This window comes from Leopardus geoffroyi, chromosome C3 (genome assembly GCF_018350155.1).
Source record: "Leopardus geoffroyi isolate Oge1 chromosome C3, O.geoffroyi_Oge1_pat1.0, whole genome shotgun sequence".
Taxonomy (NCBI): Eukaryota; Metazoa; Chordata; class Mammalia; order Carnivora; family Felidae; genus Leopardus; species Leopardus geoffroyi.
Genome location: NC_059338.1, coordinates 2,213,269 through 2,346,485, shown reverse-complemented (window position 1 = coordinate 2,346,485; position 133,217 = coordinate 2,213,269). Strand labels below are relative to the sequence as shown.

At 59.1% G+C, this 133,217-nt stretch overlaps 7 protein-coding genes and 1 long non-coding RNA gene across 39 annotated transcripts; 3 read left to right on the top strand and 5 right to left on the bottom strand.

Moving 5' to 3' along the window:
- The first annotated feature begins 2,375 nt into the window (after nucleotides 1–2,375).
- On the top strand, nucleotides 2,376–11,332 carry NES (nestin). 9 transcript variants are annotated; one of them, XM_045454535.1, is made up of 6 exons: nucleotides 2,376–3,321; nucleotides 4,304–4,428; nucleotides 6,159–6,232; nucleotides 6,472–7,720; nucleotides 7,853–8,239; nucleotides 8,366–11,332. In XM_045454535.1, exons 1-6 carry the CDS (start codon nucleotides 2,542–2,544, stop codon nucleotides 10,851–10,853), a joined length of 5,103 nt encoding a protein of 1,700 aa, XP_045310491.1. In that variant the 5' UTR covers nucleotides 2,376–2,541; the 3' UTR covers nucleotides 10,854–11,332. The 9 variants fall into 9 exon arrangements, with proteins under 9 accessions (XP_045310491.1, XP_045310490.1, XP_045310495.1 ...); XM_045454534.1 differs by having other exon boundaries at nucleotides 6,472–8,068; nucleotides 8,198–8,239; XM_045454539.1 differs by having other exon boundaries at nucleotides 6,472–8,068; nucleotides 8,198–8,284; nucleotides 8,663–11,332.
- Nucleotides 11,333–18,746: 7,414 nt separating this feature from the next.
- Nucleotides 18,747–37,611, bottom strand: BCAN (brevican). Of its 9 annotated transcripts, none has more exons than XM_045454522.1 (15): nucleotides 34,637–34,854; nucleotides 31,321–31,444; nucleotides 31,118–31,228; nucleotides 30,159–30,533; nucleotides 29,662–29,836; nucleotides 29,264–29,391; nucleotides 28,471–28,764; nucleotides 26,325–26,546; nucleotides 25,208–25,831; nucleotides 21,958–22,065; nucleotides 21,313–21,471; nucleotides 20,671–20,753; nucleotides 20,149–20,293; nucleotides 19,479–19,669; nucleotides 18,747–19,180 (listed from the first exon to the last, which is right to left on the bottom strand). In XM_045454522.1, the coding sequence occupies exons 3-15, from the start codon at nucleotides 31,206–31,208 to the stop codon at nucleotides 19,076–19,078; spliced, it is 2,700 nt and encodes an 899-aa protein (XP_045310478.1). In that variant the 5' UTR covers nucleotides 31,209–31,228; nucleotides 31,321–31,444; nucleotides 34,637–34,854; the 3' UTR covers nucleotides 18,747–19,075. The 9 variants fall into 9 exon arrangements, with proteins under 9 accessions (XP_045310478.1, XP_045310477.1, XP_045310472.1 ...); XM_045454521.1 differs by lacking the exon at nucleotides 31,321–31,444 and adding an exon at nucleotides 32,607–32,723 and having other exon boundaries at nucleotides 34,633–34,853; XM_045454516.1 differs by lacking the exon at nucleotides 31,321–31,444 and adding an exon at nucleotides 32,607–32,774 and having other exon boundaries at nucleotides 34,637–34,853.
- A 9,477-nt stretch (nucleotides 37,612–47,088) lies between these two features.
- Nucleotides 47,089–53,258, bottom strand: HAPLN2 (hyaluronan and proteoglycan link protein 2). 9 transcript variants are annotated; one of them, XM_045454513.1, is made up of 8 exons: nucleotides 53,138–53,258; nucleotides 52,103–52,173; nucleotides 51,705–51,763; nucleotides 49,840–49,951; nucleotides 49,268–49,621; nucleotides 49,018–49,134; nucleotides 48,707–48,889; nucleotides 47,089–48,495 (listed from the first exon to the last, which is right to left on the bottom strand). In XM_045454513.1, the coding sequence occupies exons 4-8, from the start codon at nucleotides 49,925–49,927 to the stop codon at nucleotides 48,215–48,217; spliced, it is 1,023 nt and encodes a 340-aa protein (XP_045310469.1). In that variant the 5' UTR covers nucleotides 49,928–49,951; nucleotides 51,705–51,763; nucleotides 52,103–52,173; nucleotides 53,138–53,258; the 3' UTR covers nucleotides 47,089–48,214. The 9 variants fall into 9 exon arrangements, with proteins under 9 accessions (XP_045310469.1, XP_045310466.1, XP_045310467.1 ...); XM_045454510.1 differs by having other exon boundaries at nucleotides 51,705–51,805; nucleotides 53,138–53,257; XM_045454511.1 differs by lacking the exon at nucleotides 53,138–53,258 and adding an exon at nucleotides 52,336–52,459 and having other exon boundaries at nucleotides 49,840–50,026; nucleotides 51,705–51,805; nucleotides 52,103–52,198.
- A 4,572-nt stretch (nucleotides 53,259–57,830) lies between these two features.
- On the bottom strand, nucleotides 57,831–64,926 carry LOC123585886. Of its 2 annotated transcripts, XR_006706473.1 has the most exons (3): nucleotides 64,159–64,904; nucleotides 59,907–60,614; nucleotides 57,831–58,343 (listed from the first exon to the last, which is right to left on the bottom strand). It is a non-coding gene; the product is annotated as an uncharacterized LOC123585886 (long non-coding RNA). The 2 variants fall into 2 exon arrangements; XR_006706472.1 differs by having other exon boundaries at nucleotides 57,831–60,614; nucleotides 64,159–64,926.
- On the top strand, nucleotides 64,926–70,991 carry GPATCH4 (G-patch domain containing 4). Of its 2 annotated transcripts, none has more exons than XM_045454499.1 (8): nucleotides 64,926–65,026; nucleotides 66,716–66,854; nucleotides 67,294–67,367; nucleotides 67,471–67,563; nucleotides 67,646–67,732; nucleotides 69,092–69,183; nucleotides 69,430–69,480; nucleotides 69,891–70,991. In XM_045454499.1, exons 2-8 carry the CDS (start codon nucleotides 66,776–66,778, stop codon nucleotides 70,615–70,617), a joined length of 1,203 nt encoding a protein of 400 aa, XP_045310455.1. In that variant the 5' UTR covers nucleotides 64,926–65,026; nucleotides 66,716–66,775; the 3' UTR covers nucleotides 70,618–70,991. The 2 variants fall into 2 exon arrangements, with proteins under 2 accessions (XP_045310455.1, XP_045310456.1); XM_045454500.1 differs by having other exon boundaries at nucleotides 65,011–65,923.
- A 201-nt stretch (nucleotides 70,992–71,192) lies between these two features.
- On the bottom strand, nucleotides 71,193–73,720 carry NAXE (NAD(P)HX epimerase). 2 transcript variants are annotated; one of them, XM_045454502.1, is made up of 6 exons: nucleotides 73,487–73,720; nucleotides 73,262–73,370; nucleotides 73,050–73,160; nucleotides 72,861–72,974; nucleotides 72,086–72,233; nucleotides 71,193–71,500 (listed from the first exon to the last, which is right to left on the bottom strand). In XM_045454502.1, the coding sequence occupies exons 1-6, from the start codon at nucleotides 73,666–73,668 to the stop codon at nucleotides 71,298–71,300; spliced, it is 867 nt and encodes a 288-aa protein (XP_045310458.1). In that variant the 5' UTR covers nucleotides 73,669–73,720; the 3' UTR covers nucleotides 71,193–71,297. The 2 variants fall into 2 exon arrangements, with proteins under 2 accessions (XP_045310458.1, XP_045310457.1); XM_045454501.1 differs by having other exon boundaries at nucleotides 71,434–71,814; nucleotides 72,042–72,233; nucleotides 73,487–73,715.
- A 4,610-nt stretch (nucleotides 73,721–78,330) lies between these two features.
- TTC24 (tetratricopeptide repeat domain 24) lies at nucleotides 78,331–88,145 on the bottom strand. The gene is made up of 10 exons (XM_045454503.1): nucleotides 87,966–88,145; nucleotides 82,783–83,501; nucleotides 82,385–82,588; nucleotides 81,663–81,791; nucleotides 81,454–81,566; nucleotides 81,040–81,138; nucleotides 80,092–80,142; nucleotides 79,825–79,984; nucleotides 79,100–79,196; nucleotides 78,331–78,555 (listed from the first exon to the last, which is right to left on the bottom strand). Exons 2-10 carry the CDS (start codon nucleotides 83,489–83,491, stop codon nucleotides 78,438–78,440), a joined length of 1,680 nt encoding a protein of 559 aa, XP_045310459.1. The 5' UTR covers nucleotides 83,492–83,501; nucleotides 87,966–88,145; the 3' UTR covers nucleotides 78,331–78,437.
- Nucleotides 88,146–88,485: 340 nt separating this feature from the next.
- IQGAP3 (IQ motif containing GTPase activating protein 3) lies at nucleotides 88,486–124,475 on the top strand. 5 transcript variants are annotated; one of them, XM_045454496.1, is made up of 38 exons: nucleotides 88,500–88,640; nucleotides 91,303–91,390; nucleotides 95,823–95,979; nucleotides 96,497–96,574; nucleotides 97,862–97,938; nucleotides 98,606–98,673; nucleotides 98,762–98,875; nucleotides 99,073–99,251; nucleotides 99,909–99,987; nucleotides 100,538–100,701; nucleotides 101,122–101,209; nucleotides 102,730–102,893; nucleotides 104,274–104,431; nucleotides 105,694–105,812; nucleotides 105,891–106,054; nucleotides 107,528–107,618; nucleotides 108,422–108,589; nucleotides 108,672–108,811; nucleotides 108,910–109,080; nucleotides 111,921–112,004; nucleotides 112,162–112,233; nucleotides 112,328–112,397; nucleotides 113,630–113,838; nucleotides 114,421–114,573; nucleotides 114,829–114,992; nucleotides 115,322–115,546; nucleotides 116,361–116,501; nucleotides 117,933–118,017; nucleotides 118,362–118,594; nucleotides 118,886–119,018; nucleotides 119,108–119,210; nucleotides 119,809–119,935; nucleotides 120,794–120,881; nucleotides 121,538–121,750; nucleotides 122,144–122,310; nucleotides 122,525–122,623; nucleotides 122,956–123,064; nucleotides 123,926–124,475. In XM_045454496.1, exons 1-38 carry the CDS (start codon nucleotides 88,604–88,606, stop codon nucleotides 124,037–124,039), a joined length of 4,893 nt encoding a protein of 1,630 aa, XP_045310452.1. In that variant the 5' UTR covers nucleotides 88,500–88,603; the 3' UTR covers nucleotides 124,040–124,475. The 5 variants fall into 5 exon arrangements, with proteins under 5 accessions (XP_045310449.1, XP_045310452.1, XP_045310454.1 ...); XM_045454493.1 differs by having other exon boundaries at nucleotides 88,486–88,640; nucleotides 118,362–119,018; XM_045454494.1 differs by lacking the exon at nucleotides 88,500–88,640 and adding an exon at nucleotides 95,223–95,458 and having other exon boundaries at nucleotides 118,362–119,018.
- Nucleotides 124,476–133,217: the final 8,742 nt, after the last annotated feature.

The window sequence follows — 133,217 nt, the reverse complement described above, 5'->3', positions numbered from 1 at the left end:
TCTCTGCCCCTTCCCCACTCACACTCTGTCTGTCTCTCTCTCTCAAAAAAATAAAAAAATAAAATAAATAAACATTTTAAAAATTAAAAAAAAAAAGAAATAAAAAACCAGAATTTTACATTTATCCCTATTAAATGTTACCTGGTTCGTTTTTTTTCTCTATTCTGTCAAAATCTTTCAGTTTTTGCATAATCTGTAGATTCAACAAATACAGCTTCTATGCTTTCATCCCAGTCTTTAACAAAAACGTGTGACAGTCAAGACCAAGGACAGAGCTCTGAGCGGCGGCCCATGGAGCCTTCCCCACGTTTCTGACATCTCTGGGGATGGCCCCCGAACTGTGTGTCTGCCCACTGTGGTAACATGTGGCCCACGTGTCCTGGGCCCGGGCGTAGAGCGAGTGCAGCCGAAGGCCTCACAAACATCCGGGTAATCCAACGCAACCCCAGGGGGAGGAGAGGAGGCCGCGTGGCTCTGCTTGTGCCCATTAAGCACCTGCTGGCCTCCACGAAGGGCCTTCTTTCCCCCAACTTGTCGTTGCTTCAGGGATCGGTTATCTGTTCAGATTCTGCTGAGCATTGCTGTAGCTCCGCTAGGGTGTGCTTGCCGCCACCTCCGCCTGCCTCAGGAAAATCAGCACCACACTCTTCGCCCGCATTCTAGAGCATCGCTGCTCCCCACGACCCCCAAACTCACCAAGAGTGTTCATGGGAGAGTTCGCTCCAGTGTAATGGCGTTCATGGTGATGGCCCTCCCAGACCTCCCCACACTGGGTCTTGTTTGAGCTTCAGAACAAACTTAGGGGAATGGATACATAGTAACCTCCTTTACTAACCAGGTAAACTGAGGGTCGCTTAGAGAAGTTATGTGGCTTGCCCCAGGTCCTTTAGCCAGAAAGTAACAAAAGTCAGACCCGGCGCTCTCTGCATGACACGGTGTCAAATGTCTCCCACCTGGGTGAGAGTGCCAGGGCCTGTCCACCCCACTGCCACCCACCCCATCCCTCCAGGGAGCCCCATCAAGGACCCCAGGGGATCATGAGTAGGCGGCATCTCTCCCCTCAGCCAGGATCTGAAAGGGGACAGACCGGAAGTTAGCTCTGCTGGACACAGCTCTTGGGAGCCGCCATCCCAAGCCAGACAGCGGGCTTTGTGAGGTCATGTGAGAATGCAGAAGCCTCAGCCTCGGTCTGCACTGACTCAGTTCCTCTGTTCCCCACCCCTCCGGGGCCAATTCCAAAGCGCAGTCGGCCTGGGGACAGGGGTGGGGTATTGGTGGCATGGCCTTCTGGTCACTGACCCTGTTCCTCCGCCCACCCAGAAGCCCTCTCCATTCTCTGTGCTCCCCCAGCTCTCTGGCTCCTCCAGGGCTGGGGCGGGGTGCTGACACATAGCAGGTACTCGGTTCATACTTGGTAGCCTAAGTTGGATTTCCGTGAGCAGAAGATCCCCAAGTCTCCCCTTTTGACCCTGCCTCCCCTTTACATACTGCACATCTTACTTGCCCCTCACTACCCAGCCCCAGGACCCCCCCCCCACCTCCTCCAGAAGGCCCGCCCAAGTGCTCCCACCCCAGTGAGCTCTCCGCTTCCAGAACTGCAGAACCCTCAAGGGAACGTTTTGAGGATGCAGAGACTGTCAGTAACATGTTGGAACGGGGTCTGGCACATTACAAAGGCTGAGTGAATTGGGGCTGCTTGTGAAAAAGAGCGGCCCCTTCCGGGCCTGATCTGTTCGCCACCAGGGGGCACCCTCTGCCCAAAAACCCCCTGACACGGCGGGGGGGGGGGGGAGCAGGATGGGGCGCCCCGTCCCGAGCACGGGGATTGGGGGGGGGCTCCGCCCCCCCCGAAAAGTGGGTCTGCGAACCTCAGGTCACCCGGAAGAGCGGTGGGAAGGCCGGAGGTGAGTCACGGGGCGCGCACCTTTCTCCGGACCTCTCGGTTTCCCGGGGCGTGAGCACGTGCCGTGCAGTGTCCCTCTGGCGTCTGTCTGCACTTGCTACCTGAAGGGCAGGGACACGTCCGGCAGCCCCGTGAGACTCCCACCACTGCCCCCATCGTATGGGTGAAGAAACCGAGCCTCCGAGGAGCGCAAGAAGCGGTGCCCCTCCTGAGACGCGCCCCGCCGCCGCCCCGGGCCCCGGGCCCCCCTTCCACCGGCCCCGTTCTGCGCACAGTCCGCTTTTACGGGGCTCTGACCCTTCCTCGCGGCCTCCTCCCTCGGAAGGCCACTGCGTGGCGTCTTTCCCCGCGACTCCAGCACGGCGGGGCGGGGCGCAGGGACGCGGGCCGCCCCGCTTCCCGAACTCCAGGGGTTAAGGCCCGGGTCCCGCCCCCTTTCCCGCCAGCCCGGCGGGAGTATGAATAGCCCCGTTCCCTCCGCGGACGTCCAGTCGCCGGGCTGCTCCTCGCCCCGCCCCGTCATTGTCCCCGCCGGACTCCCTTTCCGTCCCCCGTCCGTCCTCGGAGCTCTGAGAGTCGCTGGCTTCCCCCGCCGCCCCGCGTCTCTCCACCGTCGGCGGGCCAGCCTTGCGAGCAAGATGGAGGGCTGCCTGGGGGAGGAATCTTTTCAGATGTGGGAGCTCAACCGGCGCCTGGAGGCCTACGTGGCGCGGGTCAAGGCGCTGGAGGAGCAGAACGAGCTGCTCGGCGCGGAGCTCGGGGGCCTCCGGGCGCAGACCGGGGACGCCTCGTGGAGGGCCCGCGCCGACGACGAGCTGGCGGCCCTGCGGGCGCTCGTCGACCTGCGCTGGCGCGAGAAGCACGCGGCCGAGGTGGCGCGCGACAACCTGGCGGAGGAGGTGGAGGGCGTGGCGGCCCGGTGCCAGCAGCAGCGGCGGGCGCGGGAGCGGGCGGCGGCCGAGGCGGCCCGCAGCCGGCGCGAGGCCGAGGCCGAGAAGGGCGCCCGGGCGCGGCTGAGCTCGCGGGCGGCGGAGCTGGAGCGGGAGCTGGAGGCCGTGTGCGCGGCGCACGAGCAGGAGCGCGCCGCCCTGAGCGCCCGGCCCCGCGCCCCCCGCCGCCCCGCCGCGCCCCGCGGGCCCCCCGCGCCGGCCCCCGAGCTGCACGAGCTGGCGCGGCGGCTGGGCGAGGCGTGGCGCGGGGCGGTGCGCGGCTACCAGGAGCGCGTGGCGCTCATGGAGGCGTCGCTGGGCCAGGCCCGCGAGCGCCTGGGCCGCGCCGTGCAGGGCGCCCGCGAGGGCCGCCTGGAGCTGCGGCAGCTGCGGGCGGAGCGCGGCGGCCTCCGGGAGCGCCGGGCCGCGCTGGAGCACAGGTTGGAGGGCCGCTGGCAGGAGCGGCTGCGGGCCACCGAGCAGTTCCAGGTGACCGCGGGGTGCGGGCGAGCGGGGCGGGCCCCGGGGGGCCGGCGGGGGGCCGGGGGGGAGGGGTGGCCCGGGGACGGCAGCGGGGAGCGGGGGCGGAGGTGCTGCCGATGCGGGGGCCGCTACTCAGGGAGGCCGACCTGGTGCCGGAGGCCCTTGACTTTCTCAACTTTGTCTAGAGGAGGGCGGGAACGGCGGGGGTTTGGGGCCCTGTCACAGCGCCCGCCCCCCCCCCCCCCCGGGAGGGCAGCGGGGCGCAGGAAGCTCGCGGTGGCCTCCTCCTCACTGTCCGGACGGTCCCGGGCCTCTCCCTCGGAAGATGCGCACGACACCGCTACCCGCCCCCGCCCCCGCAGCGCGGAGTCGGCGGGTCTGGCCACTGCCCTCCTCCCTCCGACACGGGGGGCGGGTGGGTCAGGGGCCCTGGGTGTGCGGCCACCAGCCCTTCTCCCGTGTCTAGGCTTCTCAGCTCCCCTCGCACATTCCAGAGGCCTGGGACAGCTGCTCCCCCTCGCACGGTGCGATGGGACCAGCAGCTGAGAAAACAGCCTCCTGCCTGGGCCAGACAGAGGCCCCCCCCTCCCCCGCCCCGTCTCTCTGAGAAGAAAGATTCCAGAACTTGTGGGAAGCGGAGGGAGGGGGGGGGGGCTGGTGTGAGGACCAGGAGACCGTGATTGGGACCGGCGGTTGGCCTCCAGCCCTGCGGGGCCCCAAGCCTCTTGATGAATGGTTTTTCCTTCTGCTTCCGCTTCCACTCCCCCCCTCCCCTCTGTAACCCATCTCCTCTCCTCCTTCCCCTCCCCTTTACAGCGGGAGAGGGGCAAGAGGGGCCACCGTCCTCCTCTTGGGAGGGATTCGGGCGGCCCGGGTGGAATCCGCTCTCCAGAGAAGTCAGGCAGGGGGCCGGGGGCCCGGCCGCCCAGGGGGCTGCAGGTTGGACGGCAACCGCCCCTTCACTGGCTGCCTCCGGCTTGTCGTGCAGCTGGCTGTGGAGGCCCTGGAGCAGGAGAAGGAGAGCCTGCAGAGCCAGATTGCCCAGGTCCTCGAAGGTCGGCAGCAGCTGGCACACCTCAAGATGTCCCTCAGCCTGGAGGTGGCCACATACAGGTATGGGTGGACCCGCCCACCCAGGCGGGCACACACACACACACACACACACCCGCGCCTGAGGCAGAGACACCCCCCCACCAAGGGGCTCAGGGCCATGGGTGCTGGTAACTGCGCTACCACTAGATTCTGTGATTCTAGACTGATCCCTGCCATACCAGGCTGTGTCCCCCCTGAGCCTACCTGCTCCCCCGTGGTCCAGACCATAGAAGCATCCAGTGCCAGGAAACCCGTCAAGGAGAGATGATGTTGCCGAGGGGGACGGCCTCAGGAGAGACAGCTGGACATGTGTGGGGCATCTCCATCCAGACCCTCCCCCAAGGGGGTGAAAAGCCCAGTCTCTGTGTGTGTGCTCATGCGGAGGGGGTGATGTCCCCGGGCAGCCCCAGAAAGGAGGAATTGCAGGTGTGGGGGGCGGGGTGGCGCTGACTCGCCACCTGACCTGGGCCTCTGTCTCCCTGTCTGGAGACGGGACATGGGCCGGGTGACATCCCAGGCCCCTTCCACACCGACTCCCCCTCAAGCCCCAGGGCCCTGGCCCTGCCTAGCCCTTCTGCTGATCACATTTCCTGTTGGCTCCAGAAAGGCTGAGACCGAGGAAGGGCTGGTCCTGGCTCTGTGGCCTTGGGCAAAGCCACAGTCTCTTCTGGGAAACTGGTCTGCTGGGCCGAGGACCCAGTGATGAGCCCGAGGAAGGGGCTTTGCCACGGGGGGGGGGGGGGGGGGGCAGGGCTAGACACACTATGAGGACAATGCCCCCAGAATTCACAGGCCAACAAAATCAGGGGGCCTGGGACAGGTTCGGGAGGGCAGGGGAGGCAGGGCCCAGAGAGGGAAGGCCAGTGAGGGTCTTGGGACGGGGAAGAGAGTGTTGTATGGCCACGGAGCCCAGAGCCCAGAGAGCAGGACAGAGGTGTGACCATGGCAGTCACTCATCAGACTCAGAGCCCTTGAAGAAGAGTAGAGAGAGAGTAGATGTTCAACATAGCTTCCCCCTCCCCATCAGCCCCCTCCTCCTCATTCCCCGTGGGGCACTGAGGCAGGGTCATGGACACAAAGACCTCCGTTGCCCTGAAAGGCTTGGGATCCAGAGTGCTTAGAGATCCCAGGATGAGGCCCTTGACCCCCAATCAAACCACTGAGGGGAAGGTCTGGGCGGGCTTAGCCACTGGTTTTTGAAACATGAAAAGGATTTAGAGAGAAGGCGCAGAATTCATTTGCTTTTGTCTGCGAGCAGCTTTGGGGGCCCTGGGGGAGAAGGAGGGAGCCTATATCCCATGGGAACGGCCTGAGAATTCCCATTTCCCCCAGGAAGCCCCCTACTCAGACCCTGCAGAAGGCACTGCGGACAAAGGCAGCAATTAGCATGAGAATCGGCCCCACAGGGAGGATGAGATCACTGGCCTGGGAGTGTGTGTGTGTGTGTGTGTGTGTGTGTGTGTGTACATACTGTGGGAATCTGCTTGTGTCTGTGAGTCTAGCCCTGTGTCCCAAATAAGCGTGTGGTGCCGTGTGAACCAAGTGTGTGATATCTGCGGGTCTGTGTCCGTGTGCTTTCACGTGTACAGCCAAGTATAGCCCCGCGTGTGGCTTTTGTGTGACAGCGGTGACAATGGAGAGGAAGCCTGCGGGGCCAGGGACCGCAAGCTTAGCCGAGTTCTCCGGGGCTGGCTTGCCTGCAGGCCTTTGGGCAGAGGAGGACTGACTGACTTTTCCTCCCTCATCCCCAGGACCCTCCTAGAGGCTGAGAACTCCCGGCTGCAGACCCCCGGCAGTGGTTCCAAGGCTTCCCTCAGCTTCCAGGGTAAGAGGAGGCGGGCCAGATTCCCCCAGACTCTCTCCTTCTTTGCTCTTTATACCCCGGAGCCAGTCCTCTCCTGGGAGGCAGGTCTAGGTCTTGACTCCTTGGCCTCACCAGCCGGGTGTGTACTCTCAGCTCCACTAGCCAGTGGAAGGTGGGGGCAGGGCTCACGGCACTCTTGCTGGAAGTGGGGGCCCCTGCCAGTCCCTACTGACCCTGTTTCTTGCCCTCTGCCTTTCCAGACCCTAAGCTGGAGCTGCATTTCTCTGGGACGCCAGAGGGCCGGCATCTGGGACCTTTGCTCTCTGCCCTGAGCCCTACTCCCCTCTCCTTGCCCTTGCCTGACACCCTGGAGACACCTGTGCCAGGCTTTCTGAAGAGCCAAGAATTCCTCCCGGCCCGTACCCCAACCTTGGCCAGCACCCCCATCCCGCCCACACTTCTGGCTCCCTGCGCTGTTACAGATGCAGAGATCAAAACCCAGGATGCCCCCCTCTCCCTGCTCCAGCCGCAGCTTGGGAGGCAGTGGGCTCCAGAGGCCATATGGGCTAAAGCCAAGGACGCCATCCCTACCAGCGTCCTGCCAGGACCAGAGGAACCCGGGGGTGAGCAACAAGAGGCCAGTACAGGCCAGTCCCCTGAGGATCATACCTCCTCAGCCCCACCCCTCAACCCTGACCGCCCTAGTTTAGAGGCCACAGGTGGAGAACCCAATGGGTCTGGAATGTCCAGCAGATTCCAGGAGGAAGGTGAAGGGCAAATTGGGGGGCTGGCAGAGAAAGAAACAGCCATAGAGGTCAAAATGGTGAACGGTCTGCAGCAGGAAACATGGCAAGAAGATGGGGGTCTGAACATGAAGAAAGTCCAGGACTCCCAGGGTCCTTTGGAAAAAGAAACTCTGAAGTCTCTGGAAGAGGAAATTCAAGAGCCACTGATGTCTCTGGAAGAACAGACCCACGAGACACTGAGATCTCTAGAGAAAGAGAATCCAGAATCTCTGCAGTCTTCAGAAGAAGAGAGTTTAGACACATCAAAAGGTCTAGAAAAGGAGAATCAAGAGCTCTTGATGTCTTTAGAAGAAAAGAACGCAGATGTAGTGAGACCTCAAGAAAAAGAGACTCTAGAACCACTTAAGCCTGTAGGAAATGAGGACTCACAGACATTGCAATCTCTAGAAAAGGAGAATCAAGAACTAATGAGGTCTCTTGAAGGTACTCTAGAGACGTTTTTCCATCCAGAGAAGGAAAGTCAAGAATTAGTGAGGTCTCGAGAAGAGAACTTTGAGTCAATGAGAGATCTAGAAAAGGAGAACCAAGAGCCACTGAGAACTCTAGAAGATGGGAATCGAGAGAACTTGAGACTACAAGAAAGAGAGAACCAGGAGTTTCTGAACTCTCCAGAAGATGAGAAGCACAAGATCTTGAGAACTCTAGAAAAAGAGAACCAGGAACTACTGAGGTCTCTGGAAGAAGAGGACCAGGAGACAATGAAGCCTCTGGAAAAAGAGAACCAAGAGCCAGTGAAGCCTCTAGAAGATGAGAACCAGGAGACAATGAGACCACTAGAAACAGAGAACCAGAGGTCCTTGAGATCTTTAGAAGAAGAGGACCAGGAAACAATGAGGCCTCTAGAAAAAGAGAACCAAGAGCCAGTGAAGTCTCTAGAAGATGAGAACCAGGAGACAATGAGACCACTAGAAACAGAGAACCAGAGGTCCTTGAGATCTTTAGAAGAAGAGGGCCAGGAAACAATGAAGCCTCTAGAAAAAGAGAACCAAGAGCCAGTGTGGTCTCTAGAAGACCAGGCAACATTGAGACTTCTAGAAAAAGAGAACCAGAAGCCAGTGGGATCTCTAGATAAGAACCAGGAGACACTGAGACCTCTAGAAATAGAGGACCAGGAGCCAGTGGGGTCTCTAGAAGATGAGAACCAGGAGACATTGAGACCACTAGAAAAAGAGAACCAGAGGTCCTTGAGATCTTTAGAAGAAGAGGACCAGGAAACAATGAAGCCTCTAGAAAAAGAGAACCAAGAACCAGTGAAGTCTCTAGAAGATGAGAACCAGGAGACATTGAGACCTCTAGAAAAAGAGAACCAGAGGTCTCTAGAAGAAGACGACGACCAGGAGACAACGAGGCCTCTAGAAAAAGAGAGCCAGGAGCCAGTGGAGTCTTTAGAAGAAGACCAGGCAACACCGAGACTTCTAGAAAAGGTGAAACTAGAGCCACTAAAGTCTCTTGGAAAAGACCAGGAGATATTTCGACCTCTTGAAAAAGAGAATCAACAGTTATTAAGATTCCTAGAAGAAGAGAGTGCAGAGGTGATGAGATCTCCGGAAACAGAGCATTTAGAATCACTGCAGTCAGCAAGAGAAGACTTGGGAATATTGCAGTCTCTAGGCACTCAAGAGCCCCTGTGGTCTCCAGGAGAAGTGAATCAGGAGACATTGAGGCTCCTAGAACAGGAGAACCAGGAGTCCGGGAGATCTCCAGGAGAGTGGGGCCTAGAAAATTCGAGACCTCCAGAAGGGAGAGGTCAGGAAAGTCAAAGGTGCCTGATGGAGGAAGAGACCCCGGGGCAGATGAGGAATCAGGAGTCCCCGGGGTCTTTGAAAGAGGAAAGGCAGGAGTCCCCGCTGTCTGCCCGACACCAGGGGAGGGAAGAGAGAGTGGCGGACCAGGAACTGGGTCAGGAAACGCCCCCCGGCGGGGCCGCAGGGGGCAAGGAAGCCGAGGCAGAGCTGGACGTGAGGGAGTGGGGTGGCCTCCCCGGCAAGTCCGCGGGGCACGGAGAGCTGCAGCTGGCGGCCGCAAGGGAGGTCTGGAGCGCAGGGGAGGGGCGCCCAGGGGGCCCTGAGCCCGAGGAGCAGAGGGTCCCGGTTGAGGGAGCCGGGGGGGAGGGAGACCCCGAGGGCTTCCAGGACCCTGAAGGGCAGCCAGAGCAAGCGGGGGGCCCGGGCCTCCGAGCTCCCCAGGGAATGTCGGAGGGGAGAGACCTGGTGTTGGAAGGTGGAGAGGAGGCCCCAAGGGGTGGCCAGGTCTCAGAGGTCGCCTCAACGGCTGTGGGTGAGGCTGCTTTGGGCAGCCAGCAGGGACCAGAGCGCGAGGTGGTGGTGCCACCCGTGGGTGAGGAAGGTTTGGAGGCAGAGAGGAGGCAGGGCTTGGAAGAACCCCAGAAGGACCCAGAGGAGGCAGCTGCTCTGAAACCAGAGCTTTCCAGCCCGGCTGGGAGGAGCACAGACCCCCCGGAGCCTCCCAGGGGCTGGGAGGAGTCGGAGCCCGAGGCCCCCTGGGGGGCAGAGGGGGCGTTCCCTGCCGAGACCCTGGGCCGCGCTCTCAGCGGAAGTAGTGCCCCTCAGCCCGGGCCCCAGGGGCCCGAGGACGCAGGGGAAGAGGCAGTGTTCGAGCCAGCGTCGCCGCCCAAGCCGTCGGAGCCCCGGTCGCCCACCCCAATCCCTGGAGATGCCCCTGGGCCCCAGCCCCTGGCCGCGGGGAGCCAGGAGGCTGGCTGGGGGCTGGAGGGCCGAGCGGAGGCTCTGGGAGGGGTGGAGGGGGAGCCAGAGGAGCTGGGTTCTGAGGGGAGCCCCGAGGATCTCCAGGAGGAGGGGGAGGAGAACCGAGAGGACAGCGAGGCTGATGAGCTTGGGGAGACTCTTCCTGACTCCACTCCCCTGGGCCTCTATCTCAGGTCCCCCGCCTCCCCCAAGTGGGACCTGCTTGGGGAGCAGAGGCCCCCCCCTCAAGGGGAGACCAGAAAGGAAGGCTGGGATCCTTCTGTGCTGGCCTCTGAAGAGTGTGGGGCCCAGCCAGGGGAAGAGGAGGAGGGGGAGGAGGGGAGGAGGGAGGAGGAATGCGGTCAGGACTCTGACTTGTCGGAGGAATTTGAGGATCTGGAGGCTGAGGGTTCTCTCCTTCCTGGGGTCCCCGGGGAGGCTGTGGAGCCTCCAGGCCAGAGGCCTCAGATGCTGCTGGAGCCTGCAGCCTGGGAAGGGGATGGGGAGTCTGATGGGTTTGCAGATGAGGAAGAGAGTGGGGAGGAGGGCGAGGAAGACAAAGAGGAAGAAGAGGGGAGGGAGCCAGGGGCTGGCCTGTGGGGCCCAGGGCCCTCCGTCAGCACCCTCCGCGCTCTGAGTGGCCCTCAGAGAGGGACCCTCCCGGGCTCTGAGACCGTGGATGTCAGCGTTCCCTGGGACGACAGCTCGCGAGGCATAGCAGCCGATGCCGGTGAGGAGTCCCAGGACAGCACCGAGCCCGAGCCCTCGGGCTCAGAGGAAGAGTCTGACCCTGCTCCCTTGGAGAGGGAGGACCCAGTCCCTGGCCCTCTGGAGAGCCACTGTGGGATGGGAGACGCGGGCCTGGGGGTAGGGGGCAGCCTTGGGGTCAATGGCCGGGTCCCCAGCTTGAAGGAGGAGTTAGAGCATGTGAATGGGGGTGTGGTAAATGGGCTGGAGCAGTCAGAGGGAGGAGGGCAGGGAGAGCCAGGGGGCCCCTTGGAGGACGAGGAGGAGGGGGGTGCCCTGAAGACTCCTTGGGCAGGACCTTCTCTTCACCTGGGCCCAGGCCAGTTCCTGAAGTTCGGTCAGAGGGAAGGAGACGTGGAGTCTTGGTCCTCGGGCGAGGACTAGAGCGAGACCCCTCTCCCCTCACTGAGGACTTGGTGGGGTGGGGGTGGGGGCCCCGAGCCGCCTCCCTGCTCAGAGGCAGCACCCTTAAGTTATGATCTCTTGACCTGTGTTTTCTGTCCCGGAGGCCTGACTTGCCAGGGCGAAACAAGGGGTGGCACAGGGAGACGCTCCAAGAACAGAGGCCCCCAGACCCTGCGAAGGGGCCACCCCGCCGGCACTGTCCCTCCAGGCTTAAGCCAGCTGAACCGCTGTAGGACTAGGCCCTTTCCTGACGCCCCCTTTCTCCCCCTCCTGCCAGTGGGGGAGGGCTCCTCCCAGCAGAGGGGGCTGTGGCAACCTTCACCGTGATGTCCCCCTCATCGCACCTTCTTGGGGTGTCTGGCCACCCGTGAGGGTGTGTTCCCATGTCCTGACCCCCTGTGTTCCTGCCCCCTCGTGTCTGGCTCATCCCTGCCTGAATAAAGTCACGCTTCCACCTACCAAGTCTGGACGCCTCCTTCCCTGATTTGGGGGTCCGCAGGGCGGGCAGAGGAGGCCCGAGTGACTGGGGGAGGAAGCAGGGAGTGCTAGTGCTGGGGCCCGGCCACCCTCTGAGGACAGGAGGAGCTGGACGACCTCGTGGGACCAGGGGACGGCCGGGCAGCAGTCCGGGTGACCCCAGGGCTGGCAGAAGCCAGGCCCATCATCATCCTTACCCACAGCGCTGATGACAGGGGATTAGACCCAGGGCCGCCCCACCTTGTGCACCCCCCACCCCCACCCCGGCCCCTCGGTGCCGCCAGTATAATGAGCCCCTTGCGTCCAAACCCAAACAGTTGTCTGGCCTGTGATGTCTCCTCCGAGTGGCCGGGTCAGAGCAGGATGGGGGAACAGGAGGCCCGCTCTGCCTCAGTCTGGCTGCGTGGCCTCTGGCCAGTGTTTGACCTCTCTGAGCCTCAGATTCAGCCACACGGTGAGGGGCGCTGGGCTGGGGGGCAGGAGGAGGCTGGGGGGAGCGGGAGCCGCGGTTTAGATCTTCCCCGGGACTTGCCCCTTGAAGAGCGATGCTGATGTGAGGGAGGGGTAGGCCAGCAGGTGCGAAGGACCCAGGGGGCTATGCTGTCAGCTGGGGTTTGGCCTGGGGTCCCCCCCACCCCCAGCCATAGCTTCTCCCTGCCCCCATCTCTCTTCCCAGGAGTCCTCTGGGTCCCTGTGTGGGGCAGAGGGAGACGAGGGGTTCCTGGATGAGATGGGGCCCTGGAGCCTGGATGCCCAGATAGAGAGCAGGCCCGGCCCAGGCCGTCCCTCTAAGTGTCCCCGGTGGGGGCGGGGGTGGGGCTGCCCAACAAGGGTTCCACATTTGGAGGCAAGCCCAGGTCCCAGAGCGGGGTCTTCCCCTCCCCAGGTCCAAGGCCACGGTCAGGGGGACAATGAGAGGGGAAGTCCCAGCCCCGCTGGCCCCCACTCAGGACCTCTGGCCAAGGAGGGGTGGACAGGAGGCGCCCTGATAGAATCGTACTGTCTGCTTCTCTGCACACGCCTTTCTCCTTCTCCGCTTGGGAGTCTCTGTCTCGGGGCCCCAGGCCCCCATGTCACACACACCCCTGCCCGTGGGTTCAGGATCTTGGGTGTCCCCACCCTTCTGGCCAAGCCCCCTCTCTCCTTCCTGTACCCACTGCTGACAAGGCCTTGTCTGACCCTGCCGGGCCTCCAGGCCAGTAAGGCCGACTCCCTGCCCCTCCGAAGGGGACAGAGGAGCCCTGTGCTTGATTTCCCCAGGCCCTCGGGCACCACCGCCTGGGCGAGGGGCCAAGGACAGAGGCCACGCCAAACAGTCCTTCCCTGTCCCCGGTGCCCATCCTGCCCGCTGACGCTGGGATCCCTGGTCCCCAACAGAGCTACCCACACGGTCCTAAATGGGGGTGGGAGTGGGGAAGGATGCGAGTTAGAAGTGAGGACCTTCCTAAAGGGGGTATGGGGGTACGTAGCGGGAGGCGTGTTCTCTTTGGAAATGGCACTTGTATCTATGCAGCAGACAAACGAGGGTTAGACAGTAGGAGGGACACTCCTGGTGGGGATAACAGCTGTGAGTGTCACTTCTCGATAAATATTTGCTGAGCGTCTACGTGCTGTGCCCCACGCAGATCCTGGGAACCCAGGGTTCCTCGCTCCCTTCTAACTGAACGAGGGCTTCTGAGTGGAAGTCATATTTGAAAACACGATTAGGAGGCTGTGGGAGCACAGAGCAGGGGACCTCACCTGATCTGGGCTGAGGGAGTATGGGGACAGGTGGAGGGGGAAGCCTGCCCCAAGAACCTGAAGCTGGCCAGCGGGGGGAGGACGTGGAGGAGGAGGAGGAGGAGGAGGATGGAAAGGATCTTAGAGGGAACAGCATGTGCAAAATCCTGGGGCAAGATGACAGAGTCTGGGCACGAGGAGCAGAAGGAAGGTGTGTGTGGCTGGAGGTGGAGAATGAGGGGGAAGAAGGCTCACAGTGAGACTAAAGAGTCTGAGTCACTGGGCCCAGGCCTCACCAGGCGGCCAGGAAGCACACGCCTCTTCCTGGGGGAACGAGGAGACTCTGAAGGGCTTGGGGTCATCAGGTTGGGCATGACCAGGTTTGCATTTTCAAATGCTGCTGATGGGTGGATAGGAGGGTGCAGGAGTGCTCCGGGGAGACTGCTGCAGTGGTCTGGGAGGGGCACCGGTGGCGGTGGGCACGACGAGGGTGTACAAAGGGAAGCAGGTGACCTGATGTGGGGGATGGGGGCTGATGTGGCCACAGAGGCTCCCAGGGTTTTGGCTTGGGCAGCAGGAGAGGGCCGTCCCATCTTCTGAGCTGGAGCATCCGGCAGGAAGTTGCGACCTCCAGCAGAGAGGGCCAGGGTGGAGACAAGAGCTAGAGGGTGGGTGGCCTAGAGGTCACCTGGAGAGAGCCCGGGACGGAGTCCCCAGGTACCTCCCCGCAGAGAGGACATACTTGTGCAGGGCCTGCAGGAGAGGCCAGGCAGTAGGAGGACCCCGTCATCTCAGCTCCAGGAAAGCACCACTTTGGCCAACACAGTGCCTCTGGGGGCCCTTGAGATGGAGGGATGGATGGATGGACGGATGGACGGACAGATGGATGGATGAAGGAAGGAACAGACTAAGGGCTGTGATGGAGTCAGGCCTCGGAAGCACTTCGGAGGGTGGAGTCCCCAGAGAAGGGAATGATCAGGCAGCACCCCCCCCCCTCCCCGCCACCTCCCCTCCCAACACTAGGACAAGTGGGAGGTTATTCTGGGGCCTCCACTGGGTAAATATAGCCTCTGAACTGGGTGGGGGTGGGGTGGGGGGCCGGAGGTGGCTTCCTCGGTTTGTTTGGGGCACTTCCTTATAAGGCTGTGCCGGCTGAGGCGCCAGAGGGTGAGGTCAGGGGCTGAGCTCTCCATTCAGCCAGGCTGATGCTGTCCCTGTCGCTGCCACGGGCCCCGCTGCCCGCCACCCGCCGGGGTCTCAGAGGAAATCAAAGGTCTGGGCTCTGGGCTCCGGCCCAGGGAGCTCAGAAGGGGCCTCTCAGAGGGCCCCGCGGCCTTCCTGCCTGCTGTGCGAGCCCAGTGCAGGGGTGCGGAGGGTGGCCGTCCAGGGTCCTCTGAGAAGGCGGTCCTGGGTTTCCCCTCAGCCACTTGCTGTGGCTCCCAGAGTCTCACCCGTATTCCTCCCGCTGCAGGCTGCCCCTCTTCCTCAGGCCTCTTACAATCACTCCGATTCACTCACTGCTTCCAAAGGCCCTGGCCCTGAAGCCCCCCTCAGTCCCCCTCTCAGCCCCTCTTGGGGGACCAGCTGCTGCCACTTGACCCTGTGGTGTCTCAGCTGCCGTCTGCTCTGCTGTCCTTGGCAGCCAGGGAAGGAGGAATGTGGTTTAATTTCAGCTGGAATGTGCCCTCTGGGCTGCCCGCCGGCGGGGGAGGGGACGGGGACCGGGCCCACCCAAGCCCAAGAAACCCAAGAGGATACTGGACTGGGGGACAGGCTCCTGGGTCCCCACTGGGCCCACCCCCACCCTGCAAGGGAGGCTCCGGGTCCAGGATGCATCCTACAGCAGGCTGAGTGTTTTTCGAAGCTGGGGCAGGAGATGCTCTTTGTGAACGTGGCTCTTTGTGAACGTGGCTCTTTGTGAACGTGGCGAGTGCTGACACACAGGACCCAGGTGCCACCCCTGAGTCCGCAGGTGTTCAGGTGTTCGGGAAAGACAAAGAGGGAGCCTCAGGGGGCTGATGCTCCTGGCTCAGGGACGGAAGAGGGACCGAAGTGAGGGCCTGAGGCCAGGGCCCACGGAGTCTGCAGTGGGAAGCAGGGGGAAACACAGAACTGTTTCCTCTGCACGGGGGGCCCTTTCCCTCCCCTCCCCAACCTAGCACCCCACACCCCGATCAGACTCGTGTCTTCTCCCACATTCCAGGAGCAGCCTATCTTGGCTCCTGCTCCCCCACGCCTTCCCCAGGCCCCATTATTCCAGGGTCCCCTCCGGTAACCTAACAACAGGGATAGAGCCCAGACCCCAGGGATCCGGGTCCTGGAACCCTCTTGTCCCCTGCAGTCTTCTCTCCCAGTGTCACAAGCTCCCCTCCTCCAGCCCCATTCACCCTGCCCACCCCCATGACTCAGCTGTGGCTCCAGAAATAAACGGAGGCAGATGCCAGGGGGCCACCGTCGAGGAACCACCTCCCAGCAGCTGTGGGCTCAGCTGCTGACAAGCCAGTGCCCCAGGGTCCGGGGAAAGGTGGCCGGAGGGCTTCGGGTCGGGGAGGTGCCCCACCAGCTCTGGCCCTCGGTCAGCCTCCCTCACCACTCACAAGCCCACCCTTCCCCCTGCTCTCCCTTCTTCTGTCCTATCCGCTACCTGCCCTTCCCCCTTCTCCCCGGCCCCTCCACAACTCCTGAATCCCTTGGTTTCTCCTGGGATCCTCCCTTTTCTAGTCACCCCACACGTCACAGAGAACGTCAGCTCACCTTGATGGGGAAACTGAGGCACGGAGAAATGTCCCCTGCCAATGCTACTAAGAGTCCCTGGATGCCTCTTGGGGGCCATAAACACGGGACAAGGGGCTGTGGGATGCTCCCCTTAAATGTCCCAGTCCCAAGGGGTCAGCAGCCCTCCCTCAGCCAACAAGCTATCCAAAGACGAAGGAAAGAAAACATCAGGAAATAAACACAGAGGTCGCAAGATCCACCCACTCAGACCATGAAATAGAGTCCAGAGTCCTTCGGTGGGCGAGTTGCCTCACATTCTTCCTCCTTCTCCCTCTTTCTCGGTTTTCCTCCCTTTCCAGCTCCTTCCTCCTGCTCTGCCCCGAATCTTTTGGTTCTTCCTTCCTGGGAGGAAGCGGGCTGCTTTGCAGCAGGTGGGGCAGGAAGCTGCTAGATCTCAGGAAGGAGTAATGAAGGGACCTGGGTCCTCACTTCAGGCGGGGATCTGACCGCAGCCCCCAGGGGGCGCCTCCCACCCCCAGGGGTCTGACAGGCTGAGCATTTTTGGAAGTCTTTGCACGGCCGGACAATGGGGCCCTTTCTCTCCCTGTGCAGGAGACAGGCCTACAGACAGGGCCTTGGGGCTGGGACAAAGGCCCCAGTGAGGTCAGGGCACTGTGTGGGAGTTGGGGGTGGGGAGGTGGGGACCGGGGGAGGAATGGGGAGGTGGGGTGAGGGTCAGAGCAGTCTGGGGGGTTGCTGGGGACCACGGTCATTGGAGGGCCTCGGGAAGGGCCATCTCAGCGGCCTTCAGGCCCCTCTGCGACCGATGGCCAAGCACCTAAGGCTGGACCTCCCTTCTCTACTCGTATCCGTACGCTCTGACCTCATCCCAAGAGAACAGGAGACCCTGAGGCGGACCCCACATTAGACATGCGGGAAAGAGGCCGAGTTGAGCCACACATCCAGGGGTTTGACAGGGTGGGCACATGGTCTGTGCTGTGCCCTGGAAGGTGTCCCCTGCTCCGGGCTCTTCCCAGATGAGGTGCCAAACCCCCCTCCCCAGCCATCTCGCTCTCTCTCTCACACGCACACACACACGGGGCAGCACTGGATTCTATTCAGGGTGCTGAGTCATCCCTGGACCGGCTCCCCCTTCTCCAGGAAGCCCAACAAAGCAGGACAAGGCTTCCGTTTCCGGCCGCCTTGCCGAAGCAGCCAGCAGGTGTCCGGGAGGGGGAAAGGATTCGAGTTCCAGCTCTGTGTCAACCTCTGGAACTGCCCTCCTGCACAGGTCGGACGGCGGCCCCCAGCCTGTCGCCGTGGGGGAGATCCAGTGAGGAAGTGTTAGCCGCAGGGCTGGGAAACCCAAGCCCCCTCTGGCTCGCCCCCAGGAACCCTCTGGGAAAGCCAGCTGGCCATCCCAACGCCGTCACCGTGAGGATGTTTCCCAGAGAGCCTCCCTTAGGAGCCCAAGGACAGACGCTGCCCCCCTTCAGCCTCCTTTTTCCTCTTCAGGCCCTACCTTCAAAGACCCAGCTTGTCTCCCTCAACTCACAAATCCACCTAACGCCTGACATCCGAACAGCACACGGACTAGGCAATCACAGGCAATCCAAGTACAGAATGAAAGGGGGGTCTGCTCTGGCCTCAGGATCATTTTCCTCCCTGTGGCTCGCGGAGAAACAGCCCCATTCGCGAGCCCTGGGAGGCTGGGTTGTGTGGGGAGGGCAGGGGGAGGGCAGAGGGAGGGGCAGGTGGGCCCTGCGGGAGGAGAGGGGTCCTGGTGGTCGGTGGGTCTGGGAGGTCGTGCCGGATTCCCAGACACAGCTGGTTTGGGGGTCTCCGTGCACGGTGGGCAGCATGGCGGGGAGAAGCCCCCAGCTCCTCCCAACAAGCACTTGTCCTGCAGGCCTCGCTATCTCTGGGTCTTTCTATGCGGCTCGCAGCCTCTGTGATTTGCCCCCTGTCTCTGACTTTTATCAGGTTTTCCCGACTTGCAGGGAAGGACGAATCGCCCATGTGGGCGAAGGCGGTTAAGAGCCGGCACAAGCAGAAGTGTGAACACCTGGCAGCGTGTGCATGTGCGCGACTGCGCCAGGGCGAGGGCCGGGACCCGCGGCAGGAGTTACCCCGTCCGGAAGGCACACGACCACGAGGCCCAGTAAGGCACGATCCTGTACACGCACACTCGCGGCCGCTCATTCTCTCCGGTTCTGAGTGACCTCACCATCTCAACCTCCGATGACTCACAGCCCCCGGGGCCAGCGCGGCACGGCCGGAAGTCACCCTCCGCCCGGCAGCCCGCTACCCGCTTCCCCGCCCGACGGCTGCGAACCAGAGGTCGCGGCGCCCCCTGGCGGTCCCCCGGGACTCTTGCGACTCCCGGCGCCGGGCCCGGCGCACGCACGCGCACACGGCACCCTCAGGCCGACGTGCCTGAGTCCACAGCGCCCTCTGCCGGGCACGGCCTGGGAGACCTACCAGGTCACTCCTTGAGCCCAAGGCCACCGCAGGGCTGGGGACCCCTCCTCTGCTTCTCCCTTCCCGCCTCTCTTCTTCCTCTGCTGGAAGCAAGCCCTCCTGCAGTCTAACCCCCAAACCTGCACTCCCTCGAGTGACCCCCCCCCGCCCCACCGTGGGAGCCTCAGAACTGGGACACCAAGGCAGCCGGGTCTCTGCTTTCTCCATGGCCCTCGGTCTCTCTCCCTCCCCAGACTGAGCTCGTCTAGGTCGGCTGGACCCGCACTCTGAGCACTCCAGCTCCTTCCGGACACGCTCCCACTCCCCCGATCCCCGTGAGCTCCCAGCTATTCTGTGCCAGGCACTGTTCTATCCACTGGCATCTTGGGGACCGCTCTGACCTCCGGAAGTTGATAAACACAGAAGGGCTGTTTATGCTGGGAGGCCCAGCCCCACCCCACTTTCCTTTTTCTCTCTCTCACACAGAAACATCAACCTTGCTTGTGCTGAAATGCAGCTTTATTTCCTGCTGGTTTGGCAGGTACCCCATCCTGCAAGCCCAGTCCCCTGGGAAGCCCGACGGTGGGCAACGTGCCCCCCCCCCCAGGGGATGGCAAGGAGAGGGGCAGCTGAGGCACTTAGGGGCCTTCCCCGAGGCCCTGAGGGGAGAACCTGAGCCAAGGCAGGGGGGAGAGGGTCTAGTCTAGGCTGGAGCCGACCAGGTGCTTCCCACAAACCCCTTGAGGCACTGCCGCCTGGAGGGCAGCTGCACCCTCCCAAGTGGTCAACCGGTGATGGGGAGAGGGCAGTGCCGGGCAAGGCCTTGCTCCCTAGGGGCCTGGAGAGGGACTGGAAGGAGGGGTCAAAAGTTCCTTCCAGCGTCCCAGTAGCCTCCCCTGATGTCCTGGGGCCTTCGCCAGGTGCAGAGCTCGAGCCTGGGAAAGACACACACACTCAAGCTCTCCCCTGGGCCCCTCCTCCTCGTCTCTTCTCAGAGCCTGCGCCCCGGGTGTTACTGCTCCCTGAGCCCCGGTTAAAGCACTCGTCTTGGCCACTGTTCTCAGACATCACACTGAAAGGGACCCCAGGGCATCCGGCCCAGCTCCTCCTCTTTGCCTCACAGAGGGGCAGTGATTACTCCAAGGTCACGCAGCCAGTGACTGGCAGAGCTAGGACTAGAGCCCAGAGCTACTGTTGGCTAGTGCCCCCCACCTGCATTCCCCTGGCACTCACGGGCCTGCGGGGCACACAGGAGATCTGGGGGGGCTCCCAGCGACCATTCTCCTGGCAGCGGATCAGTGGCTGGTTGCGCTGGGTCAGCCCCTCGCGGCACCGGTAACGAAGCACGGTGTCGACTTCATAGCGCCGTCGTGGGCGGCCAAACACTTGAGCCAGGGGCAGCTCTGGCGGAGGCCCACAGGACACTGCAGGGGGGACACAGTCAAGATCTGGGAGCCCGGGTCTGCGGGTGACAGCTCCCAGAGTCGGCAGGAGGAGGAGGAGGGGGTGGGCCACAGGGTGATGCAAAAAAGAGCAGAGATTCCTGGTGGACCACCTCGTTTGTTAGACGTCCCCTTGCCCATGGCCTGGGACACGTTTCTGACTCCTCTGTAGCTTTGCCCCCTCCTTTTAACTTTGAGTTTATTTATGTATTTATTTAGAGAGTGCAGGGGAGGGGCAGAAAGAGAGGGAGAGAGAGAATCCCAAGCAGGTTCCCCACTGTCAGTTTGGAGCCCCCTGCGGGGCTGGAACTCACCAACCCTGAGATCTTTACCTGAGCGGAAATTAAGAGTCAGTGGCCTGTCCAACGACTGAGCCACCCAGGCGCCCCGGCCCCTCCTTCTATACACCCAGCAGTGACGGATCCCCCTGGCGCCCCCTCCTCCCCCTTGCCCGGCCTCACCCAGACCCATCTTGCAGGTGTAGGACAGGTGGTAGTTGCAGGGCACATCACTCCATTGTCCCTGATCGTGCCACACCATGACCACGCAGTTCTCCCCGGACAGGAAGTAGCTGTCAGGCTGCCCAGGGTTCCAGTTCTCATAGAGCTGGGGGGACGGGGTGGGGAAGGCGGTGAGGGCTCCCGCACCGCAGCGGGAAGGGGGGGGGGAGGGATGGACCTAGAGGGCCTGAGCAGGACAAGGCGCGGGGGGGGGGGGGGGGGGAGCACTAGGACAGAGGAGACAGGGGGATGGGGGGTAGGGGTCCAGGAGGAGAAAGGACAGGTCGCGGGCTTTGGCGGGGAGGGGTAATGAGAGCCAGACTGGAAGAGAGAGAAGCGCACGGAAGGGAGGCGGGGCCCGTGGAGAAGAGCGGAGAAAGGGCCAGAAAAAGGAGGGGGAGGGATGGGGTCACTGGAGGTGGAGGGCAGAAGTGCTTGGAAGAAGCGACCGAGTCAGCTCGAGGGGCGGCCGGAGCCTCTCACCAGAGGGACGCCATCTGACCACAGGAAGTCGCCTTCGATGGTCCGGTCGTTGAGCCCGATCCACTGGTACTCGCGGTATCGACCTGCGGAGGAAGCGCGGGAGGACGAAGGTGCGCAGTGAGCCCCGCTGCCAGCAGGTGGCGCCGCTCCCCGTTACCGGCGGCCCCGCGAGTCCTTCCCGCCAGACCCACCCCGCGCTTCCCTGCTTTCCATCGGCCCATCCGCCCGCGGACGGGTAGAAGGCAGGGGAGGGCGGAGGGGTTGGGGAGAAGAGAAGTGTCGCCAGGGCCAGGAAGGGGAAACTCTGGGGAAAGAGCAGAAGCTTTCATTGAGGTCAGAGTCGGGACCCGCAGGAGGGGTCGGGGGGGTGGGGGGTGCAGTCTGGCCGATGCAGGTGTACTCCCCGCGCCAACCCCAGCCCTCTCGGCCTGAAGCCCCCCTACCCACGTGTGGAGGGAGCGAGGACAGAAAAGGGAATGAATGGATGGATGGATGGATGAAGTAAACCAAGTAATGGGTACCTGAGTTAATGAGTAAGGGAGTTAATTAATTAACACACTCACGCATGATTCATGATGAGTTAATGGGTGAGTGCGAGAGAGCAGGTGACGAGGGTCCCCTCCAGCCCCGTCCCCAGCCCACTATTGATGAAGTTCTGCTCCTCGGGCGTGCTGATGCTGGCCAGGTGCGCGCCGTACATCCGGCACTGGGTCTCGGCCTCCTCCCAGCTCCTCCGGGTAGAAAAGTGCTTGTAGCAGGCGCCCTGGAAGGCGTCCCAGCCCGGACTGCAGAAGCGGAGGCCTGGGGCGCAGAAGGGTGGGCAACTGAGGCCAGAAGGGCCAGGTCCCCTGGAGGGGACTTGAGGGGGCGGGACTAAGGTGCCAAGGAGACAGGAGGGCATGAGGGGAGAGGGGGAGCCAGGAGGGGCCCTGGGCAGGGGGCCTTGATGGCTTCCTCCTCTGGGCCACGGGGACTGCCAGGGTGAGGGCTGCGGCCCCAGCCTGGGTCCCCCCAGTCCTCCACCCCAGAGAAGGGCCGCGCCCTCCTCTCTTCCCAGGAGAGAACTGGCGGGTACCGAGCACCCCTCCCACAGGGGCCGCTCCAGAAAGGCATTTCTGGTCCACTTGACAGATGAGGAAATGGGTAGGGCTCGGAGAGGTTGTGTGATTTGCCTAAAATGGAGATTCAGGACAAGGCCCGTGCCCTCCCTCCCGGCTCCAGAGCGAACACATGTGGCAGGGGCCAGGCTCCAGATCCGCCCCCACCCCTGCCGCTCACCACACTCACCAACATCACACAGGTCCCCCCCATAGCCAGGCAAACACAGGCAGCGGACCCCCTCCTCCTCCTCCAAGCATGTCCCACCATTGTGGCAGGGGCTGGGGACACAGTCACCTGAGAGGGGAGAGAAGTGAGGTGGGTGGAGCAGGGGAGCACGACTCTGCAGCCTGAGCCCCCCAGGAGAGGGTTCGGCACGTCCGCGGCCCCAACCCCCTTGTCCTGAGAGCTCTCGCAGCATCTTGAAGTCAGCCTGGCCCTCAGTTCCGGTTTCCCTCCCACCCTGACCCCCCTCATCACCTGCCACTTCGGGGTCGACTCAGCCCCGTGCTGGCCATTGTGGTGCCCCCTGGCGTGGGCCCAGTCTAACCGGGGCTGGGCGAAAGTGGCCAGAAAGGCCCTCAGGACCCAACCCCACTGAAGGGAAAGATGCTGGGCTGTCAGTCGTGAGACCTGGACTCTTATCTGGCTCCTGGCTCTGCCGAGTGACATTGGACAGGTCACTCTACCTCTCTGGGCCTGGAGCTCGGTTCCCCACCGCCTTGTCTTTGTGCCGGGTCCCTGCACAGTTTTGTGCGGTTTCGGTGGGGGCTGGATGAAGCGGGAGGAGAGGAGAATCGCCACGGCAACAGTGAGGGGTGGCCTGCCCTTGACTGCTTCTGGGACCCGATATTGGGGTGGGGGTGGGGGGCTAGCTCTCCCTCTTACTCTCTGGGTAGAGTCAACAATCCCAGAAGCTGATAGTGAAGAACCAGTCCCCTCCCCAGGCCCCCTCTGCAGGCCAGTCAGCCTACCCCCCTCCCCAATCCATCTCTCTCCCTTCTTCTGGCACTCTCTCCTCCAGGCAGTCCTCTTAGACTGACACGCTGCCCTGAAGGCCTGCCATCTGTTGTCTGGCTGGGTCTCCTGCCTTCTCCTCCGGACTCTCTCCCTCTGGGTCCTGGGGTGGGAGGCGGCTGCCCCAGACCAGGCGTGGGTGCTGGACGGGGCAGATTCCACTCCTTCTGGTCCAGGAAGAGGAAGATGGCCCCACAGACTGACAGTGCAGGGCTGGGCTCTCAGCTTGGGAGGTAAAACCACCCCTGGGCGGGACTCTTCAGACCACGCCATACCCCCAGCAGCCAAGGGCGAGGCCCACTGTGCTTCCCTCCGCCTGGTGGGGGGTGAGAGCAGAGGTAGGGGGAGGAGACGCTGGAGTCGATTCCAAGAATTTTGCTGGGATGACCTCGCTGTTTGGGGTGAAATGAATCAGCTGTTCCAGCACCGCCACCCTGTCACCTCTCCTCCTGCCAACAGTTTCTTCCAGGCTGGTAGCACCAGCTCCCTGGGCAAAGGGGGAGGGGAGGTGTTTTATTTAGCACCAGGCCCCGCGGAGGGCAGGAGTCCTGCAGCCCCTTCTGTTCCTCACCTCTTGCCTGCACCTCTGCGTTCAGCCAGCCAGCCCTGGGGAACAGAGACTTCTACCCTCGGTCCCTGGTGGTCCACCCCAGGCCAGAGGTCCCTCCCCTGAACCAGGACCGACAGAGTGGGGGCAAAGGAACTCCTCTTGAAGGAACTTTCGGCTCTTCCTTCCTCCCCCTTCTTGGGGCCAACTGCTACACACAACCACAGAGTTCTTCACTCCTGCTGTAACAGCAGGGCCAGAGGACATCCCTCACCCACCAGGTGGGGTAACTAAGGTCCTGCAGAGACTTCCACTGATGCTTCTCTTCCCACCAGACCCCCTCCTAACCCACACGGCACTGAACTCCAAGGCCAGCTGGGCAGGGAGCCAATAGTTGAAATGGGGGAGCCTGGGTGTGATGCAGGGGCCCCTAGCCAGCCCTGGACCATGCAGGAAGGGCTGTCGGTCCTGGGACTGGGCGGATGGCAGCCGTCTCCAGGGAGCCCCACTGGGACGCTCAGCCTTCCCTGAATGGGTAGGGCGGCTCTCAGACCCCAGAATCTAACTCCCCACTCCTCCCCCCACCTCTACATTCCTTCTTCCTCGCCTCCTGATTTGTGTCTTCGCCAGCATTAGGGACTTGGAGATCCTTTGGTTCAGGGAGGGTGAGACCATTCTTCCTAAGGGTAAGGTGGGCTTTAGTGCAGGCGTTAGTGAAGAAGGGGGAGGCTGTGGGCAGGGGGATGCTTGTTAGATGCCGTCTCCCTGCTGAGTTGTGCTGACGGGGGGCTGGGGTGCCTGGATGCCAGTTTGGGCCTCTGTGCTGAGATGGACTTTCTCTATCACGAGTCTGTATGTATGGCTCTAGATGGGAACCATCCAGATGGATCAGAAATGAATACAAGCACGTGTGCGTGCGTGTGTGCGCGCGTGCGCACGTGTGCGCATGCACGCACACACCCCCACACCCCCACACCCCCACATTCAGGCTGGTGGGGGTTTCTCCCCATCAGGAGTGAGGGACAACCCCTCGCAGTCCCATAGATCGATGGACAGCGACTTCAGCTTTGGACTCTCAGCAGCCGGGAAGAAAGGCAGAGGAGAGCTAAGGGGAGGGAACAGGGAGCGATGTTAGGAGGGCAGTAAAGGGCGCTGGCTGAGGATGAAAAGGAAGAGGCAGAGAGGCATGGAGAGCAAGGGACACGGGCGAGCGAGGGAGAGACATAGCACAAAGGGAAGCATCAGAGAGCTGCCTCCAACACAAATCCAGGGAATGAAAAGGGCAGACAGCTGGGGTGCAGACAGAGGGTGCCAGAGTTTTGGTTATAAAGTGGTTTAATAGAGATTTATTTCCAAGGCTTGTTTTCCATGAAACAGTCGAAAAATACTTCACAGAAGTAGTCGCTTAAGGCTCTGTGGGGGTAAGGGCTCTCCTAGACCCCAGCAGCTGACCCCAGGCCTTCCTGACGTCAGTGGGGTGTCTGAAGGGGAGGGAAGAGGGCAGCAGGGGAGGGGCCTGAGCCCCGAAGAGTAGAATAGGGACCCAGGAACCCCTATCACAAGAGGAAGGAGGGTGCTCTGTGGGTCCAGTAAGTCACCAGTGGAAAGCCAAGGGCAGGAAGGAGTCCCAGGTGGTCAGTGGTGGGGCTGGAGTCACGGGGTAGGGCCTTGCACTGGGGGTCGTGAGGTGAGAAATCAGAGAGCTGGTGTCCAAGGTTGGAAACCCACAGGCAGAGGTGTACAGGAGAATGAAGACGAAGGACAGGAGAGGCCGGGGCAATGGCGGTTAAAGGATCATGGGTCATGTGACCCAGAGCTTCAGGGGGAGAAAGGGGAGGAGGAGGAAGAGGGAGGTTGAGCCTTGGGCGAAGTTACCTGATGAGGGGGCCACGGCCACTCCACCTTGGCTGGCGCTGTCAGTGGGCAGCACTGGCTGAACCCGCACTGAGGTCCCTGCTGGGACAGTTCTTCCAGAATTCTCTTCAGAGGGGGCCTCCAGTTCCCTGGCACCCTCAGGGGCCCGTGTGGCTGGAAACAGCGCAGGGGTATCCTCAGAGCTCCCTGTCTCCTCACTCTCTCCTCGAGGGACCCCAGACAGCTCAGGACCCCCGGCCTCCTCCCCCACCTCTCTCTCCCCAACCGGAGTGGGAGGTGGTGGGGAGGCCAGTTTCCCATTTGTGGGAGTGGGCAGAGTCTCAGTGGGTGGTCCAAGGACCCTTGGAGGCCTGGGAGCCTCTGGCTCTCCATCGGGAGGTGGTGAGGCACCAGGCTGTAGGACTGGCCTCGCTGGTGGTGGGGAGGCATGCAACAGTGACTCCTCTGGGGTTGGCTCAGTGGGGAGAGAGGCCTCTGGGTCTGGGCTGCTGAGCTCGCTGGGCCAGGCCCACAGGGCCTCCTCCTCTGCCTCCTCCTCTTCCTCCTCTTCCTCTTCTTCCTCCAAAGCCTTGCCTTCCTCTTCTGAGGACCCCAGGGGAGGGACGATGGATTGGGTTTCGAATTCTAGACAAAGCATAGGTGGTTCAGCACCAGGGACAGCACCGGCCGAACGGAGGACGGAAACGGAGGGGAAGAAAGGCGGGGCTGGGGAGGGGGAATGGGAAGGTGGGAAGGGAGGCCCGCGGCAGGTGGGGGGGGGGGGCGGGGGAGGCCAGGAGGAGGCTGCCCCTGCTCGCCACCAGAAGACCTTCAACTTGAGCTGAACTGTCATTAGCCCGGCACAAAAACATCGTCACCGTGTCTCCCTCTCCTTGTCTTAAAATTCTCTAGTCTATTTTGGGTAGGCAAGGAGGAGGAGGGAACAAAGGAGGGAGCACCCTGCTTCCCAGACCCAGAGAGTTTGGAGTAGAATGTGCCGGAAAGGCAAGGGGTGGGAGCGTACTGGAGAGATGCCCTGCATCACCGAGATGCTGAGAAGGGTCAGGGCCGTCAGAGGGCCGTAAGCCAAGGACAGGCGGCTTCACCCCCGCTTCTCTTACTAAGGGACTCCAGTTACCGAGGAGGGTCCTAGGGGCCTCCGCTGGGTCTTCTGGAGGGGACCTTGCACCTCCCCCATCCTCCACAATGGGGACGGAGTAGATGGCTCCCCGGGACTCGCTCTCCACAGCTTCCCGCGGCAGCTGGAGCTCCTCTAGGGTCTCTGTCACTGTGACAATGGCCTCCAGCCCGTCAGAGGCTGGGTCAGAGGCCTCAGGCGTAGTGGAGGGCTGGCCAGAGTCTGTGAAGAGGAAAGTGTCAGTGGGAGGTTAAACAGGTGGCTTTGCACTCAGTCACAGCCTGAACTCGAGGGCTCTGGGTTAGACTCAGAGACCATGAAATTCTCCCAGTTCTCACTCATCTTTCCTGTGGAGGACCCATGAAGACCCAGGAAGCACCGCAGGACTTTATCACTTGTTCCTCAGGCATTAATCAAGTGCCCACTCTGTGTCATGCCAAGCATTCTTCTGGGCACTGAGGATACAGTAGAGAAAAAAGCACCAAGCCTCCTGCCCTAAGGGAGTTTATAACTTAGCTACGTAATAAACAAACACACATATAACGTTACCATATAAAGAACACTTGGGTAGAATAAGGAAATAGAACGGTGGAAAGTACTACTTTAGATACAGTGGTCAGGAAAGGCTCAGGGGAGAGAGATTCCCTTGAGAAAGGACACGGAGGCAGAAGGATGGACAGGTGGCCTCAGGACCTTGGGACACCTTGGGAGCAAGGTGTGAGGGCTCCCAGGGCTCCTGAGACTTTTGAAATGGAAGGGGCCAGGGGGCATCGCCCAGGAGAGCTGATGGCTGGAGTGCAGGAAGGACATTCAACAGTCACCACCCGAGGGTCTCAGCATCGGGGCAAGAGGGCAAAGGAAGCGGTCGCCCCATCCTTCCAAAAGCTGCTCCCTTCCAACAACAGGAGCTTTCGAATGGATTACCTCGTCTTTGGAGAAGAGAGCCAAGATCAGAAAACCAATGAAGCGGCCGCGGAACTGGGCTAAGAAAAGCCCCGAGGGCTGTCTGGGCTTAGCCAGACGTGCGAGCACAGCACGTCCTGCCCCTCCCCTCCCCGCGTCACCTGCTCCAGTGAGCCTCGCTCATGCCAGACAAGCAAACCTGTGTCCTTGCCTGCCTCTGTCCTCCACCTGTTCCCAACCTCTCCATCCAGCCCCTCTTTCCGTGGCTTCCTGGAACAGTGCTTGGCGCGTGATCAGTGTATAGACATGTTCATAATTACTATAATCATCATCATCCGCCTTTCGGTTGGCCTTTCCACAGGGACCTGCCTTCCTCTAGACTCCACTTCCCCACCGCTCCCTAGCCCCAGGCTGAAGATACTTGGAGATCTGTCCAATAGAAGTAATGCTCTTCTCTTAGTCTCTCTTCGTGCTGGGAGCAAGGCGTGTTGTCCTCCCTCAGACTGGGGGCTCCCAGGGCAGAAGCAGGCCTTCTCCCTTCAGAGTAGGAGCTCCCTGAAGGGAGAAGCTGTGTATTCTCCCTTCATTTTTGCCTCCGGCCCTTGTCGCAGTCCTGCGGGCTCACACTTCAGGCCAGGACCCACGCACCCCATGGCACTGCCTCCCTGATTGTCAGTCACTGGGGGTGCCTCTGGGGGTCCCAGGCACTGCCTTCCCTTCAGCCCCCAATATAAGATGTGATCAGGAAGCCATCTCTGCCCCCAACTGTCCTTGAGGACCTGCTCCCTGTGGGGGGGAATCGTGTCTGTCCATCAATACTCAGTTGATTAAAGATCTGACACCCTCAAGCTGAAGGTTCTGGAATCCGCCCACCCCCCCACCCCCCCACCCCCGCCCTGCGAGGGCTCTTGAGGGCATCAGGTTAACTGGAACAGACCATTCGTTGGGTTCAGAGAATGTCCATCATCTCTCTCCACTCATGCGCTGACCAGAAATGGAAACCTATCCAGCCACGCGGTAGGGAAGAGGCAGCTTTGACCCTGGAGAGACAGGTGCTCCCCGGGGCCACACAACCCAAGCCAGAGGGCACAACCAGAATGAGGACCCTCGGTGCCCAGCCTCCTCCAGGCGAGCAGCAAAGACCTGAGCAAACCCGGACAGAGCTGGGTGGGACCAGGGGGCTCAAGGCTGTCTGACCCACAGAGAGAGGGTGGGCGCGGCGTCTGCAGGGGGGCTGGCTCACCTCGGAAGCAGTAGACGTTGAAGCGGCTGTACTTGTTGGGGAAGCCGGTCTGGTTGGGGAAGAGGAAGAGAGTCTTGACGCCAGGCAGGCCCCCACCGCAGCGCTGGCTGGGCGTGACGATGGGGTAGCGCACGCTGCCATCAGCCAGCCAGCCGGGGCTGCAGCGGTCCAGGCCGCCATCCCAGGCTGCATACAGCTGGCCCGTGGTAGCGATCTCTGCACCCCGCTCGCGGCAGTATGCCCGTGCCTCCTCCAGCGTCAGCTTGTCTGGAGGGGCGCCCAGGAACAGCTCTCCTGGTAGGGAAGAGGGGGCCGGGTCACCAGGAAGTTGGGAGCCCCTTTGACCCTGGGCTCCTGCAGAGACCCTAGGCGGGCTTCTCTGGGCCTCAGTCTCCTCATCTGTGGCGTGGAGTCAAACGTCCTATTTCAAGGTCAAAGTTCGGGTAGAGCCTCAGGAGAGATGTTATTACTCAGAGGAGCCCGACTCGACGTCCTCATTCCGCAAAGAAGGTAAGCGAGGCTCAGAGGTGCTAAGAGGCAGAGACATACACAGCGGGTGGCTGCAGAGTCAAACTCAAACTCAGTCTCGTCCCACCTGGTGGAAGCCTCGGCCATGGACTTGCTTCCATGACTGTGTTTGGCGGGAGGGACACCGGTTGTTTCTTTGGAAACAACCCCCCTGGATGCCTGAGTGAACACACGAGGGACGACGGGTCCAGCACAGGCCCCTGAAGGACCTACAGGCAGCACCGGAGAACGGGCTCAGGCCTGGGAACGCCTCACCCCCAATCACCATTTAGGTCTTCAGCATAGCAGTAGACATCATAGAGGTCATCCGGGTCCACCACGCCATAGTTCCGGACCCCAGGGAAGCCATCCATGTCTCCATAACAGGCCTCCCGTGGGGTCTGGATGGGATACCTGGGAGCGAGTACAGACGCCTTCACCAGGGAGCCATCCAGGGATGCCCCCCCCCCCCCGCCCGCCGAATCACACTGCCCTCAAGGTAGCCAGCTGTCTTCCCAGTTCTGCAGGGACACCCCCCCAGGGCGGGGTCCTCATCTCCCTCCTTCCCAGGAGGCAGGGAGCGCCGTGTGGCTGGCCCGAGGCAGTGGGCAGCCCCCCGCAGAGGCCGGGCCACCCGCCACCCCAGACACAACTAGAAACCCCCGGTCCGCAGCCCCAGCCCACCTCACGGTCTGGTCGGACAGCCAGCCAGCATCGCACTGCTCATAGCCCCCGAGGTAGGCGGCGTAGAGCTGCTCCGGGGTGGCGATGCGGGCTCCGATGCGGGCACAGGCCTCCTGGGCCCGGGCGAAGGAGAAAGCGTAGCGGGCAGAGCCCTCCCGGTAGAGAAAGACGACCCCTGAGGGCAGACAGGAGCCGTGAGGCGTGGTCACCCCCACACTGGCCTCCCCTCGCCCTCCTTGCCACTCCCCTGGACACAAGAGGAGTGTGTGCTCACTCTACAGCACGAGGGGCTTAAGTTAGACTGGGCAGGATTTCCTCCACCTGAAGACAGAAAGGAGGTGACAGAGGCCTGTGTCTACGCACTCCTTTTCCGGCTCAGTCTGTGCCTTCCACGTGTGTTTGCTTCCCCCTCAGACTGTGGGCTGGCGGGGAGGGGGGGGTGGTGCAGTCCTGCCCTCCCCTCCCCCCCAGGAACCTCCCTCCGTCCTGCCCCTCACCTTTGACCTTGACCTCCACGGCGTCGCTGCTGTCGTCTATGCCGTGCTGGACTTCGCAGCGGTAGATGCCAGAGTCGTTGGGCCGCAGCTCGCTCAGCACCAGGGAGACGTCGGTGAGTGACGCCGGGTAGGCGGGCAGCGCCACGCGGAACCGGTAGGCCTCGCTCACCTTGACGCGCAGCCCCCGCGCCACCAGCACCTCGGCCTCCCGGCCCCCGGACAGGAAGGTCCACTTGACCCGCGGGGAGCCCAGCACGGCCCGGCGGCCCGGCGGCGGCCGCAGGTAGTGAACGTGGCACGGGATGGTGAGGGCGCCGCCCAGCACGCCCTGCACCGGTGCGTAGCCCGAGATGCGCACGCGGAAGGCCCGGTCCTCTGCGGGTGGGCGGGCGGGGCCGGCTGGGACTCAGCGCCTGGGTCCGAAGGGCCCCCCCGCCCAGGTTTCCATGCGCCCCCCCCCCCCCCACCCCCAGAGTCCTGCATCGCCACCCCGCACCCTCTCCAGATCTGTCCCCAAAGTCTCCGGGTCGGCTCCGCCCCCAGAGTGGCCGGCGCCACCCCTCGATTCCCAGGCTGCACCCCAGGCTTTCTAACCTCACCCCCTGGGTCCTCCAGTCCTCAGAGTTTCCCTCAGAGTCACCTGCAGGGTTTCTCCCCCTGTCCTGCCTCCCAGCTCTATTCATCCCTCCCGCACCCTAGAGACAGGCAGCCTGGCACTCCTGCCCCTCCCCAGCCCTACCCCCAAGTTCCCCCTCCCCTACCCAGAGCCCACAGCTCATCCCTTCCTTATCTCCAAGTGTCCCAGGCCACACCTTTCCCCACAGTGCCCCCCCCCAATCCTATCTCCTCCCTGGGTCCCCCAAGGCTGGAACAGTTTGGTGGGACAAAAAGCGAGGCCATTCCCTTCCATAGGGGAGATGGAGGAGACAGAGACAGTGACCCTGAGTGGGGTGGCTTACCTGAGCTGTCCCCTTCCAGGGCATCAGCTGAGGCCGTGGGGCCCGGGGCCAGGGCCAGGGCTATCAGCAGGGGCAGGAACAGTGGGGCCATGCTCAGGCTGCTGGAGGGGACTTGAGGAGGAGAGATGGGGTTAGACTTCAAGATGGACTTCCCCCGGCACCCGAGCACGCATATCCTGGCCCAAGAAGCCCAGCGTCCCCACCTCACTGTTAACACCCTCATTTCTGATCCTGTCTCCCCACCAGGGATTCCTCTTCGGAACCAAGACCTGGGCGCTAGTCAACTTGCTGCAAGTTCCTTAAGCTCTCAGGGCCTTTGTTTTCTTCCTTGTAAAAGAGCAGCATCATAACCACCTCGCAGGGTGTAATGAGGCTATGTGCTTTCCACCCTAGGACCCCTGTACAGATGCACAGCGGCAGGCATACAGCAGGAGCTCAATAAATGCTCCCAGCAGGAGTGGTGGGCGCTGTTATACTTAACAATTCCCTCTGCTTTTCCCAGTGCCAGACTCCTTCCTCGAACCCAGAGCCTCCTCCTGCCCCAGCACCCCTCCAACATTCCCTTCCTGTCCCTTCCTCCCTGAGTACCACACCCCCCTGGCCTCTTCCAGGAGGGCCTCTTAGACTGACCCTGGGCATTGCACAACTTCTCTCTAGCCCAACCCCTCCTTGACCTCTCCCTACCCCACCGTTACTTATAAGGAAACTCCTCTCTTTACTCCTAGCACCCTCCACCCCCTCCTTGGCTGCCTTCTCCCTTCTTCTTCCCAGCCTTCCTTTCTGCCTGGCACGGGCTTTCCCACCGGATCCCCTGGCTCAGAAACCAGCTGGGACAAAGCCCCTGTCTCTGCCAGTCTGGCTTCCATCCAGCCTCTCCCTTCCCCCCGCCCAGTCCCAGGCTGGGGGGTGGGCTAAGGGAGGGTGAGAATAAATGGGAGGGGCCATCTCCCTCTTGCTCTCTTGGCTATCAGACACTGTGAGAACCCGGAATATTCCTCTGAAGATCTCAAAGCACTCACACTCTCATAATGGAGGGATGGGGGGGGGGTGACATTGAGAAATGGAACCCAGAGAGGCAGAGAGGGACAGGGCTGACCCAGAGTCCCCAGCCAGGCCAAGTCAGGTACCAGCCCAATGAGCCTCCAGGAGTGAAGGCTGCAGGGCTAGTGTCCAACGTCACCCTTAAGGGCCGGGCTACACTTAGGAGAGCTTGAAGACCCCGCTATGGGGTAGGTCGACCTACAGCAGGAGGGATGCAGGTTAGACTCCAGGCAAGGCTTCCTACCGATCAGGCTCATTCCCACTCCAGGCCCATTGTTCAGCCTTCATCTTCTGTGCCCTCTCAGGCTCTGCCCTCACGCATGTCTCCCCCTTCCTGAGCCTGAGCTGCTGGGAAATGTCTCCCCCAAATCCCCCCAGGGAATCTCAAAGCCCCCCCCCCCCACTGTAACCTCCATTTCTGCCACTACGGTGGGCTTCATTTCCTCACAGTCAGACTTGGGGAAGGAGTGACAGGAGCCAGATGTCCAGGGTCTCTCTCGATGGGGCCAGATCAGAGGATGCGGAGACCAGCTCTGGGCGCGGGAGCACTTGGGAGGACTGCTTTCTGGGGATGAGGGCGGACCGTTTGGCGTGAGCAGCCAGTGCCTGCCGGGTGCTGGGCAGACGGTTCGCCATCCATCTGAGTGGGCCAGGCCCCGGGCCAGGCCCCTTTCTGGCGCCTTCCCTCCCCTCTCTCTGGGCTGGAGCCGGAACTGCTCACAGACCGGGTCCCAGCTCTCTGACAGGTGGCCCAGAAACCCATATATCTGAAGCCACTCTGGGACCGGCATCCCGGACCCCCCTCTCACCTCTGTTTTGAAGGTGAGGGGATAGAGGGAGAAGGTCTGAGACCGATAAAGACCTGGCCACCCCGGACTATGGAGGTGAGCCCACCCCCACCTCCGGGAACGGGGGTCACTGACCAGAGAGGCCTGGATTCTGTGGTTGTCACAACTGGCGACCTCTGCACTGGCCCCACCCCACTGCCAATCCCCCCCAAGCTTGGGCTTCAGCCCCATCCTGTGCAGCTAGGAGTCCTGAGAAAACTTAGCTATCCCCTCTTCGGGCGCCAGCCTCGGTGCGGGCATTGGCCTCTGCACCCCCTCTGCTGTCCTCTGTTTCTGTCCCCGAGAGCTCAGCCGTCTTCCTGTCCCTTCCCCTCGTGCCACACCATCCCTCTCTCCAGCTCATTCTTTCCTGCTCCAGCTCTGGGATTTCGGCCCTTGCCTTGAGTTTCCCAAGACCAGCCTGTGTGTGTGTGTGTGTGTGTGTGTGTGCGCACGGGTACATACGCCCGACACCCACCACCTCCGTGCTGAGTGGTGAGGGGGTGCTGACCCCCCTGCCCCCCGCTGGCAGTCCAAGGTCGGCCCCATAGGAACTAGGTTCCAGTTCTCAGGGGGGTCAGCAGGAGGGAAGCTCCGAACTGTCCCCTTAGCCACGGTGTGAGCAGCAACCTGAGTGCACAACGGCGGCCGGGCGTTCGCAGGCCCCACGGGACCAGCTAGAGAAGTCACATAAGCAGCGAGTGACAGACACTGTTAGGAACATCACTACCCAGCCACCGCAGCTGCTCCTAGCTCAGAATCTGAAAGGTGGATGGTGCTAAGTCAGCCACGAAAACACAGGCGCTGGTAATGCCCCCGGGGGGGTGTGGGGGGCAGTGGGGGGGGGGGTCCGTGGGTAACAGTGTCCCTTGACCTCACTGCCGTTATCTGGAATAGAAGTCACGCAGATACTAACAGCACTAACAAAACTGATGGCAAATCTCTTGGTCCCACTGGAAGCACGTGGGCAGAGCTATTCCAAGCAGAGAGGGATGTGAAAGGACGGGGCGGGGGGGGGGGGGTCCCCGGGGTCCCCCAGCCCAAGGCAGTGCTAGAAAGGAAGGCAGGAGTGGTAAACAGAATTCCGTCCACCTGAGCCAGGCCTCTTAAAAAGGCTTCCGGTGCACAGCCTTAACTTTGAGAAAAATGCTGTTACACCGATGAGGAACCCCAGGTTCAGGGAGGTCAACTAACTTGTCCAAGGTCACACAGCAAGTAAGTGGCAGAGTTGGGACTCCAGCTCCGGCGGGCGCCCGGACCCCCAGCTACGGCTCTGGGGAGGGGGGCCCCCAGAAGGAGGGCCGCTTCCCGGCTCCTCCCGCCGCCCGCCCGCCCCGGACAAGGTCGGAAATCTGGGCGGGGGCGCTGGCAGCGGGGCGCGCAGTAGGGAGGCGGCGGGGACCCGGGGAGGGGGGGCGTTCCCATCAGACTCTGGGGGCCGCGGGCCGCAGGGCTGGGGCTGGCAGCAGGCGCTCGGGGGCTGGCCCGCGGCGGACCTCGGTGGGGGGTGGGGGCGGGGGGGGGGGGGCGGCGGGGTCAGCTGGCCGGGGGCGCCGGAGCCTCGGGAGGCAAGGGCGGCGGGGCTGGGGGCGCGGACCCGCCGCCTCCCCTCCAGGGTCCGGGCGGCCCGGCTGCGCTCGCGCTCACCTACCGGCAGGCGGCCGAGGGCCGGGGCTAGGGTGCGGCACCGCCAAGTTTGCCGCCTCCTCCGGGCTCTCCTCCGGGCTCTCCTCCGGGTCCACGCTCGGTCCTGCGGCTGCAGCCGACTGCGGCGGGGACTGCGCGGGCGCGAGGAGAGGCCGGGCCCGCAGGGCGCTCGGGAGAGGGCGCCGGGCAGCCGGGCGCCGCACAAAACCCCCTTTCTTCCCCCCGCCCCCGTCCCGCCCCTCCCCTCCCCTCCCCTCCCCGGGGCCGCCCCCGCCCCCTGGCCGGGGACGCGGGGGGCTCGGGCAGGTCACGCGACCCGCTGCTTCCTCTGCGTCCGTTCCCGGCGGCGGCAGCGAGAGCAAGGACGTGCGAAGTAGGACATGGTTCTGGGGAGGAGAGGCCGGGGACTTGGAGGGGGGAGGGGGAGGGCAGAGGGGCGGGGAGGGAGGGCTCGCGGAGCTGGAGCAGGACGTTGCAGCGGGAGGGATGGGCGTTAGACTGCCGGCGGGACTTCCCGCGGGCAAGGGGCGAGGAGGAGGGACTCAGACCTGCACAGTAAGGGAAAGGATGACGGGAGCGTAAAAGGGGGAGGGGCGCTCATTCGGAGGCAGGAAGAGGTGCCAACGACCACGACCAAGGCCACCTTCCTGTCGGAAGCTCTGATTGGGTCCCGTCTACGGGGTGCTCCCACTGCCTGCGCGGAGGAGGGGCTGACTTTGCAGCTGGAGGGACGGAGGTTAGACAGCTGACTCGTGGGTGAGGCCGGGCAAGTCAGGGGCTCTCTAGACGGGCTGTGGGGGAGCGACAGCACGGTGCGTGGACATACAGGTCATGCCAACCAATGTGCGAACCCCCGGCGTTGCCGGGAGCCCACAGGGCCCCCTGAACGGGGCTGTGGCTGATGAATGTGCAGCCTGGTGCCAGGGGGTGGGCCTCGAGTGCTGCCCAGCCGCGGGGGACTCCTCGGAATACCAATGATGCCCCCTCCCCGTCTCCAGGGCCTCCTCTTTCCTCTGCTTTCCCAGGCTCTCTCTGCTCCTCCCTCTCTCTTCCCCCCTCCCTCCCGGGACTAGAAGCAGAGCCCCTGGCACAGACGGTGGGCAGGACAGCCAGATGCCTGGATTCCTTCTCCTGGACACCAGTGGTGGCACCAGGGATAGCTTGTTGGGGGGGGGGAGGGGTTGATCCCCATCATCTCCAGCGGCACCCCCAAAATATCCCCAGTAACGTGGGGTGCCTGCAATGCAAATCAGCCTCAGGACAGGTGTCTGTCCTTCCATTTACACTGCACCCAAGTCCCTCCTTCCTGTGCTGGAATCTGGACTGCCCTCTGCTGATGCCCCAGCTGCCCCAGTCACCACTGCCTGGATTCTATGCCCAGTGCCGTAGACTTGGTTCCAAAGGGCTTTCGAGAAGCTCACAAAAAACTGCTCCCTGAATCCTTGAGGATCTAAAGGTAGAATTCGGGCCCCTCCCTGGACGCCCATCTACTGTACAGACAGGACAGGAACACCTGGGGGTGGTGGGTGGGAGGGTCCTTTAGTAAGAGAAATGACCCAGGCAGGGATGTGAGTCGGGAGAGGACAGAATCGGTGCCTGACAGAGTCTGGGGAGGGAGAGACCTCCGTTTATTCATTTCATTAAATAAATATTAACTGAATGTCCACTATGGACCATGTACCATTTTAGGACCGAGTCCTCCAGTGGAGAGGGGGATCTGGCCTTGGGGCAGATCGGGCAGCGCCAGGCAGCCCTAGGCTCCCTCTGCCCCCCTCAGGCCTTGCAAGCCCGAGCCGAAGGATATCCCGCCTCCCCCAGGGCAGCCTCAGCACGGGGGCATGCATCCAGCCTGTCCCCACAAGTGCCTGCTCAGCTCCACATGGGGCTTGAGTCCAGCCAGGCGGGGCCAGGCAACAGAGGGGCTGAAATTCAATCTCAGCGGTGGTTTGCCCGTAACTACAGCTCTTTGCCGCGGGGAAACCTGGCTGTGATGGAGGAAGAGAGAAAGTGACCTTTCTTGCCATCTCCCCTCATGGCTAGAAGTGTGGACACACGTTTTGGTGTCTCCTGGGGGAGTCCAACCTTGACCGAGGCCAGCAGCCTCTGGGTCTGGACCAGGGCAGGTAGCAGACAGTCTGTTCCAAGAGGCAGACCCCTGGTGGGAAACCAGACGCGGTGCGAGAACAGGCAGCCGCTGCCGAGCGGACTGACGAGGGCCAGGCCTCCGCAGGCGTGGGCACCGAGGTCAGACCCCCGGCTGGCCATTTGCGGCGGCCAGACCTCGGGACGGGCTTCGTTCCTCAAACCGGTTCCTGTTCTGAACGGGCCGCATAGTATCTATGGCACTGGGTAAAGACTACCAGCCCTGGCCATGGGCGAGCTCAGCAAAATCTAGTTCCTTTCCTTTGCTAGCCACACACGTGCATGCACACACACACACACACACACACCCCGTAATCTGCACCGATCTACTGGCCAGGAGGTTGGGAGGCCACTCCCCTGTGGATGGGACGGATGGCTCATCGTTATCTGAGAAAGGAGTCCTTCCTGAGGATTGCCCAGGGGAGGAAATGAAGGCCTCCCCACATTTCAGCGCTGAAGATCCACGCTGAAGTCTAACCAGCACCTGCCGATCAGGGGCTTTCTTTACCATCTTGTCCCTGGCCACACGATCCCCCCCCCCCGACTTCTGTCCCTTTCTGAGAAGAGGCAAGAACCAAGACCCCCTCGAGGTCTCCGAAAGGGACCCTCAGGGACTGGGCTGAGAGCAGGAGGGTCGACAGAGGCAGGAGGAATTAAAGTGAGATTTCAGGGAGAACTTCCTGCCCCAGTAACAGAAGGAGAAGGTGTCAGGAAGTCGTCGTACCTTCTGGACAAGGAAACACACCCAGAGGTGAAGCGACTGCCTCGGGTCACACAGCATGCGATTGGCTGACCATGGCCAAATGCAAGTCTTCTGACGGACGCCCAGGCCAGGGTTCTTGCCCGGGCCCCAGCTGTCTCTCAGGGGACAGAAATGGTGCAGGCAGAGAGAGAGAAAGAGAGAGGGAGGGAGAGCGAGGGCAGCCCAGCTGGCCGGCCTCCCAGCCTCCTGGGCCCTGGGGACTTTTCCAGTCTCTCTGGATGAGAACAATCCATCTCCTGCCTCTCCCCCTCCCCCTCCCCTCACATCCCCTCCCCTCCCCTCCCCTCCCCCAGCCAATGCTGAGGCCGTGACCCAAGTTGAAGAAACAGAGTTCCCCCCAGTATTAGCCCCCAGCCTTCCTCAGTGGACTCCCTGCCACGGTGGCCCCTGCAGCCCCTTGGGCACCTGGCCCCACTTTCCCAGGCTTGGAGGTGGGGCCCGGGCAGCTCAGTTCCTCCCCAGGCCCTGCAAATCTTAGAGGCACCTGGGCCCTCTGCCGTGGGGACGCGGGACAGGGGCTGTGCACACGCGCTCCGGACGCTGGCACAGCTGTGCTGGGAGAATGGGGGCTTTGATAACTTCTGAAAGGGGCCAGGAAGCACGGGACCCCAGCCCAGACGGGGGAGCGGCCAGCAGTGTTCGGATGGTTCCTGCAGCTGAGGGCCGGGGGGCGGGGTGCCAGGGCAGGCGGGGTGGCGAGGGGGCAGCAGTGGGACCTACAGGCTGAACAGCATCTTGGGGGAGCCCTTGAGCAGGAGCGGACAGATCTCCGCCCGGAGGGGAGCAAAGTCCTGTGTTCAGAGGGGACCACCAGACTGTTCCCCAAAGAGCAGCGGAAGGGACTGGAGAGTTGGACCCTGAGACCATCCAGAGCTCCTTCTAGAGAAAGGGGTCCCGTAGGCAGAGTCCTCGCAGCCCCTCTCCCTGCTCCTGCTGGCGAGAGATTGTTCACTTTTCTGTGGTGCTGGGGCAACGCTCGTGTCTGTGGGCCTCAGTTTCTTCACCTGTAAAATGGTAACAGCATCCTGTTTATGGTTTTGACATTGGTGCCACATAAACAATTTATACAATCAAAACATAAAAGCAGGGCACCTGGGTGGCGCAGTCAGTTAAGCATCTGACTCGTGATTTTGGCTCATGTCATGATCTCACGGTGTGCTGGGATCGAGCCCCGATCCGGGCTCTGTGCTGACAGCATGGAACCTGCTTGGGATTCTCTCTCCCTCTCTCTCTGTGTGCCCCCCCACCCCGCCCCACCGTCTGTCAAAATAAATAAACTTTAAAAACACATAAAATTAGGGGCGCCTGGGTGGCGCAGTCGGTTAAGCGTCCGACTTCAGCCAGGTCACGATCTCGCGGTCCGTGAGTTCGAGCCCCGCGTCAGGCTCTGGGCTGATGGCTCGGAGCCTGGAGCCTGTTTCCGATTCTGTGTCTCCCTCTCTCTCTGCCCCTCCCCTGTTCATGCTCTGTCTCTCTCTGTCCCAAAAATAAATAAACGTTGGAAAAAAAAAAAAAACACATAAAATTACATTTGAAATAATTAAATTAATTTTGGATTAAATTAAAAGGAACACAGGGATGCAATCCCTATAAATCTGAAACAAAGTGGGGGCGCCTGGGTGGCTCAGTCGGTTAAGTGTCCGACTTCAGCTCGGGTCACGATCTCACGGTCCGTGAGTTCGAGCCCCGCGTCGGTCTCTGGGCTGATGGCTCAGAGCCTGGAGCCTGCTTCCGATTCTGTGTCTCCCTCTCTCTCTTCCCCTCCCCTGTTCATGCTCTGTCTCTCTCTGTCTCAAAAATAAATAAAACGTTAAAAAAAATTTAAAAAAAATCACCATTAAAAAAAAATAAAATAAAAACATAAAATTACATTTGAAATAATTAAATTAATTTTGGATTAAATTAAAAGGAACACAGGGATGCAATCCCTATAAATCTGAAACAAAGTGGGGGTGCCTGGGTGGCTCAGGCGGTTAAGCATCCGACTCTTGTCGGACCCAAGCTGGTTTGACTCAGGTTATGATCTCATGGTTCATGGGATCCAGTCCTGTGCTGACAGCGTGGAGCCTGCTTTGGATTCTCTCTTTTTCTTTCTGCCCCTCCCTGCCCCAAAACAAATAAATAAACTTAAAAAATAAATAAAACAAAGTGACACAAGTGTGCATAATTGTGCATAAAAGATGACATTGGAGGCAAAGCCACGTGGGGGAATTTTCTTTCAAGTGATTATAAAACGCACCATTTTGACTATTCATCCCTCAGGACAAAAAGGACCACGAAGAAATCATAATGTTGGCATTGTTGTTTCAAAATGCATTACTTCTTTTAAGAAAGCAAATAAGTAATTATGGTAACGGTGTTCGGAACTAGGAGTTTCAGTGCGAGAAAAGGAAAGTCAAGCAAAGCTGCCAATGTTTTCTGTGAATTGGAAATAACAGCATGAACTCGCGATTTGTACGGACAGCTCCCGTCTGCTGAAAAGGCTGAGCAACAGTGACCACCCAGTAACACTGCGTGGCCCTGGTGGCCAGATTGTGGCCTCTAAAGAGTACTCTCCACTCACAGGAACCAGGCCTCCTGGACGCATTCCAGTCAGGGACAGGATAGCTTGTCTGTCGTACTTGAGAATAAAGGAAGTTTTGAGACTCAGGCCAGGCTCATGTCAAAGGGACCCATGAGCCAATTTGTGAAGATTCCTGTTAGCCACGATGAAATGTCAGCTTTAAAATGAATATCGACTGCAAGGGATTGACGCACATCAGGTATATAAAACCCAAGAATTCATAATGATACCAAAAGATAAAATCCCTGGGGTGCCTGGGGGGCTCAGCCAATTGAACGTCCGACTTCGGCTCAGGTCATGATCTCACGGTTCATGGGTTCAAGGCCCGCGTCAGGCTCTGTGCTGACAGCTCGGAGCCTGGAGCCTGCTTTGGATTCTGTGTCTCCCTCTCTCTCTGCCCCTCCCCCACTTGCACCTTGTCTCTCTCTCTCTCTCATAAATAAATAAACATTAAAACAAATTCTTTTTTTTTTTTTAATTTTTAAGGGGCACGTGGGTGGATCAGTCAGTTGAGCGTCCGACTTCAGCTCAGGTCATGATCTCACAGTCTGTGAGTTCGAGCCCCACGTCAGGCTCTGTGCTGACAGCTCAGAGCCTGGAGCTTGCTTTGGATTCTGTGTCTCCCTCTCTCTCTGCCCCTCCCCTGCCCATGCTCTGTCTCTCTCTCTCTCTCTCTCTCAAAAATGAATAAACATTTTTTAAAAAATCCATGGGCACCTGGGTGGCCTCGGTCGGTTGAGCGTCCGACTGTTGAGTTTGGCTCAAGTCATGATCCCAGGGTCATGGGATTGAGCCCCACATTGGGCTCTGTGCTGAGCATGAAGCCTGCTTGGGATTCTCTCTCTCTCTGCCCCTCCCCTGCTTGTGTGCACCCTCTCTCACTCTAAAATAAAAAAATAAAAAATGAAATAAACAAAATAAGGTCCCTGGTCACCCTTGGGCATTGATGGGGCAGCAACTCACAGTTGTGAGAATTAATAGGGTCTAGTGGGTCCTGTCAGTGTCCACCTGTGTCCCCTTAGTGGCCACCCTGACAAGACAAAGGCTGCTGATTGCCCGAGGACTTTTTCTGAGCGTGCGGGTACGTTTGGTCCAAGTCATACGTGCGTGGGAGTTGGTGCCCTGGGAACAGGCCTCAGCCAGTGACAGAGGGAGAGTTGGTAGACTAGAACCCTGGTCCCCCTCAGGTGGGGACACCGTGAGGCAAGTCCCCCCGTCCCCCCTCACTCCCAGCAGCTTTGGGCTCCAGCTGTCCACAGTCATCACCAGCTTCTGTTTTTTGGGTCGTTTACTCAATTTATGGGATTCCTTCCCTTCCCTGTCTCACTGTCCTATGAGATCTGGGAATTCAGGGCGCCCGGGTGGCTCAGTTGGTGAAGCGTCCGACCTCGGCTCAGGTCACGATCTCACAGTTCATTGGTTCAAGCTCCGTGTCCGGCTCTGTGCTGACAGCTCGGAGCCTGGAATCTGCTTCGGATCCTGTGTGTCCCTTGCCCGCTCACACTTTGTTTCTTTTGCTCTCTCTCTCTCAAAAAGCAAATACACATGAAAAAAAAAAAAAAGATCTGGGAATTCAGAGCCACCAAGTCGTGAGCACGCGTGGGTGGACGTTTGTGCTGGGGCGTGAGTGCGTTCAGAGAGCACAAGCAAGCCCGCCTCCCACGTGCCCGGTCTGTGTCGTACCCGTGACTCTCTCTCAGCTCACCCAGAGCGTCGCGGGGCATCTCTGTGACCAGGCTTCAGAGAAGGAAGAAGTCCAGGCCTGCTTCGTGGATGGGTCGCTTTGATGCCCTGATGGAGCTGCCGGGGAGGAGGCTCCACACGCTGGCCACGCTGGTTTGCAGGGGGGAGAGGTGGCTCAGGGGAGAGGCAGAGAGAGGGAGACACAGAATCCAAAGCAGGCTCCAGGCTCCGAGCTGTCAGCACAGAGCCCGATGTGAGGCTCGAACTCAGGAGCTGTGAGATCAGCACCTGATCCGAAGTCGAATACTTGACCGACTGGGCCCCCTAGGCGCCCCGGATTATGCACATTCTGGGTGCGGATTTGCCTCCCTGCCCAAGTGCCTTGGCCAGCACCTGTATCCAAGGACATAAAGGAAACGATTTATCCCTATGAGACCCCATAGTATCACCTCTAACCAAGGGGATCCACTTTATAGTGAAGGAAAAGTGACGAGGACACAGGAGCACGGCATCCGTTTGCCCCTCGGCGTACCAGCCAGGTGAGGTGGCAGGGGACGTCTGTGTGGCCTCTTTACAGCACGTCTAAGTACCAGCTTGGGGAAGACATCCTCTGGGATCGGGTCCCGGACGTCGACACGCAGTATCCGTTTTGAGTCAATGGCCATTCTGTGGCGCCATATGCCAGATGGCTGGGAATCGTGGGAAATGAGAAGGAAGCAGGAACAATCCTGTCGGCATCAGCCCCGGTGGCCCAGCTGGGGGGGGGGGGGGGTGTCTGTGCTTCCTGTTCCCGTACATTTAGGCCCTGAGGGATCAGAAGCCCTAGCGCCTAGGGTGGGAGGTGGGTCTGCCAGCAGCCTCTGGTCCCTTTGGGCAGCTCACTGCCAACTGACCAACGGGCCAAGAAGAGAATTCTAGCACCAACGACATTTGCTCCTGACCGTCCCCTGTCCGGTGGTCATCGTGAGCAGGCAGTTGCCACAACGTTGGCCCGTCGGGGGCGTGCGTGGTGATGAAAGGCCCTGGGGGGTGAGGGTCTGGGTTCTCCTGTGAAAGCCCTACAGACCAACGGACGACCGTGGAGGAAGGCGAGGCGGGCTGCTGGGGACAGCCCCGGAGCCGACGCCAGCTGCGGCCTCCCCAAGATGCCCCGCTCACCCTCCTGCCGTGACTTTCCTTCCTAGGACTAGAAATTGCGCCCAGCCGCCGCCTTGAAGAGTCGGTGACAGGACAGAGAGAATATGGGGACACAGGGTGGACAGAGCCTGTGACCCCATCCTCCGCTGTCATCTCCACAGCCAGGAGGCTTCTCCGGCGCCTCTGCGACTCTGCCCGAGGGCGTGTCTGTGCTCAGGGCTCCCAGAAGCGGCCATCGACTTTCAGACAGGACGGTGACGAGTATGACCCTACTGTCTTTGCCCTGTTCTGCTTCACACCCTTCCCTGCCTCCCCCCACCACCTCCTCTCCAGTTCTCTACCTCTCAGCATGACCCTCCCCCCAATAAACTGCTCCTACTCAAAGCCTTGCCTCAACATCTGGCTTGGGGAAGCCCTCTGGTCTTAGTTCAGGCTGCTGTAACACGTCACCACAGGGGCACCTGGGTGGCGCAGTCGGTTGAGCATCCGACTCTTGATTTCAGCTCAGGTCATGATCCCAGGGTCGTGGGATCGAGTCCCGCCTCGGGCTCCGTGCTGAGCGTGGAGTCTGCTCAGGATTCTGTCTCTCTCTCCCTCTGCCCCTCTCCCTGGCTCGTGCTCTCTCTCTAAAATAAAAACATAAAATAAACCAATCACCACAGACTGGATGGTTTCAACAACAAACATTTTGCTCCTGTCAGCACTGGAGGCCGGCAGATCTGTGTCTGGTGAGGGTCCCTCACTTTCTCATTGTTTTGACGCGGGGGCGGGGGGTAGGGGAGGCGGGATGGTGCCAGGAGAGAAGCCAGATGCCCCAGACCTCTCTGATAAGGGCACCAGCTTCATCCTGGGACTACCTCCTAAAGGCGCCGTGTCCAAAACCATCACCCTGGGGATTGGGCTTTAACACAGGACTCGGGGAGGGGGTGCAAACATTCACGCCGTAGCACCTGTCCCATTAATCCTACCTTCCCTGAGTGCTTCTAAGCCAGGGTAACAGTAATCGACAAGGGAAACTCTTCTTTAGAGACAATTCACAGCTAATAATAAAGGAAGGAGAAATGACACAAGTGGAGGGTCTCTGTTTGGGGCTCCTAACGATTGATAGGTCTAGACAATGGTCATCAGCAGCCATTAGATTAGAAGGCGAAGGCGACGGACCTAGAGGGCTGCATGGCGGCCACGAAAAGATATGTCCGAATCCTAATCCCTGAAGCCCCGAGAATGTTAACTTGTTTGGAAAAAGGGTCTGTGTGGATGTAACTCATTACATGAATTCATTCCCGAAATTCAGTTGACGGTTTTGAGATGAGATCACCCTGGATTAGCAGGTGGGGTAAATCCAGTGACAAGTGTCCTCGTGAGAGACAGATGAAGAGGAGACAGACACTTGAAAAGGATGAGGCAACGTGACCTCAGAGGCAGAGACTGGAGTCGTGCAGCTGGAGAAGCCAATGAGGGTCGCCTGCCACCAGGAGATGGAAAGAGCAAGAAAATTCTCCCCAGAGTCTGCAGAAGGAGGATGTCACGCCCGGTGTGGACGTCCGGGCTCCAGAACCGTAGAACACATTCCTGGGGCGCCTGGGTGGCTCAGTCCGTTAAGCATCTGACTCTTAATCTCAGCTCAGGTCATGATCTCACGGTGCGTGGGTTCGAGCCCCACATCGGGTTCTGCACTGGCGTTGTGGAACCCGCTTGGGATTCTGTCTCCCTCTCTCTCTGCCCCTCCCCTGCACATTCTCTCTTTCTCTCAAAATAAATATTAGAAAAGAAAGAATACATTTCTGTTGTCTTAAGCCACCACGTTTGTGGTACTTTGTCACAGCGGCCGTAGGCACCTAACGCAGCAAGGAGCTTTATAATGAACGGACCAGGCTGAAATTACCAGAACTTCCTGATCAACCACGGCATCGACAATCAGACACCGCGTGCCTCCTGATGGGATACACGGTACTACTCATGAAATATTCCTGGGAAAAAAAGAATGTATGTTTAAATATTTTTAAAGAATATTTTGTTTATTTGAGAGAGACAGTGACAGCACAAGGGGGGGAGGGGCAGAGAGAGAGAGAGAGAGAGAAAGAGAACCCCAAGCAGGCTCTGCACTGTCAGTGCGGAACCCCACGCGGGGCCCAAACCCACGAAACCGTGAGATCATGATCTGAATCGGAACCAAGAGTCATATGCTCAACTAACTGAGCCACCCAGGTGCCCCTAAAAATAAATGTATGTTTAATCCAACTTCTAAATATAATTAGAGGGGATAGAGGACCACGTGAATTGTCACGACAGGGACACACTCAACTGAATCTAGAACATAGGGAACCTGACGGAAATAACCCAGTTTCTTTTAATATTCTTTTTTTTTAATGTTTATTTATTTTTTTGACACAGAGAGAGAGAGACAGAGCATGAGCGGGGGAGGGGCAGAGAGAGAGGGAGACACAGAATCCGAAGCAGGCTCCGGGTTCCGAGCTGTCGGCACAGAGCCTGACTCGGGGCTCGAACCCACAGACCACGAGATCATGACCTGAGCCAAAGTCGGATGCCCAACCGACTGAGCCACCCAGGCGTCCCTTTTAAACAAACAAAACGGCATAGAAGAAATGAAGGAGGAAGAAATATTACCATTTAAAAGATATTTTTTTAAAAACTAACCAAGAAAAATTAATCACATGCAATGTCTAGACCTTACTTGGATCCTGGTTTGCGCAAGTCAACAATAAAATGATATTTTTTAGACGTTCAGGGGAAATCAATCATGAAATCTGTATTAGATAGCATCAATTGGGGGGGGTGGAGTGTGATAATGGCATTATGGTTGTTTTTATTTTGTTTAATGTTTATTTATTTTTGAGAGAGAGAGAGAGAGAGAGACAGAGCATGAGTGGGGGAGGGGCAGAAAGAGAGGGAGACACAGAATCCGAAGCAGGCTCCAGGCTCCGGCTGTCGGCACAGAGCCCAATATTGAGCTCGAACCCACGAGCCCTGAGATCATGACCTGAGCCGAAGTCGGACGCTTAACTAACCGAGCCACCCAGGTGTCCTAAGTATGGTTCTTTTTCAAAGTCATCGTACGTTAGAAATACATAGTGAACACGTACAGGTGATTTGCTTTGAAATACTCCAGCAGACATGAACACAAGTGAGGGAATTCGTGGAACAGGAAAGAATTTGGGGATGGTCAAGCCAGATGATGAAGGGTTCCAATGTTCTATTTTTTGTGTATGTTTGAAGTTCTCAAAAAAAAAAAAAAAAAAAGTAACAGCAGCAGGGAGAGTAGTTGTAGAAATGAACGGTCATGTGTATGCGTTTTCCGCGCGGGAAAGAACAAAGCGGTGCTGGGCCCAGCGTCTTGGCTTTCTGACTCCATGACAGGCCAGAACTTAGAAAAGCCGGAAGGGCCCTGGAGGAGTGGATGACTGCTAGCATGTTCCAGAATCTAGGCTGCCCTCCCGGGTGCTTGTGGTGAGGCTGCTGCCAGGTGCTGAACAATTAATTAGTTGCAATTTTACTTCTAGGCCCGAGTAGGGTTGCTCTCTCCTGCCCCCTTGTGGTTGAGCGAGGTCTGTAACTAGTTCTAGACAAACAGCTGTGAACAGAAAGGGACAGGTGTTTCTCTGGGAGGCGGCGGCTAATTGCAGAGACAAGACCCTCCAGAGCTCTTTTTATCTTCTCCTCCTGGTGTGGGGACGGGCGGCATTTGAGATAGCGGCGGCTCTAGCAGCCTGGGTCCCTGAATAAGAAAATGAGAAGAGCCCCCTTGTTTGACCACCATGCACAGGTAGCCTAAGGGAGAAACGATCTTGTCCTAAGTCCCTGATACTCGGAGGTCGTTTGTTACCGCAGCATAACCGAGCTCCTCCTGGTGAACACAGCACCCTACAGCAACCAGTGCTACAGGCTACCCGGTAAGAACCTGAATAATTGCTGCGGTTGTTCTGTTACCGTTAGTATTCTTGTGATAACAACCGTCCATCATCACAGGTACCATTTACTGAGCACCTCTCTGTGCCCCCAGGACGTGCCACCCGTCGTCTCAATTACCGATCCCGGCAGACCCTGGAGGCAGATCTTCCTGCCCCGTGACCAAGATCAGAAAAGCAAAGCTTAGGAACTGCCACAAACATTCCACTTGCTGTCTGAGAGTCATCGAAGATGCCGTTCATTTGATCATTCGTTGTCCTTTATATAAAACCCCATGAGATGACGTCCCTTTAACAATTACAGCCAAGAACCCTCACGGAAAGCAGTTTTACAACATATATATCAAGCACCATTAGAAAGTTCATACCCTTTGCTCCAGTGGTTAGTCACTAGCCCAAGCTTGTTGCGGTGCAGTTAGATTGCTTGAACAGTAAAATGAATAAACAAACGAATTAGGCAATTAATTAAAATAGTATACATATGAAAGAAAAACGAATTAATGAGAGTTGAGCTTGTGTCTTGAGTTCCCGGTCTGTTTCCTGCAGCCGGATGTTAAGAATGCTCCCGGTCCAGCTCCCCGCTTCGCCTCGCGGCTGCCGGACACACAGTCCCCTCAAGGCTCAGCCCGGCAGGTGGCAGGTGGCCTTAGCTGGTGCTGGTGTTGGCCGCCTCCTCCCCGAGCACGGGTCAGCTTCCCGTCGGCGGGACAACGCTACGAGTTTCCTACACGGGGTAGGAGACTGGCAGGATACAAACACATTGTGAAATATGTGTAGGCTCATCTTCGCTCGTTCGGTGGTGCCCAGCGGGCAGGCCTGAGGGTTTGGAGCGCTCGGGCCGAGCTGAAACAGTCTCCGGTGGGTGCGTGGCGCCCCCGCGTGGCGCCCGGCGCAACAGCACCCCGCGTTCTCCCGCGTCGTCCCCGGGTTCTGCCGCCCGCCGTGCCCGCAGTCCCCCTCGACCTTTGGGGCCCCCTCCTCGCGACCCCCGCCGTCCGGCAGGCTCGCTCCCAGCGGCAGGGGCCCCACCTCTGACTGTCTCCCCGGGAGCGTGGTCGGCCGGCCGGATGGGCCCAAGGCCACCCCGTGCCCACCCCCACCCCCGCCCCGCCCCGCCTCTACACACAAAGTCAAGTTACTTAACTGCTGTGGACAGAAGTGGGTTAATGCCCCGGGCGCTCGCCCTCCCCCAGCAGCGGCCGCGGGAGCGCGCGAACGGCCGCCGGTCCGGGTGCGAGCGTCCGGCGGGGGGGGGGGGGTGTCCCCCCTCTCGCAGGGCGCCGCCACCTCCCCTCCCCCGCCCGGCCGGGACCCTGGGACCCCGGGACCCCGACCGTGGCAGGCTGCGGGACGGGGGCCGCGGCGGCCCTACTCCGAGTAGCAGTACGTCCCGAAGGCCGCCTGCTGCGCCCGCGGGAAGCCGAAGCTGCGCACGCCGGGGTCGGGGAGGCCCCCGCAGCGCGGCCGCGGCGAAGTGATGGGGAAGCGCACGCTGCCGTCCGCCAGCCAGCCGCCGTCGCACTGGTCCAGCCCCGAGAACTTCCAGGCGGCGTAGAGGTGCCCGACCTTGGCCACCGTGGCCCCCCGCCGCCGGCACGCCGCGTGCGCTTCAGACAGCGTCAGCCGCCCGGGCACGAAGAACACGTGGCCTGGGGAGCGGGGCGCGTCACCCCCCCGCCGCGGCCGAAGCCTCCCCGGGACCGAGGCCGGGCAGCGGTGGGGGTGCCGAGGCAGGCGCGCGGGAGGCGGGGGCGGGAGCCCGGCCCGCGCAGTGACGCAGGGACCACGCGGGTCCAGGCCCCGCCCCCCGTCACCCCCCTCCCCCCCCCCCCCCCGCCTCCCGTCCGCCCGCGCGCTCACCTGCAGTCACCGAAGTGAAGCAGAAGGCGTCGTAGCGGTCGCGCTTCCGGTCGCGGGGCCCGTAGCTGCGGATCCCGGGCCGCCCCGGGCCACCGCACGGGGCGCGCGCGGTGAGCACGGGGTAGCGGACGGAGCCCTCGAGCAGCCAGCCCGCGTTGCACCAGTCCAGGCCCTCGGTCCACGCTGGCGGGCAGGGGGAGACGGGGCGGGGGTCAGCGGGGTCCCGGCGGGAACCTGATCCGAGCTCGCCCCCCCGCGGAGCCGGGTGACAGCCCCGACAGGCCCGGGCGGTGCCCAGGTCGGGCGCTCACCCTGGTACAGCTGGGCGTAGGTGGCCAGACGCCCGTCCTGCTCCTCGCACGCCTGTTTCGCCTCGTAGTAATTGAACTGGTACCGGCCCCGGCTGGGCTGGTACGGGAACACCACACCTGGGGGGGGAGGCCGACAGCCTGAGGAGGGCCGGCAGACGGGGGAGAGGGCTGGGGGACCACGGGAGACCCGAGCTGGGGCGGCCAAAGCCCCGCAGGAGAAGAGGGGGGGGCGGGAACCCAAGGGCCTCACCCTCCAGGCGCAGGGTCAGCGCCACGCTCTCGTCCTCGATGCCGTTGATGAGTTCACAGCGGTACCTGCCCTCGTCCTCCAGGCGCACGTCCGCGATGACCAGGGAGGCGTCCAGCCGATGCCCCCTCCGCATCCTGGCGCGCCCCCCCAGGGGCCCGTAGCCCCGGGCGTGCAGGCCGTTGGTGATGAGGATCAGCGTTTCCCGGAGCTCCCCGGGCTCCACTTTGCTCCAGCGGACCTTGTAGCTGGGAGGCGGGGCGCCCAGGACGCAAGGCAGCGTGGCCGTGGCCCCACGACGAGAGTGAATGACCTCGTGGATGGGGGGCAGGAGGTAGTGGGGGCCGGGGTGGGGTGCTGAGCAGAGGGGGCCACAGTGGCAGGAACCCCCTGACCCCCACTGCAGGTGCCCGTCCAGACGCTGCTCCCCAGACACCCCCCCCCCCTTCCTCCACTGAGCACTCAGCAAAGGCTCTCACTCCCTGAACACCTCCGAAGGCTGCCCTATCCACTTTACCCACCCCTGGAGCCGCTCCCCCACCTTCCCCAGAGTCTGGGCGGGGCTGAGGTCTTACCTAGGTCCCCCAGCGCTTTGTGGAAGATGGCGAGGGCCCAGGGGAGAAGGAAGTGGCAGAATGTTGGGAGACTAAGCAGGCCTGGCATGATGGAGAGTCAGCCCAGCGCCGTCTGCGGGGCACAAAGTGGGGAGGCAGTGGGGTTGGAGATGAGCTCCCATCTATCAGGGATCCCTGAGGGGTCCAGCTGGAAGGCGTGAGGGCAGAGAAGGGGTCTGTTGGGGGCAAAAGGTGGTGGGGGAAGGGGCAGTAACACACTCCCTTCCCCCAGGCCTGCTGGGCCGCCCCTCTCAGACCGCAGGGCCAGACTTGGCGCCGCCTCCCCTCCCCCTCCCCTCCCAGGGGCCATCCCATCTGGGTCCTGAAACCCGGATTGCCTGGCCGGATTGCCGCCGCCTTCTCTCTCCTCTCCCAACGCTACCCGCCAGCGGAGCCAGAGTGACCAACGAAACCTTGTCACTCTCCTGCTTAAAGCAGTCGCTCCCTTTGCCCTAAGGATAAAGTCTGGTCTGCTAGCCAGGGCTTCCAAGGGCCTCTGGGATCCAGCCTCTCACCGTGCCTTCAATGTCGCCTCCCACCCGCTGTGCCCTCTGCACAGTCTTCCAGACACTTCTGGCTCCAAAAGTGCCCAGATTCACTCTCACCTGGTTCTCCCAGGCGTCACTGCGGGCCAAACCGCCTCTGGGAAAACCTTCCTCTTCCCCGGCCCGCGGCAGTGCACTGTGGCCTACCACACTGGCCTGGACACTTGGTCTTAGAAGGACTTTTATTAGCCACTGAATTAACAGTGTGAATTTTAATACATATGCGCGTGTAGGCCGTATCCGTGAGGTTTCTGGCAATTACAAAATTATAAAAACTAATTCCAAACACAATTGTCTATTTCAATAGTTGATTTTCCCCTTCTTTTTAAAAAAATTTATTTGACTTTAGTAAGTAGGCTCTACCCCCAACATGGGGCTAGCACGCACGACCCTGAGACCAAGCGTCAATGCTCGGCCGACTGAGCCAGCCAGGCGCCCCAGTTTCCCCCCTGCCTTATTCTATCTGTTCTTTTTCACCTTGACCATTTTTTAGAAGTTGGACTAAGGACCCCTTAGCCTAGCTTGACTCATTTTCTAAACCTGATTCCTCCAAGTGCTAACTGCGTGACTCTGAACGAGTTCTTTAACTTCTCTCGGCCTCAAAGTCCTCATCAGTAAAAAGCGGGTAGTAATTCCCATCGACCTCACTGAAGTAACGTGTACCGTGCTCAAAATCGTGTCTGGTATGCAGTAAGCGCCATGTATGTGTTAGCTATTATCCGCAGCATCCAGCCTCGCTTCTGGCACACAGTGGGTGCTACATAAGTGTGTGTGTTAGTGAATGAGCCCACACGAAGGATTCTGGGAAGGAGAGCCGGCCGGGAGGGAGAAGGAGGAGACAGAGCTGGAGTGGGAAGAGGTGGAGGCGAGCCCCTCCTCCTCCTGCAAACGGAGGCCTTGGCCGCGGGAGAAACGGGGGCCGGGCACGCAGGGCCTCGCGGTGGTTGGAGGGCAAGTGCGTGGGCCGGGGATGCGCCCAGGGCGGGAGGGCCGCGTGGGCCGAGGGCGGGTGGGAAGCCACGCCGACGCACCTGCGTGAGAGCGCGCCCGGCCCTCCCCTCGTACGTACGAATCCCCTTTTACGCATGCTCAGACAAAGGGCACAAATTCTAGGAGACTTGAGGGAGGTCGCACGGTTGGTAAGAGGAGGGTTTGCTGGGATTTGAACGCGTATTTGAGGTCAGGCGCAAGCCCACCGGTCTGTACTTCGAAAGCAGGCGCACACATACCCTCTTCGTACCCCTTACAGAGAACAGAGAGCCGACAGCCCCAGTTGCCTACCTGTTAGAAGTCGCTCTCTTCACAGGGACGGGAGCGACAGGGACTGGCGGCGTCTTGTCCTGCTCCAGGAAGAGGTTCCGGTGAAGGCGCTGCCTGGGCCCCTGCGAGATCCAAGCACTTCAGGGCCCTGGGACTTGGGCGCCTGATCAGCGGGGTCCCTCCTCTTGCACCTTTGAGGAAAGGCTTCTGCCCTGAGCTCGCAGAAGCAGCCAAGGTGCCGAGAGCATTTTTCCCCTAGCCACTCCACTAAGCCAGGCTAAGTGACCTGTGTCCAGCCCGTGACCCGGCACTGTATGCGCACTGCTCACGGTCCTGGGCCTGGGGAAGATGCGGCGCTTGGGGCCAGGGGTGGGGACCCCCAAAGGGATGCAGTAAAGGAGGCACCCGGGAAGGGTTACCTGGAAGAACGTGGAGGAGGTGGTGCCTCGTTTCTTCCTGATGCTCGAGGGCCAGAGAAGGAGCAGACTGCCTGATGGGTATGAAGATGCTGGCCGCTGGGTGTGCGGACGAGCTACAGGTGAGCTCGAGGACCTGTGGCCAAGCCCCCCCCCCCCCCCCCCCCCCGCTGTCTCCGGTTTTCCCCGAGGGCCTCCTCCAAGCAGCACCCTCCCCTCCCCCAACCAGTCCTCACCTCTGTCCTCCGGAGCCTGGGTGCGCATTGCCTGTGGGAGGAGGCTCTCACGGTGGGACCCAGACTTCCAGGACCTCCAGCTGCTTCAAGAAACCTGACCCCTTCTGTCCAGCCCCCTGTCTGTCCGTCTGTCTGTTCTTTCCCGCTCCGTCCCCACCCCATCGGAAGCACAAGTTCCCATTGTCTCTGTCTTTCCCCCTATTGTTGAATAACAGGGGCCCTTTCTTTATCCTGTGGGCAAGGGCAACGAAATGTCAACAGCTGGGGATGTGGGATGCGGGACCGGCTGGCACACAGCACCGGAAAAAGGGCCGGGGTAGGGGCAGGCTCAGAACAGGACTGGACATCCCCAGGGAGATGGGAGTGGGGGCGGGGAGAGCGGTTGGTGAGAAGGTTGAAGGGGGGGGGGTCCCCTCCACGCCAGGCTTCAAGCCTCGGGAGAGATGTGGGGTGAGGCCAGGGGTGGCGGGGCCCCGTGGAGGGCAGAACGCGTGGTGGGAATAGCACTGGGAGCGAAGGCAGGAGGGCTTTCTGCGCCCGGGAGGGCAACGAGAGTTTCCGAGAAGGACTTCGGAGAGCTCTCCAAAAGAGGGGTGGGTTTATTTGTCCCGCCTCCTCCTAGTGCGAGTGCTCCGGAGAAGGGAGGTCCTCGACCTCCCTGGGAGGACATACGCTTCTCTACAGCGCCCCCTGGAGTCTAAGCGGCTGGAGTTCACACGCCCAGTCCGGACCTTTCTGTCGAGGTACAATCTGCCTCCGACAAAGCAGCACGGACCTCCAGTGGAGAGCTCACTGCACTTACCAGTATACACGCCACGGAACTAACTCCCGGATCAGCATATAGAACGTTTCAACGCCCAGGATAAGCCTGTTTCCTTTTTGTTTGCTGTCAGGGCAGAGGGAGGACTCTCTCCGGAAATAGCCATTTAGGAAGGTTCCAGCTTCCGGTCCCTCTTAGCCTCACTTTCTGTCTGCCCGGCAACCCCTCATCAGTAGCTTTGCGTTATTGGGATCGTGCGCTTTTTGGAACCGGAAGGGACCTCAGGACGCCCAGCTTCTTCAGTCACCGACCAAGAGGACCTGGTGAGGGAGGGCCTTGCCCAAGCCCGCACGGAAGGCAGCTGTGGAGCCTGGGACTTGCTGCTGTTCCCGCCAGTCCCTCTTCGGAGCCTCAGTCGGATTCTCCGAGTCCGCGGGCTGCGGGCTTTTCCGCTGGGGCCGCATCTCCTAACAGGGAGCCCACGCCACCTGCTCCCTTCAGGGCTTTGGAGGACAGTCTCCACCGTCCTGCATCACCATCCCCGTCCCGAGCCCTTCCCTCCTCCTCCTAGAGGAAAAGGACAAACGGCCCCTGTCTCGGGCCCCGAGGACACCGGATCCGATCCCGCGCATCTGACTGGCCAACACCCAACTCAGACAAACAGCCCCCTGCAGCGGCTCGGAGGGGGACACAGCGGCTCTGCCGCCGCCCAGGCCCCCCGGCCTGCCCTCCCGCCTCCCCAGATCGCTTCTGAACCGTGGTTTGCAAGTCTCAGGTGTGTGAACCCACGAGCGGCTGAGTTTGGCAGGGAGGAAGGCCTGGAAACAGTTGATGGAGGCGGAAAGAGCCCTTTGAGGATGGAGCTGGGGAAGGGACGGCCCAGGAAGAAATGTGCGGTGAGCCAGACTGCACTCCCTTTGCCCGAGGTCCTCTCACCCCCGGTCCTCAGTCTGCCAGACACTCAGCAGACCGGGAGGGTTGGCTGCTGGGCTCGCTCTTCTGGGTGGAGGTCTTTGCCACCCGCTGCCGCAGACTCAGCAAGGTGACGGGAACGAGCCCGCACAAGCCCTGACTTCTCTTCCTCAAGCACCCAGACCTGGCGTCAGGCAGCCGGCCGACCAGCGTCTTGATCCCTGCTGCGCACAAGCAGGTCCCGTTGACTGTTGCATGAGGGATGAGGACAGTTGGCAAGGCAGCCCTTTAGGCGGTTGCAGGGAGAGGCTGTGGGTGACTGGCAGGACCCCCTCTCCTTCCAGCGAGGTTCACACACAGCTGCCTCCCTCCTCCACCCTGCGAGCCCCAGGCCACGCTTCTCTCTGGCCCAGGCGGAGCCTCCTGGGGGGCTGGATCCCTGCATCCCCGTGGGAGGAGGTAGGGGGGAGGCTGGGGACGCGTCAGTCTTCAGGAAAAGGCACTTTTTCCACTCAGGACCGCTGCCTCCCACTCTCTGTACTTCCGTCTGTCTGCGAAGCGTGAGGACGTCACCTCCGTGCCTCAGAGGCCCCACGGAGCCTTGGCAGGAGACTGTTCCTCATCTCGGTGGCCCGGCCCCACCTGGACGTCCTGGACGGAGCTCAATCTCTTGAGCCCTTTTAAAGCTTGGGGCTCCTGAGAAGTGGGCGTCCCGGTGCCCACTTCAGTAGGATCGGGACCTCAAAACTGGGACTGACCGTGTCCAGGGGGAGGACTTGGCTGGCCGCGTGGGCAGCTCCTGCCTGGCTCGGCGAAGTCTCGAGGGAATGGAATGGGCGTGTCACCTGGTGCTCACCCAACCTGGCCAGTGTTCCGGTCCATCAACCCTGTCTATTCTGAGGGCCTGCTGGGGGGCAGGGGGAGCTCCTCCTGTGCGGGAACCTTCTCACGGCACCAGAGGGCTGTCAGAGGAGAGCGGACAGAGCCTTAGAAGGCATGGCTGTCCCTGGCCTTTCCCTGAGGGACGAAAGGCAGCAGTGCTCAACTCAGCATTCTGCTCAATTCGACCCCTCACCTGGATTCCGCTCCTGGCCACGGATGTACCCACCAGCTAGACAGACACCTGCCCTGGGTGTGCAGGACAGAGCTCCAGGGTCCAAACGTTACAGCCGCGGGGCACGGTTGAGCCTGCATCTGAGCCGGCCTTGGGTACCGGTCATGATTCTGCTGCAGGCTGTGTGTCCCCGGGGCGCGGCCTCTTCACTGGGCCTGTGTCCTCACCTGAACAATGGGACTGCGATCCATTTAAACTATTTTCTGGGGGCGCCCAGGGGGCTCAGTCGGTTCAGCGTCTGACTCGATTTTGGCTCAGGTCATGATCTCGTGGTTTGTGGGATCGAGCCCCGTGTCAGGCTCCAGGCTCACAGCGTGGAACCTGCTTGGGATTCTCTCTCTTCCTCTCTCTCTGCTCCTCCCCAGCTCTCTCTCTCTCTCTCTCTGTGTCTTTCTCTCAAAACGAATAAACAGATGTTAAAAATAAAATGACAATTTTCTGAAGGGCCTCAGTGTGCAGAAAACGCTAACGGATGGAAGTTCCCAGTCTGGGGGTGATGTCTGGTGGAGGTGAGGGTAAGGTCAAATGGCAGGAAGCACAGAGAACAGTAAAAGACAAACATCTAGAAGCTATTTTCATGGTGGCAAAGATTTGACAATTATATTTTACTTTTTATTTTTACATTTATTTTTTATTTTTTGAGAGACATAGAGAGACAGAGCACAAGTTGGGGAGGGGCAGAGAGGTAGGGAGACACAGAATCCAAAGCAGGCTCCAGGCTCCAGGCTCCGAGCTGTCAGCAGTGCCCGACACGGAGCTTGAACTCACGAACCATGAGGTCATGACCTGAGCCGAAGTCAGACGCTTAACCGGCTGAGCCACCCAGGTGCCCCCTACAATTATATTTTACTTTTTAATAGTCATGTCACCTGTCATTCTGTTTGTTAATAGTCTGTTCGCCATTGTGTTCAAGGGGGGCATTTATTTATTTATTTATTATGTTTGTTTATTTTTGAGAGGGGGAGGGGCAGAGAGAGAGAGGGAGAATCCCAAGCAGGCTCCACGCTGTCATCACAGAGCCCAACACAGGGCTCGATCCCACGAACCGTGAGATCGTGACCGGAGCCGAAATCAAGAGTCAAACGCTCAGCCGACTGAGCCACCCAGGCGCCCCACGAGTGGACCATTGGAACTGTATTTCTGTTCAACTACCTCCTGCAAGTACCTTGAGACCCCGACTCCCAATTCATCAGCCGTTCTCATGGTGCGGGGCCTGGGGCTCTCCCACACCCCTGCTTGTGCTCTGTGCCCAGCTGGTCGAGGCTAGGTCCCACCGCACTGTGTGCAGACCCCCACTCCCAGGCTCCCGTGGATCAAACTGAAACCCAGAAGGACGTACCCGTCTACCATTCTCAGACCAGAATTTGAGTAATTTACAGAGTGAGCCCCATCCCAGAGCTCCCATCCTTTCCCACGGGAGATATACTGTCACAGCATCATTCCCGTCTCATGGACACAAAAACCAGCATCCAGAGAAGGTTCGTAACTTGTTCGAGGTCATCTAGCCACTAGGTAACCCAGGTAGCTTATGTCCAAAGCTAGAGGAGTTCCTCCCTTCTGTGACAGAATAATTCCTCCCAACTTGGAAAAGGTAAACGGACAAGTGCTTGTTCCGGGTGGTTTTTTGGTATCACTCTGGAGCATCGTCAAAAGCTTGCTTGACAGCCACCGGACTCTCCTGGAGAATGTACCTTTGTTGTTTGTCTACTTGATAAATAGTCCACAACCAGATATTTACAGTTCCGTCCTATTGGTGGTTAACCCGCAGAAGTGGATAAAGTAATCGGGTGTTGTTGCCCAATACAGAAGTTAACCATAAAAGTGTTTCAGTTTGGTTGCCTTAGAAAGTCGACCAGTCTCATATGTAAATTAGTAATCTTACTTTGAGATTCCTTTTTTGCCTTGTTCCCTCATTAATGAGTTAAATCAATGTTTGTTTTTTAAGTTATTTTTAAGTTTATTTGAGAGAGAGAGAGAGAGAGAGCAGGGAAGGGGCAGAGAGGGAGAGAGAGAATCCCAAGCAGGCTCCATGCTGCCAGCATAGAGCCCAATGGAGGGCTTGAACTCACAAACAGTGAGATCAAGACCTGAGCCAAAACCAAGAGTTGGACCCTCAAGCGACTGAGCCACCCCTGTGCCCCTACATGTTCTTATTTTCTTTTTATTTTTCTATTTTTGAGAGAGACGGAGTGTGAGTGGGGGAGGGGCAGAGAGAGGGAGACAGAATCAGAAGCGGAAGCAGGCTGTCTCCAGGCTCTGAGCCCTCGGCACAGAGCCCGACGGGGGGCTCGAACCCACCAACCGTGAGATCATGACCTGAGCAGAAGTCGGATGCTTAACCTGCTGAGCCACCCAGGTGCCCTGCATGTTCTTTTTAAATCTACTTGAGATCATATCCTAGGAGCTGTTCCCTGCCTTGCTCTTTTCGCCTAATAGTGCATGGCATGTGTCCCATCAGCATGGGACATAAAGCTTCCTCCTTTGATTCTGGGTCTGAATGGTGTCCCAGTGGGTGACTGCAGCATATTTACCCTGACGCCCCCTGGTGGACATTCACGGTGCCACAGGTTGGGACAACTAGTTAGACATATTGAGGGAAAAAATATAGACGTATATGAGCCACAACCCTCTCCATAAACTAAATCAATTCCAGGAATCTTAGAGAATTAAATGTAACAGTGAAGCCAAAATGAATCCCAGACTAATCAATTTTTCCATTGGAAGGCAACTTTTATTGCTTTTTAAAAACACGATCACACGATGATACTTAATTGTATACAACTTAACATCAAAACATGAAAAATGAAAATCTCCCTCAATCCCACCACATAGAGTAAATTGAACATTTTCTTGTTTGTCCTTCCAAACTTCCAGGACTGGGATCACGTGGGTTGAGTCGGGAGTCTGGGCTGCGGTGCTAGCGTGCAGGGCGCCCGAGGGCCAGCAGGGGGCGCGCGCAGGGGTCCGCTCGCCCTTGGGACGACCCTCGCTCTCTCGCGAGCCCGGGGCGCAGGGGGCGGAGTCCCGATTTCTCAAAGTCTCTTTCCGAGACGGGGAGTTGGGGGCGGGGGCTTGCGGGGTCTCCCACGCCATCCGTTGCAGGACCGGTCCCACTGCTTTTCCACTGAGGCCTCTGGAAGGACTGCACTTTAAAAATAGAAAAAAGGGCAGCTCTTCCTGCCCAGGGTCCTCCCTGTGCTTTAATAAAATCACCTTTTGCACCTAAAAATAAATAAAACAAATAGAAAACAAGCAACCCAAATGTGGATGCATCCGCTCCCCTGAACACTGTGCTTCTCCAGGGTGACTCTAGAGGTGGCCGAGAGCTGCGGAGGACAGAGGGCCCCTTGGCGCCTGCCCCCTCCCGCCCTCCGGGCTCACTCCACCCCCAGGCCAGCATTTCCGCGTTCGGGGTTCAGGCCCCTTCAGGGGGGACATGAGGCCAGGAAAAGGCCCACAGAAGCACTGGGGAGACAGCGATTGGAGTTCAGGCCTTGACCCCGAAGGGAGAGGAGGATGGTGCCAAGCGCAGGTGGCAGTGGCGTTTCTGGGACACACCTGTCTCCCCCTGAGACCGCGGTCCTCTCTCTTCATCCCCGTTTTGTGTGCCCTCTGGCCCTCCGCTGACTCGCCTGCAAATAGGGACAACTACATCCATCGCGGGGTCACGGTGGGGATCAAATATGATAATGTTTGTGAAAATGGCATTTTAAACTGTAAACCACCATTATAAAAACCATTAGTTTTCAATAGCAAAGCGCTGTACGCCGAGGGTTGTAATGTGTTTATTATCGCGAACTGGGTCAATGAGGTAGAAAAACGAGACTGCCTAGGCGAGGGATTAGGAAGTCATCTCGGTCTAAGGAAAACAGACCTGGCGCCTTCTTTTCCACGCGGAAACAAAAGTGAACAGAGGCTGTTCTGTAAACATGCCAGTGCTTGTGATTATAGGCTTTTCAAAGCCCCACATTGTACTTGCGACCACAAGCTGTTTTGTCTGAGCTCGCTCTCAGGTTTTGTTTCATTTATTTATTTACTTACTCATTTTTGAGAGAGAGCAAGAACGCAAGCAGGGAGGGGCAGAAAGAGGAGGAGGAGAATCCCAAGCAGGTTCTGCACACGAACCCTGAGATCATGACCTGAGCCGAAACCAAGAGTTGGACGCTTAGCCTGCTGAGCCACCCAGGCACCCCAGTTTCAGGTTTTATCTGCAGGGGGGAAAAAAAGGGGTGACGAGCTGGGGAAGAGAAGTGACTCGCGTTCATGAGCCCTCGGGCTTTGCTGGGGGGGGGGGGGGGGCTTTAAACGTAGTACAGAAAATTAACCCAATACCTTGAGGATTTCACTCGAGTCCAGAAACACGGAAAGGAATTTGAGTCGGCAATCCCAGGGCCACGCTCACTTCCTCTATGTTTCTCTTCTCTGTGCCAAATCCCTCAGCACTGACTCTGGGCTGTACCCATTTGCTGCTTTAAAGTTATTTTCCAAGGGGCGCCTGGGTGGCTCAGTCGGTTAAGCGTCCGACTTCAGCTCAGGTCATGATCTCACAGTCTGTGAGTTTGAGCCCCGCGTTGGGCTCTGTGCTGTCAGTTCAGAGCCTGGAACCTGCTTTGGATTCTGTGCCTCCCTCTCTCTCTGCCCCTCCCCCACTCACGCTCTGTCCCTATCAAAAAATGAATAAACATTAAAAAAATTTTTTTAAGTTATGTTCTGATAAAATAATATATGCTAACTCCAGAAAATTTGAAATTCAGGGAAAAGGTACAAAGAGGAGGAAACTCTTACCCATAATCCCTTCAGCTAGGAACGGCTGCTTATAACATGTTTGTGTTCTTCCTTTGTTCTAGTGTGCCTGTGCATTTTTTAAAGGTATAATTCACATGCTGTAAAATGCAATTCAGTTGTTTTTAGGATATTCACGAGTTTAGCTGCCACCACTATGTAATTCCAGAACAATTCATCAATCTAAAAAGAAGCCCTGTACCCAGATCAGTCACTCTTCATTGCCCTCTTCCCAAACTGACTTGTGTCTACAGATTTGCCTGTTCTAGACATTGTGTGTAGACGGAACCACACAGGATGGGGCCTTTGTCTCTGGTTTCTTTCACCTGGCACGTTGTCAAGGTTTCTCCACATTGTGGCGGGCACCGGCCCTTCACTCCTTTTGACGGTCAAGTAATATTGCATTGGGTGCGCCTACCATGTTTCATTTATCCATCCAGCAGTTGATAGATGTTTGGGCTGTTTTCACTTCTTGAATATTATAAATGATGCTTCTATTAACATTCACATACAAGTTTCCATACAGACACAGGTTTTCAGTTCTCTTTGGGCGCACACCCAGGATGTGGGATGGTTGTGTCCTATGGTAATTCTATGTTTAACTTTCTCAGGAACTTTCAAACTGTTTTCCAAGGCAGCTGCCCCATTTTACATTCCCACCAGCAATACACGAGGGCTCCAATTTTTCCACATCCTCTCCACGTTGTTATCCTTAAAAAAAAAAAAAAAAAAAAATTAGTTATCTTAGTACGTGTGAAATGGTATCCCTTATGATTTTCATTTGCATTTCCCTGATGACTAATAAAGTTGGGCATCTTTTCATGAGCTTATTTGCCATGTGTAGATCTTCTTTGGAGAAACATGTATTCAGATCCTCTGTCCACTGTAAAATTCTGTTGTCTTTTTATTGTTGAGTTGTAGGAGTTCTTTATATATTCTGGATATTAGAACCTCAACAGATATATGATTTGCAAATATTTCCTCCCATTCTGTGGATTGTCTCTTGAATTTCCTGATAATGTCCTTTGGACCACAAAAGTCTTAATTTTAAGAGATTTAGAGAGGGGTGCCTGGGTGGCTCAGTTGGCTAAGCATCTGACTTTGGCTCAGGTCACGATCTCACTGTTTGTGAGTTCAAGCCCAGCGTTGGGCTCTCTGCTGTCAGCACAGAGCCTGCTTTGGATCCTCTGTACTCCCCTTCTCTGCCTTTCCCAGGCTTGTGCTCTGTCTCTCTCAAAATAAATAAATAAATAAAACATTTTTAATTAAAAAAAAAAAAAAAAAAGAGCCTTAGAGATTTAGCTCCTACATTGAGTTCTCTGATCCATTTGGAGTTAGTTTTTGCATGATATGAGGGAAGGGTCCAAATTCTTTTTTTTTTTTTTTTTTACATCTGGCTATCCAGTTGTTTCATCACCATTGTTGAAAAGACTATTCTCTCCCCATTGAATCCTGGCATTCTTGTTGCCAAAAAATTGTCCATAAATTTATGGGTTTATTCCCGGACTCTGGATTCTATTCCATTGACCTGTACATCTATCCTATACCAGAACAACACTCTTGATTACTGTAGCTTTGTAGTAAATTTTGAAATAGAAAAGCATTAGTCCTTCAACTTTGTTCCTTCTCGAGAATGTTTTGGCTATTCTGGGCTCCTTGGATTTCCATATGAATGTTTGGATCAGCTTGTCAATTCATGCCAAAAAGCTGACTGGGATTTTGATAGAGACTGTGTTGAGTCTGCAGATCCATTGTGTTGAATTTGGAGAGTATTGTGACATTAAGTCTTCCCATTCATGAACATGGGCATCTTTCCATTTATTTAGATCTTCCTTATTTTCTTTCAGTAACATTTTGTTTTCATGTACAAGTCTTGCACTTCTTTTGCTATATTACTTTAATGCTTAACTGTCTTATTCCTTCTGATGCCGTTACTTATGGATGTTTAACAAGGGTGAGCCCTTACCTATGGATGCTTAACAAGAATGAGCCCTTCTGTTAAGTTTCTCAAGATCCACATATGAGTGAAAACCTATGTGGATCCTGAGAAACGTAACAGAAGACCATGGGGGAGGGGAAGGGGGAAAAAAGTTACAGAGAGGGAGGGAGGCAAACCATAAGAGACTCTTGGATACTAAGACCAAACTGAGGGTTGATGGGGGGTGGGGGAGGAGGGGAAAGTGGGTGATGGGCACCTGTTGGGATGAGCACTGGGTGTTGTATGGAAACCAATTTGACAATAAATTATGTTAAAAACAACAACAAGAATGAGCCCTTACCTATGGATGTTTAACAAGGATGAGCCCTTACTATGGGCGCCATCTTGTATCTGCTCTTTTCACTTCAATTACATCATAGACATTTCCCCCAAGTTATTAAGAATCCTTCTTCAACATCATATTTTAAGGCTGCACGTTAGCCCACCGTGTGGTCACACCAACTTATTTGGCCATTCTGTTGTGGGCTATTTAGGTTCTTTACAATTTTTCCATTTTTAGATATTACTGTAATAAGTATTTCTATGTACCGTGCTATGTCTGCAAGTCAGATTACCTCCTTCTAAGTACTCGCGTATTCTTGTTCTAACAGCCTTTGTTTCTACTCTTGTGAGGAGGCGTGAGACTCCACGTCACTTGGAACTCCTTGAGGCCCACTTCCCTTGCAATCCCACACCATCCCCAGGGCCAGGCCTGCACCTTCAAGGGAGGCTCCTTCAGAAAGCTTCGCCCGGGGGCCCCCGAACACGGGCAGGTGCAGCCATCTTACTCCCCACCCCCACCCCAGTACTGTGTCCTAACCTCACCAGAGCTCTTGTTCCTGTGATATAAATGCTTGGCAACTTGTTGTAGCTCAACAAGACTGTGAGGGCCAACAAGACAGAGCACTTTTATACCTCCAGCCCTTGGTCTATAGAAAGCCCTTAATGGGGGCACCTGGGTAGCCTCCATCAGTTGAGGGTCCGACTTGCTTTTGGCTCAGGTCATGATCTCACAGTTAGTGAGTTTGAGCCCCGCATCGTGGTCTGCGCTGACAGTGTGGAGCCTGCTTGGGATTCTCTCTCTCTCTCTTTCTGCCCCTCCCATGCTTTCTCTCTCTCAAAATAAATAAGCTAAACAATATGTTAAAAAAATATTTAAAAAAAAGAAGACCCTTAATAAATGTTTATTGAATAAATGAGTCAGGCAGAACACAGAGCTCAAGGTCTTAGACCAGAATACGGGCCCTGGGTCAGGGAATTAGGGCCACTCGGGTTTTAGAGTGACCCACAGAGTATTGTGAGCTGGGAAGGGCCCCTGCAGTTCCCTCATTCCGGAGTTTTCAAACCTCTTTTATCACTATAATATGATGTAAGACATTGGATAGGGAGAGGAGAGAGAAGAAATGGAGAGGGAGGTGGTGGAAACTGAAGCCTGGTCTGGGGATTCCCTCAGTGGCCCCCGAGAGACCACAAAAAAACCAAGTCTGTAAAGATGATTTAACTAGTCCAACATTCTAATTTTCCAGACAGGGAAAGGGTGCTCTTGAGCAGAAGTGACTTTTTCAAGGTCCCACAGTTAGTGGCAGAGAAAAGGACTCAGAAGTGACTCCCATTCACAGAAGATTCCAAAACTGAATCCAGTGTCTGAGGAGCATCTTCGTAGCAATCACGAAGAATTTCACTAGGCAAGCATCTAGAATTCCACTAACCGAGCGCCATTGTTTAAACTAGTGTTCCCATGTAGCATTTTTTTAAATGTTTATTTATTTTTGAGACAGGAGGAGACAGAGCGCTAACGGGGAAGGGGCAGAGAGAAGGAGACACAGACTCAGAAGCAGGCTCCAGGCTCCGAGCTGTCAGCACAGAGCCGGATGCGGGGCTCGAACCCACCAACCCTGAGATCATGACCTGAGCCGAAGTCAGAGGGGTAACTGACTGAGCCACCCAGGCACCCCTCCATGTAGCATGTTTAAAAAAAAAAACAACGTGTATTTATTTTTGAGAGAGAGAGGGAGAGGCAAAGAGACGGGGAGACAGAGAATCCCAAGCAGGCTCTGCGCTGTCAGTGCAGAGCCCAACGTGGGGCTCGAACTCACTAACCGTGACATCATGACCTGAGCTGAAACCAAGAGTTCAACGTTTAACCGACTGAGCCACCCAGGCGTCCCCCTCCTCCCTCCGCACCACATTTAGCATATTTTAAAAGTAAAGTTAATTTTACGGAGAAAATGTGATGAAGAGGAGTGTGACAAAGTGAGCAATTGTGACAAACCTTACCGGGAGATGCCGGTTTTTCTCTTCCAGTTTCTGGAGCAGGTGCACCCTCAACTTCCCGTAAATACTGATATAGGGAGGCCGATGGGCGGATTTTTTCAGGTTTTAGTTCTGCGGGGGGCTTGGCGAGGCCCAGGCACAGTGGGTGTGGCTGGGGGCATTGCAACTTCTCCTGCTAACTTGTTAGCCAAGTGCAGCTAACTGCACAGTTTGCTCAGTGGAGCCACCTTGCAAGTGCAAAGTCCCCAGCTTGGCGCGCATTCCGGGACCCCGGGGCCCGGCGTCTCGCTCCGGGCCCCACCCCCACCTCCTCCAGCCCCACTCGCGGTGTCAACGACCCCGGCCAGGCCAGAGGCTCCCGAGTCAGGGCATCACCAGTACCAAAGAGGCAGGTCCCGGCACAGCGTTTGATGAGCCTACTCAAACCTCCAAACGCCTGTTCCCGCAAGCTGAGCACTGGTCCCGCCGAAACCACTCCGGAAGGGCCCCCTCCCGACCCCTGCGCGCTCCCCGGAGACTCCTTCCCCACGTCTGTGGCGGGACTAGCTCAGCGTCGCAGCCAAAGCTGTTCTCGGCGTTCCCGGGGCCAGTTAGGACAAGTCCCTCGGCCGCTCCGGGGCTGTAGGCTGGCGGCGAGTAGAACACCCCCGAACCTCCGGAAACGGGCGCGCGCGAGTTTCCATGGCAACCATACCCGCCAGGGAGCCTCAGCAATACCCACCAGGCCCCGAGGACCCGGGCTTCCGGGGCCCGTGATGGTCTCTATGGTTTCGGCAGCCTAGAGGGGCCGGGTCCCCGGCACTTCCGGGAAGATGGCGGCGCACTGGTCGGAGGAGGCACGTGTTCCTGCGGAGAGGGCCCCGCGGTGACGGTAAGGGGCTACCGCCCTCCGCGACGGTGGCATTCGGAGCCCGGGCTCGGGAGCAAAGGCTAGAGCAGGAGAGTAGCTTTGCCCGGCGGGACCGCGGCGGGAGGGCTGGGATTTAAACCTCACGAGGAAGGAGGCTAGGGAGAGGGTAGCGGCCCTTTGGAACTGCTGTCAGGAGACTGGCCTAGGCCACTTTCCCAGAAAACTCAGGTTGACAGGAGAGGAGATAGTTCGTGAAGGCGCGCTCGCAGACTTCACAGAGCCTGCGGCGCGCAGCCTGGGATCTAGTTGCTTCTGTCCACAGTTATCCATGGGCAGCGGGCTAAAGCAGCCCCCACCTGTGACATACCGGCTGGACGCATTCTCACTCCGGGCGCTGCGTTAAGTGCACTGGGGTTGGAGAACAAAGTCCGACTCCGATTTCCAGGGCGAATGGTTTCTGCCACGAGGGAGAGGCTGCGGTAAACCTTTCGTCGGGAAGCACAGAGAGCCGTAAGAGTCCGAGGGGGTATTAACACCAGTTCTGGGATGTCTGAGATCCCGGATCCACGACTTGCCAGCTCTCTGATTTGGGCGGGTAGCTAAACTCCTCAGTGCCATTTCTTCGTTTGCAAATGATGGCAACACTTGCTAGTAGGATTGTTGGGAGGAGGAAATAAGATATAACCTGTGTAAAGCAATTAGCAGCATGCTGGTATCGAGTAAATGTGTTAGATGTTTTTATTATTGAAATTTGGGGGCTGATACATCAGCGATAACTTCTGGGAGGAGGCAGAGTTTTGAGGTAGCCTTAAAGGCCCCAGTGTTTTTTTACCATTCTTAAAAATTCAAGAAGCAAGACAGAGCCATTTCTTCATTCAGCGGTTTTCTGTTGGGATTCTCGGAGTATCAGGTTTTCAGGTAATCGTCCTTTAATCGTCCTTCACGGTAAGAACGTGAACAGAAATGGAAGTCATTCTGAGTTTGTTTTCATACCTAACCAGACTGGTCATCATTGTTTTGTTGTTGTTGTTGTTGTTTTAATGTTTATTTTATTTTTTGAGAGACAGAGAGCGAGCGGGTGAGGGGCAGAGAGAGTGGGAGATCTAGAATCTGAAGCAGGCTCCAGGTTCCGAGCTGTCGGCACAGAGCGGGCCTCGAGCCCATGAACTGTGAGATCATGACCCAAGCTGAAGCCGGACGCTCAACCAACTGAGCCATCCAGGCGTCCCTTTGTTGAGTATTCTTATGACTCAGGTTAAAAGCCTCTCAGCTTTGTTTTTACATGGTAATAAACGGTGGGAGATGTTGTCAGGCAGTGGTGAAGAGCAGGGAGTCTGCAGACAAGATGTCTGGTTGCCGTCTACACATCAGCTGTGTAACCTGGAGCAAGTTGCCTAACCTCCTTAGGCCTTAATTTCCTCATTTCTAAAGTAGGGAGAGTAATACCTTTCTGAATGCAGAGTACTCTTCCCCGGCTGGGAAGATTGAGTGAAATCATCATGTGGTGAGCTCTCGGTACATTTCGGTATTATTATTGACACTAGGATTTGACTTTTCGACTTGCTGACCTCTCTGTGGTCAGACAGGGAGCTCCCCAAAGACCGGGCCTCCTTCCTCTGTCTCTGCCCCAGGTTCGGAAAAGAATTTTTATGAGAGCAGCCAGGATGGATTTGATGGGTGACTTGGCCACTTTCTCCTTTTCTCTTGAAGGGATGAGAATGATGTCGTCTACTCTGCTGAGGGCCTGAGCTTAGTGACCCTCCCGTCACCATGAGTGTCACGCCAGAGATTAAGAGTCGTGGGATGAAGTTTGCCGAGGAGCAGCTGCTGAAGCATGGATGGACCCAAGGTCAGCCCCGTGGTGCCCCTTCCACATCCCCCCAACTTTCTGGCCACTTTCTGCCCAGGGGAGCGGCGGCGTCCTGGGCTACCCATTTGTAATCCGTGCAGCTGGAGGAGGAAAAGCTAGTTTAAAGGGAAGTTTACAGGTGAAAATCCCCAGCTTTTCCAGAAAATGGAAGAGTGGAAGAAATTTTACAGTGGGTCCGTGAGAAAGAAGTGGTTGGGAGGACTGGGAGGGGGGGGGAAGGGGCACAACCTCTGTCCTGGAGGAAGCATGAAGGAAAAGACAGCTTGAGCTCAGACAAAGGCAGGGACACTGTGTGCCAGGAACAGTGGGACTGGAGGGCATCCCAGTACCCAGCGCTCCGTGTGGGAGGGCAGAGTGGCCCTCCCAGTGGGGGCTCAGGGCAGGCAGCGGAATAAACGGGTCGCTCCCCGTCCTGCAGGCAAAGGTCTGGGCCGGAAGGAGAATGGCATCACCCAGGCCCTCAGGGTGACGCTGAAGCAGGACACTCATGGGGTAAGACTGGGCAGGCTGAGGGAGGGCAGTGTGGATGGGAGAGGGGGACTCTGGGGACAGGGCAGGGACAGGTCCTCAGGGTTCACACTTCTTCCTCTGGCAGGTGGGACATGACCCTGCCAAGGAGTTCACGGACCACTGGTGGAATGAGCTCTTCAACAAGACTGCAGCCGGCTTGGTTGTGGAGACTGGGCAGGTAGGAGTGCTGACAGATGGCCATTGGACCGTGGGGGCCTGGGACACGCCTGTGCCACCCGTTGACTGATACCTTCCCCCAGGATGGAGTCCGGATAAGGCACCTTTCTAAGGAGACTACCCGTCGTAATCGTCCCAAGCCCAACTTGCTGTATCAGAAGTTTGTAAAGGTACCAGGGGCTCGGTGTGAGGGGGTCCATCCTTTTTCCCCCTCCCTGGCCTCCCCCGGGGCCTGAACAGTGGCTTTGCATGCCTTACCTGTTCTGGGGACCACCCTAACGTCGCATTCTGTGACCAGCCTTGCCATTGCTTGTCTAGACTGCCTGGCCCTCGGCCAGGACTGAGGTCTGCAGGTCCCGTGGATCCTACCACCTGCTGAGGGGCGGCGATAGAGGGTGGGGGGACAGAGGTGCTGCAGAGCAGGGTGAGAGGGGATGTCCAGTGCGAGGGACTCCAAATCCACAGGGAACCTGAGAGAGGATCTGACCCGTCCTCTTTTTTGTGCAGTTGTGGCCCAGAGTGGGGAAAGTGGCGTGTAGACAGGACTGGAACCCAGGTCTGCAGACTCCTGCTTTCCAGCATACTGATAGAAGGGAGCATCTGTTATGTGCCCTGGGCTCTGTGTCATGTAGCAGCCCTTTCCCCTGGTCCTCGTCACTGTGGCCATTGTCCTTTCTGCTGGATTTTGTCCCAGCCTTACACGCAGACTCCTCACCCCGTTAGTTCAGTGCCACAGAACGTCCAGAGTGCTCTCTGTAACAGAGTTCACCGGGGCTCTGGCTCGTCCCCGACCTAGGAGGACAGTCCTGATGTGTCACGCTGGCTCATGTGCCCCCGCAGCCTGGTCCTGTGCTCACCCTTGTTGAGACCTCTGCACTGTTAGCCGGATAGAATCAGTTCTCAGGAATGTACCATCTTCTTTCACCTTCAGGGCTTCGCACGTGCTCCTCCCGCTGCCTTTCCCCCTCTGCCTGCCAACTTTTGTCTGTCTTCCGGAGCTCACCAAGGTCCTGAAGCTTCCCTAAACCCTGAAGTCAGCCTGGGTACCCCTCCTCTGGCACAGGCAGGGCTTTCACCACGATGGCCTGTGTTCTGCCATCCTCCCTCCGCCCCACACGTAGATTTCACATGGGCTGGACCTCTCGGTCCTGTTGCACTGTGTACCCCAACCCTTGGCCCGTGGTAGGTTTTCAGTCTGGTTAAATAAAGCCCTGTGTGTAGGTGTGGGGGAGGGGTGAGAAGCACCGTCTTTACAGTTAGCACCATGAGGACCTGCTGGTCCGGAGCGCTCCGTCCTCCCTTCTGCCCACTGCCCCCCACCCCCCACAGCTGCAGCCCACCTCCTGCCCAAGTTGGTAGTATGCAGCTCGGCACACCTCCCTGGGGGTCTCAGGGAGCCGTATCGGGGACTGGCAGATTTGTGCCTATGGCTGCCAATTCCTGGGGTGGGGGGGGGGGTTCCAGGAGGGGAGAGGGATTGGCAGTGGTGTTGAGCGGGCTTTGTCCACCCCCATGGTCACTCCTTCTAGACGGCCACGCTGACGTCAGGTGGTGAACAGCCAGACAAAGACGTGGAGAGCCACAGTGATGATGACAGCCAGGGGTCCAAGCCTCCAAAGATGTGAGACCTCATTTCAGTGGTGGGGGGGGGGGGTGCGGGAGGAGAGACCTTTGAACCTCCAGAGAAGGCACCAAGTCTCGTGCCTGACTGGGCTGCTTTGGATGGAACCGCGTCGTACTGATCTTTGCATCGCCGGCACCTAGAAAGTGCCAGGTCCCGAACAGGAAGTCAGTGTTGAAGGAATGCCTTAGAGGGCAGGCCTTTCCACGAGCTCTGTGTGTAATTCTCGATCCCCCCACCCCACAGTCTGACCGATGAGATGCTGCTCCAAGCCTGTGAGGGGCGAACAGCACACAAGTGAGTAGTGTTCGGCTCCCCGGGCTCCCTGCCTTCCTCCCTGTCGCAAGCCCACCCTAGAGGATGGTCTGCACCACTCTGTACTCTTCCCACCCCAGGGGGAAGGGTTCCAGCTGCCCGCAGGCAGCTCCGCGGCACCTGGGGGGCTCAGTCACTTAAGTGTCCAGCTCTTCATCATGGCTCAGGTCATGATCTCATGGGTCATGAGATCGAGTCTCACGTCGGGTTCTGTGCCAACCGTGTGAAACCTCCTCTCTCTGTCCTTCCCCTGCTCACGTGCGCCTTCTCTCAAAACAATAAACGTTGGAAAGAGAGAGAGGCAGCTCCTCCCCTGCCAGTTCTGCACACAATCTCAGGACTAGGCCTGCTCCCCCATACCTCACTCCGACCCGGGCCTCCATGTGTTTCAGGGCTGCTCGTCTTGGGATCACGATGAAGGCTAAGCTCGCTCGGTTGGAGGCCCAAGAACAGGCCTTCCTGGCTCATCTCAAAGGCCAGGACCCCGGGACCTCTCAACTACAGTCTGAGAGCAAGCCCCGCAAAAAGAAGAAAAAGAAAAGAAAGCAGGAAGGGGAGGAAGAGGCTACAGCAACTGATGGGGATGCAGAAGAGGAGTGCCCAGAGGACCCAGGCCAGAGCACCAGAAGCCAGAAGAAGAAAAGGCAACAGCGAGAAAAGGCGGTTGCAGATGAGACAGGGGGCACAGCTGTCGGAGGCGGGGACGGGGAGGCCACAGGAACAAGTGAGCTGGGAGAGTGGAAGAACGGGGAGCAAACGGATGAGCCCTTCGGGAAAAGGAAGAAGCGGCGGCACCGAGCAGAGAAGGTGGGGGTGTCGGGTGGAACAGGAGGCATTGGGCCGGAGCAGGCGGAGAGCGGGGCGCACTCAGAGCCGGGCAGCAGATGCGAGCAGAGGCGGCGGCAGCAAGACTTGGGCGCAGAAGCCACGGCCCGGGCTGCCGAAGACAGCAGGGCCCAGGAGGCAGCAAGCAGAAGGCACGGTGACGGGAAAAGCAGGAGAAGCAAGAAGAAAAGGCAGCGGCCCCAGGAGGAGGAGGATGTGGGGGAGGGGGAGGGGGGCAGAGCTGGAGTCGGCCCTGATGGGAGAACAAGGAAGGAGAAACAGAAGAAAGACTGAAGGGCAGGTCAAGGCGGGGCTCTACAGATTCCTTTTCAGGACTTGAAGTCTGAGACCCCAGTGGACAAGGGCTCCTGCACCCTCCCCGTGAGGAGTCCCTCCCAAGGAGGAAGCCGAGTGCCGGAGCGCCAGCTGCTCACAGGACGGTGTGGGCACAGCGCTGGGGACTGTGGGGACAGGAAGGCAGAGGCCCTCTGGAGGGGCACCCTTGCTGAAGGCAGATGCAGGTGTGGGCAGAATGGACTCCAGCCCATAGCCTGCTAGTGTCAGCACTAGAAAAAATGGTTAGCTTGGGCTCCAGGCCAGGTCAAGTCCTGACTGGCCTCTCCACCCCTCGCCTGCTAACATCCTAAATACAAATTCGTTTCCTGGGATGCCTCTGAAGGAACTTCTTCTGTTCACCTCCATCTTGCTACCCTGTTAGTGGACGGAGAAAGCTCAGAGAACCTCACTTGGGTTTTTTTTCAGCATCTGAAAGTCCATTTTCATCGCCCTCAAATGCCACGGCCACCTCCCTTGCCTGCTCTGTTCTCCCAGAAAGGTGGCGCCATGTCTCATTCAGTTTGCTGTCCAGCTCCTGCCACCCAGTAACTTTTATTGCCAGAACAGCTCCCAGGACCCCACGGCCGTAGGAGGGGGGCGCTAAGTCTTTATTGGGAAGGACACCCGCCCGTCTTCCCTCACTGCAGACGATAGACGCACTCCGTGTCAGGGTAGGGCGGCAAGTTCAGCTGGTACTTCTTTTCCAGAGCAGGAGGCACAAAACGACCTCCCAGGTAGTGATAGCGACCGGTGAAGTGGCTCGCAGACTTTTTGGGTGCAGTCAGGGAGATGAGCAAGTCTGGCTGGATCCCTCCAGAATTTCCCTTCTCCACATCCCATCCTGAAAAGAGGGTGTATTCAGGGAGAGAGAAGAGAGCAGGTGTCCATTCTTCCATACTTTGTTCTGCCCCTGTCCTGAACGAGCGGGGGCCCCGTGTCTCCGCCTGGGGAACCCGCATCCTTGGAGCTCCATGGCCATGGCCTCCTAGGCTTTGGTCTCTGGGGTCCAGCACACAAAAGGTGCTCCCGGCCTGCCCTCTGGCCCTTTTGTGGAATCCCAAAAGCTGTGTTCTGCCCCTTTACGCTCAGCTTGTTTAGAGCTTGGTCTGCGCCTTGGAAGAATGAGGACTCCTGGGTACCTATCTTAAGACAGGGTGGGAGGGGGCGCCTGGGTGGCGCAGTCGGTTAAGCGTCCGACTTCAGCTCAGGTCACGATCTCGCGGTCCGTGAGTTCGAGCCCCGCGTCGGTCTCTGGGCTGATGGCTCAGAGCCTGGAGCCTGTTTCCGATTCTGTGTCTCCCTCTCTCTCTGCCCCTCCCCCGTTCATGCTCTGTCTCTCTCTGTCCCAAAAATAAATAAACGTTGAAAAAAAAAAAACAGGGCGGGACCCAGGCCCCATCCCACCCAAGCTCCTCGGACCCAGCACCTGAGGGAATGTCGATACTCGCAATGGGCACGGTGAGCCCGCTCAGGACGCTCAGGATGCTCCGGAATGGCTCCCGGACGTCCCCTTTGAAGCTGAAGCCGAAGATGGCATCCACTACCAGCTCGTACAGTTCGTCGATCAGCGTGGGCTGTGGTGGAGCAGGGAGAGGAGAGGGTGTGGGAGCCCCTGACCGGACAGGGCTGTCCCCTGCACACACCACTCAGGGGCACACGGGTCATTTTATCTCCCTCAGAGACTTCAGTGCAAACTGGTCAGTGATTTAGACCAAGCGGAGTCCACACGTGGTTTCTGTTCTGAGTGCCTGTCCGCCTGCCTGCCATTGGGGCGGGTACAGGGTGGGGCCACCTGCAGCTGGAGGCAGGACAGACCCCTTGCTTTCTCTAACGCCTCAGTCTCTTCACCTGTGAAATGCGTTAAGAAACTTCAAAAGCAAAGTTCTTATTTCCCATCCTCAGGTCCACGTCCCTGCAGAAAGGGCTTAGGATGAGGCAGTCACATCAGCCCCTTCTCAGGGGGTTACTGCCTGCCGAGCAGGCCCTGACCTCAGGGGTCAGAGGGAAAGGTGTGGCCATGGATGTGAGAGGCAGCCTCGGGCACTGCTGGAGCGGGGGCAGGCTCTTCACACAGTTTCTGGTCAAACGGTACACTTAGGCACCTGTGCGGGGCACTTCCCCACCTGCCCGGAGTCTGTCCTCCAGAGAGATGGGCGGGGGAGCTCAGCCTGGAAACACGAGGGGAGAGCACAGCCACCTACCTCCGGGGGCATTTCACCAAGGAAGGGGATGTCCATTTTCTGGCACTGGGTCACCAGTGCACCGAAGAGTGGCTTGTTAGGCCTTTTGGGGTAATAGATGGTTGGCTGGTAGCCCTAGGGGGAAGGAGAGGGGTCATTCAAGGCCAGACCTCGGAGCCCCCCGCCGCCCAGCCCTTCCCCGATACTCACAAACAGCTTGAGGTGCCGGGCACAGACCAGGCCGTCTCCTCCGTTATTCCCGGGCCCGCAGATGACCAGGACCGTGGGGGGGCTCCGGGACATAGACTTGGGGGGATAGGCCTGGAGGCGGAGTCAGGGGGCGTCACAGGGGCCCTGGGCGGCCCCAGGCCTCCCCGCCCCCCCCCCCACCCCCCACCCCGGGCTTGACCGGCGCCACCGACCTTGGCTATGGCTGTGGCGCAGCTCAGCCCCGCCAGCTCCATCAGCTGGTCCACGCTGAACTGGTACTCGTTGAACAGCTCCTCGTCCACGGCCTGGGCCTCCTCCTGGCTGCGGACACCCACCGCCTGAGTCCCGCCCCAGGGCGCTCGGAGCGCGGGCGCGCGGCCGCCCCAGTCCCGGCCCCCGCCCCCGCCCCGGAGCGAGCCCGCCCGAGCCTCGCCTACCTCAAGTACTTCACCGCCGGGCTCGCCATGAGCGCCGGGTCCCCGCGGCCGCCCGACTGCGGCCGCCGCGTCCCCCACCAGGCTGGCCTCGCGCGGCAGACTCCGGCCGGGCCCCGGACGCGCTGCAGGTGCGAACCGGCGGCCAGCAGACCGAACCCCAGCAGCGCCCGCAGGGCCCTCATGGAGCTCGCGGCGCGCGCCCCTCCCGCCTCGTCCGGCGCAGGCGCGGCACTCGCCCCGCCCCCTGGAGGCGGGGCCTCGGCTCGTCCCGCCCCCTCGCGAGCGCGCGGACGCCTGGCCTCGCGTTCCCTGGGGGCAGAGCGCTTCGCTCGCAGCGGCGTGGGCGGTGGCTGGTCGCCTTGCGGGTCCTGCCCAGAGGGCGGCCCGGGCACGTACCAGCTGCGAGTGCATGTGGCACCCCTGGTGTCAGTGCCCTGCGAGTACGCGCTCCACGGGCGCCAGCGCTTGCAGGGCCGGCCACCGCGCCCGCGACGCGGCGCTCGGTAAATTGGGCTAATGTTGTCACTTACACGGCAAGCGGTTCCCAACGCGGGATGGACTGCTCAGGCTGGAAGAGCAGTACTCGAGAGACAAGTGATGGTGGGAAACGAAGGTTTGCTTTATTCAGGAAGAGTGCACTAACATCCCAAAGGCCATCTTCCCCATCCGCACAGCTGAGGGTTTAAAAAAAAAAAACAACGTTTTTTTAAAAATCTTTATTTTTGAGAGAGAGACGGAGACAGAGTGAGAGCAGGGAGGAACAGAGAGAGAGGGAGACGCAGAATCCGAAGCAGGCTCCAGGCTGTGAGCACAGAGCCCAACGCCGGGCTCGAACCCACAAACCGTGACATCATGACCTGAGGTGAAGTCGGAGGCTTAACCGACTGAGCCACCCAGGCGCCCCCAAGCCAGAGGGTTTTAAACGGGAGGGCGATGCCAGAAACGTGGGGGCTGGTGCAAAGGAAGCTGGTGCCTGGGCCCTTAGTCGTTTGTGGTCATGATCTTGGGCAGGCCTTACCTCCCGGAGAGCCTGATCCCTCATTCCTCAAGGCCAGTGGTCTAATCCCTAGGAAAGTAGGTGTTCTGCTACAGACCAAGGGACTTAGGTCAGCAAGCAAGGAGCCCCTAAGCTTGAAGTGAGTTAACCCTTAAGAGTGGTTGCAGTGCTGTTTACAGTATAATTTAAGATCCCTCTCCGAAATACATTAGCTGCCCCTACCTCTGCTTACCAGGATAGCATGCTTCATTTCTCTAATCATACATAATACTTGTTCCCTGTCATCAACATAATAGCTATGGAAATACAAAGTTATAAACCTTAAATAGGTTGAGAGTGTCATGGTTAAAAATGTAGTTGAAACCATAGACTCCAGATTCCAATAACATATCAAGAAACACCTGGAGGGGAAGACTGCAATTTGAACCCAAGAGGTTTTAAGAACGCAAATACAAAAAAAAAAAAAAAAAAAAAACTAAAAAGAGGGGTGCCAGGGTGGCTGAGTCAGTTAAGCATATGCCTTCGGCTCAGATTGTGATCTCAAATTTGGTGAGTTTGCCGCTGTCCTCTTCAGATCCTCTGTGCCCCTCTCTCTCTGCACCCCCCCTCAAAAATAATAAATAAAATAACTAAATAAATAGAATGCAAACACACACTCTCACATACTTAAGCGGCAGAGTGTGTGTGTGTGGGGGGGGAAGTCTTGGGAATAACACACCAGTTACCACTAAGACATTAAGATAAAGTAATTAACCAGGTGAAGGTCCTGTTTTCATGTTATTTTTCTGTGCCATGAATTGTATCCTGGCTAGTTCACTGAGAAAGGCAAGAACTCCCCCTGCTTTTAATTACTCTTCTGCTATTCTCCTTTTGAATTATAAAAGATTTATCATCTCCTGTAAGATGTACCCTTGTCCCCCAGCTATGCTCGTTTTACACGTTTGTTGTATGAAATAGAATTTATCAGACTGCATTTGTGGTGGAAAATTGTTTTTGTTAGACTGTGTTTGTGGCTGGAAATTGGGTTTTTACATCTAAATTGTAATGTACCTTATAATTGGATAATCTTATCCAAGACCTCATTCATTTTATACCATCACCAGTATGTAGAAGTCCTTCCCCTTTTTGTTAGGATCTCTTTTTTTGTTTTTAAGTAATCTCTACACCCAACATGGGGCTCGAGCTCATGACCCTGAGATCAAGAGTCACACGCTCCACCAACTGAGCCAGCCAGGTGCCCCCTGAAGATTTATTTCTAAAACACAATATGAAGCATGCTTTTTTGACAGATAACATTTGAATACTTACATGTGCCACATGCTAACATGAATCAGCTCATTTTACCCTTGCAGCAACCCTGTTATCGTTCCCATTTTACAGAAGAGCAAACTGAGGCTTCAAGGTGTTGAACCACATGCCCGATGGACACAGCGGTAGCTGTTGGTGGAGGGGGAGCTAGGGTCCAAACAGCCTGACCTAGAGTCTGCACTCTAAGGCATTATTCTGTACTGAACTGCCCTCTCTGGTGTGGAAATATGTAATTAAAGGGTTGTCATTGCTATCTTCATTCTGATGAGATGTTAAGTATAGGACAGTGACACAAGCATATCTCACCCCATGTCCCCAGGAAGTGGAGCCGAAGACCTACTCCATCCTATTTCTGCTTCCAGGCTTCTAGAGTTTTCTTTGAGAAATGCCTTCAAAACCAATTTATTAAAGGCTCATGGATCGAGCACTCCTGAGTTCCGGATGCTTACACATTTCACCCTGTCGATCCTACGATGCATTTTTATCCTCGTGTTATAGATGAGGACATTGACTAGCACAGAGAGAAGTCATTTTCCTAAGAGAATACAGCTATTCGGTAGTAGAGTCAGTGACGGTTGACATGGGGTTGGCCTGACCCCGGGGTGATACTCCCGTGTGGCAGCTGCCGCTGCTTGTCCCTCAAAATCCACTCTCCTTTCTTCCTTCGGCAACAGAACCCCGGAGTTTTATGTGGCCACACGGCTGCCCGGCTACGCACTACATTTTCCAGTCTTCCTTGCAGCAGCCGGGCATGTACATGTGACTAAACTCTGACCAATGAGGTCCGAGCAGAAATGACTTGAAACTGCCAGATGGCACCTTCGAAAAAACGCAGGTTTTCCTCCACTTCCTTTTTCCTTCTTACCGGCAGGAATGAAGGTGCTATGCCGCGGGTGGGGCAGCCAGTTTAGGACATGGCATGGGAATGCTGTGTTGGGGACGGCAGAGCGTCCTGCCTGACTCCCTGAGCTCCAGGAAGCCACCGCCTCCATGGGGACTGCTTACGTGAGACAGGAGTAAAGTTCTTTCTGTTTAAAGGCACAGTTACGGGGCTCCTGGGTGGCTCGGTCGGTTAAGCGTCCTGCTCTCGATTTCAGCTCAGGTCATGATCTCACAGTTCGTGGGTTGAGCCCCGTGGCTGGCCTTGCAGAGCCTGCTTGGGATTCTCTCTCTCTCTCTCTCTCTCTCTCCATCTCTCTCTGCCCCTCCCTCTCTCCCCAAATAAATAAACTTTAAAGAAAACAAATAAATAAATGGTAGCTTACATTGGACTCTGTTACAGCTGGTGAACCTGCATCCAAATCAAGACACCCCCAACACCTGACGAGACAATAAGAAAGATGAGCGGCCGTGTCCCCGGTGTCCTCAGCAGCTGGTGGCATGCTGGGCATATGGTAGGCCCTCGGCAGATATTTTAATGAATCCTCAAAACCTCACGGTGAGGAGTTCACGGCGTAGTGGAAACCCTCTTCTCTGACACGACCTGGAATGGGTTCTTTTATTTCAACTTAAAACAAAAAAATACATTCATCTGCCGTCTGTCAAAGTGTGGCCAGGGTCTCTTCTTGGGGAACAGGCCGCGGCTGACTTCTTCATCCTTCGCGCATAAATGGACCACCCGCAATGTCCAGTTTGCTCACGGGGGCGGAACAGCGCGTGGCGTGGTTGAAGCAAAATCTAAGTGCAAAATTCATCTAGACTTTTATTATTTTGCAGCCAAATGTGATCATTGTCTTGGTCCCATCTAATTCAATAGTAGTTTTTGAATTGAGTCACCTTAATCAGGACTTCTAAGGATTCGACTTAGTTTTCATGGAAACGGTGCTTGTTTTCACACTTGGTTCACCAGGTTGCATGACATTTAATTAAATGACAAACTGCAATAACACATACGCCAGCGTAAGCACATTTGGTACCAACACGGTCAGCTCTTGGTAAGCCCCAGCACGACCGGGGCGGGGGTGGAGGCGCGGAAGTGCGCCGCGTTCTAGAAGGTGTTGACGGCCTGGGTTTGAGTCCCGGCTTCCCCACTCCCTAGTGGTGTAGCCTGAGAGGACAAACTCATTAACCCTGGTGCTGTCTTTTCCGCACCTGGGAAAGGGGGTCATCCACTGTGAGGATTGCGGGAGGAAGCACCGTGTGGTGTGTGCCCCGTGTGACCACCGTGTGACCGCTCATCGCGGCCGTCCCACAGGCCCGCGGGGCTGCCTCCCAAACCCGCGACGGTACAGCAGTGCGTTCAGAGGTGTCCTCTCTCGGGCTATATCCCCGTTTCCCATTCGAGAAAATAGACGTCTGGAGACGTCAGTGACCGCAAAGCCTCTTGGCCAACATGTCACAGCTTCTGGAACTGGCAAGGGCCTTAGCAATCACGAGGTTTGGATCCAGAAGGAAATTCACTGTCCATGTTCCTCTTCCCTTTAGCCCCCTGAGCCCCAAACTTCCAGCGAGGAGCAAACTGGACATCTCAGTGCCGAGACCGCCAAGCCCTTGTTCAATGTGCACAACAGCCCATCTGTCGACGGTGGCACATCATGTGTCCATGCAGCGCTGAACCCCCGGGAAGAGGCTTGGTCCCAGAAACCCGGAACGTTTGAGTGTTGCGGAGGAAGCACAGAGGCCGCGTTCCGGGCCAGCAGAGTGGAGTCACATGATCGTACAGAAGCCAGACTTGGTGAGTCTCCTCTGAGGGTTCCTGCTTGGGGTTTCCCTGGGCCATCCGGGCGACCTGCGGGAGTCAGGGAGGGCTTGCCAGGGGCAGCGGCTGGGGACAGAGCAGAGGGCAGCCTTCACCTTGGCCACTGGGCCCCAGGGCAGGAGGGGGCAAGCTTGAGCTGCACGCCCCCCCATTCAGTGGGACTCTCCCTCTCTGGGAGGCCCACGGTCAGGCTGTGCAGGAGACAGGGGACGCCCAGGGCTCCAGAGTTGCATGAGTGTTGTTAAGAGTGTTCGAGGGCTTACAGAGAACAAACTGAGGGTGGACGGGGTGGGGTGGGGGAGAGGGGAAAGTGGGTGATGGGCATGGAGGAGGGCACCTGTTGGGATGAGCACTGGGTGTTGTATGTAGGTGATGAACCGTGGGAATCTACCCCCAAAACCAAGACTGTATGTTGGCCAATTCGACAGTAAATTATATTTAAAAAAACAAAAAAAAGATTGCTCGAGGGCAGACAGAGAGGGTCCAAGCACTATGCCCCCAAGTACTGGGGGCGTATTTCCCCCACCCCCCTTAAAACCATCCAAAGCCACATCCTCTCCTACTCCTTTCATCCATTCTCCAGGCCTCTTCCCCTCCCCCGGGGACCCACCTATTGACTTGGGGGCCACTGGGGACCAGAATGCCAGGATGCTCCATTCGGAGGGGGCCTTGGCCTCCAAGCGGGAGATGGGCCCCGGATCCTGGACCTGGATGGAGAGGGACGGGCACACTCATCACAGGCCTCTCTGCGCCAAGAACCACATGGTGCAAAGAGAAAACTTTGGGAGAAGAACAAGGAGGGTGCGTGTCGGGGTGCGTTCACCGGGCGCTGGCACGGGGCGCACGAAAGACTACCCTCCGTACGGGGCAGGCGCTTGGCAAAGCTGGGCCTCCCACCGCCCACCGCTGCCCGGAGGACGACACACTGAACGGAAGACAGGGAGTTCAAGTGTGAATAGCAAGTAGCAAACAGCTCTGGCCCCAGAGGTCGAAGTCTTTGGGGGACGAGGCTGGTATACGGTGAGCTAGGGCAAGAAAATCACTCGGTCTCCGTACCTGGCACGTGGTAGGCTTTCAATAAAACTTGGTGTTCTAAGATGCAAAGTTCTAGAAGTTAGGAAAGCCACGGAAGCGGCCAGGAAGAGGTGACTGAGAAAGGGGTCAGGGAGACTGGGCCAGGGCCTTGAGAGGTGAGCAGGAAGGGGCGGGGGCTGGTCAGGCCTCAGCGGCAGACCCAGGGGGAGGCGGGGGCATCCAGGAAACCAACGTGGGGGAGAGAGTGCTCCCGTGTCCAGGTAGGAGATGCACAGCTAGGGACAGCCTGCTGCCACTCACACTCCAGCCTCTGCGCCCAAGACGCGGGGGGGACATCCGGTGGGGCCTGGTCCTCTCTCTCCTCCTGGCCCTCCTCCAATTCCTCTTCCTCCCACCCACCCGAAGACCTGGAGGGGTGGGGAACAGGAGGCAGAGCAGCACCAGGGACACGTCCCCCCCCCTCCCTGGGGTACCTGTGTGGCCACGGCCCCAACCGCACCAGCGTCCGCACCCCCGTGGAGCCCCGGAGCCCCGGCCCCACCCCACTCACCTGTGCCTCACTTCCACTCTGCCCCTTCCCGGCCCTCCTGGAGCCTGGGGCCTCCCTGGAGCCGAAGTCTGGGGATGGCGGGGAGTAAAGGGAACCCGCTGTGACATATCCGCGAGCGTATGTTCCCTCCACACGCAGCGGCCCCACACAGAGCGGTGCTAGACGCTAACTGGGATGGGCCACGCCTCTGAGAGTGGAAATCCGTGACGAGGTCCGCGCTAGTAACGCTCAAGTTAGAACTCGGGCTCACGGACGATCAGACATGGCCAGGGCCTGGCCTCCACCTCATCCTGCCTGGGGCCTCCAGGGGCAAAGTCACAGGAAGTCGGTGGCTGCCTTCAGACGGACCCCAGCTCTTCCCCAGTCCAGTCCTCTGCCCGGACCAGGCTAATTTAGTTTCACTTGCAAATTATAAATACAGTGTCCTAGTCTTTAAGAGAAGACATGAATCCCATTAAATAAATATAATAAATAGTCAAGTATAATTTTAATTCCTGGGTGGGAGGTTCCCCGAGGTTATCTGGAGGGGTGAGAGGCAGGGAGGCTGAGAGAGGGTGGGGGGAGCCAGAGAGCCAGGGGGTGGTGGAGACGCAGGGAGAGCCAACCTGACCGGGAACCGCAGCACCGCCCCCACCGTGTGGCCTGTTGGAGAACTGCAGCCTGGGACTTGGTTTCCAGCTCCTCTGGGTAGGGCTCAGCCTCCGGGCTAGTGACCACCCAGGCAAAGGCCTGGCACTGCCTAGCGCTGGGAGACAGGCCACACCCCCCCCCCCCCCCCCGCCCACCTCCCTACCCGCAGGTGTCCTCGGAAAAGCGACACGTGTCCACTCTGCGGGCTCTGGGGCAGGTGAACACACGAGCAGCCCAGGGCAGCAGCCCTGAGGGCATCAGCTCTGCCCTGCCACCACCCCCTTCTCTGGGCCACCTGTCCCCGCCCCCACTCCTTGTCTCAGGTGTCACCTCACCAGGGCGTGCGTGGGGACGAGCCCGGCCCGGGCCAGGTGGGTCCTCATGGCGTCCGCCAGCTTGGCCACCAGCCGGTCCCGCACAGAGTCTGGCTCCTTCTGGAGGGAGGGTGGACAACGGGGGTGGTGGGGGGCCTCTGGGGATTGGGGAGGAAGGAGACAGGAGGCGGAGGAGGGAAGGGGCTTCGTCTTCCTTCTCTTCTACCGCAGCCCCGGGCCTTTGCCAGGATCCCGTCACCGCCTATGCACAGTTGTGGACAGACGAACCCCTCCTGCCAGCAGTGTCCCGGGGCCCAGCACACTGTGCCCAGTGTGTCTGGTGGGTGACGAGTGGTGGGGGAGACAAGGCGAAGGCAGGAGTGTCAGCAGAGGAGGGGAGCAGGGAGAGTTAGATTCTGGGGCGCGGGGTCTCACCTGACTCCGAGCCAGCGCCTCCTTATAGTAGGTCAAGGCCTGGTCGTGCTGCCCCAGTCTGGCTGCGGCAGCCCCCAGCCCCTCGCAGGCCTGCCATTGGCCCTTCGTGTCCCCTGGGGAGAGAGCCCGGGGGTCCTCTGGCGGCTCCCCACGCGACTGACCCTCCCCACCAGCCCCGGGGACCCTCCGCCCGTCCCGCTGCCACTCACCAGTGTCCCGGGCCGCCTGCAGGGCATGTAGGTAGTTGTCTCTGGCTGCCCTGTGGTCCCCCAGCTGGCTCAGTACAAATGCCAGGCTGCCAAAGCTCCGGCCCTGCTCCCGCCGCTGCCCCCCAGAGCCTGACGACAGAGCCACCCCATCGTAAGCGGGGGCCTTGGCCTCTGAGGCGTATCCCCTGGTGGCCAAGGCCGGGCCCCCGGGAGTCCGGGCGCTCAGCCCCAGCGCGCCTCCAGCTGCACCGCGGAGGCCTCTCCTCAGGCCTGCTTTTCGGCCTGAATGCACCCCACCCCCCACCCCCGCTGGCCACCTTGAGCTGGGCAACGACCCTGCGACCTGACCCTGCGAAGCGGCAAAGTTCCCTTCCTGCACGTGCAGCAACCGAAGCTCGGAGAGCGACAGGGACTCACTTGCACACAACCACTTAATCAGAGAGGCACTGGCTTCCACATCAGGCTCCTCTCCCGCCTGGGGCTCTGCCCTCTGCCCGCCCCCCCTCCCCCCGCCGTGGCCCCCCAGCCCCAGGCCTCGTCTCTGGGCCCTCAACCCACCGTCCTGTCTCCTGCTCCCCCAGCCCTCACCTCCTGGCTCTGGACTTCCTGGCCCCATAACCAGTCCCAAAGGTCCGTCCACGCTCCAGCCTCGGGCCCCGGCTGGAGCCCCCCCCCCCCTTAGTCCTTCGGTCCCAACACAGCCCCCAGCCCCTGGTGCCCACCATGCAGGTCAGCAGCCTTCTGGTGACACTCCCGGGCTTGCCGGTAGTTGCCGAGGGCACTGTGGGCCGTCCCGAGGTTTCTCAGCACCGTGGCCTCCTCTCCCGGCCCGCGACACAGGGGCAGGGCCCGCAGGAAGGCCTCCGCTGCAAGCGGGAACAGCTGGAGCTGGCAGTAGCTCAGGCCTAGGTCGTTATAGAGATGCCCTGGAGGGCGTGGCCAGGGTCACGGGCAGCCAGGTCAGCTGCAGCTGTCCTGGTGCGGCCCCTGTCCCCCTCTCCTGGGGTCCTCCGGCCCTTTCCCCAGCCCTCGGAAAAGCCTCCGTTTGCACCCCACGTCTCAGAGCGTCGCCTGGTCTGATCTCCCCAGACCCCACTTCTCCTCTGCCCGCAGGCCTCACCCAGCAGTCTGTGCTCAGGGCTCCTCTCAGCAAGCCTCCGGCTCTCCTCCAGCACCCGCGTCACCGCGCCCACCCCATGCCGCCCGCTCTTCAGCATACACCCCGCCGCAGCCCCCAAGGCCAAGGCCGCAGCCTGGGGCTGCCCTGCTTGGGCGTAGGCCCGGCTCGCCTCCTGCAGACAGTGGGCTGCCAGCTCAGGCTGTCCCAGAGCCCGGTAGCAGGCTCCCATTTTTGCCTGGACTTGCCCATGGTCGCCTAGTGGCTGGTAGTGACCCAGGGCCCTGTGGTACCAGGCCAAAGCTTGAGGCAGGTCGCCCAGGGCGTGGTAGGCCAAAGCCACATTGAAACACTGGTCGCCATGACGCCTGCCCTGCGCCTTCTCCTCAGGTCGGGCTCTCAGGAGCAGCTCGAGGCCCCGGGCTGGGTCCCCGGTCTCCACGTAGGCAGCCCCCAGGTTGAAGGCACAGGCCCGGAGAACAGGGGTGTCGCGAGTTTGCGGGGCCTCCGAGGCCAGGACGAAGGCCCTCTGGAAGCTGGTCAGGGCTTCGTGGTTCCGGCCAGCCAGGAGCGCCCCGTGGCCAGCCCTGGTGAGGGCGTGGACGCTGGCCTCTTGCTGTGGCCGCTTTCCCCTCTGTTTCTGCTTGGAGGTTGAGGGTTCAGGCTCAGACTCAGGCTCTCGGGGGGTATCCTCAGGGTTGGAGGAAGACATCGTGCTGACACTGGGGAGCAGGGGGGTCAATATGTCACCCTGGGCTTCCTCCAAAGCAGGCTCCCTCTCGGGTGATTTAGCTCTAACCCCGCCCCCAGGGCCGTAAGGACTTCCGCTTCCGCACCCCTACTGGGCGCCACATCAGCCCTTACTCCAACGTCCCAACTCGTTCTCTGTCCTCCTTCAGGACCCAGTTCAAGTAACAGAAAGCCTCCTCCCTCAGCCATCAGGGTCCTTCCGGACCCCACGGCACCTTGTGCCCGTGTCTTTTCCAGCGTTTATCACACCGGGTGAAAGTTGCTGACTTTCTTGTCTACCTCTCCTACCAGATTTGGAACGACGTTAGGGTCTGGCACGTAGAAGGTCCTCAATAAACGTCCATCGAATGAGACGGAGGTGGCTGGAGGCGATGGCTAATGCGTTAATGCGTGTGTACCCGCTGCCACTGGGCTGTGCGCTTAGAAACGGCTTGATGGGATAAAAAGGTATGTGTACCTTACCACAACACAAAAAACATTCACCGAACGAGCAAACGAAAGGGCAGCTGAACGGAGCACGCGCAGGGCCTCCCCTCCATCATCTGTTCTCCTCCGCCATCACTGTTCCCCACGGACACCCTCGCACTCACAATCTAGGCGCTCCTGGGTGTGGGTCGGGTCAGCTCAAACCTGCTGCACCCCGGGAGCCATACAGGGCGCCGGGGACGCGGAGCTGAGAGGGCTATTGAATCGGCAAGGAGTCCGTTTTCAGGACGGAGGGTGCCGTCTGGCCATTCATGCCCACGCCCCACTTCGGGGCCTCTTGTTCCACAACTGGCTGGTTCTGGGCCCCCAGCCCCCTGCTCCAGTCATCACATGTGCTTCCCTGTTAGGATCTCTCTCCTAGAAAGGCAAAGCCTTTTCCTGAACTCTCTTCCCAGGAGACCGGGGGGAGGGTGGTAAAGACTGGGGCCTGCACGCTCAGCACCCTCTCCCCCCCATTTCTTTCCTTCTTTCCCCTCTTTCTTGGAAGAGGCAGGCAGAGATGTCTCTCTTTTCAAAGAAATTCCCCCTGCAACTAAGAACACCTCGGAATCCTGCCTTCAAGGCCCTCATCCCTGGGACATTCCGCGCTAACCCCACCAGGTCTCGGGGCCCCAGCCACAGGATACCTTACCTCCCTCGATCCTCTCTGCGGCCGGCTTTCTGGAATGGTCCCTCTGGCTTGGGTTACCTCCCCAAGCCCTTAGCTCAAAGCCCCGGGGTTACCAGACAACCAGGCACCGCCCTCCACTCCTAGGGAATTTTTTGATGGACAGTTCAGACGACCTATCCCAGTGCTGAATCACTGATGGCACTTGGGCAGTTACCTGGATTCCATCGCCCTTCCTGCCCCACCACTGCCCACCTCTGCACACACCCCTCAAGTCCCTCACTTTAAGCAAGGAGCCAAAGCGTGACGGGCCTGTGCCTGGTTACAACCTCAGAGATCATCTGTGCCAAACTCTCATTCTGCAGAGGAGGGGACCAGGCTCAGAAAGCAGGTAGGACTTGCCTGAGGTCACAGAACCATGCAGCTGGGGTTAGAGCCCAGGTTTTCTGATTCTGGGCTGATTAGCCCAGGGTCCCTTCCACTGCGCTGGGATTGCAAGCTTTAATGAGGCCTGGGCTGTCCTAGAAGTGAGCCCTTTCACACACACACACACACACACACACACACACACACACACACTTATGCACTGTGCTCCTGTGTGGGTACATTCCACGTTTGGGAACCAGGGAAAAGGTGATGGTCAGGAAAGGCCTGGAGATCAGAAGAGTCTCTCTGCCCCCGCTCTGATCTGCAACATCCATGTCCTGCTTAATGAGAGGACAGCAGGCCCGTGACAGCGGCCCCTACTGTGCTAACTCGCGGAGGGTGGCTGGCATTAGAAAGCAAGTGTCCTCATTTACCTGGGGCAGAAGCCTTTTTATTTTTTTTAAATTGTTAATGTTTATTTATTTTTGAGAGAGAAAGAGCATGAGCAGGGAAGAGGCAGAGAGAGGGAGACACAGAATCCGAAGCAGGCTCCGGGCTGTCAGCACAGAGCCCGACGCGGGGCTCGAACTCCCAAACTGCGAGATCATGACCTGAGCTGAAGTCAGACACTTAACGAACCGAGCCACCCAGGTGCCCCCAGAAGCCTCTTTTAAAGTAGAGAGGCCTTCGCCAGAAACCAAGTTACCAGGAAGTAGGCGGGCTCCCCCGAAACGGCTGGACAGTGTTTGCTGAACATCTGCGGGGTGCACAGTGCCTTGTGCCACAGACGGGGCCCGTGCCCGCAGGCTTTCCCAGCTGCCTGCAGCTCCCACCCGTGGGCTGGCCTCCAGGACGCTCCCACAGCCCAGCCAGGGCCTGCCAGGCAGCTCCTCTGTGCCCAGTCAGCAGCCTTCCCTTAAGGGGAGAGGTTTTAGGGAGGTACAGGGACTCAAACTACTCTCACCGAGGTTCCAACGACCTCTCAATGACCCAGTGATCATTTCCGAATCATTTTCTTGTTTGACCCCCCACTTTATCCGACATCTCCTTGCAACTCCGTCCTCACTAGGGCTTCCAGGACCCGTGTCCTGGCTCTTTCTTTTCTTCGGACAGTTCCTTCTCTGTCTCCTTTGCTGGGCCCTCTGTCCACCCCTTAAATGCTAACGGTCCCCAGTGCTCTGCCCTCTGCCCTTTTCTTACCTTACGCACACTTCCACGGACACTGCATCCACGCCTCTGATTTTCACACCACTGATAAGCCAATAATTTCTTTTATTGTTTATTTATTTATTTTGAGAGAGAGAGAGAGAGAGAGAGAGAGAGAGAGAGGGTGAGTGAGCACCAGCTGGGGAGGGGCAGAGAGAGAGGAGAGAGAGAATCCCAGGCAGACTTTGCGATGTCAGCGCAAAGCCCCATGCAGGGCTTGATCTCATCACTATGAGATCATGACCTGAGGGGAAATCAAGAACCAGACGCTTAAGCTTAACCGACTGAGCCACCCAGGCATGCCCCCGCCCCCCGCCAATAATTTCTACATGCCTAGATCTAGACTTACTTCGTCCAAGCAAAATTCCCGTTTCCTCCCATCGACTGACCCCATGTTCCCAGTGTTAGCTGCTCCACCACCAACCCAGTCCGTGAGCTGGAAACGCGGGGGGCATCCGTGACCCCTCTCCTCCGCTCTGGGTCATATGGTTCTACCTCTGAAACCTCTCCCCAGCGCGCCCTCCTCTGCTGTTTCATAGCCACGGCCATGGAGGCGGCTTAGCGCACAGCGGTGGAGAATTCAAGCTTGGGGCTGCACTTGTGTCTTGGTGCCACCAGTTTTTAGCTGTATGACATTTCTAAGCCTCGGTTCCCTCATCCCTCTTGTAAAGATTAAACAAGATAATGCTAAATATAGTACCAATAGGCAAGAACACCGGATGCGTGTCATTCTTGTGTGTTGGTTCCTAACCCTGGTATGCGAGAAATACCTCTCTGCTCAGCCCCTGTTTCAAGCCCCTGTTGCACTGGGATGGTGGAGACAAGATGAGTCGGGATCTCTGTCCCCTCCTTTCTCCCAGGATGCAGGGAGTATGGGACGCTAAGACTTGAGAGGGAAGGCCCGTTGGGTCCTCAGCCATTTACTTACTACCCACCGACACCTCCTTTCATCTCACGGACCTGGCCCTGACGGGGCCAGGGGCCCTCGTCCCAAAGCAGAAGTGAGGTTAACCCATCCGGGTACTTCCTTTCTGGCTCAGCTGGGGAGTTTCTGCACAACCTCATTATGCAACTGCTCCTTGTCAGGGTCCTGTGCTGCCGGGAAAGCAGGGAGTGCGACCTCCATCACCAGGAGCCTAGATTCTCTGTGCTTTCCTGCTGGTGGAGAGCAAAGGGGACCCCTTCTGATCTCAGGGAGCACCCCCTGTCTTCAAACCCCACATCTCCCAGTTTTGTCTCCGCCCTGAGTCTCTTCTGTCCCTCTGAAGGTTTGGATGTTTTCTGTTTTGTACTCCTTCACATCCCTCCCCTGAGGCTATGAACCTAGGCTGCCTCCTTGCTTGAATGAGGCATGGGAGTGGGGAGGGGGGGAGGGCAAAAGGAGAAACACCAGACGGGGAAGCCTGCTAGTTAATATAGGAAAAAAATAAAATAAAATTCAGGACAGGTGTCAGAATTATTTTTACGAGTTCAGACTTTACTATCTCCCACCTGTGCTACTGCCTTGCAGTCTCCACTGGCCTCTGCCCCTAGCCTCCCCCCGCTCCACGCCCGGCTGCAGAAGGAGTCTTTGTAAACTCGGAATCTGGCGCTGCCCTGGGTCCGAAGTGTTCCTCGGCTCGTGACAGCCCCCCAGAGCACCTCCAGGCACGTCAGCGCCGCGCGAGGTACCGCAGCGCCCGCCGTGCCCCTCCAGGCTCTCTTCCCGCGTCTGCCCGACCGAGCGTCGTTCTCCGATAGAACCGAACCGCTTCTGATTTCCTGAACTCACCTCCGGGCTCTTGCACATGCTGTTTCCACGGACTGAAATTCCTCTTTCAGTCTGATGAATTCTTGTTCCCTTTCCAACCCAGATCAGCTGCCGCCTCCACTAGGAAGTCTTCCTGACCTTCCCTGCCCTTAGCTTCGCGGCAGCAGTGACCTCGTCCCTCTGAGTATCACTGACCTCTAATTTATTTGACTTTAGGTCTGTCACCGATTCCAGAACAGCGGCTTTTAAGGCACTAATCATGTTGATTTACCTCTGCATCCGCACCATCTAGTTCAGTACAAGCTGGCCCGCAAGTTGGCGGGAACCAAGAATGCTACAGGAAGCGGAGCGGGGTCCGTGGGGACACCGGGGAGAAATGACGGCGGCAAGGGCAGAGGCTACCTTAGCAGCGGAGGAGCCCTAGAGGAACAAGGCGCCCACCGCGGGGCGGAGAAGGGAGGGCGGCTCCCCCCGCCCTTCCCCCACCCGCGGCGGCCTCCGCCTCCGCACCTGGCGGCGCTCCTGCGCCTGCGCGCGCGTGGCCTGGAACTACAAATCCCAGCGCCCCCCGCGGCCTGGCCGGAAGTGCGCTCCGGCCGCGGCGTCGGTGAGGGCGGTGGCCGGGCGGCGGGAGATTCAAACCTGGAAAGAGGAGGAACATGGAGCGGCGGAGAGCGGGCGCGGGCCCGGCGCCGTGTGAGTGCGGAGGGGACCGAGGAGGGCGGCGGGCCTGCGCTGCGCGGGAAGGGAGCCCCCAGTCGCGTCTCCGGCGGGCCGCAGTGGCACCGGGAGCGGCGAAACGCCGGACCCCGCCGCGCTTCCAAGCTTACCGACCTTTCTGCCGCATCCCCACGTTCCGGGGCCCTGGGGCTGAGCGGGTGTAGGTGGCCTGGGTGGCCGCGTAGAAAGGCAGCAGTTACGGATGGCAGGCTTGCACGCCCAGCGCTACGCGGGGAAGGGCGTGGGGGGGGGGGGGCGGGACGCCTAGAGACCTCGGCTTTTGATGCCGCTTTGAGATCAGACCTCTCAGAGGTTAGGGTCAGAATTACCCAGGAGGCTTGTTTCAAATCCGCATTCCGCAGCCCTCTCCCAGAGCTTCAGCTCCAGCAGGTCTGGACTGGGGCCCTTCTCTGCGTTTGTAGCAAGCCCGCTGCGCTGCTTCCCGCACCCCACGTAATCAGGCAGGTGGTCCGCGGGCCGCGCTTGCCAATACACTGCTTGAGAAAGAGACCGGGGTCAGGAGGTGTGGTGGCAGAAAGGTTTCTGTTTGACCTTCTGAATGAAAGGCGAAATCTCCTTCTTCCGCCCCTTCCCCTTCCTTGCCGTTAGCGTTCAAAAAACAAAGTCCCCGTTCCCCGTTCTGTTGAAGGGAAGCTAGTTTCAGACCTTGGAAGGGCAGGAAGACTGTTTTTAAGACTCGGGAGTGTACAAAGCCCCGCCCATCTCACACAGCCCTCAGCTCGGGGCTCTGAGGTGATGTCATTCGCTTACTGGTCGATTTTCCGTGCTTAGCAGCCAACACTTGTTCCTTGTACACTCCCTGAAGGGAACCGATGGATTTCCTATGATTGGCTGGGCCTTTCGGATCTGAACGCGGAGGTTTTGTGCGTGCGTGTGTGTGTGTGTGTGTGTGTGTTTTAACTTGCTCAACTGTCAATTCCAATAAGCCTGTCCCTCCTCCAAATCATGTTGCAGGATATGCACGATAAGGAAATGAGGTAAAGAGTAGGATTGGCATGAAGTGTTGAGTCAAAGACAGACTGATTCAGCTCTGTCTCTTTTCAGGCCCTCTGTGTTTACTTCTTGTGTGTGTGTGTGTGTGTGTGTGTGTGCAACTTTGTCTCACCGCGTCTGGTTTTGTATTGTCTTCCCTAAGGAGACTCCAGAGGTGGGGGACAGGAGGAGGGGGGCTGTGGGACGGCACAATACGTGTGCTCTCTCACTTAAGGGACCCCAGTTCTCAAGTTTGGGGTCAGAGTATTGTCTGCATTTTATTGAGCTTGGATATTATTCTCCTCCTCAAGTGACTTATACCAAAAAGGAGAGTAAAGATAGCTTTGTGATCTTTTAAGACTCTCTCTCTTTCCACTTAATCCCAAGTGAGTGCCCCTTTCCACATGATTCCCTTTGTTGAACTACCTCCCCCTCTGCCCCTTTCTGCCTGTTTGTTCTTAAAATTTTTTTTAATGTTTATTTTTTGAGAGAGAGAGAGAGCGAGCGAGCAAGCAGGGGAGGGGCAGAGAGAGAGGGAGACAGAATCCGAAGCAGGCTCCAGGCTCCCAGCTGTCAGCACAGAGCCTGATGTGGGGCTTGAACTCATGAAGCATGAGATCATGAGCTGAGTCGAAGTTGGACATTTAACCGATTGAGCCATCCAGGCGCCCCTGTTTCTTTGTTTTTTGTTTTTTTTAATTTTTTTTTTTTAACGTTTATTTATTTTTGAGACAGAGAGAGACAGAGCATGAACGGGGGAGGGTCAGAGAGAGAGGGAGACACAGAATCTGAAACAGGCTCCAGGCTCTGAGCTGTCAGCACAGAGCCTGACGTGGGGCTCGAACCCACGGGCCGTGAGATCATGACCTGAGCTGAAGTCGGACGCTTAACCGACCGAGCCACCCAGGCGCCCCTCTTTGTTTTTTTTTTAAGTTTATGTATTTTGAGAGAGAGAGCGCGTGTGAGCACGCATGTATATGAGCAGGGGAGGGGTAGGAGAGAGGAAGAGAGAGAATCCCAAGCAGGCTCCTCGCTATCAGCCTGGAGGGCCTCGATCTCACAAACAGTGAGATCATGACCTGAGCCGAAATCAAGAGTGGGACTCTTAACCTACCGAGCCACCCAGGCACCCTGAGAATCTGTTTCTTGAGAGTAAGGGCTAACCCAGGGCCTGACATGCAGAAGGTAGCACGTGAATGAGTGGCTGTGGGATGGTGAGTCCCGTTGGTCCTGTTAGCCTAAGTCTCTGGGAGGGTCCTTGGGGAGGATGACATGGGCCCAGGTCTTAGAGAACTCAGAGGGTATTAGGGATAGAATAAGGAGCTAAGTTCCCAGCCACGGAGGGGTCTGGACATCCGTGTGGGGAGATCTCGAGGGAAGGAGGGGTCAGGAGCCGGCTGGAGAGGAACAGGAGGGAACACCTCTGACACAGGGGAGCCCCCTGTTGCAGGTGCTGACCAGAGCGGCTTTACGGGGTGGGGGCTGGAGATGGGAGGCAGGGCTGTCGGGAGGAGGGGCACCGACGTGTGAGGTGCTCCAGGTCACTGGGCAGAGTTGCCTAAGAAAGTCTGTTAAGAAGCAGCTTCAGTGCTATGGCCCTTTGTCCTATACTCCCCGCCCTGACCTTATCCCCCTGACTCCTCAGATGAACGCCTCACAGCCGAGGAAATGGACGAGCAGAGGCGGCAGAACGTGGCCTATCAGTACCTGTGCCGGCTGGAGGAAGCCAAGCGGTAAGCGGAGGGGCTGCCTCCTTCTGGAGCCCCGTCCCCTCCCTGCCCGCCCCAGGCACCTGCCCCCTAGCCAATGCAAAAGGAGTCCATTCTGTGGGAGAGGGAGAGTTGAAATAGCACCTCTCTCTCTCTCTTTTTTAAGTTTATTTTTTTATTTAGAGAGAGAGCAGGTTAGCGGGGGAGGAACAGAGAGAGAGGATCTCAAGCAGGCTACTCACTGACAGTTCGTAGCCCGACGCAGGGATCGAATTCACGAACCCGTGAGATCATGACCTGAGCCAAGATCAAGAGTCAGATGCTTCACGGACGAGCCCCCTAGGCACCCCATCTTTTTTTTTTTTTTCTTCTTGTTTTAAGACTTTATCTTGCTAGAGCAGTTTCAGGCTCAAAGTTAAGAGGAGGATAGAGATTTCCCATATGCCCCCTGCTCCCACACATACACAGCCTCCTCCACTATCAGCATCTCCAAGAGTGGTACGTTTGTTGCGCGTGATGAACTCACCTTGACACATGATCCCCCAAAGCCCGCAGCTTACCTTGGACTTCACTCTTGGTGTCGCACACCCTGTGGAATGCGTCACAAACGTAGAATGACATTATCCGTCAGTGTGGTGTGTTGGAGTAAGTTCACTGCCCTAAACATCCTCTGTGCTTTGCCTCTGTGTCCCCACATCCCGCCCCCTGGCAACCACTTATCTTTTTTACGGTCTCCATCGTTTCTCCATAGTTGGAACCATGAGGTACGTAGCCTTTGCAGACTAGCTTCTTTCACTTAGCGACGTGCGTTTGAGATTCCTCCGTGACTTTTCAGGGCTTGACTGCTCATTCCTTTTTTTTTTTTTTTAAGTTTACTTTTGAGAGCGAGAGAGACACAGAGAAAGCGTGATCAGGGGAAAGGCAGAGAGGGATCACCTACTGAAGGACTTCTTGGTTGCTTCCAAGCTCTGCCATTTACCATCAAAGCTGCTATAAACATCTGCCTGCAGGGTTTTTATCTATCTATACATCCATCCATCCATCCATCCATCCCTCCCTCTATAGAGAGCACAAGCGGGGGAGGGGCAGAGGAAGATAGAGAATCTTAAGCAGGCTCCATGCTCAGCACGGAGCCCAATGCAGGGTTTGACCCCAGGACCCCTGGGATCATGACCTGAGCCAAAATCGAGAGTTGGATGCTCAACCAACTGAGCCACCTAGGCACCCCTGCATGCAGGTTGTTCTGTGGTCCTATGTTTCACCTCCTGTGGGCAATTACCCAGGGTGAGGCGGCTGGGTTGTATGGTAGGAACATTCTGGGTTTGTAAGAAAGCACCAAGCCGTGTTCCAAGGCGGCTGCACCATTTCGCTTTCCCAGCAGCAGCGAGCGAGGGCTCCTGGTGCTGCACCTCCCTGCGGCAGCGGGTGTAGACGGTGTGCAGACTGCGGTCATTCCCACAGGTGCAGTGGTGTCTCATCGCTTCTATTTCCTTTTTTCCCGGACGACATACGGTGTGGGGCAACTCTCCTGTGCTTCCTTCCATCTGTGTGTCTTTGCTGAGGTGTTCGTTAATGGGTATCTGTGGCCCATATTTTAATCAGCTGTTCTTTTATTGTTGAGCTTTAAGAGTCCTTCCTTCCTTTCATTCATTCATTCATTCTTTTTATTTATTTATTTATTTATTCATTTTTTTAAATTTTTTTTTTTCAACGTTTATTTATTTTTGGGACAGAGAGAGACAGAGCATGAATGGGGGAGGGGCAGAGAGAGAGGGAGACACAGAATCGGAAACAGGCTCCAGGCTCTGAGCCATCAGCCCAGAGCCCGACGCGGGGCTCGAACTCACGGACCGCGAGATCGTGACCTGGCAGAAGTCGGACGCTTAACCGACTGCGCCACCCAGGCGCCCCCATTCATTCATTCTTAATAAGCTCCACACCCAACACAGGGCTCAAACTCACAACCCTGAGATCAAGAGCCACATGCTCTACCGACTGAGCCAGCCAGGCGTCCCGGTCTTTGTGTATTTCGGATACTGCTCTTTTATCAGATGTGTGTTTTGCAAATCTTTTCTCCCAGAGTGTGTCTCGTCTTCTCATTCTCTTGACATTGTCTTTTCTGGAGCAGAAGTTTTTCATTTTAATTAAGTCCAGCTGGCCAGTTATTTTTTTTCAACGACTGTGCCTTTGGCATTATATTTAAAAAGTCATTGGCCAGGGGTGCCTGGCTGGCTCAGTCGGTGGAGCATGCGACCTTTGATCTCGGGGTCGTGAGTTTGAGCCCCACGTCGGGTATGAAGATTACTTAAAAAAAAAAAAAAGTTATCGCCACACCCAAGGTCACCTAGGTTTCCCCCGTGTTATCTTCGAGGGGTTTTATAGTTCTGCATTTTACATTTAAGCTGATGATCCCTTTTGAGTTGATTTTTGTGAAGGGTGTGAAGTCAGCCTCTGGATGGATTTCTTTTGCGTGTGGACGTCCCGCTGTTCCAGTGCCATTTGTTGAGGAGATGATCTCTGCTCCACCGGATCGCCTTTGCTCCTCTGTCAAAGATCAGCTGGCTGTGTTTACGTGGGTCTGTTTCTGGGCTCTGCATCCTGTCCCGTTGGTCTGTCTCTTTCACACTGCCTTGATTCCTGTGGCTAAGTTGGGTCTTGTCAGTCTTCCAACTCTGTTCTTCTCCTGCAATGTCGTGTTGGCTCTCCTGGTCCTTCAGGCTCCGCATACAGGCTTTAGGATCAGGGTCTTGCTATCCACAGCGTAACTTGCTGGCAGTTCGTTCGGGATGGCTCCGAGCGTGTGGATCCAGCCGGGAAGAGCTGGCGTCCTTACAGTACAGGGCGTGGGGCGTCTTCCACGCAGTGTGGTTTTCCGTTGATTTTGTTCATCAGGGTTTCGTAGTTTTCCTCAGAGATCTTGTACGTATTTTGTTAGACCTAGACCTAAGTATTTCATTTTGGGGGTGCTAACGGGAACCGTGTGTGTTTTTCAAATCCCACTGTTCGCTGCAGTATATGGGACAGTGGTTGACTTCAGCGTATTAAGCCCGCGTCCTGCAGCTTTGCTGCGCTCCTTACTGGGTCCCGGAGGCTTTGTGTCGCCTTCTTTCCGATTTTCCATGGAGACGGTCACACTGTGGACAAAGACAACACCCCGTCCTCTTATCCCCCTACACACGTCCTTGCCTATCTCTAAAGTGTGTGGACATCTGCTTACATACTAACCACGATGCCATTGTAATAGCCAAATAAGTCCTCCATCGGGAAGGTCCATACCCAGGCCATTTTCAAATTTTCCTGATTGTCTGAAAAAAATAGCCTATCTTTCAGCTGGCTTATTCAAATAAGGATCTGGAAACGCTCACAAATTGTATCCGACGTTGGTGTCTCTTACATCTTCTTTAATCCAGGATGACCCACCTCCCCTTTTCAGTTCTTTACGTCACGGACTTGGTGAAGAAACCAGCTCATGTGCCCCGTAGCTCATCTCCCCTCCTGGATTTGTCTGTTTTCTTCCTTGCTTCAGCCAGCTTGTTCCTCTGTACCCGTGTTTCCTATAAATGGATGTGGGCTCTAAGGCAGCAGCAAATGCTTCATTCTGTCCTTTTAATCAACAGCGTATTTTTAATCTTCTCCAGGGAAACAGATAGCATGAGTGGACAGGAAAGCAGGCATCTGTGGCAGGAAAGGCACAGAGTGCAGCACAGTGTGCCTGGCTCGCTCTGGAAACAGACACTTTCCTGTAGCCGTCATACAGGGAGAAGCCTGGAAAGCCCATCTGAAAAACGCTTACGCTCTCCCTTGTGCCCCTCGCGCGACCATCAGTGATAATGACGCTTTACGTTTCTGTCCCCAGCATGTTCACTCTCGTTAGCTCACTTACTGCCGAGGCAGAGACAGTACAGGTCGCGTCCTCTTCATTTTGCAAGTTGTACGAGCGAGGCTCCGAAGGCTAAGTGGGGGATGGTGTGGAAAGCAGGACTTCTGACTCGGAGGGCTGTGGCCTTCCTGGCCCTGTGTGCTGCTCCCCTCCCACCAAGCCTGGGGGTTCCCCACTACCCTCATCGTCCCCCAAGCTGGGCTATGAGCTGTGTAGGTCACTGGGGCGGACAGAACCCTTCAGTACCTGGGTTCCCAGAAAACATGCAGAATGACAGATGCGAGCAGGTTCGGTGTGGTCAGCAGGCCTGCGTGACCAGACCGAGTGGAAGGTTCTGGCCCACACCGGGGATGCGCGGGTTCAGGATCTGACCGGGAGGAGTTTCAGGGGTGGAGGGGGCCGAGGACTGGCCATCCCAGTGTCCGGGGCAGCTTGGGGTGAGGTGGGAGCACCCAGACGGTGGGCAGAGAGGGGAGCTAGGGGAGGGGCGGGAACGGGAGGCAGGAGCTGGGGGAGGGGCGGGAGCTGGGCCAGGGTGGGTGGCAGGCACAGTCCTGCTCGCTCTGGTGCTTTCAGCTGGATGGAGGCCTGCCTGAAGGAGGAGCTTCCTCCCCCCGTGGAGCTGGAGGAGGGCCTCCGGAACGGGGTGCTGCTGGCCAAGCTGGGCCACTGTTTTGCACCCGCCGTGGTCCCCTTGAAGAAGATCTATGATGTGGAGCAGCTGCGGTACCAGGTGGGGCGAGGCCTCTCCCTTCTACCTGCTTCCTCTTGCTTGCCCTTCTCCTTAGCAACAAGGGACTCTTGCTAGGTGGGCCCTGGGCTGCCCCTGCCATGAGGCTTCTGAGCAAACGGGTCTACCCAAGTCTACGCTCAGAGGCCGGGGGGCTTTGCCACCGTGAAGTTACTTCCTGGACGTGCCGCCCCTTCGCCACGCTCTGGCCGGCACAGCCCTGTCTCCTTCCCGCCTCACCTCTGGACTCCCCTTTACTAGGAAGCCTTACTAGGTTGTTGTTCCCCCGGCTGCCGTCCTTCCCAAATGTCCTGCTGGCTCATCCATTCCTGGTGGCTTCCGTCTGTGACTCTCTCCCGGAGGGTCAGGGGACGGAGTATGGGAAATCTGCAGGGCAGGGTCCGCTGGCTCCCCACCCCCCACCCCGCCCTTCAGATCTCCAAGCCGCGGTCTGGGCTGTGCCCACGGGGAGCTCTGAGAACTGTAGAAATGGATTCTCTTGTCTTTCCTTCCCTTTCAGGCAACTGGCTTGCATTTCCGCCACACAGACAACATCAACTTCTGGCTGTCGGCCATAGCCCACATCGGCCTGCCTTCGGTAACGCTGGGCCTCGAGACTGGGGTGCATCTTTACTCTCCACCGGCCCCCAACCCCCACCACGCACGCTTTGTCTCCCTGGGTCCTTCAGCCCTCGTCATCATGTGTCTCCTTAGCTAACTTAACCTGAGGGTTTAAATTGCCTGCAGGTGTCTGTCTTTGAACCACGTTACTTGGTCTCTGCCTCTACTTCCTGTGGGTGAGGGAAGTGGAGGGAGGTGAAGGCCCCCTGACCTAAGCTGCACTGTCCCCATTAGTGAGCGAGGCCCCCGTGCAACGCAGTGGATGCATATTTAGCCAGCCTTCCACCAGAATTTCGTGGCGTGATGTGGGCTTGCTACGGGCCATATCCCTTGGTGGTGGACTTGGAGGCCCGGGCCCGGGTCCCCTGTGGGCCATACATGGCACGTCCCCTTGCCCTTTGGATCTCAGTGTGTTACTTGACTGTAAAATGGGGATGGTGATCCCTGCCCTGTGTACCCCGTGAGGCTGTCAGGAGGACCGGATGATGTGCGTGAGTTCCCTTTATGAATCCTAAGGAACTGTACCAATTAAGGCATGATAGGACTCTGCAGGGTTCTTCCTACAGGCAACTGTGCAACAAGGAAGCAGCAGTAAGGGGACTTTGGTGGGAGGCAGGAGTAATAGGGGCCAGCTGTCCTCAGTGAGGCTGGAACGCTGTTAAGTCTCTAGATTGGGTCCTTCCTGTGAATCTGAAGTAACCAAGAGGTTTTGAGCTTTGACCTCATGGGAGTCGCCAGGCGGAATGGGACGCCGTGTCTTGGAGGGAGGACTCAGTTCTTCGAGGGGACCCCACTGATCAGAGGCCTGTGGCCCAGAGGCAGGGATGAGCGCCCTGTGCCCTCGGTGGTCCTGGACAGTGTGTGCCTCTTTGGGCCTTCCGAAGGAGCACGGCCGGCCCCCCAGCATGCCGCCTGCCTGGCGAGAGTCCACAGGGGCACAGGCTCGCTGTGTCTACGGGATGCACAGGGGGCCTCTTTCTCCTGGAGGACACGGCCTGCATCCTCTAACCGCAATAGCCTCCCCTGTGTCCCGTGAATCTGGCGACGTGCGTCTGCGCCTGGGCCTCGGCTCACTTTCTTTAACACTTGGTGTGTGTGGCCACAGTGCTGGCTGTCAGAGGTTGGGGAGACTGACTTCGAAGCCCCAGGCAACAAAGGAGTATCTCCCCGGGTCAGAGAGGAAGACCCATTCCTCAGCCCCTCTCTCCATAGCTGGTGCTCCTTCACGTTTCCAGCGGCAGTAACCAGCTGCTTTCCCCCCCAGACCTTCTTCCCGGAGACCACAGACATCTATGACAAGAAGAACATGCCCCGGGTGGTCTACTGCATCCATGCCCTCAGGTGAGAGGCCCCAGACTTCCGCCCTCCAGGTGGATACAGGAAACATGGCAGCAGGAAGGAAGGCAGGCACTTCTCAGGAGAGTGAGACTTCAGAGTTTTGCAGTTGTGCGTAGATTTATGCTCACGTTTGTGTGTGACCTGCAGGGGTGAAGGAAAAGGGCAGGAGGGAAGGGTCTTCAGTTTGTGCCTGGGGCCCAAAGGAATCAAAACGAGCCCTCAAGAGCGTCGCATGCAGCTCACCTAGTGGGAATGTTCAGGCTGTTTGGTTCTTCTCAGAACCGGCCATCAGCATCCAGCTGGCTAGAGCTTAAAGTGGCCGACCAGTTCCTGCGTCTGTCGTGTCGTCTCGTCCTGACTTCATTTCCCACGTCCTTTCAAGCCCGCCCAGCTCTGCGGGTCTCTGCGGGTCTCTGCTTGCCTTACCCTCTGTGTCCATCTGGTAACTGCAGTGTGCCCTTCTCTGCGAAGTCCCGATGCCCCCTGGCCTCTCGAGCATCATACTTATCTTCTGTAGCGTTTGCCTCGGCCTGACTTCCAGTAACATCGCTCCCCGTGGACTGGGGGGACTTGGGAGCAGGTGTGGTGGGCTCCCTGTCCAGGTCCCTGTGGCGTCTCCTGCAGACCGTGTCAAAATAAATAGGCCCCAACGCCTTCCATTCTTTTCCAGTCTCTTCCTCTTCCGGCTGGGACTGGCCCCTCAGATACATGATCTCTACGGGAAAGTGAAATTCTCAGGTGAGCCCAGCTCCTTCCCCAGCCGCTCGTGCGGGCAGGGTCTTGGGGGCTCTGGCCCTGAGGAAAGGCACCTGTGGTGTCATTGCAGCCGAGGAACTTAGCAACATGGCCTCTGAACTGGCCAAATACGGCCTCCAGCTGCCGGCCTTCAGCAAGATCGGGGGCATTCTGGCCAATGAGCTGTCGGTGGATGAAGCTGCAGGTAGGGGTGTGGCTCTGCCCTGCTGGGGGGTGGGCTCCGTGTGAAAGGGCAGACAGACTCCAAGCCTCCAATGCATTCTGGCTGTCGTCTGTGAGGTGACCTGGTTTGCCCGGCCCTCTGGATGGAAAAAGGGAATGGTGTCAGGGTGGCCTGTGGCTTGTTCTGGCCTCCTGACCTTGTCTCCATGCCCCTCCCAGTCCACGCGGCGGTCCTCGCCATCAATGAGGCCGTGGAGCGAGGGGTGGTTGAGGACACCCTGGCTGCCTTGCGGAATCCCAGTGCTCTGCTGGAGAATCTTCGAGAGCCTCTGGCGGCCATCTACCAGGAGCTCCTGGCCCAGGCCAAGGCAGAGAAGACTGCCAGCGCCCAGACCCGAGTAAGGAGGAGCCTTTGCTCTGCAGGCGTGGAGAGTGGGGTGGCCCAGAAGGCCTCCGGCGGACAGGACTCCGTCACATCCTGTCTCCACGCCCCAGAGTTGCTGAGAGAAACGCTTGTTGGTTGTTGTAGAGAAGCAGAGGAGGCACCCAGGGATGAGGATTCAGGAGAGAAGGCGGGAGACGGGTTCTGGGGACTGGATCTTCTGGCCGGGCTGAGGTGGGGACGTAGAACTGGCCAAGGCTGGACAGGAGATTTGACTTAACCGTGTCCATGCCGAGGGCTTGAACCCAGGGGTTCTCCAGATTCCTTCTTCGTTTTTTTTTTTTAATGTTTATATATTTTTGAGAGACAGAGTGCAAGCAGGGGAGGGACAGAGAGAGGGGGAGACACCGAATCCGAAGCAGGCTCCAGGCTCTGAGCTGTCAGCACAGAGCCCAAAGCAGGGCTGGAACTCACAAACCACGAGATCATGACCTGAGCCAAAGTCAGACGCTCAACCGACTGAGCCCTCCAGGCAGCCCCAGATTCCTCCTGACCAGGCCGACCTTTGGCCTGGGAAGGCGCCCAGGGGAGGGAAGAATTAGAGACAGGGAGCGGGGAGCAGGAGAGGACTGAGCTGGTTTCCCAGGTCTCCCTTTCGGCATGGTCTTTGCAGGATGGTGGAGAAAGCTGGGACATATATGACTGCTACCTGACTCAGGCTGAAATCCAGGGGCACATCAACCACGTCAACGGTAAGAGACCTGGGCCAGGAGGGCTTCGGGGTGCTCCCAGGGCAAGCCCCCGCATCGGGAGGTTCAGGGATAGCTCTCAGGCCAGAGGCCCTGTAGCCTCACTTGGGTCAACCCTGGTCTCAGGGAAAGACCAAAGTCAAACAGCAGGGTGTGTGCTGCTTTTCGGCTCTCGCTATCCAGAGAAGTGACCCTGTCCGGGGGGTTTCTATTTGAATGGAGATCCATGGACAGGGCAGAGGCAAAGGACAGGCCTTCCAGCTCTTGCTGCTAGAAGGGCAGCTGGCCCGGGGTCCTGGGAGAAGGAGCTGCGAGGAATGGACGGGGTGGGGCGGACACGAGGGCAGGAGGGGCTGTTTGGAGGCCCAGGATGGAGTGGGCATCTGCCTGTTGGGGTCAGGATGTCCTCCCGGTCTGGGGTGGGGAGGAGGGGAGGCTGCCAAGATCAAGGTTTAGGGTGGGGGTCATGCTGGGCAGGAAGAACAGGGCAGGTCTGGGGTGGTACCGGCTGGGCTTCTGCACATCGTTCATTGTGGGGTCTTGGTCTTTGCAGTCCATGGGGCTCTAGAAGTTGTTGATGATGCCCTGGAGAGACAGAGCCCTGAGGCCTTGCTCGAGGCCCTTCATGACCCTGCCCTGGCCCTGCGCGGAGTGAGGAGAGACTTTGCTGACTGGTACCTGGAACAGCTGAGCTCAGACAGAGAACAGAAGGCACAGGTCAGCTGATTACCTGCTCCCTGCTCTGTCTGTCTGCTGTGGGATGGGGACCGCCTCTTCCTTAGGCATCCCCTCCGTCCCCTCCTTGTATTCAGTAAGTGCTGACTATGTGTGTAAATGGTTACATCACCCCAAAGCCTAATGGCCCAGACTGACCAAGGGGTCCCTGGGGGCAGCCGGCGAGCAGTGACGTGCTCCCCCATGGCTGAATGGGGGCCTCAGCGACAAGAGATCTTGTCCTCGCTGCCATTGGCTTTCTCCATGACACTCTCCTCGTGCTGCCTGTGTTGTTAGTTCAGTGCCTGCTGCGTAAGAAAGAGCCAGACTTAGAGGCAGGGAGGTGGGGGTGGGTGGGCCTGGGAGCCCATGAGGGCAGCTCCTGTGAGAGCTCTCTCCTACGTCACCTCTTCCCCTCCCCAGGAGTTGGGCCTGGTGGATCTTCTGGAAAAGGAGGAGGTCCAAGCTGGTGTGGCTGCAGCCAACGTGAAGGGTTATCAGGAGCAAGCCAGTAAGTCACTTCCAGGCTGAGGCCTGGCCCCGGGCCCATCACTGCGGCATCTAACCCTCGGCTGGCTTCTGTGTAGGGGTGTGTAGGGCGATGCAAACCGCTGCCCACGTTTCCAGCGGGACCTCTCCCCTCCCTGGTGTGCCGGGGCCCAGGCTGCCTGCATGCACACTACAGACGGGTTCCTTAAGGCCTCAGGGGTAACGACAGTCAGTCCTGCATCAGGCCGGCTCCTGGGGCAGACAGCTTTCTTCAGGGCACTTGCCCAGTATCTGGACGGCTTCAACCTGCTTGAGTCCTTGCCTCTCGACGGTAGTGAGAAACTCATGATCAACTCACTTTCCCTTAAAAACATTATCTACAGGGACACCTAGGTGACTCAGTTGGTTAAGTGTCCAGCTCCTGATCTCAGCTCAGGTCTTGATCTTGGGGTCGTGAGTTCAAGCCCCCCACTGGGCCCCACGCTGGGCGTGAAGCCAACTGAAAAAGAAAACATCATATACAAATACAATTTTTTATTAGAGGAGTGTGGCCTGGTGATCGTGTCCCTCCCGGGAGGTCAGCGTGTGGCAGGAGTGAAGTGAAGCAGAGCTGGGGGCGGTGGGGGGGGTGCCACAGCCTGTGGCCACCAGCCCTGTTTCAGCCGTGTAACTCCGTCCTGACCTGGCGTTAGAAGTCGCGTACGGGTGTGAGACGCTCACCTCTGTGTCGTGTGTCTTCGGGCCTTCCTGGCCTCTTCCCTGACTCGGCCTGGACTTCGGTCCCATATGCTCCGTGAGGCAGATGAGGCCTCCGGTGCCCCCTCCTCTTGTCACACGCCCATTCCGCCCGGCCGGACAGCCTGTCCTTCCCTCGCTCTCCCGCTGCCAGCCCTTCGGTCGTCCAGGCTGCTTTCCTTGTGCGCTTTCACCCGTGGAAAGCGGGTGATGGCATCCGTCAGCGCCGCCTCTGCCCCTTCCGTCCCCCGTCTCCCACCAGGACCCCTCCTTCCCCGGCTGCCAGAGCTCTGGGGGCGGGAGGCAGCGCTGGCATGGAGTGGCCGGTGTCTTTGGACCCTTACTTCTCCCCAGGGGATGCATCTGCTCGGCACTTCCCAAGCCCCGTGGCCCCTCCGAGCTCGCTCCTGCCCCTTGTGGCCCAGGCGGCTCCACCTGCCCCTCTGTGCGGTCGGCGAGATTTGGCCCCTAGAGCCCTTGACTGACCTCTTCTTAGCCGTGCCCGTAGCCTCCTGCCGGTCTTGCGTCCACCGCCCCTGCACCTCCCCCCGCCAAGGCGGCCGCTCTGCCACCTGCCAGGCTGATCCATCTCTGGGTCTGACGCACTGTTTCTTTCAGTGCCTCGCAAAGTGACTCAGCACCCCTCCCTCACAAACACTTAGAAGCTCATTCTGGACCTAGCAGAAGGCAGAACGGTTTTGAAGAGGCGTTGCCCCCTCAGGTCCCCCAGCAGAAGCCAGTTAGCCAGGAGACTAGGACGGGCCCTGGACGCCCGGCCCGTACAGCCCTCTCCCTCCTCCCCTGCAGTGCTCCAGGCCGTGTGCAGGATCAACGGAGCCATCCGGAGGGGAGTGGCGGCTGCCACGGTGGCGGAGCTGATGTGCCCAGAAGCCCGGCTGCCTCCAGTGTGCCCCCGCGCCCCGGCTGTGTACCAGCAGGAGCTGGCAGTGCTCCAGCAGCAGCAGGGAGGGGTGAGCCCCAGAAATGAGGGTCCTGCCCCCGCGTCCTAAGCAGTGGGGGGGCCCGGGGTGGTCCGTGCAGAGCACCCTCGGAGGGATCCTGAGCTCTCATAGCAGCTAGCGCTCTTGAGCAGACGCTGCTCTACACGGTCATTGATCCTTGCTAGAGCCCTGGCGGGTGAGGAAGATTTCCATTTAGAGGTGAGGGAACTGAGGCGCAGAGGTGGACACGGTGCCTGACGGCCGTGGCCGGCAGTGCTGAGAAGGCATGCTAAGCCGGCTGCGTGGAAGTCTGTGCCTGTCACCTCTCTGTGTGTGCCCCCTCACCCCTGTCCAGACGGCTCCCGAGACATGGAGGTGACAGAGCCCTCCTGCAGGGAAGTCCTAGTCCCTGCAGGAGTTGGAACACACCTGAGGGTCCAGATAGTCACAGGGAGGGAGAAACGGATGGTGTCAGTGGCAGAGGACTTCAGACTAGGAACTGGAGGGAGCAGAGCTGGGGGTAAGTCCGGGAAGGCTTCCTGGAAGAGAGGAGACCCGTGGAGAATCATACCCACAGAGGGAAGTTTAGAGCATGACCCCAGTCATGGCCTTCGGGAAGGGCACGGTCTCCATCCCAGTGACTGCAGTACGAGGCAGAGAAGACGAGCCCTAGGAGGTGATGCACGGTGACCCGGGCCACGGACGGCAGAGCGGGAGTCAGCTTCTGGCTCTGCTGTGTCCTCACTGTGCGACCTTGGCGTTAGTTCCTTGTCTGCCCCTCAGTTCACGTGTGAAACGGGAACAATAACATAATTCCCCACAGGATTGTTGTGAGGGCTACACGCGTCACCGCGCGTGCTTAGAAGTGGGCCCGGTGTGTGAGCTCAGCTGCTGTGACCCTCATCTGCGGTACTCCTTCTGTACGGGACAGGGAGGTGCTCTAGAAGGAGGGAACAGCACGCGCAGGTGTTTGGAAGGGAGGAGAAAGCTGGGCCGGGAAGTGGGGCGTGTGGTGCCGTGTGGAGGGGCCCTGTGTCCCTCTCTCTGTCTCCCGGGGCCTTGCGCCCTCCCTGGCGTGTGCCAGGAATCAGAAAGGAGTCGGTGCGGCTCTCTGGCTGAGCGTGGGCTCTGGAACCAGGCGGCTAGCTTCAAGTTACGCTGTGTGCTCATCTGCAAAGTGGGGACATTAATGGTACCTCCCCCGCTGGCCTGTTACGAGGACAGAGTGAGCGTGTGTGGAGCATTTACCCACTGGGCACACGGTGAGCACACTCAGTGTTGGGCGCAGTGAATTAGCGAATGAGTTGGGGCTTGGGATAGAGACTGGGATGTGGGAGGGCCTTGGGGGCAGGATGGCAGTGGCCCCAAGCCCTTGACCCGCCCCACGGAATCGGTGCTCCCCTGTTGTAGGAGCTCGGCCACGAGGAGCTCTTTGTGGCCGTGGAGATGCTGTCAGCCGTGGTCCTGATTGACCAGGCCCTGGAGGCCAGGGATGTCGGCGGCTTCTGGAGCAGTCTGGTGAACCCCGCCACGGGCCTGGCCGAGGTGCAAGGAGAGAACGCTCAGCGGTGAGAAGGTTTAGCAGGTGTGAGCGGGAGGGGGCGGAGCCAGGACTCCACCCTCTGCTTGGGACCCAGCCTTCTGCGCGGTTCCCTGCTCCTGAGCCCAGGCCCCTCTCTGGGGCTGTTCGCAGCCCCTGGCCCGTGACTCGTCCTGGGAGTGGGCTCAAGCATCCCCCCTTCCTCCATTCCTTGTGCTTTCATAGAGGTTTGAGTCCCGCCCCGTGCCAGATACTATCCCGGGTGGTGGGAAATGGCAGTGAACAAAGCCAAGTTCCGGCTCTCATCCAACCCACGTGCTCGTAGAGGGGACAGGCAAAGCCAACGTGCCGGATGACTGGCAGGGAGGAAGAGCCATGGCAGAACCAGAAGGGGCCGAGGGGGTAAAGGCTGGGGACAGGCGGGGGGTTAGGGAAGGCCCCGTCGGTAAGGGGGCGTTGAGAGGGACCTCGGGGCATCTGTGGTTGCAGGGAGCTGCATGGGGCACAGGCCCAGAGCAGGACATTGCTTGGTGTGTGCAGGGAGTGCCGTGGAAGCCGGCGTGGCCAGGCAGAGAGGGCCGAGTGGTGGCTGTGAAGCAGCGGGGGCCACGCCATAGCTTAGGAAGGGAAGCCACAGGAGGGTTTCAGTGAGGAGGGGCCGATGTGACCTTTTGCCAGGCTCTCGGTGGCTGCTGCACTGGGGATGGCTCCAGGGTTGATCAGGACGGGCAGACAGCCTCCAGGCCAGGCGTGAGGAAGTCATGGCCGAGGGCAGCGGGCATGGGTGGTGGCGAAGGGGAGTCTGCTCCTGGGTCTGTTCCCCAAGTGGATCTGACGGGACTTGGTTGCGTGTGGATGTGGCTGTGAGGGGGAGAGCGTGGTCACCTGTGGCTCCAAGATTTTCTCCCTTAGAGATTGGAGTGTGTGTTGACAGGAGTGGGAAGGACTAGGGCACACAGGCCAAATGGAGGTGCAGAGCTCAGGGGTGAGCGGCAGGCGTGTGATCACATCCGGCATCCGTGGAAGGAGCGAGGAGGCCGCTGGCGTTCACGCACGGGTGGCGGGTTGGGGAGAACTTAAGGTTTCGGCGTCTTGAGCCGTGAGGTTAGGGTACAAGTCCGGAGACCGAGCGGTGGGAGGCTGGGGCACGCAGGGCTCGGGCAGAGCGGGGAGCCAGCACAGGGGCCTCGGAAGAACAGTGGACGAGGGGAGAAGAGGAGAGCGCGGCGAGCCCCCTGACTTCCCGCTGGCGGGGCCCCCGCTGCCCACCCTCTCTCCCTCTGCTGCCAGTTACTTTGATGCGCTGGTGGCGCTGCGGCGGGGGCGTGCGCCAGACGGCGTCTTGAGCTGGAATGACCTGCAGGCCGCCGTGAACCAGGTCAACGCTCAGGTGCAGGAAGAAACCGATCGTGAGTGGAGTCCAGGGCGGGCAGAGGCGGCCCATCCCTTACCTAGTCCCTCTGCCCACCGACGTGTGTCTTGCCCAGAGGTGCTGGCGGTCAGCCTCATCAACGAGGCTCTGGACCAGGGCAGCCCCGAGAAGACCCTGTCGGCCCTCCTGCTCCCCTCGGCTGGCCTGGACGACGTCCACCTGCCCGTGGCCCCTCGGTACCATCTCCTCCTTGTGGCGGCCAAAAGGCAGAAGGCCCAGGTGAGGTCTGCGTCGGTCGCTGGAGCAGAAAGAGCATCCGCCGTGGGCAGAGCTGTGCCCAGGATGCACCTGGGGCCAGCCCAGTCTGATGAGAGTCCCCTCTGGGGGTGGAGGGCAGGAGGGGCCGTGGGGGTAGGTGGCCCCACGGCCAGGGCGCTGGACCGAGCTCCGGATGCCAGCGTGCAGAGAGTGGTGGGGGCTTGTGCGTGGGTAGAGCACAGGCCTGGGGGCCAGAGAACGGGGCTGGACTTCCTGCTCTGACACTCAGCGACGTGGTGACCTCCAGCAAATCCCGTGTCTCTGAGCTCTGCTAACGCGTCCGTAACATGCTGCATGCGCTGGTTCTACGTGCCTTCTGGGGGGGAAATCACACGATCGGAGAGCGTGGTGGGGTCCTAAGCCTGTAGTGCCCTGAGCCCACGGTGGCGCGGGGGGTTGAGGGCTAGACCTGCTGGGCCAGACGCCTCAATGTGCATCCTGGTGGGCTGACCCTGCCCACGTCCTGCTGTTTCCTCACCTGCAGACACGACACGACAGTCGACGTGTCTCGCGGTCAGGGGTTCGGTGACATGGCGTGCTGGTAAAGCCGCCTGGGTTCTTCCTGGGCCGAGCATCGTTTGTGGGCTTTACAAAAGCCGGTTCCAAAGAAAGTGCTTTAGAGCGCTGCCTGGAGCACAGCGGCCCGTCACATTTTGTTTAGAAAGGTTCTCCCGTGGGGCGTCTGGGTGGCTCAGTCGGTTAAGCATCCGACTTCGGCTCAGGTCATGATCCCACAGTTCGTGGGTTCGAGCCCTGCGTCGGGCTCTGTGCTGACAGCTCAGAACCTGGAGCCTGCTTCGGATTCTGTGTCCACCCCCCCCGCCCCTCCCCCGCTCACGCTCCGTCTCTCTCTCAAAAATAAACACATTAAAAAATTAAAAAAAAAAAAAAAAAAAAGAAAGTTCCTCCTGTCTGTGAGGAGGGTTGGCAGGGAGCGGAGTCTGGGGTTGGGGCTGGGTGAAGGGGGGTGGGGCAGTGGGGAACCAGCCTGACCCTGTGGCCTGCACAGACTCTCTCAGCCTGTGGTCACACACAGCCTGCCACGCCTGGTGGTGTAGAAGGTTCGGAGCAGGGACGGGAAGGACAGAGGGGAGGCCAGGGTCAGGATCGGCCCGAGAAGGTGCGCAATGAGGCACAGGGGTGCAGGAGCAGGGCAGGTGCAGGGAGACTTTGGTCCGGGCTCTCCTGGGACGTGGCTGAGGCACAAGGGCAGGGAGGTGAGCTGCCCGGAGGGCGGAGGCTCTGGGGGTGCTGCGGCCAAGCTGAGTCGGTGCTGGGCCAGCCTGAGAGCAGGCCCGGACCGAGCCTTCTGAGCCTGGCAGCAGCCCACCGGAGCAGGTGACAAGGCCATGGCTGCACGCGGGTCCTCGCACAGCTGAGCTTGGGGCCTGCCTGGCCCGGCTCTCGTCTCTCCCACATCTCTTGACATCCCAGGCAACGGGGGACCCCGGAGCGGTGCTGTGGCTGGACGAGATCCGCCGGGAGGTGGTTCGAGCCAACCAGGACACGAACGCCGCACAGCAGAGTACGTGGGCCTGGGGGCCCTGCAGGAGTCTGGTGGCCGGGGTGGGGGGGGGGGCTGGGGGAGGGAAAGAGGTGAGGGCTCCCCACCCAGGGAGATGGGCCAGAACCAGAGCAGGGCCTTGCTGCTCGGACTAGAGGGTGGGCTTCCAGCAGCCGGGCTGGCAAGTCTCAGGAGCTGAGAGCCCACAGCCCACCTGTGCCTCCGTCCACGCCTTCCAGTGGGTACTTGACCCCGAAGCCTGAGCGTGTGAAATTGGATGGTGGCCGAAGGTCCATCCCATACCGCCCGCTCTGGCTGGGGGGTGTTCAGGCGTGGGCGGCAGGGGTCAGTACACAGAGACACTTGCGTGGCAGAGCTCGTGCTGGTGGTGTCGGTCCGTACTGTCTGGAGTCCCTCTGTCTGTCTGTCTGTCTGTCTGTCTGTCTGTCTGCGTGACGGAAGGCAGGTGCTGCACTTCTCGGACTTTATTCTCTCCCTAAGAAACTGCCCTGAGCTTCTCTGCCCGTGTCCTGCCCTTGAGCTTCTGTACGAGAGAGATTGGAGCTGTGTTCTTACCCCGTCCCAGCCAGCCCCATGCTGCCTCCCTCCAGGAAGCCTTCCTTGACTGCTACCTTTTCCTCCAGGCACAGCCGCATGCTCTGTTTTCATCTATGTCTGCATCCATGCCGGGAGGTTCCCTGTCCCCTCCTTTAGATGGGCCTTTTGTGTCCTGTGAATCCCACCCCCGTAGGCAGGACAGGGCGCTTGGGAGGGACTTGGGGGAGGGGTAAGGACCAACCCCCGCCTCCTGATGCCCCTGTCAGTGGCTCTCGGTGTGGCCGCCATCAACCAGGCCATCAAGGAGGGCAAGGCAGCCCAGACAGAGCGGGTGTTAAGGAACCCCTCCGTGGCCCTCCGAGGGGTGGTTCCCAACTGCGCCGACAGCTACCAGCGAGTCCTGGAAGGAGCCATGGCAAAGAAGCGGCGTCCAGGTAATGGCCCAGCCCCTCCCGCCGCCTGTCCCAGTGGCCCGCTGCCTCCTCAGCCTCGCGTCCTTACCTGGCTTCTGCTCAGGGGACGCGGCTCTCTGGGTCCAACACGACATGAGGGATGGCTCCGCCTACTACTTGCACCTGCAGACCTTCCGGGGAACTTGGGAGCCGCCCACCGGCTGCCGCCTGAACACGTCCCACCTGACTCGGGAGGAGATCCAGGTTGGCAGAGCCCCTGTGCAGGAGGGGCCGGGGAGGGCCTTCCCTGTAGCTGAGGCTCCGCCTGCCAGGGTACCACAGGCTCTCTCCTGCCTCCACAGTCCGCCATCACCAAGGTCACGGCTGCCCGTGACCGCCAACAGCTCTGGAAGGCCAACGTCGGCTTAGTCATCCAGCTCCAGGCCCGCATGCGCGGCTTCCTGGTTCGGCAGAAGTTCGCTGAGCGCTCCCGCTTTCTGAGGACCTGGCTGCCGGCGGTCATCAGGATCCAGGTGGCGGGCACTGGCCTTGGAAGTCCAGGGCCTGGGGTCTGGGCTTTGTGGTTTCCTTCCTGCCTGCTCTCTGCTGAGTGGGAGGGGGGTGATCTTCCGGCCCCCGAGCGGTGGGGTTTGAGAGGAGCATGTGTTCCAGAGCCTGGGTTTGGGTCCCATCTCCGCCACTTAGTCACCACGTGACCCCGCCAGGCACGTACTCTGGACCAGCTTCCCCATCTGCAGAATGGAAACGTGAATGTTGTAGCGGCCCCCCCCCCCCCCCCCCCCCCGTGCAGGGCTGTCGTGAGGGCTAAGCGAGGTGACATCCAACGGGCATCTGAACAGTGCCAGTCACTGTCATCACCATCACTGTCCCCAGGGCGTGAGCTGCTTCGTTGCCTCCCCGTGGGGAAGAGGGAGTGAGGTTTAGTGAGCCATTGGGGTTCGGACATGAGGGGGGTGTCCCGGGTCGGGGGTAAACAGGAAAGGGTGGACCAGCCCCAAGGGGAACTTTTGTCTCCAGCCAGCCCTTTCTACTTGTATTCTTCTGACCTGCGGATGGTCCCACGAGTAACTGGGGACAGGGGCAACTCGGAAGGTGGGCCTCGGGCCCGACCACCTTACGAGCCAGGAAAGATGGGAGTCGAGCACAGAGACTCCCCAGGTAGATGTGACCTGCAGGTGTCACGGGCACGTGGGCACCGTGAAGATACTTTACATAATGAACGTGCGCACACCCGGTATCTGCAAGGATGCCCGCTGGCCCGGGGCAAGGGCAGGAGACGGACGGGAGACACACAGAGGAGCGACCACATCTCCCCTGGCGGGGCCAGGAACACAGCTGACATTAGATGCTGTGCTGATAGGGACGCAGAGCAACCCAGAAGAGTCCCCTGGGGCGGGGGTGGGGGGCGGCGAGTGGTCCCTGAGTATGCGCTAGCCCGTGTGGGGGGTGGTAACGGAGGGCTTGGGCTTTAGAGTTAGAGGCTGGAGTTCGCCTCCTGGTCCTGCCATTTCGGGGTCGTACGAGGACCTTGGGCGCCTTCCCTAAGCCCTCTCCAGACCGTCCCCTCATTCACGATGATGGTCCTGACCTCACGTGTGGATTGTGAGGGTTGAGCAGGAAAGTTTCACGTAGCGCTGAGCTGGTGAGCACTCCACTGGTGGTGGCCGTGATACCAGGTTACCTGGCAGGGCGCTGGTCCCAGAAGTCAATGCAGAACCTTAGCAGTTAGCACTGAGTGGTCTGATCGCAGGGATTCCCCCCGCCTGAGCCTGGACTGGAATTTCACCCCAAAACTACAGAGCTGAGAAGCCACGGCAGCAGTGGCAGAGGGGATGGGGTCAGGGCGCATTTGCCACCAGCCCTGGAGCTGTGCGGGTTCCGGCCCAGGTCCTGGGAGGCGGGGGAAGGGAGAGGTGGCCCAGAGCCTCTCGGGCCACCTGTCCTCCAGCCGTAGAGAAGTAGTAAGGGTCAGCAATGGTGTTGGTGGGGCGTGCGGAGACCTCCCGCTCTCCCGAAGGCTCTGAGCCTGGCTGAGAGCCAGTCCCTGTCCTGCCTTTCGACCAATCCAGACTGGGCGGGGCGGGGGGGGGGGGGGAGCTCTTTAGGAAGGAGCTGTGTGTGAGTGGGCGGAGGAAGAGAGGAGAGGGGTCCCCTCTGCTTCTCACCGCAGCAGGGATCCAGAGGGACAGTGTGTACCTGCAGAAGGAGAGGATGCAGCACCTGGGAAAGGCCTGGGCCGGGGGCTTCCCGGGCCTGCAGGCTCCAGGGTGGACGGCTGCTGTCCTGGGGCCACCCTGCCTCGTTTACACCCCATGCCAACAGGGTGACACGGTCAGCCTCAGGAGGGAGCCCGGCCCGGAGGACTGGCTCTGGGGAGGGCTGGGAGGGCAGTTAGTCGAGAAGGGATACTCCAAACGCACCAGCCGCGGTGTCAGCGATGGGGTATCGCCCAGGGCCTGAGCGCCCAGGACATGTTCCCTGTGAGCCCGAAAAGACAGGAAGGGTTTCGGGGGTAGGTGGGGCTGGGGGTCGGGATGGGGGGCGTAAACGAAGGGTCGGGGCAGAAAGTCACCAGGCATGGTTAGAGGAAAGCGAATCGTCTGGTGTGGCTGGTGGCTGGAATCACGAAGGAAGGAGCCGGTGGGGGGACGTGTGTGTGTCAGATGGTCGAGAACTTCTGGAAATTTGGGGCCGAGAGAGACACAGTCCGAGAAGTTAGGAAACTAATCTACACAGGCTTGGCATGAAAGGGGAGAGGCCCCTGAGAGGGAAGGGGGCCGTGAGGTTTGGTTTTAGAGACCAAAGAGGGCCTGACTTACAGCCAGGGCCGGGTGCCCTGAATCGCTGTGCTCTGTGCAGGGGAGGCTGGCACAGGGTTGGGTGCGAGCAGGGTGGGGTCGTTGGAACAGGAGTGTGACTAGGGGAGCGTGGGCGGCCCGCGGCCCACGCGGCTGTGCCTGCGTGCCTGTGTCTCTGTGTGCCTCCCCAGACTGGGCATGGGGGATGGCGGAGCACGTGCGTGTGTTTGGGGGGACACGGCGCATGCTCTGGTGACGGGGTGTAGACTATATTACTACTGTCTTTTAAGCTCGTTGCCTTACGGTAGAGTCCCTGCGAGGAGGTGTTGGTTGGCCTGGGTGTGTGCGTGTGCATATGCGTGTGCCGGGACCAGGGAGGGCGGCAGGCGTTTGGTCTCCCCATGTGGATGGAAGTTCTCTGACACCGGGGCTGGCTTTCCCTCCCCCCCTCCCCCTCCCCCTCCCCTTGCCTGCCTCCCTCCTGCTTCCCTGGAGGGCCTCTCAGGCTAGCGGGGACCAGCCGGGCTCTTCTCCTTTCCTGTCCCGACACCCAGGCTCACTGGCGGGGTTACAGGCAGCGGAAGGCCTACCTGGGACGGCTGCAGTATTTAAAAGCAAACTCGGACGCCGTAATCAAGGTAGCTGTCACGGTTTGGGTGGGTTCCTGTCTCTTGAAGGGCCCTCTGAGAACAATTGTTTAGTCCTCTTGCCTCGTGGCCTCTGGGGACAGCTGGACTGGCCCGGGCCGGAGGGTGGCCCCCGAGCCTGGAGCTCTGACGCAGTGCACGTCCTCAGATCCAGGCCTGGGTCCGGATGTGGGCAGCTCGGAGGCGGTACCGGAGGCGTCTGGGATACTTCCAGAAGAACGTGAGTGTCCTCCTGCTGTCCCCGTGCCCGGCCTTCACGCATGAGACCAGGGCAGGGGCGGCCAGCAGCCCTTTCGCACCTGTGTTCCCGGCAGGTTAACTCCATTGTGAAGATCCAGGCGTTTTTCCGAGCCCGGAAAGCCCGGGATGCCTACAGAATGTTAGGTACGCGGCTTGGTCTCCTCTCTGTCGTGAGTACACGGCCTGCCCTCCCCTGTCCGTGCGAGCCCATGGCCCCCAAGAGTCAGCAAGGCAGAGGGTCACGCCCCCCCCCCCCCCCAAGCTTGCAGCCTGGGCTCTGGAGACGCCGTTGGCCCTTCTTGAGCCCCTGCCCTCGTCACCAGCTGATGTCCCCGACCTTGAGCATATGGCTCAGGACCCGGGGTGCGTGTGGGAGTGAAGACATGTGCTCTGCCTTTGGGGATCCCCCAGTCTGGTGGTAGAGACAGGAAATCCCCCGGGCTCAGACAGGTCCAGATGCCCCTCCTGGGGCCGCACAGCAGGGAGAGAGTAGGAGACGTCTGTGCAGAATGTCCGATAGGGGTTGTAGCAGAAGCTCCTGCCCGCCAGGTAGCATGGCCCGGTCCCCTGGAGGACTCCCTCGAGCATGTTCCTTCTGCACCAGGCCTCCATTATCTCCCCGTCACTACCAGCAAAGTAATCAAGGGAAGGGGCTTGTCCCCACACTCTCGCGTGACTCGTGGCTCCCCCAGCTCCGGCCTCTGGGCCGTGCGTGAAGCCTTCTGCAGTGTCAGGACTGAGTGCCAGCACCTAGGGGTGCTCTGTCATCCTGCCCCTTGTCCCCTCAGCGGGGCACGCACCTAAAGCCTCAAAGGGGTCCTTCTGGGCCGTTCTTGGCTCCTGTCCTGAAAGTCCAGAAGCCCAGCCTTGGATGCCCTGCTCTTTGTGAAGTAGACCCAGGGTCCATTTCCAAGTTTCCTCCAGTCCTTGGCTTCTGGAACAGGTGGGCCCCTTTCCCTTCCAGGCCTGAGGCAGCATTCCTGGGCATCAGGTGGCCTGCACTGCCCTGGGACGTCCCTCTTACCCCACTCTGCCCTTCCTGCCCGCAGGGGTGCCGCCTGCCCATCTCTGACTCTGGGCACTCAGCCGATCAGAAGAACAAATTGGAGTAGGGGGTTCGTGGAGGCAGCTAGGGCTCTGACTTGGGGGCGGGAGAGGTCCCTGGCCTGGGCCCAGGGGCGAGGAGAGCAAGGGAAGGACGGTTCTTCCGTCATAGCCGCCCATGAGAGACAAGGAGCTCGGGGACAGGACCGGCCTGGAGGCGGCCTGCTGGCCTCAAGCAGGCTGGGGACCAGGAGGTGGTAAGAGGCAGGGAGCTGCTGAGGAAGCCCCCGCGAGGGCTCAGCTCGTCCTGACGCCTCTTCCCTTCCCGCCAGTGCACGTGCCCCATCCCCCTCTCAGCGTGGTGTGCAGATTTGCCCACCTCTTGAATCAAAGCCAGGAGGAATTCCTGGCCGAGGCAGAGCTGCTGAAGCTTCAGGAAGAGGTGGTCAGGAAGATCCGGTCCAACCAGCAGCTGCAGCAGGACCTCAACCTCATGGACATCAAGATCGGCCTGCTGGTGAAGAACCAGATCACCCTGCAGGTGAGGGGCCGGGCCGCCCACCGCCAGACCCAGCTGCTTCCAGGGAGGTGGCTACTCGAGTACGTGTTACGTGTCGGATTTCATCACCTGGCTCAGGTCCTCGCTCCCGCGGCGCTTCGGGGGGCAGGTGACGGTGGAACTAGAATGCCTGCTTCTGCCGCTTCCCAGTGAGGGGGCCGCCAGCCGCCTCTTTAATCTCTGAGTCTGTTTCCTCCTCGGAGGCGGGAATAATCAGAGCGCCCACCTCACCAGGCCCGTGTAGACAGACGGGAAATTTCCTCAAACCGCAAATGACGAGGCCGCGCCGTGTGGGTAGAAGCGGCAGTGATGGCCCCAGCCCGGGCGCGCGACGTGAGAAATGAGCAAAATCCCACAGACGCGACGCCCGGGCTGCTAGCCGGCCCTCTCTGGGGACGGGACGCACCCTGTGGAAGCAGAGGTGCCAGACGGAGTGGCAGGGCGGGGGGGGGGCGGGGGGGGCGCGCACCCTAGAACCGTGTGCGGGGGCGCCTGGAACCGCAGAAAGGCCCGGTTCCTCGAGGCCTGATTCTGACCCCGCGCCGTGCCCCCCGGCACCTGCAGGAGGTGATCTCCCACTGCAAGAAGCTGACCAATAAGAACAAAGAACAGCTGTCGGGTATGATGGTTCTGGACAAGCAGAAGGGCCTGAAGTCGCTGAGCAAAGAGAAAAGGCAGAAACTAGAAGCTTACCAGCACCTCTTTTACCTGCTGCAGGTGAGCAGGATTCTTTGGAACGAGAGGACCCCACCGTCCCCTGGGGGTCTGGGGCCTGGAGGCCTCTCTGTGCCTGTGACCCTCATGCCTTGACCCCAGAGACTGCCCCCCACTGCTGCTTGTCTGAAGGTTCCTCGCACCTCGCGGGAAGCGGGCCGGTGCCTTCTCGTCTCCGGTCCCCATCGGGAGAGCCTCTAACGCGCCACCGGCCCTCGAGGCCCATCACACGCTTCCTGTTTCCCCCGTTGCTTGCAGACTCAGCCTCTCTACCTGGCCAAGCTGATCTTTCACATGCCACAGAACAGAACCACCAAGTTCATGGAGTCCGTGATTTTCAGCCTGTACAACTATGCCTCCAACGGCCGCGAGGCCTACCTCCTGCTCCAGCTCTTCAAGACGGCGCTCCAGGAGGAGATCAGGTAGGCCTTCCGCGCCCAGACGAGTGGGAAGGGAACGGGTTGAGAGACGCCACCGTCGGCCCCTTCACAAGGGGGCGGTTTGCTGAGGTTTGAGGGCAGAAATGGAGTCATGAGACCTCTTCTCAGCCTCACGTGGAGCGTCTGTAAGAGCCTCCGGGGACAGCACGGAGGGAGGACGTGGGCGGGCAAGTCAGCTCACAGGCTGTCAGGACAGGCCTTGAGAGGGGCCATAGCAGAGCAGGCTTGGAAGGGCCACAGTCTCGGAGAGGAGCAGCTCTTTGTCCTACACAGAGACAGGAGACCAGCTCCGGTGACCTCTCGAACCACAGGTCAAAGGTGGAGCAGCCCCAGGACATGGTGACGGGCAACCCCGCCGTAGTGGGGCTCGTGGTGAGGTTCTACCGTAATGGGCGGGGCCAGAGCGCCCTGCGCGAGATCCTGGGCAGAGTCGTCCAGGACGTGCTGGAGGACAAGACGCTGAGTGTCCACATCGACCCCGTTCACCTCTACAAGAGCTGGATCAACCAGAGCGAGGCCCAGACCGGCCAGCGCAGGTGAGGGGCGGTGCGGGTGAGCAGCAGCAGAGGGAGAGCTCCTTTGACCGGCTCCGAAGGTGGCATAGAAATGAGCTGCTGATTTATGCAGATGCGACGCCGGCCCTGCGGGTTGAAATAAAGTAGCTTTTAGCGCCCCCTCTGGTGATTAACGTGGAACTGATGTAAATGACACGGACCTGGGTGTAGAATGAACACAGGTGAACGTGCAAACGTGTTTAATTGGCGTGTCGGTGCTTGCTTGAGAGTGGCCCGTCCGACCTGCCGGGAGCTGGGATACGGACGCCTCCTTGATGGGGGTAGCTGAGCACCCAGATTTGCAGGCGGATAGACAAGTGAGGTGGCAGGACAGCTGGTCGGCCTTGTAGACTGGGGGTGCTACTCGGGGGCACGGTCCTTGGGAGGGGAGCCGCCGAGGAGCCGCCCGCGCTGGCGGCCTCTCCAGTGGCACACAGGCCTGCGTGTTGGGGCTGCAAGGCCGAGGCCGTCTTCCCGATCACCCCAACCGCCAAAGACTAGCTGAGGGATGGCCCTGCCTCCAGCCCCGCTGAGGAGTCCACGCAGACTGTGGTCGTCCGCTCGTCCCTCCTCGTCCACCCCATGGGCCCTCAGCTTCTCCTCCTTCGCCTTCCACCCACCTCGCTCCATTCCCTCTTATTCCGGCCTGGTCCCTCCAGCACGCGGGGCCGCCCTTAGCACGTGTGTAGGTATATGCACGCGCAATCCTATTAGATGGAGGGTTCAAAGGGTGGAACTCGGGAGGGGAGGCCACGGGAGGGGCTCTGGCTGATACCTTGTGTCTCTCTGCCCACAGCCACCTCCCTTATGACGTCACTCCAGAGCAGGCCTTGAGCCACCCCGAGGTCCAGAGACGGCTGGACATCTCCCTCCGCAGCCTCCTTGCCGTGACGGACAAGTTCCTTGCAGCCATCATCTCCTCTGTGGACCAGATTCCGTAAGTGCATCAGCCGCGCCCCAGCCCGGGCACGGGACCTCAAGAGGGCCAGGCCAGGCGAGCTGTAAACCTCTGTGTCCAGCACTCTAGGAGGCGGGAATAGGTTAAATTAGTAGGTGGCACATCTGTGGTAGGAACAGTGACAATAATAGAATCTAACACATTTGAACACTGTTCTGTCATCGTATGTTACTTCCACGACATAGTTTCACTTGATCCTCACAAAATCCCTGAGCTAGAGGGAGGGCAAGAATGGCCATCTCCATCTTCCAGACCAGGGAAGGAGTCGGCGAGGGGGAGGGGGTGGGGTAGCCCCCATCTGTTGTTCTCCTCGGGCCCCGCCTCCAATCCAGCCCCTCCCGGGTGCTCGGTGATGACAGACAAGGTTGGCCTTCCCAGAGCCTCCCAGGCTGTCCTGGGACAGGGTTCTGGCTGTGAGTGCCCCACACCCCAGGTCCACGCTGAAGGTGCTTCTGTGGGGGGAGGCAAAGTGAATATCGGGACCTGGGCTGCTCCCCAGGGGAGCCTGGAGCAAAGAGGAGGGTCTCTGGCCAGGCTGAAGGCCGCATGCAAGCTTAGTGGGCGGCAGGGCCCTGGTCCTGGGCACTGACACTGAGGCAGGGGAGGGGGTGGCAGGGCCCTGGTCCTTGGGCACTGACACTAGGGCAGGGAAGGGGGCAGCAGGGCCCTGGTCCTTGGGCACTGACACTAGGGCAGGGGAGGGGGCGACAGGGCCCTGGTCCTGGGCACTGACACTGAGGCAGGGGAGGGGGCGATAGGGCCCTGGTCCTGGGTTCTGACACTGAGGCAGGGGAGGAGGCGGCAGGGCCCTGGTCCTTGGGCACTGACATTAGGGCAGGTGAGGGGGCGACAGGGCCCTGGTCCTGGGCACTGACACTGGGGCAGGGGAGGGGGCGGCAGGGCCCTGGTCCTTAGGCTCTGACACTAGGGCAGGGGAGGGGGCGGCAGGGCCCTGGTGTTGGGCACTGACACTAAGGCAGGGGAGGGGGAGACAGGGCCCTGGTCCTTGGGCACTGACACTAGGGCAGGGGAGGGGGCGGCAGGGCCCTGGTCCTTGGGCACTGACACTAGGGCAGGGGAGGGGGCGGCAGGGCCCTGGTCCTGGGCACTGACACTAGGGCAGGGGAGGGGGCAGCAGGGCCCAGGTCCTGGGTTCTGATTTGAGGCAGGGGAGGGGGCGGCAGGGCCCTGGTTCTGGGCACTGACACTGAGGCAGGGGAGGAGGCGACAGGGCCCTGGTCCTGGGCACTGACACTAGGGCAGGGCAGGGGGCGGCAGGGCCCTGGTCCTGGGCACTGACACTAGGGCCGGGGAGGGGGTGGCAGGGAGCGGGCCGTGAGTAGCAGGGGTCACTGCCTGGAGCTCCGGCAGAGACGGGCGGACCGCGGCTCACGCACACTTTGTCCCCAGGTACGGGATGCGGTACGTTGCTAAGGTCCTGAAGACAACCCTGGCAGAGAAGTTCCCCGACGCCCCAGAGAACGAGGTCTACAAGGCGAGTGTCCCCTCCCCAGACTCGCGAGCTGCCTTTTGCCCTGCTGGTGAACCCCCGACTGAGACAAATGGAGAGAAGACCCGACGCCGTAAAAATCAAGCGGGGAAATCTCCACGCTGGCTCACCAGCAGGGCCTCTGCCGGCGGGCGGAAAGGCGCACGGTCGTGAGCTGAGAGGCCGGACAGGCCCGCACGGGCCCAGGGGATCTGGGCTCCGGTCCCAGCCCCTGCCCAGCTTCTGCCGCGTGACCTTGAGCCGGTCGCCAGCCTGGGAGCTGGGGGGCAGGGCAGGGGCTGCCAGGGCGGACCCCCGGACGCTCCTGGGACGGTTTCCTCCGCCCTCAGGTGGTAGGGAACCTCCTGTACTACCGCTTCCTGAACCCGGCCATCGTGGCCCCTGACGCCTTCGACATCGTGGCCGTGGCGGCGGGCGGTGCCCTGGCCGCCCCCCAGCGCCACGCGCTCGGGGCCGTGGCCCAAGTCCTGCAGCAGGCCGCTGCCGGCAAGGCCTTCCGCGGGGAGAGCCGGCACCTGCGGGTCTTGAACGACTACCTGGAGGAGACGCACCTCAAGTTCAGGTCTCCGTCCCGGCACCCTGTCCCTCCTGTCCCCTTCTCCTGCTCTCGTCCTCTGCCGTGCCCCCCCTCCCCCGTCTGGGCCATGGGGGAGGTGCGGCACGGTGGGGGCGCGGCGGTCAGGGAGCCGGAGCGTGGGGTGTTGGAAGCATCGCCCGGCGGAGACAGAGGAGGGCCGTCCAGGGCAGTGGGCTTGAGGGGACACCGGGAGGGGGGGCCGGGTGGCCCCACGGGGGCGCACAGGACAGGTGGGGGTGCCGCCCGCCCTGTCCCACACCCTTCCTCTGGAGACAGGAGGTTCGTCTGCCGAGCCTGCCAGGTGCCGGAGCCGGAAGAGCGCTTTGCGATGGACGAGTACTCGGACATGGTGGCTGTGGCCAAACCCGTGGTGTACATCACCGTGGGGGAGCTGGTCAACACGCACAGGGTGAGGGGCGCGGCTGGGGGTCGCAGTGGGGCGGCCCCCGGAGGAAGGTCTGGCTTGGATCTGTAGCTGCTCTCTCCTTCCACCTGCAGCTGTTGCTGGAGCACGAGGACTCGGTTGCCCCCGATCACTGCGACCCCCTGCACGAGCTCCTGGAGGACCTGGGGGACCTGCCCGCCATCCCTGACCTCATCGGTGCGCGCCGTCCTTGGCGAGGGGGGGGGGGGGTGGGGAGGGCCTGCAGGGAGGGAGGGACGGACAGACTGAATGGCAGGCCGGCAGGCTCTCTCCGGAGTTCCATAGTCAGGGACGCGTGCCGGAAAGCCAGTCCGCACAGCACCTCTCCTTTCCCTCTGGTCCGAGATGGACACAGGGACCTGGACTGATAGGAAGAAAGGGGACAGACAGTAGAGGGACCCAGTGCCAGCGTGCGAACGGCCAATCAAATCTTGGGAGAGCGGTGTGGATGAATACGGGTCCGTTTGGAGTCTCTAAGGGTTTCTCTGACAGGGCCTTGAGTCCATGGAGTGACAGGATGTGGCCCTGCAGGGGTGGAAGTTCAGGGTGGGGGTGGTGACACATCGAAAGCTGGGAGCCCCAACACCTGGGCAGAGGGTGTCGGTCAGAGGTTCATCCGCAGGAACCGGGAGGCTGAGCTCTATGGACGAGAGCCGTCCTGTGGGTGCTGCCCCCGGTGGACCCGCCTCTCTTGGCATAGAGGTGCCCGGAGCGGGCACGTAGCATGGCTGTCTGCACGTGGGGCACGCTCGTCTCATCCCTCCCTCCACTTCAGGGGAGGGCGTGGCCACGGACAGGAGCCTGGACCCGAGCAAGCTGGAGGTGTCCCTGACGCTCACCAACAAGTTTGAAGGGCTGGAGACGGACCCCGGCGATGCCAGTGCCCGGAGCCTGCTTCTGAGGTGGGTGAAGGTGGCCCCAGCCCCGGCCCCTGCTCGGATGGGGGGGCGAGGCCATTCCACTGTCTTCCTGGGCTCCTGTCCTTCGGGCGGGTCCCCCTGAGGCTCACCGGCACTGCCCTCGCCGGGCCTCCGCTGTCCACCTCGGCCTCTGTTCTGTGCTGAGCTGAGGCCGAGGGAGAGCGGGGGTGTTGGTAACACCTGACGTTTGTGTGTTTCTGCGCTGTTACCGTTTAACCCGAGGGACAACCGTGAGGTCGGGGATGGTCTCCCTGCTTTAGTGTAGAGACCCGGGGTGGGTGTCCTGCCGAGAGAGAAGGTCGGGAGCTTTCCGCCCCGGTCCTGTGAAAGCGAGGGGGGCGCTGGCAGGGCGGCCCCTCCCCACCCACTTGCCCAGTGAACCAGTGAGCTGGGCCCTTGGCCTTGTCTTGCCATCGCTCTTCTAGCAAGGCGGGGCCAGGCGTGAGCACGCAGCCAGAGCCACCAAGAGGAAGGTGGCCGTCAGGCACCCTGAGAGCTCAGAGAAGGGACACCTGAGCTGGGGAAGGTCTCCCACAGGAGGAGGCACATCCTTTAGCTCATGGACTCAGGACGACAGTTTGTGGGAGGGCATTGTTGGCAGGGGGCCGGGGGTGAGGGCAGGGGTGAGGCGGCCCGGTGTGTGTGCACACAGGGGGTTCTGTACTCGGGCCCTGCATCTCACCCTGGGGTCTCCCTCCCTCCCTCCCTCCCTCCCCCCTCCTTTGTTCTCCTGACCTCCCAAGGTCCCTGGCAGCCATGACGTGGGGCAGGGTGCACCCACCCTCAGCTCCTGGCCAGCCCCGGGCCCAGACCTTCCCTGTCCCTCCCCTCCTCCTGCAGCACCAAGCAGATGCTGGTGGACATCATGCAGTTCCAGCCTGGGGACTCCCTCGAGGAGATGCTGTCCCTCCCGGCGTCTAGAGAGCAGGTGAGTGGCCGGGTAGCTCCAAGTCTGGTCTGTTCATCCCCCCCTCCTGGCACCGCCCATTTCCTCCCCTAGACCCACCCAGGCTCCACGAGCAGACAGATGTGCCCCCCAGGAATGGGAATAGCACCCCCGTCCCGGCTCCCCCTGCAGCAAGAGTGAGCTCTGCAGGGACCCCAAAGCCCCTGATGTCTGTGCTGTGGGGGGGGGCGGCTCAGAGGCATCGCGCAGCTACCCCAATGGGCGCTGGAGGGCAGGCATCCTGCAGGGAGAGCGGCCGCCTGAGGCCTGGAGGCAGAGAAGGTACTGGGTGGAGGTCCGGTTGGGCCCCCGGCAGCAAAGACTAAGCCGAGGACCTTCCAGAGAAGGTGAGGATGGCCCGTAGGGGCAGGTCCCAAAGCACAGGATGGAGGAGAGGGGCGCCCCAGATACCCTGGAGCCATCGCGGTGTTGGGAGGTGTGTGTCCAGAACCCCTTCCGCTGCGGCTTCCGCCCCGGTCTCCTTGGGCCCCTGCTCCCCTGTGGGGACCCCCGAGGCCCTCGCCCGTCTCTGACATCCCCACCGCACCCACCCCTGCCCCAGATGAGCTGGGGTCCGCCCCGGCCTGGGGGCGGAGTGGCGCGGCCCGGCGGATCCCTGCAGCTCTTTTGCCCCCCAGGAAGCGGCCCACGAGCGGCTGACGAGCTGGCGCCGGGCCCGTGAGAGCCAGACCCCGGAGCCCCTGCGACGGCACCGCTCGCTGACCGCGCAGTCCCTCCTGCCGCTGGCGGACAAGCGTCGGCGCGTCCTGCGCAACCTGCGCCGGCTGGAGGGCCTGGGGCTGGTCAGCGCCAGCGACGGCTACCAGGGGCTGGTGGACGAACTGGCCAAGGTAGCGTAGCGACCCGGGGCGCCTCGGGACACGCCCCCCCCCCGCCACCCGGGCACGTGTCCGCCCAGATCCAGATCCTCACCAGCCGGGGGAGGCCAAGGCACGGCCAGAGGGTCCGTTTTGAAGGGGAGGTCGGAACGTTACTCAGGGCGCTCTTGTACCGAAAGACCAGGAGCCTTGGAACCGTGACTCCTCGGTGGGGGCCAGGCCCCGGCCCTGAGGGTTCGGGCTGGAATCCTCGAGACCCTCCTCCTCGTCGGAAAAGCAGCTGGGAAACCTCCCTCTTCCTGCTTCTCCCGGAGACCCTCACAGGGAGTTGTAGTGGGCCCGGCCCGGCCCCGAGGCGCTCTCGTCTCAGGGGGCAACTCCCCCTCCCTTGTCCCCCAACCCCAGGACATCCGCAACCAGCGCCGTTGCCGGCAGAGGCGGAAGGCGGAGCTGCTGAAGCTGGGGGCCACGCTCCGCGGCCTGGACAGTAAGGCCACCTTCTTCGAGGAGCAGGGCGACCACTACAGCCAGTACCTCCGCGCCTGCCTGGACCAGCTGGCCCCCCGCCCCAAGTGGGTGCCCCCTCCCGCTCCCCATGACCTCTCACCTCTGCCCACGTGACCCCTGAAAGGGAGGTCGCCCCGGGACGGCAGGGTCCCTTTCTGATTCTGGCCTTCGGTCCCCTCACAGAGCCTCGGGGCCTGAGTCGGCCGCCACAGGGAGAACTGGGGTCTTTGGTGTTGAAGACCCGGCTCCGTGAACTCCCTGGGCCCTTTTTTAAACCAGGAGCTCCGGGAAAGGGAAGAAGCCGTCGCTCCGTTACACTGCTGCCCAGCTCCTGGACAAGGGGGTCCTGCTGGAGATCGAGGGCCTTCCCACCTCTCAGTACGTGTCTTCGGAGGGCACAGTGTCAGACCCCCACCGGGCCCCAGCATGGCCCCGCCTTGGAGGGGCTGCGGGGTGATGGGGAGACGGGACACCTCCAGACAGAAAGCCAAGGGCAGCGCACGTGGTCCGGCACAGCCCCGGACACACCCAAGGGGGAGGGCACCGGGGACCCGTCCTGGAGGAGGGGACAGCCGTAAGGGCCAGGCACGCCGAAGACAGAGGCAGCCGGGGCCCCGCGAGCGCTGACGGGAAGTCTGGGCTCCGGAGGAGGGGGGCCGGGGCCCTGGAAGGAGGCACTGAGTCTGCGTTTTGAATCCCGTCCCTGAAAGCTTCAGAAATGTGATCTTTGACATCAGCCCTGGAGACGAGGCAGGGAAGTTCGAAGTCAATGCCCGGTTCCTGGGTGTGGACGTGGAGCGGTTCCAGCTTCACTACCAGGTGAGAGGCCCCCCAGGGGCCCCAAGCTGCCGGCCTGGCTCGGGTGCCCGCCTGAGGACAGTGGGCCCGCCTCGCTCCTCTCAGCCGCGGAGGACGTCAGCTCCCCGCCCCGCCCGTCAGCACCGTCCGTCCCTGAACAGAAGGGTGAGGGTCTTGCGGCCCGACTGCCTCTGTCCCCAGGCCCTGGCCCAGACCCCACCGCCAAGCACAGAGCGTGCAGCTGGCGGGCACTGTCAGAGCGGACGAGTCCTGATGTCCCAGCACGTGTCTGGGACCTCGCACACGCCGCCCTGCGGCCCTCTGCACAGCCCTGAAGCGTGACCCCTGTTCTCCAGGCTGAGGCTGACACAAGACGCAGCCTGAGACACAGGCCAGTGTTCAGGACAGCTGTGATGTTGTTTGTTTAGGTTTATTTATTTTGAGAGAGAGAGCACGAGCTATAGAGGGGCAGAAAGGGGGGGGGGGGGCGGGATCCCAAGCAGCCTCCGCGCTGTCAGCACAGAGCCCAACGTGGGACTTGAACTCACAAGCCGTGAGATCATGACCTGTGCCGAAGTCGGACGCTCAACCGACTGAGCCACCCAGGCGCCCCAGGAAGCAGTGACTTTAAACCCACGTCTTTTTGTTCTGCCCTTTGGCCTTTTGAATGAGAGAAGGGGTTTGAAGCCCTGACTCTGCTCAAATTGACATTTGGTCAAGTCCCTGTGCCTCTCTTGGCCTTGATGTCCTCATCTGTGAACTGGGGTTTTGATGGCCAGGGCCCCTGGGTGGGCGAGGGAGGCTCAGGGGCGTGAGTGTCGTGTAGACTGGCCGGGCCACCACCAGGAGCCCTCGCGCACCCCACCCCTGCCCTCCCCCCAGGACCTCCTGCAGCTCCAGTACGAAGGTGTAGCTGTTATGAAGCTCTTCAACAAGGCCAAGGTCAACGTCAACCTTCTCATCTTCCTCCTCAACAAGAAACTGCTGCGGAAGTGACGGAGGCAGGGGCCGCTCCGCGAGCCCCTCTTCCCTGCCAGGTTGCGGTCTCAACACTAACACTAGCTCACAGCCCTGCGGATGCCCAGGGCTCAGGGCTGGGCCGAACTCCGGGAGCATCACCCCCCCCCCCCGCCCCGGCTGGAGCAGCTGGCCCACCGGCCCACCCTGGCAACAGTGAGCCTTGCCCAGAGGCTGGCCGTGTGGCCGATAAGCCCCAGAGCCCCTCGGTGTCCCCGCCGGACCGCAGCGCGGGGACCTGGGCCCTGCACCCTGGCCCACCGAGGCCCTTGCTCTTTGCCCGCTGCTGCCCTCCCGCGGTCACCCCGATATTTGCAAGCACTGTCCTGGCCGCCTCTGCCTCCCTGCTCCCTGCTCCCTGCAGGCCCCAAAGCCAGCTCCCACTCCCTCCTCCCTCTTCAGCAGCAGCGGGTGACCCCCCCCCCCCCGTTACCTCATGTCCCGCTCCGAGGATATTTATTCTCCACCCCCCCCCCACCGGCACTGGGGGTCACCGTGTGGCCCTCCTCCTGGGTGTACCCCTTCATCTCTTTGAGCTCAGAGAAGGCGTTGCCATCTCCCATCTCCCAACAGTCCCAACGCCCCTCCCGCCGTGTGCGCAGGACGCCTTGGGTGGGGGGCAGGAAGGTCCCCGTTCGTGTTTCAGACTCATCCTGTCCCCTTCCTACGGCACGAAGAGCGTCTTTCCCTCTGTTCGCTCACCCTTCCGGGCGGTCCCAGTCCCTGCATTCTTGTCCCTGCATTCTTGTCCCTGCCACTGTCTCTCCCCCACGTCCACCGACTTCCTGTCCGTCTGCCCCTGATGTCACTTGAATAAAAGCAGCCGTCACCCGCACACGTGCAGTTCACCCCCGGCTTCATTTCCTGCAGAGCAGGTCTCCGGGTTCTGAGACGGCTCTTGCCCGGGAGAGGAGAGCCGGGGGGCGGGGGGGGGGGTCCTCACTGCAGCCCCTGAAGTGCCCGCCTGGCCGAGCTCCTAAAAGCTTAATGAGACGAGGGTTGGTTCCTCTCCCGCCTGCCCCGGGGCACGGGGACGGGGAAGGAGTGCTTAGGTTTTGGTGCTGTTTTTATCGCAGCTCTGGAGGGAGAAGCCAAGAGGAGGAGGAACCAGGCCTAGTTGCGCCCCACCCGCTCCGCACACACTTCCAGCAGCTTCTCCTCGTGTGCTCTGGCCACAGCTGCTCACGTGTGCTGCGGCCCCTGTGCTCTGAGCAAAACCCCCTTTCCGCGACAAGAGCCCCCCTCCTTTCCTCCTTGCTGTCCGGGAACAGGGACAAAGCCTGGGGACGAGGGAACAGTACAGAGGCACCCGCCCTGACATCCCGCCCAGAAGCCCCTGCTGGGCACCCCCGGTTTGCCTGGCGGGTCTGTCTTCCGCTCCGTCACTCAGGATCTGTCTCGCTGTCACATCGTCTCCTTCCCGTAACGTGTCACAGCAGAGACTGGCGGTACGGCCTCACTCTGAGTGACAGTGACACACACAGTGGACCCGGGTTCCCACACACCGTCAGCCGTCACTGAAAAGCTCACACTCGCCCGACGGCTCCAGCACCGGCTGCCACCGTGATGCTCCCCGGCAGCCAAGTGGGCTCAGCCGTGTGGAGTACGCGCTGGCTCGTCACGGTGGCTACTGTCACCAGGGCCTGTGTGGCGGGGCTCTTTGCAGGCACTTCTCTCAGCAACTCCGCAGAGGGGAGCGCCCCGCCCCCGCCCTCTGCCGGGCAGGTGACAGAGCCGCGGCGGCTCGGAGCTCTGGGTCACAGCCGGCAAGGGGCAGAGCAGGGCTCTCAACTCGGGCCCACCCCCTCCGGGCTCACCTTCCCCCAGCTCGTGTCTTATCTGAGAGAAACATTTCCACTTCCTTCAGCCCACCCTCTCGTGCCGCCCTCTTTCGAGCCCACTGCTCAACCCTCCCGGTGGCCCCTGACACGCCCCGGTTCATCACTGTCTTCCTGTCAATGGCCAATGTGACACAGAGGCACGTAGGTCCTATGGGGGAGTGCGCTCTCTTCAGGGACAACTTGACAACATCAGAAATGGGGAAAGAGAGGTCTTTCTACCAAATGGGGTTGGGACAGCTGAATATCCACGTACAAAAGAATGAAGCCGGACCCCTACCTCATACCGTATACCAACATTGCAACAGATCGTAAACCAAAATGTAACAGCTAAAACTATAGCATTCTTAGAAGGAAACATAAATTTGCATGACGTTGATCGGGCGATGGTTTCTGAAGACACCAGAAGCACCAGCACCAGCGGCGAGAGTTAGATACACTGGAGCCTCAGCAAAGTCAAAAACTTGTGCTTTAAAGGACCCCTTCAGGAAAACGCAGACAGGGGCACCTGGGTGGCTCAGTTGGTTGAGATCGGTTCAGGTCATGATCTCACGGTTCGTGGGATGGAACCCCGCGTTGCGCTCTGTGCTGACAGCACTGAGCCCGCTTGGGATTCTCTCTCTCCCTCTCTCTCTACCCCTGCCCTGCTTATGCTTTCTCTTGCTCTCAAAATAAATTATCTTAGGGGTGCCTGGGTGACTCATTCGGTGAAGCATCAGACTCCGGCTCAGGTGATGATCATGCAGTTTGTGAGCTCGAGCCCTGTGTTGGGGCCCTACGCGGACGGCTCGGAGCCTGGAGCCTGCTTCGGATTCCGTGTCTCCCTCTCTCTCTGCCCCTCCCCCACTCACACTGTCTCTCAAAAAAAATAAATAAATAAACGCTAAAAAATAGTAAAATAAACTTTAAAAAAGTTGAAAAACATGAAAGGACAACCCACAGAAAGGGAGAGAGATGTTTGCAAATCATTTGTCTTTTGTTTTTTTTAATGTGTATTTTTGATAGAGAGGAAGCACCGGTGGGGGAGGGGCAGAGAGAAGGGGAGACACAGAATCCGAAGCAGGCTCCAGGCTCTGCGCTGACAGCAGAGAACCCGACACGGGGCTCCAACCCACAAACCACGAGATCACGACCTGAGCCAAAGTCAGACGCTTCACCGACAGCCACCCAGGCGCCCCACAAATTGTGTTATCTTGTAAGGGACTTATTTCAAACATAAAAAGACAACCCAATTACACGGGCAATTTTGGTGGCCATTTCTGTAAAAAAGATATGCAATTAGTTAAGAAGCACATGAAAAGATGCTCAGCGTCGTTAGTATTAGCATAATGCAAATGAATTTTTTTAAATCTTTTATTATTTATCCTTGAGAGAGAGACAGTGTGTGAGCTGAGCGGGGAAGGAGCAGAGAGAGACACACAGAATGCGAAGCGGGCTCCAGGCTCCGAGCTGTCAGCACAGAGCCCGACGCGGGGCTCGAACCCACGGACCACGAGATCATGACCTGAGCCCAAGAGGGACACTCAACCCACTGAGCCACCCAGGCGCCCCGCAAATGAAATCTTAATGAGATGCCACTTCATCCCCAACGAGGATGGCGGAAGTAAAACACCTAACAACAAGGTTTGCTGAGGATGGGGAGAAACTGTAATTGCTATAGTGCCCGGGTGGTTGGAAAACGGTGGAACCACTTTGGAAAACAATTTGGCGTCTCCTCGAAATGTCAAACATACGAGCCAGCAACTCGCCCTCCTGAGCACGTACCCGAGAGAACTGGAAGGCGATGTGTCCAGGAAAGTCTGGGCACAAATGCTCACCAGCTGACGAGCGGATGAAGAGAGGGCGATATGTACGAAGGGAGTACCGTTTGGCCATCGAAGGGGATGAAGTCACCACACAGAGGGCACTTGAAAACACGCAAAGTGAAAGACACGAAAGGTCACGTATGTCTGATTCCATTTGTGTGAGGGTCCAGGACAGGCCAATCCCCAGGAACAGAAAGTCGATCAGTGTGCCAGGGTCTGGCAAAAAGGGAGAACAGAGCGAGTGCTGGTGGGTGTGGGGTTTCTTTTAGGGGTGGTGAAAATGCTCTGTAATTAAGTAGTAAGGCTGAAATTCCTTTTTTTTTTTTTTTACATTTATTCATTTTTGAAAGACAGAGAGCATGAGCAGGGGAGGGGCAGAGAGAGAGGGAGACACAGAATCCGAAGCAGGATCCAGGCTCTGAGCTGTCCGCACAGAGCCTGACGCGGGGCTCAAACCCACGAACCTTGAGATCGTGACCTGAGCCAAAGTCGGACGCTCAACCGACTGAGCCACCCAGACGCCCCTAAAGGCTGCAATTCTGACCATAGTGAAACCACTCGATTTCATATCTTCAAAGGGTACATTTTATGGTATGTGAGTTATATTTCAATAAAGTTGTATTTTTTTTTTAAATGTTTACTTATTTTTGAGAGAGAGAGAGAGAGAGAGACAGCAGGAGCAGGGGAGGGGCAGAGAGAGAAGGAGACAGAGAATCCAAAGCAGGCTCTGAGCTGACAGCGCAAAGCCTGATGTGGGGCTCGAACCCCTCAACCGTGAGCCCGCCTGAGCTAACGTCACTCAACCGATGGAGCCACCCAGGCGCCCCCAAGCGGTTACTTTTTAAGGCTGTAATTGCACACACCCAGCGGGGGATGCTTCCCGTGAACACACCTGGATGGGGCAAGGATTGTGCGTGGGGGCAGAGCAGCCCCACGACGGGACATGGCACGGCCAACGGCGACGAGCGGACTGGTGTGAAAAGCGGCCCCCGTGTGTGCTGTTCCGGACGATGCCCGGGGAACTCGGCGGCGGCCGCCTTCGGGGGACTAGAATGGGGGGGTGGGGAGTGTCTGTGCTGCTACTTTGATGAGCTTCCGTCGCTCTCAGGAAGGGGAGAGCCAGCACACACTGAGGACGAGCGTCCCTTGTTCCAGAGCGGCAGCTCCCCGCGGGCCCCACGAGCTGTTCCTTCTTGGCCCCCAGCCGCACGCAGAACCTGAGACCAAGCGCTCGGCAACTTACAGCCGAGCCGGCTGGCAGGGGCCTAACCCCCGAATCTACCGAGCAAAGATGGGGCTTGTATTTCACGGGACTTTTTCGCTGCATTTTTCTAGTAACTAGCGTTTGTGGTATTTCACAAAAATGTCGGTCCGGCGGCGCTGGGCTGGCTCAGCCGGTGGAGGTGCGGCTCTTGGTCTCGGGGTTGTGAGTTTGAGCCCCACGTGGGTGTGGAGCCTGCTTAAATAAGAAAAATAAAAATAAATCCAAAAGTTAAAAAAAAAAAATATGGGCGCCCGAGGGGCTCAGTCGGTTGGGCCTCCGACTTCAGATCTAGAGGCTCAGGTCACGATCTCATGGTTCCTGAGGTCGAGCCCCGCGTCGGGCTCTGTGTGGACAGCTCGGAGCCTGGAGCCTGCTTCGGATTCCGGGTCTCCCTCTCTCTCTGCCCCTCCCCTGCTCACGCTCTGTGTCTCTCTGTCTCAAAAAGAAATAAACATTTAAAAATAAATAAATGTGGGGCGCCTGGGTGGCTCAGTCGGTTGGGCGGCCGACTTCGGCTCAGGTCATGATCTCGCGGTCCGTGAGTTCGAGCCCCGCATCGGGCTCTGTGCTGACAGCTCAGAGCCTGGAGCCTGCTTCGGATTCTGGGTCTCCCTCTCGCTGACCCTCCCCTGTTCATGCTCTGTCTCTGTCTCAAAAATAAATAAAACGTTAAAAAAAATTTTTTAAATAAATAAATAAAAATAAAATAAAAATAAATAAATGAAATTATTGTCGCTGTTTCCCAATTACATATTCATTGTAGAAAGTTTGGGAAATATTTACAAAGCAAAAAAGGGCCCATAACAATTCATGACACTGTCACAAAATAGCCACTTGTAACATTTTGATGTCTTTTCTCCCAATCGTATTTGCAATTAGAACCACGCTATGCATCTTATTTTATAACCTGCTTTTTCTATTTACATTGTAAACAGCCTCCCGTATATATTTTTTAATGTTTATTTTTGAGACAGAGAGAGAGACAGAGGGCAAGCAGGGGAGGGGCAGAGAGAGGGGGAGGCACAGAATCCGAAACAGGCTCCAGGCTCCGAGCTGTCTGCACAGAGCCTGACGCGGGGCGCAAACCCACGAACCGAGAGATCATGACCTGAGCCGAAGTTGGGCACGTAACCCACGGAGCCAGCCAGGTGCCCCCGCGCCTCCCACATTAAATGAGACAAACCAGGGGTGCCCGGCTGGTTCAGTAGGTGGAGCGTGTGACTCTGGATCTCAGGGTCGTGCGTTCAAGCCCCACACTGGGTGCAGAGATTACTTAAAAAGAAACAACAACTATCTAGATGCTTTATGTTCTGGCAGACGAATGCTGTGTTACAAACCCTTTGCCTGTCGGCGACGGTCTCTCTGGGTCTCCTCCTTTGGGGAGCTGATCCCCCTCCCTCCGCGCAGCCGTGGGGCTAACAGCGGAACTGCCTCCCACCAGGACGTTGGGCTCAGGACTCCAGAGCAGACACTCAGACTTCCTTCCCCTCGGCCGTGGGAACTTGAATTCTGAACTCTGAGGGCGGCACCCAGGAAGCACAGCCGGATGGGGCTGAGTCACCCGCTGGCAGCACCCTGCAGAGACGGCCACCAGCTTCTGGCACCGGGGTCCCCGGGGGGGGGGGGGGTGTCAGACCGTCACCTCTCCCGGGTCAAGTCGCTCTGCTCCAGACAAGCCTGGAAGCCTCTCGTCACGTCTTGCTTGACGTTCCTCTCTTGTTACTAACCAAGACCGCTTTCCCGATTCGTCCTGGCACCTAGATCTGCGTGCCCGTGTGTATCTCCTTGGACTGTTTCTGCTTCGCAGGGTGTGCACTTTATAAAGGATCTTCTTACCGGCAGCCAAGCGTCCAGAAAACCTGCACCAACTCCCAGAAAGAGGGCACAGGAGGCGAGAGGAAGGGGTGCGCGCCGGGGTCAGCTGTCCAGAGTCCGGAAAGGAGCCCAGCCTGACTCCTGCGCATCAACAGAACCCGCCCTCGCCAGGTCTTGTGGAACCCGTCCACTGCCTTTCCGCCAGGGAGGCGTAAGAGGACTCCTTTCTCTGCGGGGAACACACTCGTTTAAGAAGGACGGCCTGCCAGATGCAGTGTGGGACCCTGGACTGGATCCTGGGACGGGAAAAAAGGGCTGTTAACGGGAACACCGGTGACACTGAGCACTGGAGCTGAGTTGGTCAATACTGGTTTCCTCGTGTTGACAGACGGACCGCAGCAACGCGGGGCGCTAACCTCGGGGAGACCGGGGAGTGCTGTCCGGGAACTCTCTGTCCTGCTTTTGCAACCTTTCTGTAAATGTGACGCTGCGCGCAAATTGAAAGTTGACTTAAAACGACAGTTTGCACCAATCTGTAGTCCCGCCAAAAGGGCACAGAAGTGCTAGTCTTACCGCAGCCTTGCCAGCGGCAAGTATTTTTAAGAAATTCAGTCCTTCAACAAATATTTAGTAAGTGCCTGAGACGGCGAGGCCACGTGGCACGCTACACTGCCACGCGCTCCGTGGCCTCGCGATCTCAGGCACTTGGGACGCACAGTAAACAAAGCCAACCTGGATCAGTGTCCTCACGGAGGCGGACGGTGGCGGGGGGGGGGGGGGGACAGATACTCCGGTATGTCCAAAGCAGTAAGTGCTTAGGAAAACGGAAAGAGCAGAACAAGGGACATCCCGGGTGACGCACGGGGATGGGGGGGGGGCTGCAATTTTAAATAGCGTGATCAGGAGGGGCTTCCCCACGTAAAAGACATCTCGGCACTGACAAGGAGGGAGAGGTAAGCCGTGGGGACGCCTGGAGGAAAGGTGGTGACACAGACCACGTGTGGCCTTCCAGGTGCCAAACAGGTTGGGGCAGAGGCCCCCCCCCCCCCCCCCAGCTTACTCTGCTTCGTCTCCCAGCCTGGTGCAGTTAGGCGGGGCTGTGCCACCGGCCCGGCCACGGAAACAGGAGTGGAAATGCACCAAGTTACCTTCGGGCTCAGGCAATAAAAGTCCCGCTTGTGATTCTCTAGCCGTCCTTTCCCTGGTGTGGTATCTGTGCTCCAGGGGGGGCAGCGACGACAGCCCCGGAGCCTCCATCAGCCTGGGACCCGCCGTGTGACCCATGTCCTGAGCCCAGTCACCGGCCGGTAGCACCCTACAGAGACAGCCACTGTCTGGCCCTGAGACTTTTTTTTCTTTTCGTTTGTTTATTAATTAATCAATTAATTAATTAATTAATAGTAATCTCTGTGCCCAGTAATCTCTGGCTCAAACCCACGACCGTGAGATTAAGAGTCGCACACTCCCGGGGCGCTCAGCAGGTGAAGCATCCGACTTCGGCTCCGGTCACGATCTCACCGTCCGTGAGTTCGAGCCCCGCGTCGGGCTCTGTGCGGACAGCTCGGAGCCCGGAGCCCGCTTCGGATTCTGTGTCTCCCTCTCTCTCTGCCCCTCCCCTGCTCACATGCTGTCTCTCTCTCTCAAAAATATAACAAAAACATTAAAAAAAAAAAAAAAGAGTCGCACAGGCCCCTGCCTGGGTCAGCCGGGTGCCCCCGGGCACTGAGGCTCTTGCTCTGGGATTGGGGCGCCTCTCACTGGAGCACAGCTTAGCTCATGGCCTGACACAGAAGGCCCAGCATTTACCGCATCAACTGAGTCCACTGTTCGTTTGAAAAACACAAGCATCGCTGTTTACCTTTAATTTCCTTGATAATTACTGAACGTAGGAGACTGTATTTTCTGTCTTTAAAAAAAAATTTTTTTTTTTAACATTTATTTATTTTTGAGACAGAGAGAGACAGAGCATGAACAGGGGAGGGGCAGAGAGAGAGGGAGACACAGAATCGGAAACAGGCTCCAGGCTCTGAGCCATCAGCCCAGAGCCCGACGCGGGGCTCGAACTCACGGACCGCGAGATCGTGACCTGGCTGAAGTCGGACGCTTAACCGACTGCACCACCCAGGCGCCCCAATGTTTATTTATTTTTGAGAGAGACAGAGACAGAATGCGAGGGGGTTAGGGCCGGAGAGGGAGGGAGACACAGAATCCGAAGCAGGCTCCAGGCTATGAGCCGTCAGCACAGAGCCCAACGCGGGGCTCGAACTCACGGACCGCGAGATCGTGACCTGAGCCGAAGTCGGACGCTCAACCGACTGAGCCACCCGGGCGCCCCAGTGGACTGTATCTTCTAAGGTGGACAGGACAGAATCCCCGTGCCCGTGCTCTTGCTGTAACAGCAGCACGGCTGCCACTGAGAGGTGACATCGGTGCTC

Coding starts and splice junctions, on each gene's coding strand:
- NAXE (XM_045454501.1), bottom strand. CDS start 73,668: ATGAGGGCCCTGCGGGCGCTGCTGGGGTTCGGTCTGCTGGCCGCCGGT. Junction 73,371..73,486: donor CCGGCGGTGAAGTACTTGAG/GTAGGCGAGGCT, acceptor GGGTGTCCGCAG/CCAGGAGGAGGCCCAGGCCG. Junction 72,975..73,049: donor CCCGGCACCTCAAGCTGTTT/GTGAGTATCGGG, acceptor CCTTCCCCCTAG/GGCTACCAGCCAACCATCTA.
- IQGAP3 (XM_045454493.1), top strand. CDS start 88,604: ATGGAGCGGCGGAGAGCGGGCGCGGGCCCGGCGCCGT. Junction 105,813..105,890: donor GGTGCAGGAAGAAACCGATC/GTGAGTGGAGTC, acceptor TGTCTTGCCCAG/AGGTGCTGGCGGTCAGCCTC. Junction 114,993..115,321: donor GCGCTCCAGGAGGAGATCAG/GTAGGCCTTCCG, acceptor CTCGAACCACAG/GTCAAAGGTGGAGCAGCCCC.
- HAPLN2 (XM_045454513.1), bottom strand. CDS start 49,927: ATGCCAGGCCTGCTTAGTCTCCCAACATTCTGCCACTTCCTTCTCCCC. Junction 49,135..49,267: donor GCTGACCCTGCGCCTGGAGG/GTGAGGCCCTTG, acceptor CTCCCCCCCCAG/GTGTGGTGTTCCCGTACCAG. Junction 48,496..48,706: donor CTTCACTTCGGTGACTGCAG/GTGAGCGCGCGG, acceptor CCCGCTCCCCAG/GCCACGTGTTCTTCGTGCCC.
- GPATCH4 (XM_045454499.1), top strand. CDS start 66,776: ATGAGTGTCACGCCAGAGATTAAGAGTCGTGGGATGAAGTTTGCCGAG. Junction 67,733..69,091: donor TGTATCAGAAGTTTGTAAAG/GTACCAGGGGCT, acceptor CACTCCTTCTAG/ACGGCCACGCTGACGTCAGG. Junction 69,184..69,429: donor GGGTCCAAGCCTCCAAAGAT/GTGAGACCTCAT, acceptor CCCACCCCACAG/TCTGACCGATGAGATGCTGC.
- NES (XM_045454530.1), top strand. CDS start 2,542: ATGGAGGGCTGCCTGGGGGAGGAATCTTTTCAGATGTGGGAGCTCAAC. Junction 3,322..4,303: donor GGGCCACCGAGCAGTTCCAG/GTGACCGCGGGG, acceptor CTTGTCGTGCAG/CTGGCTGTGGAGGCCCTGGA. Junction 4,429..6,158: donor CTGGAGGTGGCCACATACAG/GTATGGGTGGAC, acceptor CCTCATCCCCAG/GACCCTCCTAGAGGCTGAGA.
- BCAN (XM_045454524.1), bottom strand. CDS start 31,208: ATGGCCCCACTGTTCCTGCCCCTGCTGATAGCCCTGGCCCTGGCCCCG. Junction 25,832..26,324: donor GGCCCCTAGGACCCTCCTCG/GTAACTGGAGTC, acceptor TGCTTTGTCTAG/AATTCGAAACCCAATCCATC. Junction 21,472..21,957: donor GGGGGACCTGTGTGATGTTG/GTGAGTGTGGTG, acceptor TCTGCGCCCCAG/GCCTCCGCTTCTGCAGTCCG.
- TTC24 (XM_045454503.1), bottom strand. CDS start 83,491: ATGTCTTCCTCCAACCCTGAGGATACCCCCCGAGAGCCTGAGTCTGAG. Junction 82,589..82,782: donor CCCTGAGCACAGACTGCTGG/GTGAGGCCTGCG, acceptor CACGCCCTCCAG/GGCATCTCTATAACGACCTA. Junction 81,792..82,384: donor GAAGGCTGCTGACCTGCATG/GTGGGCACCAGG, acceptor CTCTGTCGTCAG/GCTCTGGGGGGCAGCGGCGG.